This window comes from Archocentrus centrarchus, chromosome 20 (assembly GCF_007364275.1).
Source record: "Archocentrus centrarchus isolate MPI-CPG fArcCen1 chromosome 20, fArcCen1, whole genome shotgun sequence".
Taxonomy (NCBI): Eukaryota; Metazoa; Chordata; class Actinopteri; order Cichliformes; family Cichlidae; genus Archocentrus; species Archocentrus centrarchus.
The window spans coordinates 14987096-15126960 of record NC_044365.1 but is presented as its reverse complement, the minus strand read 5'-3'; the positions used below and the strand labels follow the sequence as shown (position 1 = coordinate 15126960).

The 139865-nt window shown below is 41.7% G+C and overlaps 10 protein-coding genes across 21 annotated transcripts in view; 6 read left to right on the top strand and 4 right to left on the bottom strand.

Moving 5' to 3' along the window:
• The window catches only part of dcaf11 (ddb1 and cul4 associated factor 11), a 12527-nt gene extending 9857 nt beyond the window's left edge, over positions 1-2670 (bottom strand). Inside the window, exons 1-3 of the mRNA XM_030757071.1 lie at positions 2424-2670; positions 1940-2141; positions 69-196 (exon numbers count right to left, since the gene is read on the bottom strand). Coding sequence (XP_030612931.1) covers positions 69-196; positions 1940-2127 — 316 coding nt within the window. The 5' untranslated portion in view covers positions 2128-2141; positions 2424-2670. The remainder of the gene's footprint in view (positions 1-68; positions 197-1939; positions 2142-2423) is intronic.
• A 2176-nt stretch (positions 2671-4846) lies between these two features.
• Positions 4847-25604, bottom strand: thtpa (thiamine triphosphatase). 4 transcript variants are annotated; one of them, XM_030756624.1, is made up of 4 exons: positions 25496-25604; positions 7759-7828; positions 6967-7467; positions 4847-6832 (listed from the first exon to the last, which is right to left on the bottom strand). In XM_030756624.1, the coding sequence occupies exons 2-4, from the start codon at positions 7826-7828 to the stop codon at positions 6732-6734; spliced, it is 672 nt and encodes a 223-aa protein (XP_030612484.1). In that variant the 5' UTR covers positions 25496-25604; the 3' UTR covers positions 4847-6731. The 4 variants fall into 4 exon arrangements, with proteins under 4 accessions (XP_030612484.1, XP_030612483.1, XP_030612486.1 ...); XM_030756623.1 differs by lacking the exon at positions 25496-25604 and adding an exon at positions 9630-9725; XM_030756626.1 differs by lacking the exon at positions 25496-25604 and adding an exon at positions 8882-9016.
• zfhx2 (zinc finger homeobox 2) lies at positions 10408-24143 on the top strand. 3 transcript variants are annotated; one of them, XM_030756619.1, is made up of 6 exons: positions 10715-11064; positions 12719-12877; positions 15398-15458; positions 15798-16005; positions 17221-19993; positions 20695-24143. In XM_030756619.1, the coding sequence occupies exons 1-6, from the start codon at positions 11035-11037 to the stop codon at positions 21112-21114; spliced, it is 3651 nt and encodes a 1216-aa protein (XP_030612479.1). In that variant the 5' UTR covers positions 10715-11034; the 3' UTR covers positions 21115-24143. The 3 variants fall into 3 exon arrangements, with proteins under 3 accessions (XP_030612478.1, XP_030612479.1, XP_030612477.1); XM_030756618.1 differs by lacking the exon at positions 10715-11064 and adding an exon at positions 10408-10486 and having other exon boundaries at positions 15798-19993; XM_030756617.1 differs by having other exon boundaries at positions 10718-11064; positions 15798-19993.
• On the top strand, positions 24560-37598 carry pabpn1 (poly(A) binding protein, nuclear 1). 3 transcript variants are annotated; one of them, XM_030756620.1, is made up of 7 exons: positions 24560-25040; positions 28358-28466; positions 29349-29416; positions 30180-30286; positions 30641-30728; positions 31435-31586; positions 36990-37596. In XM_030756620.1, exons 1-7 carry the CDS (start codon positions 24906-24908, stop codon positions 37183-37185), a joined length of 855 nt encoding a protein of 284 aa, XP_030612480.1. In that variant the 5' UTR covers positions 24560-24905; the 3' UTR covers positions 37186-37596. The 3 variants fall into 3 exon arrangements, with proteins under 3 accessions (XP_030612480.1, XP_030612481.1, XP_030612482.1); XM_030756621.1 differs by lacking the exon at positions 36990-37596 and adding an exon at positions 35788-36017 and having other exon boundaries at positions 24561-25040; XM_030756622.1 differs by lacking the exon at positions 24560-25040 and adding an exon at positions 25331-25469 and having other exon boundaries at positions 36990-37598.
• A 664-nt stretch (positions 37599-38262) lies between these two features.
• On the bottom strand, positions 38263-41626 carry ngdn (neuroguidin, EIF4E binding protein). The gene is made up of 11 exons (XM_030756558.1): positions 41497-41626; positions 41145-41204; positions 40984-41055; positions 40610-40747; positions 40443-40527; positions 40242-40294; positions 39983-40097; positions 39614-39788; positions 39270-39423; positions 38579-38642; positions 38263-38444 (listed from the first exon to the last, which is right to left on the bottom strand). Exons 1-11 carry the CDS (start codon positions 41515-41517, stop codon positions 38425-38427), a joined length of 957 nt encoding a protein of 318 aa, XP_030612418.1. The 5' UTR covers positions 41518-41626; the 3' UTR covers positions 38263-38424.
• Positions 41557-45809, top strand: cebp1 (CCAAT/enhancer binding protein (C/EBP) 1). 3 transcript variants are annotated; one of them, XM_030756561.1, is made up of 5 exons: positions 41557-41643; positions 42442-42646; positions 42912-42980; positions 43703-44002; positions 44098-45809. In XM_030756561.1, the coding sequence occupies exons 3-5, from the start codon at positions 42978-42980 to the stop codon at positions 44401-44403; spliced, it is 609 nt and encodes a 202-aa protein (XP_030612421.1). In that variant the 5' UTR covers positions 41557-41643; positions 42442-42646; positions 42912-42977; the 3' UTR covers positions 44404-45809. The 3 variants fall into 3 exon arrangements, with proteins under 3 accessions (XP_030612421.1, XP_030612420.1, XP_030612419.1); XM_030756560.1 differs by lacking the exon at positions 41557-41643 and having other exon boundaries at positions 42360-42646; XM_030756559.1 differs by lacking the exons at positions 41557-41643; positions 42442-42646 and having other exon boundaries at positions 42894-42980.
• A 2643-nt stretch (positions 45810-48452) lies between these two features.
• slc22a17 (solute carrier family 22 member 17) lies at positions 48453-68308 on the top strand. Of its 2 annotated transcripts, none has more exons than XM_030757307.1 (10): positions 48453-49011; positions 50787-51348; positions 57881-57984; positions 59836-59990; positions 60186-60351; positions 60907-61031; positions 63821-63926; positions 64151-64374; positions 65061-65172; positions 66650-68308. In XM_030757307.1, the coding sequence occupies exons 2-10, from the start codon at positions 50875-50877 to the stop codon at positions 66669-66671; spliced, it is 1488 nt and encodes a 495-aa protein (XP_030613167.1). In that variant the 5' UTR covers positions 48453-49011; positions 50787-50874; the 3' UTR covers positions 66672-68308. The 2 variants fall into 2 exon arrangements, with proteins under 2 accessions (XP_030613167.1, XP_030613166.1); XM_030757306.1 differs by having other exon boundaries at positions 66127-68308.
• A 9380-nt stretch (positions 68309-77688) lies between these two features.
• On the top strand, positions 77689-88097 carry LOC115799170 (myosin-6-like). Its single transcript, XM_030756191.1, has 39 exons — positions 77689-77708; positions 77792-77833; positions 78079-78290; positions 78416-78559; positions 78661-78817; positions 78910-78937; positions 79043-79148; positions 79222-79314; positions 79475-79538; positions 79728-79826; positions 80062-80165; positions 80296-80434; positions 80538-80656; positions 80767-80916; positions 81009-81179; positions 81258-81567; positions 81660-81739; positions 81817-82022; positions 82250-82373; positions 82473-82609; positions 82696-82951; positions 83039-83281; positions 83658-83834; positions 83921-84066; positions 84154-84244; positions 84341-84730; positions 84813-84939; positions 85066-85184; positions 85267-85463; positions 85546-85729; positions 85809-85974; positions 86064-86188; positions 86292-86600; positions 86695-86898; positions 86973-87269; positions 87372-87476; positions 87571-87666; positions 87762-87896; positions 87990-88097. The coding sequence occupies exons 3-39, from the start codon at positions 78087-78089 to the stop codon at positions 88002-88004; spliced, it is 5817 nt and encodes a 1938-aa protein (XP_030612051.1). The 5' UTR covers positions 77689-77708; positions 77792-77833; positions 78079-78086; the 3' UTR covers positions 88005-88097.
• Positions 88098-90300: 2203 nt separating this feature from the next.
• Positions 90301-102795, bottom strand: LOC115799171 (uncharacterized). The gene is made up of 6 exons (XM_030756192.1): positions 102658-102795; positions 98857-98975; positions 98596-98755; positions 96835-96880; positions 95244-96209; positions 90301-91767 (listed from the first exon to the last, which is right to left on the bottom strand). The coding sequence occupies exons 1-6, from the start codon at positions 102768-102770 to the stop codon at positions 91654-91656; spliced, it is 1518 nt and encodes a 505-aa protein (XP_030612052.1). The 5' UTR covers positions 102771-102795; the 3' UTR covers positions 90301-91653.
• Positions 102796-104522: 1727 nt separating this feature from the next.
• Positions 104523-137505, top strand: LOC115799990 (receptor activity-modifying protein 3). 2 transcript variants are annotated; one of them, XM_030757302.1, is made up of 4 exons: positions 104523-104930; positions 123424-123453; positions 123838-123994; positions 135235-137505. In XM_030757302.1, exons 1-4 carry the CDS (start codon positions 104879-104881, stop codon positions 135488-135490), a joined length of 495 nt encoding a protein of 164 aa, XP_030613162.1. In that variant the 5' UTR covers positions 104523-104878; the 3' UTR covers positions 135491-137505. The 2 variants fall into 2 exon arrangements, with proteins under 2 accessions (XP_030613162.1, XP_030613163.1); XM_030757303.1 differs by lacking the exon at positions 104523-104930 and adding an exon at positions 110919-110977.
• The last annotated feature ends 2360 nt before the right edge of the window (positions 137506-139865 follow it).

Genomic DNA, 139865 nt, shown 5'->3' with positions numbered 1-139865 from the left:
TGAAGCGGTAAGGACTCTGCCAAGTAAACAACTACTTATTTTCCAGTCCTGTGTCATTGGGAGGTTACCTGGTGGATTGTAGCGGTCACCCAGCCGTCCATCCCAGGCTCCATCGCTGTCCTCATCAGAGTCAGAATACGACTGGACCAGCTGCAGCCCCGTGGCTCCACTGCCATGGACCAGCCTCACCTGACCCCTGAACATGCAAACTCCACATCAGTTCAACAACCCACTAATCAATCATGATCAGTGCAATCTATACCCCTGCTGCAAAGATGTACATTAAAAAACTAATTTACAGATGAAATTAAGGCCAAGTGGTCCAGTTGCAGCCTCGTAACACTGCTAAAAGAAGTGAGAAATGAAATGTTTTTCTTGCAGATCTCAGTTCCCTCTAGTCCCATGAGGCCCTGCCACTGTCACGGTTCACTTCCAAGGGCTAAAAAACCATTACAGAGGAATATTCAAAAAATTCCCAGCCTCTCCAAGTGCAATTAAATCAAGCTGAAATGGGAAACCCCTAACCCCCACTTAGCTTTCCAGCACTGGAATGTAATGTGATGTTTCAATTATTTGCTCTTTGGCAGAGAGGTAAAATGGTGTACACCCTCCTCCCTCTCATTGCCTATAAATGATATTTAATAAGTGCAGAGTACACTCACCAGACACAAGTCATTTTCATGGCAACTACTATACATATATGTAATGAGTGATCCTCCTTTTTTCCTAGTTTTGATTTCAAGAGATGTAAAGTAATGAAGTGATGTTATGTGACCTCAGGGCAGTCCAGAAACAAGCTGGAGAGATTACATCAAAGCCCTTCTAGAAGCAAGACTCGCCACTTGGCAGCCACCTTGAAACGCCTCTGGGCAGTTATTTTGAGCATTGAAATTAATTTCAATGTCAGCAGGCTGTATAAACTGCATGTACAGAATCACCAGCCATATGTGTGGGGAAAAAAAAAAAAAAGCTTTTTTTTACCCCAGAACGTTATACTTCTCCCACAGATTTAAATGCAGGATCCTTTGAGTACCATCATCTTTTATAATGCTTATGTCTCTTGGCTGATTTGGAAAGACCCTGGTACCCCCCCCCCCCCCCCCACCACCCCACCCCAAAAAAAAGAGCTGGTGAGAGATGAGAAGGAGATCAGGGTCCTTTTGCTTAGGCCTGAATTAGACGGCTGTATCGGATCTTTGAAGGCCCTATGTACATAGACCAACGTCATTGCCGTTGTGTTAATTACCGTGCAGTCATGTCCCGGTGTTTTATATGCTGTGCCAGCCGACAGAAACAAATAAAATGCTGGGTCCTCGCTCTTTGTTGTGGTCAGCTTTCGGGTGCGAACATATTTGTCCTAGTTTTTTTGGGGGGTTTTTCCCCGCACTTCTTTCTACATTCCCTCACGCCCATTCTGATAGTTTCAGCAATCTCTCTCTGGGAATTTGCTGAATGCTATGATTACTATTCCTTATATTGAGATGATGATTGTTATTTTCTCACTGATAAATTCAAAAACTGTGGGGAAAAACAGCCAAAAATGCAAGGGAGGAGTCGGTGGTGTTGAACAGGCCAATCACAATCATTGTGGGCTGCGTTGACTCGAGAGGCTAGGTTACTGTGTAGTGTTCAAAGAGGTTTCCGGTTATGTAGATAGGCCCTGCAAAGACCCAAAGTCTAAATCAGGCCTAGGACTGCTGCCTCCATAACACAGACAAGTGGTAGATACAGTACAGCTGCTCACTGCACCGTATCCAGGAACATTGCATAAGACTGCCAAGTGGCTGCTAGAAGGACTTTGACTTTATTACAGTGGTGTTTTTATTTATTAATTGCTCATTTTTACTTCTGTTTGTTATTACCTACTTTCATCAGAACGACTTGTTAGTACCTCTGCTGCAAACTGAGCCTTTTAAACTATAAAATTCACAGAGTTCACCTCCTCAGTAAGTAAGCCAGCACTTCAGCTAAGTCAACGTCCTCCTCTGATGAAGACTGCCTGTCCGTCCTGCGGCCTCGGTTGCCGCTGCCGCCCTGGTTCGATTCTGCTGCTTCAGACTGCTCAGCTGGGTTGCCACTGGAAGAGCCTCTTCCACCAGACATCCCAGAACTGGACTGAGAGCCCATAGACTGAAGATGGCCTGGCAGGGAGAATAAGGAGACATGTAATAACAATTTCGGGTTTACCTGGAAAAGTCACGTGAACGCAAACACCTTGGAGAGAAAACGGTACAGCAGTTAGACTATAATGGTCATGGACGTAATGTCAGACCTGTAACAGCTTAACTAGACAAACCGCTGTATCTTAACTTCTTCGACACAAACAAATTATATGTGTAGTGCACATCGGCTCATCGTGATTAAGACGCAGGGGCTGATTTTCTTTTAGCTAGCTAGCAATGCTAACGATAACATTTAGCTACCGTTGGACTGTCAAACGTCTTCGTGACAGCTCGTCGGTCCACCTCTCTGTCCTTTCGGCGCGAACTGGACCGTTTGCGCGACCTACAGCTTCCGCACCGTCTAACACAGAGCCCTTATAACGCTAGGTGAGAGCGGAGTGTTTGATCAGTCTGCTAGCAGAGCCAATCCATGGATCGCCATGTTGTTTACAAAAGTGTGAAAAAACACTGCGCGTGCCCCCTGCCCGTCGGCGTCACGTGACCAGCTCCGCCGTGTACGCCTCACAGAGGGAAACACACCTGCTGCTCTGAGAACAGCAGATGTACAGGTAATTCTGGGAGCCAAAAATATTAATTTATTTTCTGAAAGCAAAAATAACGATAAATTTATGAAATTTAAGCCTTATTTAGTCAATTACATATCTATACACGTTCAGAGCTTGCATAACCCATTTACCCATCCTATAACTTTAAACATAAGAAAGTAGATTTTATTAGGACCCTAAAGGAGCTCATAACGAATGGACTTCGTCTCTTCTAGCTTATAATTTTTTTCTTTTAATTTTTTCTTGTTCTTTTTTTTCGGGGGTGGTGGTGGTGGTGGTGGTGGGGTGGGGAGTATAAAACAAAACAGTTTTTTTTATTGTTTTACTTTCTAAATTCTCCCAAACATGAAACTGCTGCTTTGTTCAGTCAAATGAAAACAGCACACAGAGTAAAGGTGGCAGGAAACAAACGGATTTCTAAAAGAAAAGCTGATAGTGTAAGCAGCTAAAATGTGCCACTGAGCACCCACCCTTTTATGTATTTTATTTATTGAAAACAGCTGTACTGCTCATTATTTTACTTGACAGGCCAGCATTGTACTGCGTGAGGTTGCTCATGGTAAGAGAGGAGGTGTTTGTCATGTGTGCCCAGGGGCGTCTGTTTTTGTTATTTAGACCCTACAATTATTTAGACCCTACTTATCAGACTCCAGTGCTGGGCTGTCAGGGCCACAGTGTAGATGTGGGGCTCAAAGCTCCACCATTAAACACTTTTGATTGACAGTCAAGTTTAAATAACCAAGCCTCTAATATCCACATTTTGCAGTATGTTTCACAGAGTATATTATCACGTGAAATGAATATGGGAAGATGAATGGCCACTACCAATGTCACTTTTGAATCCATGAACTGCCCACCAGTTCTTTGTTGCTGAACAATTTGTTGACATGGTAGAAAGATTCATTTGTGAGTGTTTTTTTTTTTTTTTTAAAGAATATACCAACACATGAACCAGTGATTCTTATCCAAGGGCTCTCACTTACTGTATAGCTAGGCCTTAAGCTAAAATTTGATTTATTGAATGTGTATTTCAGTACATTTGTTTCTTTATTTACCAAACACCAGTGGATATCACACAGGATGTACCTGAGGAAGATATGTTTACAAGATACAAAGGGAGCAAGGAAACAGGAAGTTGTGAATAAAAGGTTCTGACGCTGTGCTGTCCATTTATTCTGGTACTTTAAATGTGATGCCCTGCAGGTGGGACGTATAACGTCAGATGCAAGTGTGCTGGCTGCGATGAGATACATCATATTATAGACAACACAATTTCTCTCCACAGAGATGTAATATTTGGAACAATTGTGATATTGTTAAGAATAAGTCCTTATTTTACAATAACTGGTTTAATGGTATTAATAGTCAGTTACTTAACAAAGAAGGGCTTCCCTACAACTACTCATAATTTCTCATCAGAGTTAAAATACAAATAACACCAGCAGAATTATTCTGGTTGACCACTTTCCACTCTGTATCCCACTGTAACCATACACAGACTGCCTTAGCTTAACTCTCTTTTTCTACAAGTATAAACTCCAGACTTATTTCTATGGTGTCCATTTTGTTATAGTTAAAAATACTCACACTTGTGATTACTGTTCATGCATGTGAACACACCAAGTGGTCTTGCTGTAAATGGTAAGTGGACTGGCATTTATATAGCAGCTTTCTACTCAATTTGAACACTCAAAGCACTTTCTACTGCAAGTCTCATTCACCCAGTCACACATTCATACAGTGCTTTTATCCATAGCTAAGCACTTTCATCTAACATTGATGCACACATTCATACTCCGGTGGATGCATCAGGGGTGACTCTGTCCAAAGATACTTCAACGGGAATTAATCCACCAACCTTCTGACTGGTAGACAACCCGCTCTACCACCGGCACCACAGCCTCAGCTTAGGTGTGTACATGTTATGTGTTACTGTGTGCGTGTGTGGATTACAGGTGTCCAGGTGAAGCTATCTACAACAGGTGCAGGTACAGAAACCAAGCCGCCAGGAGAGTCAGTCTCAACCTGCTCCATCTGACAGGACTCGGGCCGAAATGGAAGAGGATGACCAACACATGACTGTGGTAGCTTATCATTTATTACAAGTCTAACTGCAGGAATAGTTACATTTTTTTTTTTTACAGCTTAAAATATACAGTGTTTTCCTGTTGGTATATTATCTTTAAGCAGCTACCATATAGGATTAGGAGGAATGTCTTCCTTAATAGAGCCACTAACAGAGCTTAAAGAGGCAAACTGACAATGGAAGATACTGTAATCGTTCTTAGTGGTGCAGTTTGTCCTTTAATTGTTTGTTTCCCTCCTTTGTCTGTAACGTCATTGAAGCGGCTGTCTTCTGTCTAATTGTTGGTACATATCATGACAAAGAAATCTATTTGAACAAAACAAACAGGTAGTTATGAGGGGGAAGCTTTATAATGAGACACCCTGAGCACTTTTTTCTCATCACAGAATCTTTTGAAACTAAAGCGGCTGAATTTTTCACAGTTACAGAGCTTTGAGCAGACTAAATCCCAGTGTCTGCATACTAATAAGAATAAAATGCAGAAGGAAAACTTGAACAATACATTCAGTGTAGCCGCTCGTCTGTTTCTGCAGTTGGCAAACATTTTCCCAGAATCAGGTTTAAGATCATAAGTACTCTAACAATACATGTAAGAGTATATAAACAATGAATTGGAGGAAGAAATAGTTTTGGGACAGTCATGAGCATGCAACATCAGACACATATGCAATAGTTATTTTGGCTTAAGTGGCAGGACATACTTTCTTTAGCTTCGGTTAGCTGAAAGGGTGACGTACTCACTCTGTTCTCTGCAACCCGTTTGTGCCTTTTTTGGTCTTCAGTTTTATTTAACACTGCCTGTTAGGGGAGTTCTTTTATTGTAGTTTCAACTTACATACGTCCCCTAAACGTGCAACATGCAGGGAAGCATAAAGCTACTCTTTTGAAAAGAGGAGAGCTATAAGGATACACTCATTGTGTGTCTGTGTGTGTGATTGTGCCTGTTCAGGATGTGGCTGTGCTGAGAAGGCAGATTGTAGGTTTCTCAAGAACAGCTGGTCATTTGTTACAAACAAAAAAAAAAAGCATAGAATTAAATAAAGATATACACAAAATATAGTGTGTGCAGTTTGAGTTTTAGACTATCAAAGTGATAATAAATTTGTAAAAAAAAAAATGTGTAGGCCTTTTGGCCAGAGTTATGATTTGGTTTTAAGGATTAAAATTAGAATTAGGTTAGGGTTTGGCACTGAGGTATGATGGTTTACTTTGGGATTAAGAGGCCTGGGAATGGAATAATGTCAGTAAATGTCCTCATAAAGATAGGCATACAAATATACTTCTGCTCTGCTCACATACGCACAACCAATTGTAGGTATTGATTTACTAGTGATTAATTACATGACTTGTGACAAACTAACCAATGCCTTCAAAAACTATCTCCCCTAAAGATGAAAATGTTTGTGAAGCAGGGAGTTATATACAGCAGCAGTGCGCACACAGGCATGTCATAGGTCAAACACAGTGCAAACATTCAAGTTACTTCAAATGGTATTATTGTGGCATTCAGATTTAGACACCATGAAGACAGTTTTTGTGTAATGACAATGGAACAGTTTCATCATTACTCAATGCCGGCTGAGTACTTAGAAGATCCTCTGCCATGTGTCACAAACCGGTTCTTCTTCTTTGAGGTTCTCTGTGAGTACAGATCTTGATTCTCAGTAAGAGATCATTGACATTAGTGACTAAGGGACTAATTGTCACTAATTAGTGACAATTAGTGACAGAAATGCACTTCAAGTATTAACTCAGCTGCACAAATCTGCAAACAAAAGTTGTAACAAAAAGTTAAAGTAGCTATGACAACAGCCATGGACCATCCAGCAGTTTAACAGTTTGGAGTATACTGAGTTTATACATCGAACATTTGATACAGTGTATTAGATTTTATTTGTACAGATGCAGTATAATCTCTTACAGAATGTGTTCACTCAGCAGTTTTGCATAGTGCTCTGGGCGATTTCTTTTAAGGAAAACATCCATTTTTCCTTTAACTCGCTGATCTCCAGTAAGCCCTGTGGAGGAGAAGAAGAAAACCATCTTTTATGCTTTACAGAAAAATCATGTCACAGATAGGCAAAATAACACTGGTGATCACACTATAAGGCAGTGAAAGTGTTAAATAGTGAAGCAGTTTGAAAGTTTATACCCAGCTTTTCAGCAGTTTTTCTGATCTTCTCCAGTGCAGCCTGCAAATCTCCTCCCTCTGGTATGAGGACTTCTAGCTCCCCCACATGATAGCCAAAGTCAGCCTGGTCCAGATCTATCTGCACCCCCTCCTCCTTTAAAGTGAACGAGCGGCGCACTGTTGTAAACTCAGCAAAGCACACCAGATTCAGTTTGCTCAGCCACGACTCATCTTCCTGTGAGAAGCCCGCCTCTGACACTCTGTCCTCGCAAGTGTCTTTTATGGCCTCCGTCACTCGCAGGTGAATTTCAGGCAGGCTGGTTATCTCCCTGTAACGAGTGCACAGCGCTGCTGCTTCAGACTGCTTTCCCCCCAGCGCTTCTGTCTCAGAGGCTGCTGCTGTCGGGCACTTGAGCTCCCAGCATCCTTTACGTTTACGCAGCCACATGTCCCTCAGAGTCAGGTGAAACTCCGGGGTGTCGAAATACTGGTCATGAATCTGCCGCTGGCCAACGCAAACCGCTGAAGGAAAAAAGTGGGATGCAGAGGGACAGTTTTTGCTTTTTTTTAATAGATAATTTAATAAATACATTTTTAAAAGGCTGATACAGATAATTAAACTTCAGCATTAACCAGAGACAGATGGCCAGTGTCACTACGGTTACACAACAACCACAGCAATTAGTGCCATTAAATGCTGGAAAAGCCTTTCGGTGACCATTTCTAATTCGTCGTGGATCAGAGGATCAGCTAAATGCCTCAGTTCTGAATGTATTCATGTGTAAATGTGTGGTGGACAAATTAAACACATACCCCCGATCTCCTCCAGTCTTTGCACGGTGTCAGCATTGCATAAAAATTTCCTTTCCACTTCCACACTCATCTGAAAAAACAAAAACAAAAAAAAAACATGATGAGATCCAAACTGACAGTGTGATGTGGCTGCAAATACACCCACGTCTGCTTTAAAGTCACTGTAAGAGGGATATAAATAGAATGGTGTATATTGTATACAATGATTGAATGGTTTCAGCAGTGGGGAGAAAGCATACATTCACTATAGTATGGAAAACATTTTTTATATTGCTCCATGGAACTACTGTTAAGTTTAAAAAACTCACTCCAACATGGTTGAAGCCAACTCAGCCTTGATGTAGTTAACATCCATTAGCCGGTTCCTGATCCCAGCTGTGCCACCACATTTAACAAATCCTGGAATCGCCTCTGCTTTTGCAGCACCTGTACACTCACCGGCCACTTTATTAGTTACACTTGTCTAACTGCGTGTTTGTCAGCCAATCACATGGCAGCAACTCAATGCATTTAGATTTGTAGACATGGCTGAGACGACCTGCTGAAGTTCAAACTGAGCATCAGAATGAGGAAGAAAGGTGATTTAAGTGACTTTGAAGGTGGCATAGCTGCTGAGTTGGTCTGAGTGTTTCAGAAGCTGCTGATCTACTGGGATTTTCCCACACAATCATCTCTAGGGTTTACAGAGAACGTTCTGAAAAAGGGAACAATATCCAGTGAGCAGCAGTTTTCTGGGTGAAATAGGTGAGAGAAGAATGGCCAGACTGCTTTGAGCAAATAGGAAGATAACACTAATTCAAGGAACCACTTATTACAACCAAGGTATACACAAGAGAATCTATGAACACACAGGTTGAATCTTGAAGCAGACGGGCTACAGCAGCAGAAGATCACACCGGGTGTCACTCCTGTCAGCTAACAGGAAACTGAGGCTACAATTCACACAGACTCAACAAAATTGGACACCAGTAGATTGGAAAAATGTTGCCTAATTTGATGAATCTGCTTTTCCGATGTGACATTCAGATGGGTAAGGTCAGAATTTGGCCTAAACAACAAGAAAACAGCAGTTTTTGTTTGTTTTTGTTGTTTATAAGGGTTCACTGTACTCAAATAACCTCACCAGATCTCAGTCCAGCAGAACACCTCTGGGATATGGCAGAATGGGAGATTTCACATCATGGATGTGCAGTTGACAAATCTCCAGCAACTGTGTGATGCTGTTGTGCCAAGATGGACCAGAATCTCTCATGAATGTTTACAACACCTTGTTGAATCTGTGCCACAAAGAATTAAGACAGTTCTGAAGGCAAAAGGGAGTCCAACCCAGTACCAACAAGGTATACTTAATAAAGTGGCAAATGAGTATGCAACTACTATATTGTACCTCAAAGTGTGTATATCACTTGAGTACTGCCAAAAAGAATGCAGTTTCTAATTACCTACATTTCACAGTGCAATAAAGTACAAGCAACAATAACAGTCCACTTACACAATATTAGTATAATATTAATACAATGATATAACACTCTGTTTTCTATATTTTGACTAAGTTATACATATATTCTCTCCTTGTAAAAGAGTAGTTTTACATTGCGTTATTACCACTTTTCTAAGTAAAAATATGCTAACTTTCTCCCACTTCAGCAGCCAGCCCAGTTGAATATTTAAATGTAACCAATCTATATTACTACAAAATAACAAAACGCTCTCTCCTCAGCCAGTTTCACCGGGCTAACTATCAGACCCGAGTGTTTCAGCACGACCTGCTGCTGTAGAGTCGTGCAGAAGCTACATGTCAAAATCACCAAACTGAACCACAAAGTCCTCAAAAACCCATCACACACATAGCGAAGTGCACACTCACAAACCTTCACAAATCAAGTCCTTCAATCCAAACAATTCGGCTTTGAAACCCGAGAGAAAGCTCAATCCGTGCGCCCTCTACACGTCAGCAAATGTTAATTTCGCACAGGCGCAATTAGGGACACCTCTTAGGGTATTTAGGAACATCACTTCCTGTCCCAGTAACGCAGGGGGCATACAGATGGTGCAGTTTTAATCCGCTCCGCTTCATAAATATTTATCCCACATAGTCGGCTGTTGATGTGCGCCACACCTATCATTTGAGTGAAAACACGTCAGAATCCGAGCGCGAAAAGAAGAAGCTCCGCGGTCACGTCTCCATTATTCAGCTTTAATTAACTCGTCATACTCTTTGTGACAATCCAACTTGGCAGAATGGGGACTCATTTATTATTCACCTTTTAATGTGAAAATGAGGAAGAGCTCTCACATTAAGGAGCATTCCGTGTAATCTAGGCATTAACATAGTTTTCTAAATTAATCCATCATTCATCCGGCATATCATCCCCCCCACCCCACCCCACCCCCGCCCTCCTCCTTAATTAATTGTATTACTCAATAACAAGTGATCAGTGTTTGAGCATACATTAATTATCTGTAATATCTGCGGGGTTACATAAGGGATCTGATAGCCGCGTCTGTCCCCTCTGAATGTCAGCAATCAGCCTCGGGGGGAGCTGTGGTCTGTTTACTAGAGGGAAGAGGGGAAGGAGAGAGGGATAGGGCGAATGAAGGGAGGGGGAGAACAGGAGAGAGAGAGGGAGAGAGAGAGAGAGGGAGGGCAGGCAAGAAAACTTTTCACTTCTGAGGAGCCACGGAGGAAGCGTGTGTGTGTGTGCGTGCTGGAGCGGCGACCATGCAGGTAAAAAACGCATTAGCTAATTGCTCCGAACTTAATTAAACGCCATCCGCGATCGGTTAATTGTGCCGATTTGAGCGAGGAGAGTGGCCTGCGACTGGTAGAGGATCGAGCGAACGACGGATCGCGCCCCGTACTAATCCGATCTCTTATAGAAATCCAGCATTAAATCCCAAACTTTTTCTCTGCCTCTCGTCTCTTTTTTCGCCTGGCTCTCCCTTTACACCACCCCCCCATCGTCGAGGCAGACCGCGGCGCACGTACTCCTCTTGAAGTCGCTTTTCAGCGTTTAATTCTTTCACCAATTACGGCTCGAAGCTCTTAAAATGATAGTTTAAATGGCCATGTGTTGCACCGCGAGTGTTTAAGGTATGGATTTGAGCGCTAGGACGCGTCAAAAAGGGGGTCTGCTGGGCGGCGAGGGAGGAGGGGGTGCGAGTGTTTCTAACACATCTGTAAGCGGAGCCCACGTTCATTAATTAAATGGCTTTAGTCCGGCTAGGCCTCAATTTGCGCTGTTGAGCAGCAGGCGGCGGGCAGTGCAACACTAGATGCCCGACTGGCAGCCCGTAATCAGAGGGGTAAGGAAACAACTCGAGGCCGAGGTTTTTTTTTTTGTGTGTTTTTGTTTTTTTTATTTTTTTATTTGACGCCTAGTGAGTGTATCCCCTACCGTGGGTGAACTCGCTCGGTTATTGAAGCTGCAGTTCCCACCTGGCCGAGGCAGAGTTTGTGGGGAGTGGAGAGGGGCCAGTTGGAGACAGTTTGAGGAGCGGTTAATTATCTCTGCCTGCTAACAGGCTAGCTAGCAAAGTGACACGACTGTTAATAGCACATCCCCCCTTTTGTTTATTAATTTAATCGTCGCTCAACCTTAACCGAGAGCCAGAAACGAGATTACGCGGACGCCTGCCTCGTCTTTTACAGTTTCGGAGAAGTGTGGCTGTGACTGCAGGTTTATTTTCAGTAAACTAAGTGCCAGCCAGCGTTTCCAGAAACACCACCGTAATGCGACGTTACAGGGGGGCTTCACAGCCTAGCTTGCTAGCTAATTGATTCGTCTCTGCTCGGCATAGCTAATTAGACTGCTCGTTAATTAGCCAGCTACGGCCAAGGAGACGCCAGCTTGAGTACGTCTTTGGTTTTGATTCTGAAACTCGTGACGAGAAGCTATTAAACGTGATATACTCTGCAGATATAGACTCGTCGAAATATTATCTGGTCATATAACCCTGCTAGCTTGCTAATTGGCATGACGAGGAAGTGAGGATGGGAGCTGTGTTGGTATTTCTCCTCATGGGCACGAATCGCCGTGTTTTTCCGCTGCACCTTTGATTATGAATGCTAGCTGAAATGTACATCTAACCTCTGTGGTGATATTCAGACTACTAGCGGTTTGTTTGACTTCAGACTGTACGGGAGCCCGAGTATTATTATTATTATTATTATTATTATTCGTAGTAGTAGTCGTAGTATGTTTTTTTTTTTTTTTTTTTTTTTTTTTTTTTTTTCTGCACGGTGAGTGAATACAGTGTAGTCTCAGATTATGTGCAGTATACTGGCCACATGTTCCTCATATTAGTCAAAACTAGTGGGGATATTGTGCTCTGAGAGACGGTGTACTTGTAGATTCAGGTAGTGCATGTTATGATTTGCATTGAGTGTGTTCCTCTGGATTTTTTTTTTTTTTTTTTTTTATTTTATGTGCATGTTTAGTGTCAGATTGAACACAAAAGATGTATTTAAAAAGTCAATCCTGTATCTAGAAGCAACTCTGAGTTTACATCAGTGTGCTGTAAAGTCAACTACAAGTGTTGCATGTACTCATTTACACAAAGCTGCCATTTAAACAATTGAGTTAATGTGTAATTTGATACGGTCAGTGCAGACAAAATAATAGGAATCGCCTTAGAAAGTTAGAAATGCAAGTCCTGTGAGACTGAGGTACTCATCTAGGATTAGATTTATTGAAGGTTACCATATCTGGCCTCTGATTGTGGGTCTCCTAGGTATGGTGCATATTCATCCAGTAACATTTTATCTTGGTGTGTGCAACTCCCTCATTCGATGTTGGTCAACATCTTCCATAAATTGCCATTATTGCATCATATCTTCATTTCTTTCATTTTCTGTGAAATACTTTATGCAGTGTGTGTGTGTGTGTGTGTGTGTTTTAAATATGAGGAAACACCTCCTTGAGGGCAGGGTTCTCTAACATCTATTTGTGTTTGTTAGGAGGAGTCTGGAGAGGCGGTGTGCAGTGAAAGGAATGGGGTGGCAGAGTGGTTGTGCCCCCTGTGCCAAAAAGGGCAATCAGACAGATCTTCCTTATCTCTACATCTCACCGAACAACACAGCGTGCTTTCATCGTGTGTCGAAAGGCTGCTGGATATTGTAAGTGTGGCATGGCATTATGGCCAAAATATGTCAAATTATGGCTGGGTTCATGTTTTATATTTCCCCTTACCCTATACAGCCTGGTTAATACACCAGTTATGTGCCTAACATTTAATGATCTCACTGCTTGCTGACTATTATATGTAATAACTTAATCAAATTCACAACTTTTTAAACTTTTTGTTTTGTCTTGTGATGTTCATCCAACGTAATAGTTTCTTTTGAGGTAGGAAAGTTGCACAAGCCTTAGTATTGATGCCATAAATGCTGGGGTAACAAATGCTGAATAATTATGTGACAAGGCAAGTAGAGAAGTATCAGAAGTCATGGTGATGAATGCAAAACAGGAAAAATACACAGTCAAAGAGGAACAGTGGTCATAGCTAGATTTGAATCAACTTTTAAAATAAAACATATGAGCCAGTGGTCAGTGCTGATGTATTGTAGTTTCCTGTAGCGACCATAGTATACAATAATTATAAAGTGGACAAGTGGATACCTTTTTATTAATCCCCTGGTCTGGACATTCATAAGCAATAATCACAATTAAGCCAGTTAAACTCTTAATTTGTAACACTAACAAAACAAAGACTGTTTATGAATAATTAAGAGAGAGAGAGACATTTCTGTGCATGCATTAGTGATATGTACACCTCACTCGTGCAAAAGTCTTGAGTCACCCCTCATTTCTTTTTAAATTGCTTCACAGGAGCTGGACTTTCTTGTAATTTTTAAAGTGGTCTTGAGCAATAGTTCTCTGAGCTTTCAGAAGGTCTTTCAAAGTTTTTCTTTGGACTCCTTGTACTGACCATTTTCACAGAACTGTTTTTGTGTGTGTTTAAGCCTTTTCACAGCCTTTTGAGGATAAAGTGGCACCAAACTGAAGAGATGAACCAGTGTTGCCTACACATAAGATAACTTGGCAAAGAACCAATTATAAATTGTCACTAGCAGCCTGTTGCAAAAATGCATAATTTGTTCCCATTTCTTTAGTTGAATCTATTAAAAAATGCCAACGATAACAGTTTAACAGATATAAAATGGTATTTTGTGTTATAACAGTTAGATACTGAAACCCCAACAGATCTCTGTATGTGTGCAGTGTGTCCTTTGAGCAAACTGGACAGGTGGAGGACAAGAGCAGTGGCAGGACAAAAAAAAACAAAAAAACATCTACAGCAGAGTAACAGTATGTGAAAGTCATGTCTTTAAGAATTAGGGGAAAAAAATCCAGCAAATCCCTGACACAGGAGCTGAGATGCATCTGACCCTTCAGTTGATCCATCTATTTTTCATTGAAGCCTCATCAGAAATGTCTCAGTGGAAGGGTGGCTGTTGATAAGCCATTCTTAAGGAGAAACAGGGAGAAAAGGCTGTGGTATGCCAAATTACAGAAGAACTAGACTGAAAATCAGTGGCAACAGGTCTGATGAGTGATGAATCCACATTTGAATTTTTTTGGTTCAAGTAATTGTCAGTATACACAGAGGAGGTCTGGAGAGATGTGTCTACAACCGTCTGTAAAACATGGTGGAGGCTCAGTTGTGGGTCGGGGCTACATTACAGTTTTGGAGAGCTTGTCAAAATTGATGGAATTATGAATCCTGAAAGTCCAGTGTTATCTGGAAAGTGTCCGGCATCTGCTTTAATTTCAGCATGACTGTGTCCCAAACACACTGCTAATGCAGTAAAAACACACCTGGGTAGAAAAAAAAACACACACACTGGAACACAATCAGTCATGGATTGGCCTCCCCACAGCCCAAACCTCAATGTTATTGAAGTAGTGTGGGATCATGTTGACGGAGAATGGAACAAAAAGCAGCCAGCCTCCAAAGAAGAGCTTTGAATGTCCTTCAAGAAGCCTGGATATCTGTTCATACCAAATATTGACTGCCAAACTGTAGAAACTTTTTCCTTATACACTACATTTCTCTGTGTGGTGGCAGATGTTTTGTTGCACCTATTTCCTATTTTCCTATCAAAAATATTTAAAAGGAGGGGTGGCTCAAGATTTTTGCACAGTATTGTAATTAATAGCAGTTTGAAATGTGATTGAAGGAGTTTCTGCTTTCATGACTTGTTTGTGCATATCCCTTTTGTGTAGTCAGCACTGCGTTCGTTGTTTAAATAGTTTGAATATCTCATTGTTTGGATTAGCCTGTTACCAAGTATGTCACTTTGAAACTATTTAAGTCGACATCACATTTGAAAAAGTAAGCATCTTGGTGAATAGGCTGTTTGTAATGAACCATGATGGTTTAGTTGTGTATAAAGAAATGGAGGGAATTTACTGGAGGATGAATTGATCAAAGACAACTTAATTTATGCCTTTAGGGTAATTTGCAAATTAAAGGCAGGCTCGCTATGTGTAATATAACCACACATGAATGAGTCACACCCAAATGTTGTGCTTCTCAGAAGCTACATTATAGCATTCAGCTCATCTCAAAGGATCCGTTGCGCAGTCAAGTTTGCTATGGAAATTTTGCTGACGCTCTCTTTTTCTGTTATCAGGCTGTTCTAAAACGGGCTGCCCGTGTAGGAGAAGAGGACAAAGGCACTCAGAAGTCCTCAGGTGAGAGTGATACACTTTAAATGTCACTCATAAGAAGTAAATTACAAAATCAAAACCATAATAACACATACCCACTGTTGTACCCACACCGATTGGATGTCTCATTGACTAACTTGAGTAACCCTTATTTATGGATAATTATAATGTGCAACTATTTTGAAACTGTATGAAGGCAAAAAGAGAGCTCAAAGAGTAAGGATGGAGGTGGAATCAAAGCATGCTTTTAGACTGGAAAATCCTGTTACCCATGCAAATTACAGGCTGTATGCAAATGTACATTTATTAGTTACTACTCCCTTGATTAGACTTTGATGGTTTTATGCGTGTTTATCTTATCAGATGCTGAATCTTCACAACTGAAGCCCGCTGACAACGTCACTTCAGACCCCTGCAAATCTAGCGAGAGTTCAGACGCTACTCAGACGCTTGGAGACAAAGAGATGGATGAAGAGAGAATAATGGAACAGGAGGGAGGTGAAGCTGAAGCTGAGCCAGAAGAGGAGGGAAATCCACTCACAGGAGCCAAACAGCAAAATGCAACTGAAAACACAGAAATCCCAGACGTTAGTGAAAAGTCAGTTGGTAAAAATGGTGTGCCAGCTGAAAATAACACCCGTTCATTCAAATGTAATGCCTGCTTGGAAAGTTTTCCCAGCAGAACTGCCTTGAGTGTTCATTACAACTCTGCATCCCACATTCAGAGAATGACAACAGGCTCTGGAAAACAAGGTGCAGAAAGTAATCCTCAAATTTCTTCAGTTCCAATTCTGTCTCGGCCATATATATCAAACAAACCCTACCAGTGTGCTGTGTGTCGAGTTTCCTACAATCATGCCATCACCCTTGAGAGCCATATGAAATCTGTCTTGCACCAGACCCGCAGCAGAAATGCTGGAATTGCTGCACATGCTGCAAACAGTGCAGTGGCTAATGCTATTTCAAGAGGTAGTATCACCAGTGCTCCCAACACTGTAGTTGCCACATCAGAAAGTGGAAGCAGTCAGTCAGCTACCTCTACCAACTCTGCTGCTCCTGGGACATTGATGGTGACTACTGCAAAAGAAGGAGAGCAGATTACAAGTTCACAAGTGGCTCCCTCCCTCCTTACTTCCCCTGTGGCCTCAGCTCAGGCGGTCTCAGCCTTTCTCACCCTCCTCACTTCCAGTCCCAGCACCCTGTCACACTCCCTCCTCCCCTCCCTGTTTGCAGCTGGTGCTGCTCCTGGTGCCGCTGCACCTCAGCTTGTGCCTCAGCCTCAAATGGTCATGCCCTTGATCTTAAATGGGCTCCAAGCCCAAACTCAGCAGCACCAAGAGAACCAGCAAGGCCAGCTCCTTACCCAGTGTGTGCCATTCGTAGGTCTCAGCACAGCCCAGCAAGCCCTTCTAACCCAAAGACTTAACAGCTTACAGAATCAGTGGCCCTCTGCAGGAGTTCCAACAAACATACAGCCCTGTGGGGAAGAGCAAAAGCAGACTGTAAAGTGTGAGAGAGAACAAAAAAGTGAGGCTAGCAGTGAGACAGTTGAAGAAAAGGTCTCTAATCAGATCAAAGATGAGCATAACTGGACTGCACAGAAACTTAAGGACGAGAACAGTAAAGACATTGCACAGAGTTCTGATACAGAAAGCAAAGTGAAGGTTCAGAATAATGAAAACAATGGGAAGGCACATGGCGATAGCACAACAGATGGAGACTGCTCAACGAATCAGTTGGACCTGGAAGGTGATAAAGCAGCTAGCCTGAATCTCTCCCCAGCGGGCACAGAGAAGAGCCTCCGCAATAACAACCTCTCCCCTTGTGCATCTGTACCCAGCAACTCAAGCCTCAGTCCTGTACATTTAAACCTTACCCTTAGTCCTGATTCTACTCCTCAAAAATCCCAATCAGGCACAAGCCCTTGTGGCTCTCTTGGCACCCCAAAATCCAGCTCAAGTACCAATGCCTTAACTAACAGCCAAAATCGTCTTCATTGTAATACAGTTGATTCCATTTATCCAGACCTTCCAGTGCTTTCGGAGTTCCAGTCAGAGGTTATGTGGGCCTTCTTTGAGTCACGTAGTGAGGCTGATGCTGCAAGTCCTCCCCATGAGGACTGTGAAGCTCTGGGCAGAGAGGTGGGACTTTCTGAAGAAGAGGTACGAAGGTGGCTGACCCAAGCCCGACATGCAAAACAAAGACAGAGGGCAACCGAGTTGGAACACCTGGCCGGTGTTACAAGGCATAGTCAGAGTTCTGATAATGACTATGATGATGAGGAAAGCTCACTGATAATAGCAGAAGGTGAGGATGATGGTGAAGCATTTAGTAATCAGGCAATAGATTTGTCTAGTACGAGAGGGAAACGCAAACATAGAGAGCTGGGAAGGGAGGGTCAGGGAGATTCCTGTCTCACATCTGACTCAGAAAACGAAGTCTACACCTCTGTCATTGTTTCAGACGAGGAAAGTCAGAATGGGTCTTTAAGAGATGATCCTGAAAGCCCTGCTAAAGATGAAGCACAGCGGGAGGTCCACAGCGATAAGGGTTCAGTTGGAGGAAAGGTATTGCGTTCCACGACTGTATTTCTGTCCGATGCGGAGGATGAATATGAAGATGAGGATGGTGGAGGTGGTCAGGGGGCCAAGAGGAAAAAACAAAAGGGAGAGTTTGAGCATGATGAGGTGGAGGTGAAAAAGGAAAGACAAGACCCAGATGTGGATCTAGAGTTGGAGGCCCAAGGAGATCCTCCAAGCTCACAGTCCAACGCAGTGGACCCCTCTGAAATCCCAGCTGGTGCTCTCCACCCGCTTCCCTTATCATTTACTCCCTTTTCTACTCAGTTTCTTAGCCCATATGTTCTCTCCCTTACTCCTTCATTGGTTGGGGATGGGAACAAAGCCCCCTTTTTTCCCAACCCACCAACCATCACACGCTTCTCCAGCTCTCTTCTTTCACAGTCTCTCTTCTCACAAAACCAAACTTCTCGCTACCTGTCCAATGGTGATGACTGTGAGTCAGCTCTTGATCTCAGCATGGGCAAAAACAGCTCAAAATCTGCTTTGTCCTCATCATCTCTAGCTGATAAAATTGCAGCACAGAAGGGACAGTTGCTGGACGGACTTGGCCTGAGGCCCACATCCAAAGGTCTGGTAGTCGTCCAGGTTAAGCCGGAATCTGTTACTGTGCCCTCTTCTAACAATATTACGAACATGGTCAACTGCAGCAGTCTGACAAAGTCGAGCATTTACATGAGGCCAGGAGAAAAAATGAGTGCCACTCTATTGGAAAGGGAGCAAGAGAAGGAGCGGGAAAAAGAGAGGGAGCAGGAGCAGAGGAAGTCCAAAGGAAAAAGGTACCGTGATATGCGACGTTCAAGGACCATCATTCAAGCAGAACAACTTGATATTCTGTATGGCTGCTATTTCAAAGACCCAAATCCTGGGAAACATGAATTTGAACAGATTTCAGAGTGGGTCCACCTTCCAAAGAAGGTTGTTCAGATTTGGTTTCAGAACATGAGGGCGAGGGAAAGAAAAGGTGAGGTCCGATTCATTGGTGACGGGACCTTGGCAGCAGTTGGTAAACCTCTCATCAAATTTACTTGGCCTCTTTCCAAACCCATATTCTCTAACAAGCCTGCTACAAACAATACTGGGGGAATTACAACTACTCCAATTGTTCGCACCCTCATCAAGACGGAGAGGGAGCCTGTAAATGAGCTGGTCAAACCAGCCCCAGTTGTGATGAAAAAAATATCCCCTGTTCCTATAAAGCCCAAGGAGATAGTTTCTTCCACCGCAGTATCTCCTGTGAGCAGCAGTGCTTCTGCAGTGCCAAAGACCACGCTCGAAACCACCAGCAACATCACTATGGTTAAAGTTGCACCCAAAGGAAATACCCCTGCCCTCTTGGCACCACCCAAGGATTTAATTCCAATTGCTCCACGACCAGCCCAGAAACGAAAGCTACAAGATGAGAGCGAGGAAGAAAAGACTGATGAAGAGCGAGACAATGAAAGCGAAATTGGTCCTGGACCAGGAACCACTAACCGCATGGTGCCGAAGCTGCCCACAACTCCCATCAACAACAGGCCTTCATCCACAACAGTGGTGCCACAAAAACAGAATGGGTTGAACTATTGGACCCCCAAAGTCCCCATTAAGATCAACACTCTATCCAGAGAACAACTGGCTCTTCCTACACACACAGCTCCTCGTACCATCCCACCTCCTCCCACCCCCAGCATTGCACCAGTCAGCCCTAACACCCCTAGTTCTGCCAAAGTGGCCAGCCCCTCCACCCCATGTGTAGCTAAATCAAGCCCAACAGAAAGCAGTTTTCCGCCCCACTCATCCAGCCGTAGGCCACGCACTCACTTGTCGTGCCTACAATTGTCCATTCTACAGTCGTGTTATGAGACCTGTGCCCACCCCAATGCCATGGAGTGCGAGGCAATTGGCACTGAGCTCAACCTACCACTCAAGGTAGTACAGATTTGGTTCCAAAACACAAGAGCCAAGGAGAAGCGCTGGAGGCTGCAGCAGGAGAAAATGGTAAGTTGAAAACTAGAAAAGTCTTTTTCTGAGAATTACTTAAGATATAAAATACTTCAGTGTTGGTCACGTGAAGGTGAAACTGCTGCCCCCCCCCCTTTCTTAAACGATAAATCGTTTCAATTATACAGTTTAGTAATATTCGAAAAAATACAAATTTACTCTCTAAATATGCAAATGTAATGCAGTGAGGAGGAACAGATGCTTACTTTTAAAAATTAATGTGTTGAATAAGGTTTTTACATAGATCTGTTGTGCTGTATTAGAGGAGGTGTTGTAAAAGTATTAATTTCAACTATATACAGCCTGGAAAATGAGTTGAGACATAAATGGATAAAGTGAGTAATACTACTTCATGTCTGACATTTAAAAGCCGAAAATTCCAGTGGTTACTGTTCAGTAGCTCCCATTACCTTAATACACTCTAAGAAAATGTATAACTGTAGATGAAACAAAATTTAATGTCATTTTAAAGCTGCAAGTTGTCCATTCCTTGTCTTTGGGATTAGCATTATGTTTTAAGGTTGCTAATATGATTCAGTTTAGCAATATTGCTTAAACTGCACTCCTAGCAATTAAATATTGTCCTGTTCAGTTTACAACTATAAAAAAAATTAAGCATTTGGCAGAAATGACATTAATCATTGCCCCCCCCCTCCCCTTTTTGTTTTTGTCTCCAAATTCCAATGTTGGATTTCCAGTCTCCTCTGTCAGGCGGGAAGGTGGACATGAGCTCAGGAAGCTACCTGCAGTACAGCGCTCTCAAGGCCAATCGTCCCATCCTACCCAAGCCTGTTCAGCTAACAGTTACCGAACCTCCAGCTTCCCCAGTGCCCGGCCAGCCGGTGCCGAAGGAGACCCTGACAGGGCGCTGCGATGCTTGCAACGTCTCCTTTGAATCCCGGGCTGCAGCAAGGGCCCACGTCTTCTCCCCACGTCACCTGGCAACCCTGAGAACCACTAACTTTGGCCAGCCAACAGCTCTCGTCAACAAGAGCGGAGCCGGCAACAGCGGACCCGGAAGTGCTGCTCTTTCCACTACTGTAACCAGCTCTGGCGGTGGTTCTGAAGGGGAGATAGTTATCGAGTTGCCTCTAGCGATGGCCACCAGCAACAGTTAAAGACTCAGATCGGGATTGGTCTGCACACTGACTATTGTTGGACCCATTTGGGCTCCTCAGATTTTAATAAACAAATTTGAGCACTAATCCTCAAAAGCTAATAATCTTTAGTTTTTGATGTCGGCTCCTCCTGCACCCGCTATCCTTTGCTCATCCTTCACTGACTTGATATCCGTTATCTATAGAGCTCACCTGGTATCAAATACAACAGCAGACTCTTTCCATGCTGCTTGTCACTTAAACAGTTGCTGTCTGATAAGTGATAAAACCCCTCTCAAGTTTCCCTTAATCATGATTTTATCCATACATTTTTGGTCCTAACCCTGTGGTTATGTATTACCTTACTTCTATGACCTTCCTATAATTTGTAAAGGCACTCAGCTTGCCATGCTTGAGCTGTTCTACCCTAAAAACTGATGCAAGTGTTTCCTTTTTTTGGCAGTGGCCATGGTGGGATTTTTGGGAAACACTTTTTGGGATAACATGAAAATGTTCACATGTATAATTCCCACTTTGCTCCTGTGGAATTGTTTTTCTCACGCCTACTTTCACCTTTAGGGCAAAGATTGCTTGGATATAATACGACTGGACTAAACCGTTGGGAGAGGAAGAACTGGTCTTAACTGTCACCTTTTTGTTGCTACAGGAGGGTGATTTTCAGAGCGTTGGCTACTCACTACTTTGGGATATAAAAGGAGGTACTTTGGAGAGAATAGGGCTGTTGAATTGTCCCCATGTTCACATTCATAGTTTCACGACAATCCAAATAGGCAGCGCAAATAGAGGCTGAGGGAAGTAGAATCTTTGGCATACCGCACTTTGACACATTTTACATTGTTTGAAATGTTTTTAAGCATTCGAATGCAGGTGTCTTTTATGGAAGGATACGCTGATGCATGTTGGATGCCTTAATATAAATCAAATGAAATAAATGTTTTTCTTTTCTTTTCTTTTTTTCCCCCTTAATCAAATATAACATGCTTTAGATTTGAGCATAATTGTGCAAAAACTGGGTATATGGAAGAAGAGCTTTATTCCAAAATGCTTTTACATAACCTTTTTTTTTTTTGTTTTGTGGTTTGGGGGTTTTATGTTTTATCTTTTTGTCTTTGGGAGAATATTTGTGAATGTCACATGTTTATAAAACTTTCAGCATTCTCTTGGCCAAGGAGTAGAATTACCAACTATTTTACTTTCACATGTTTGCTGTAAATTTCACTTCCTACCCAAATGTGTGTCTCATTTTGGAATTTAGCTCTTCAGACCTGTTGTTGAGGTTCACCTTTTTTTAAAGCTGTGGTATTCAAGCCCGGGAGATCTTCGTATAAAGTTGGTAAATTTAGTCACCACCATCTGACAAAGAGGTTCAGACTGATTTCCAACCCTTTCTTTTTGTTTGTTTTTTGTTAATACTGTGTATAAAGCCCTTTTCAGATTTAATTCCTGGCTTCACTAGTCTCTTAAAATGATGGCTTTTTTTTTTTCCATGTGTAGGACACTTTTGTGTGCTGCATGGCTCAGAAACATATCTTGCTTCTGATTTGGGATTAGTCAAAACGCATCATAGAAGTATATTTTCATTATATGGCAAATTACAAACTGAGTTTGTGAGAAAGCGTGCTTTTTAGCACGTTCTTCAGTGAGCCAAGCAACTTGCAAAGCTGCACAAATGATGTGCACGAGCCAATCAATGCGTCCGCATGCGGTTCACATTTGTGTTGAAAGTGATACCTGAATGTTACCCAGTCTGGTGTAGTACCTTTTACAGAAAAGTGATTTGGATGCCGATCCAAATAAGAAGCCAACAGATGCCGTCATCACTGAAAGGGGCTTTAGACAGAAGTTTAGTATATGTGTAATCATTTCATTTACTTCAATATTTATACAGATGATAAAGGAAGCAATTAAAATCTGGCGTAACAGATTTTTATTTAGGTCAAAAGCCAAACCTCTAGAATGATACAGCAGGGTTTGAAATGGGTTGTTTCCCCATACTTGTTTTTCTCTGAATTTCTGTTCAGTTTTGAAGCAGAGTTAGTGATTCTGATAACGTACGTGCTGTGAAATGAGAGCTAATATCTGGAAACCACAACAAGGGAGACAGCTGGGTATTACAAGTATCCTTAAGGGACAAATGGATACTCAAATCTAGGAAGCAAATTAGGAAACATAAAATGTGTTGACTGAGAGCTAATAAGATGGTGCTGTGTTGAAGGACACTTAACATACTAAAGATGTTTTCCTTCAATTTAAGTTGTATATTAATGTTACTATTGATAGTTTTAACAAAATGCAAAACTAAACATGAACTTTTTTTGTAAAGAAATATATTAAAAATAACTGATATTCCAAAGTAATCCTCCCTTTGCTTTCTGTCATTCAAAAACCAAAAAGCAATCTTTAGGTTGACAGAGAGCAGGAGAGGTGTTCGTAAATGCAAACTGTAAAGGACGTCCCACGGCTTGACACTTGCACTAGTCCACAATTTTTGCACAAGCTACAGACATTTCAAACGAACACAGCCATCACCACAACATTAAGAGTCACTCTGTGTGGTTTTGAAACGAGGAGGGTAACGCTGTCCTTCGACGACTAATAATTTCTTACTCCTGTTGGAAGCTGTACCTTGTGTGTAAAGGAGGGACTGGAGTGCTTGAACCTCAAGACTGGGATTACACACGCACACACATAGACACGGTGTTGCACTGTCCAAACTAGATATGTTTTTATGGAGATCTGCTTTTTATTCTCTTATGTTTCATTGTCACTTTGATTATCACTATTGTTATAACTGTACTACTACTTATACGATTTATTATTACTACTCATCACTGTTTTTGATTGATTCATAATGGTTTTAAATGCCACCGCTCTGCTCAGATAGAGTATGGTATTCCTATGAATATTGAACAATAATAGTGGCAGTGTTGTTATGACTTGTTAGACTTTTGATTAAGCTGATTTTTCCTCCTCACTTGTACTTGCCTTTTTTGTGTTTGGTCTCCATTATGCTTTCTTTGATATACAGAAAATAAAATCGTTGAAGAACAAAATATATTTGGTATGACTGAAGTGCAGCTGAAGCATTTGTGTGTGTCACTGAGGTTTAATTCTCCTAATAGAAGAATTAGTTAATCTAAGAGGCTTTGCCTGAGTGGCATATTTAAAACAAAGGTCACTCTGGGGGAGACGATGTATGTGACACACTCAGATGTGATTGGAATTAATTTGCTGAACAACTACCTTCGCCAGTTTACTTAAGATTGATAAGATATGATGGGCAGAAACGTAATCCAATTAGAGGCACACATGGGATTTCGGAACCGGAACGCTCTGTTCTATCAACCAATAGAAGTGCGGCACAGACCAAAGAGGTCGGTCTAGAATCATCGGTTAGCGAATGGAAACGAGACTCTTACGCCTGCAGTGCTACATGGCTCCGCCCCCGGCTTCCATTTCTGAACTGAAGGGACGCCGCCGCTCTCGCGTAGAGCCCTCGCCTTTTTTTTATACACACGTTTAAGTAAATAAACTAGCTTCTCTGTCGTAAGTTAGGACCGTTTCCTAAAGGTAGCGTGAAACAGTAGTCCCCGTTTATCGTGGTATGCTGTTTGAGTAGTGGCTAGAAGTGAAGCTAGCATTTTTATTCCCCATTTTAACTTTACTAAGCGGCGTTTTCCGCCGTTTTTTTTTCTTTCCGCCGCCCCGCTCACTCTACCCCCTTGTGTGTGAGTAGGGGCCTGCAACGTTGGTTTGGCCACGAGGCACGTCGGTACAGTTGGAACAGGGCGATGGCGGAGTTCGGTAACGGACTGGCGGAGGAATCTCTGCTAGATTCAGACCCCGGACATCCCGAGCTGGAAGACCCGGGTGTCGGTGACGAAGAGCCGGGATTAGAAGAGGGAGAGGCCGCAATTGAAGACCCGGTAGGTGAAGGGCATTGTTTCTAAAGTGGGAGCCCACATGAATACCGAGACACTTTATGATCATAACGGAGTAGCTGGTAAAAGTAGGAGAACATTTTGGGGGTATTTTTCCCACACGAATCTCGGGTCACATGCCGTGATCGTTACTGCTATCGCCAGGTCGGTGTTAACCGCCATTGTGGTTCACGCAGTGCAGTAGAAATGGGTGGTGACATGCGTGGTGTCGGCAGCCATCTTGGCGCAACAGCGACGCCAGTTTCTCTGCGCCAGGGAGCAGCTCGACCCGTTTGTGGGGGGTGGGGGGGTCCTTGTCGCAAAAAAAATGCGAGACGGAGATGCAGGAGACAGTTAGGGGCGAGGGTAGGACAGGCCGCCGCCATTAGCCGCCGCTGTGCGAGTCTACGTCCTTAAGAAGGCGACCTGCTAACGGTAACGACCTCTTTTATTGCCTTTACCTTTATCGTTGCGCCGGCTGCGGCTGCTGCATTTCAAGCGCCCGTGTGTGCTCGAGCGAGCGAGCGGCCGCAGGTTAACGTTAGCTTAGCAAGCACACGACCGTTAACTGCTGCGGCTAAAATGACCAGCGGACCTGTCAGCCGTAATCAGCAGTCAGGAGATGAAATGCGGTATTGGCACCTTAAGCCGCTGGGCCTAACTGCAGGTGGCTCGGTAGCCGTGAATATTAACATGTGACAAAGAAGCTTTGTGGCTAACATGCTAGCGGGATTTTAACAAAGCTAGGGTGGAAGTGGCAGCCATGCACCTGACCATCTTTGTCGCGTATTTCTGGACGGCGGTGGTTGGTGGGGGGTGTAGTAACGTGAATCACCGGTTTTGGTGCATCCTGTGCGATTGTTGAAGATGCACAATCTGTATCAGTCAGCCCAGTTTTAGTTTTTCGTATCGCTGACACACACGAGTGCACAATGGCTGGGGGATGTCTTGCGGAATGACCAGGTGAGGTTTTGAGGTTGTCGGCCAGCGAAAGCGTGGCGTACAACGCAGAAGAAAGGGGCTGCGGTATTTGAGGGGCTGGGTTTGCATTCTTCACCGTTTGGCTAGAGCAAGGAGAGTGAGAGAAGGGAGGGGAATGAAAGGAGCTTGCACTGAATATGCGACAAAAAAAAAAAAAAATCGGGAGTCACAACATGCCAGTGCTGCTAGATGGCTTATTTTCATCAGTCCTGCTTTGAATGCTGATCACTGCTCCGACAATCCATCATCCCCATATTGTTGATATGTCTCAGGTTATCAGGCATGTGAATGCACGCGGACTGAGATGATTTCTTTATTACCATGTGCAGCAAGTCGCTTTGCAGTTTTATAGCCCGCTGCGGTGAGAAGATCTGAATTTATTACAGTCCGGTCTGTGTCGCTGCACCCAGTTTTACAAAGAGCTTTTTCATTACAATCCTGTCAGCACAGGCAGTAGCCCTGGATCGAGCTGAAGTGACTCCCACTGTGCTGCAGTGCACCACTGTCAGACAGGAGGGTCCGTTTGCACATGAGGGCACAGCCAGCTCAGTGTGTAACTGATAATATTTTAAGTTCACTGGCATTATTTAGTTTCGTGTGGTTCAGTTTTTCCTGTGATCTCATCCTTATCACTGCTCCACTTTTCCAAGATGGTTCTCATGGATTTCAGTTGTACAGCAAAAACACCTTTTCTCAGTGATTAATATGCAGGCAGTTTTATTTTGATATAGTGCAAATTAATAATCAGTAACACGTCCATTTTTAGGTGTGTAAGGCTAAGGTGGCATTTGTGGTATGAATATAGTTTTACATTGTAAGCACTTAAACAATGAATATTATTGTGTTTGCACATAATTGTACTAATCATTGGGATAATTGTTTTGTACTGTTTCCCTTGATACTTAACATTTGTTGGCATCCTTTATGTTTAATATTCTGCTCATGGTCTGGCAGACTGCTTTTTAGTGGCTTTAAGGTCAGCTTTTGACTTGTAGGAGGCAGCTGCTCCCAAATTTAGACAGGATGGCAGGCAGTGCTGCAAAAATGTGGGGGATGAGTGAGAATAACTATAGTGAAGGTGCAGTGCAGGACTAGATAGGTGCACTTGTAGGTGGAAGGAGTCCCAGTCCAGGGTTTTCCTGAGGTTATCTGAGGGCTTTGGTGCAGTGTGGGTTCTGCAGGTGGTCATGTTTTTGACTGTTATGTTCATATTTATGAAAGTAGGCTGGTAACACTTTATGGACTTAGTCACAAGTGTTAAGGTTTGTTTGACCCAGGGCTGGTCCTGACCTCCATGGAGTCAGAAACAATATTCTGCTGCTTGACTTGTGAGGCATTTTAAATTTGAATTAGTACACATTTCCAACTACAGCCTTTAATAGAGAGAAATGAATCTGGTTGCATACATCTGCTTTACAAATGCATGTGCCAGTGCACACACATGCCAGCCAACTATTTAAAATAGTATTTTACAAATAGATCATAATCTGAGTACATAAACATTCAGATGTTTAACTTCACATAACTGTCATTCAGATTTATGACTATTATGAGGCTGATTTCCCACTATAGCCAATCCATGTTGCTCCATCTGTTGGTTTAAGAATAAGTAGAAGTCAAAAAACATGTTTCATATTCTGCTGCCCTGTATTTAGCCTAGCCTTCACAATATTATTTTGCTACTCCAAAATTGCAAGTTTGTTTTCATATACACACGAAGCACCCACATATCTTTTGAGTTGTAATTTATAAACAAAGTTGCCTTTTGATGTTTATCAAATGTAGTCTCGTGGATACCAAACTAGACAGTGATGCACAGCATGCAACGCTCCATCTTAATGTTACAAACAAAAGGATTGTTCCACTTCATCCTGTCATTGAACTTAAAAACTCTGACCCTCACTTCGGCAGGTGGGGAGATGGAGCCTTTGGTTAATTTATTAATCTCTTTGGGCTGCCATTGTTTTTACTTTTTCTGTTTAAGTCCCCTCTTTACATTTACTCGGCTTAAAGTGTCCTCAGAACTTTGCCTAAGCCATTTTGTGCCTCTGCCTAATTCTTGCCAGTGTAGATTTTACAATTTGTAGCAGATATGGAGTCTCTTTTATACTGAAGTCATGTCACAGCACCATTACTTTCACGAGATTGTCAAAACGGTTCCTAAAAATATTTCCAGGATGTGCACGCACTTGATCTTATTTATTTTTGAAAGTTGGTCAGCATTCATTAGCATGGCTACAGCAGTCACTGACATTGTATGATTGTCACTGGTGATGAATGTGTTGGTGAATTGTGCAAATGATGGACTGACACCTCTGATGGAATTTGTGTCTGTGCTGCAGGAGCTGGAGGCAATCAAAGCCCGAGTGAGAGAGATGGAGGAAGAGGCAGAGAAGCTGAAGGAGCTACAGAACGAGGTGGAGAAACAGATGAATCTCAGCCCCCCGCCAGGTGTGTTTGTATTTTCTTTGGCGGACGCCTTCATTCCCCCCATCTGTCCACATTTCCCATCTCGTTCAACTGTCAAATTATCCAGTGAAGGGAGACCACCATAAACATTTCATTTCTGTTGGGTGCCCACTTAGAAATAATCTCACTTAGCACTCCTTTTCCAACGAAGATTCCAAACCAATTTAAGATGTGCCATTAGTGCTTGGTTACAAGTTTAGTACATGTTCTTGTTGATGCTCATTATTTCTGCTGGTTTACCACAAGCGTAGTTAGGGTTGGAAAAAAGCTTAAACACTGTGTGTTGATCTTTTTTCCAAGCACAAAAACATAAATAAATGATAACAAAAAATTAAATAGAAAAGGAAATCTCAGCATCAGCTGATATTCCACATGGTTCACACTCCTCAGTAATATATACAGTTATTTATATAATATACTTATCTACATTTAATAATCTGTAAATAAGTCATGTAAAGTGCATTATTGTACTGTTCATACACATTTGTGTGTGTATATATGTGTATGTGTATGTATGTAAATATGTATGTTCTGGATGTTGTAAACAATTTATTTTATAATAATCTTAGATTGACACAAGAATATTGCACATTAGGACTGAACATGAGTCATTTACACACAGGTGTGTTTGTGTGTACACACACGTGTGTCAGTATATTTATTTATTAATAAATTGGAGTCTCTTGAATCAGTAACAGCTATCCTCTAAATTTTTGCCTTCATACCTTTTCTTGATGCACTGCTCATCCATTCAGTCTTGTCTTTATTCATAAACTTGTCTCTTGTAGATGCAACGTGTTTTTGTTTGACTTGAAGTGTTGTTGCCCATGTTGATTTATTCTGTTCCCTCTCTCCTCTGTGCAGTTGGCCCCGTCATCATGTCCATCGAGGAAAAGATGGAAGCAGATGGCAGATCTATTTATGTCGGAAATGTGAGTAACTCTTTGTTGTCTCATACAGATACTATTTTGTCCACATTGTGTCTTGATTCTTGTTGCCATGTGTGACATGATGTCCTGGAAATAATATAAAAGAAAACTTATGACACAGAATCATAATGTACAGGGCCTATTAACATCACACTGCCGTGGTCCAAGCAGTAGGTGGAGTTCCTCTTTTTGAGTATGTGGATACAAATCAGCTTTGTCTTTGCACTGTCCTACAACTAATACACAACTCGATTTTAGCCTTTATCACTCTCGGACTTTTACTAGTTTTAAGCATTTAAATTCAAGAAACTCTGAAGACTCTTTAATAGCAACTTTTTTCATTGTTTATCTGGAAAATGCATCTCAGTTGCAGTGTTAGGTGCTTTTTGTTTGCTACTCAGACATAAAGCAGTAAACTGGTCGAGCACCCAGGCAACACCTTTTGAGTCTTGTGGGAGCCTCCCTTGCTGGTGCCCTTCTCAGACAGTTTTAAGGCAGAATTAAAGCTGTCCAGTATTCTTCCTTACTAAATTGCAGTTGAACCTTTTCGATCAGTGCATATTTTTGTAAAATTGCACCTTGGTTTCAGAAAGGTGATATGACTCTATTTGCTATCTGACTTTCACCTGGTTTTGTGTTGGATCAGAAATGGATTCAGTATTGGTTTTTACTTTTAATTTTGAATATTTAATATTTTTTCATGTATAATCAAGTGTTGGTGATGCAGATGTCTTGAAGCTAACCCTTTATGTTTGTCTGTCTTCAGGTGGACTACGGTGCCACAGCAGAAGAGCTTGAAGCTCACTTTCATGGCTGCGGTTCAGTAAACAGAGTCACCATCCTGTGTGACAAATACACAGGGCATCCCAAGGGGTAATAACCAGCATGATGCTGTACCTTTTCACTCTGCACTAAAATGACATTATTGCCATCTTGGTAGATAGATCAATCAGTTAATAATAAGTATATAAATGAATGAATGTATAGGTGGATATGGGTGGATTCTAAAAGGTTGTCTAGAGGTGGATAGTTGATTATGGTTGCTTTTGTTCATTTTCATATAGGAAACCTCCACCTGAAATCAGCTGTAAACAAACTATTTTAAATAGATTTTCTTTACTAATCACTGTAGATTTTCATAGTGCTCTTTGTTTGTAGTTGACTTTTACTGTAGCCAAATTATTATTTTTTTTTTCCCCCCTTTTCTTCCTCCCCACATCCCCACAGGTTTGCCTATATTGAGTTTGCAGACAAAGAGTCTGTCAGGACAGCCATGGCTTTGGATGAGTCACTTTTCAGAGGAAGGCAGATAAAGGTAAGAAGTTTTCAAGTTTAAATATTTCAGCTCCCTGAACTGAGTGGTACTGGGTGGATCTGAGAAGTCTGTTTAAATCTGAGAAGGCAGTTTTGCCATGTGACTTAAATTTTTCTTAAAGGGCACAGAAACATGATGATCCCTACAAATCAGAAAACCTTTTATAAGCTTTTATATTGTCCATCTCAGGACACTTTGCATTTGCAAAATAAACTTAATTGGAGCAAAGTAAGTTGACTGAGCGAAAATGACTGATCATTCTGCCTGCTCTGGGTAGGATTGTCCTGACTGGTTGAGTGACTACAAGAAGATTTTAGTGCCTTTTTTATTTGGTTTGTAGAAATGTGGTTGGAGTGTCTGACTTTCAGCTTTAATGTTGGTTTTAATTCTTCTTTCTGGTGAAAGTTTTCCTAATATTGAGACTGGCCAGTTTAAACTGAAAGGTTTTGTTTTTCTTGTTGTGGCACATTGATTAGAAACATTGTGTTTTTTTTTTTTTTTTTTTTTTGTTTTTTTTTTTTTTTTTAATCAAAGTTGAAGCTAAAAGGAAATTTATTTATTTTTTTTTAAGAATTTTTGAAGCATGATAAACATGTTTCCTTTTGCACCAAAAATTAAGAGGAAACAAATTTCTTTCTGTTGTGAAAGTACAAAAAATGGGCTGTCTGGATGTTGCAGTTTATGTAAGTGCCCCTTTTTTCCTTAGGTGGGCGCGAAGAGAACAAACAGACCAGGCATCAGCACCACAGACCGTGGCTTTCCACGGGCTCGGTTCCGATCACGGGGAGGAAATTTCTCTCTGCGTGCACGCTACTACAGTGGCTACACACCACCTAGAGGCAGAGGACGGGCCTTCAGGTGAGCTGATGCCAAGACATCTCACATCTGACACCAGGGGAGGACACATCACCTGCATGGACTGCATCCTAGTCACTGTTTCACTGAAAGGAAATGAAGTATAGGACAAGCGAGGCAGAACAGGGTCAGGACACTGCTGTTAGAGATGGATTGTGGCTGTCCTCTGCATATATTGTTTGGATTCACTGGTAATTTCACTTTTTATACCTAAAGAGCCAGAGGACAGGGCATAAACTGAACAGATCACAGGTTAAGTAAAAAGCACAATTTAAGATTCCTTAATTAGTTAGTAGTAAATTTTCATTTTAAAAAGCAGAAAGTAATGATTGACCATGGAAGAAGGCATTTGTCACATCCCTCTTAGTCTGAGCATGGGCTCATCCAGTTTTTATGTAGTTTTTCTCTGTATTACTGGGTAGTATAGAAGAGGTACGTACAGAAAGGAAAGCCACCTGAATATAGGGGTGGGCAATTTGAAAAGATTATGTACAATTCTAATTTAGCATGTGATCTGGGTTTTAGACAAATTATGATCACGTCATTAAATACCAGCACTGTTTTCTTTTAAACTCCACTGTTTCCCTTGCTGCTAAAGCTTCTCAGCGTCTGAGCCAAAAACTGATAGACATACAGTCTTTGTATCCAGGCAACCATTTGCACAACTAATCATGTAATCATGATTGATTTAAATCTGTGCAATGCAGGTGTGAGTCTAGATAAAAAAAAAAAATAAAAAAAAAATGAAGTTGCATGATCTTTTAGATCAGATCACCCACCCCTATCTGAAAATCTAGAATTAAAAATTGTGCAAACTACAGCATTACAAACAGTCAATAAAAGATTGATTAGAAAAAATTACCTTTGTGTAGAATAACTTGATTGGTGTTCTTTTGGCCAGACACACACAGATATGTTCTGTAATAGTAACAAAGGTACACAAACACAACATATAGCCAGGCTAGCTGGTTGTGGGATTGAGGACTTCATTGCATGCCACATCACATAGGATCATTTCAACAGAGGCAGACGGACTCAGTGCACACCAGCTTCTTCTTCCCAGGCTGCACATGCACTCTGCATAAATTGGATCCATGTCTGGGTCACTGCCAGTGCAATTTCTGCAAACTTAATGGTGGTGGAAAGTTACTGGTGCAAAGCTGCAGCACCTGCACTAATGCTGTTTTTAATTTCTTTGGGCCACCAATGGTGTGGGAGCATGCAAACCCTTTCTTTTTTAAAATAACTGTGAGGTTTGTGCTTTATAATAATTGGTTCACTCACCTGTAGCACTGGTTTACTTAAATGCAGCCTTTAACAGTTTTGTATTTGCTTTATCTCATCAATGGTATAGTGAAAACATTGATGATTGTGGTGTTTTTATAGTGTAGGAAAGTCTTGAGTACAGTTTTGTGTCATGTGGCTTTGCAAAGAGGAAAGGCCTGGTGTTGATCAGTGTGTTATGCACTGGGATTCTGGCTGCTCTCTACATGCAGTATTTTTATAATCAGACACATGATCATGATTTTGATGAGCTCCACTTCAGAGCTCTGCATTGGGGTCCTGTCAGTTGGTGGTTGTGCATTTTGTACTGCAAAAACCCCCCCCCCAAGACTTGTTTAGAGCATATGTTTGCAAAATTTTACAATTGCCATTTTAAACTGGAGATGTGATGGTTTTTGAAATCCAGTGTTGCAAAAGTAATTAGTTTATTCTGAGTATTATTGAAACCACCTACTGCTCCTTTATATAAGCTGCAGAAAGCCTTGATTTATTACAAAACTCCATAGAAACCCCAAGGTAGAGCTTAGTCTATGGAGCCATCGTGTGTTTTTTTTTTTTTTTTTTTTTCTGTTGAGACTGAGAAAGGAGGTGTGGTGCCAAACATGTTGATCAGCATGCCAACTTCCTCACACATGCACTCAGATGTAAGACCGAGAGATTCTGATTTGATTGCCCCTGAAAATCATCTGGAACCTGGAGGGCCCAGGCTCTTAATACTAGTTTAACAAACGTGTTCCAGAAGAAAGATGCTGCAACAATGAATCAGTTTGCCAAGTTCTTCTGACAGACCCCATTTAGTCTTTTTATCATGTGATTTTTATATTGTTTCATTTTTGTCCTTGGACTTAACTGGAATATTTGTGAAATGAATCCCCATTTCAGCAAGGCTGCTTTTAAAAAAAACCACAGGAAAGGATTGCATCTCTGTTCATTCCTGTGTGTGAGAAAGTGTCTGAACCTCAAGGTCAGAATCTCTCTAATCAGTCTGTGTACTTACTTGAGCCACTCCCACACATACCAAGAAACCCTAACCCTGCTAGTTTACTCACTGGGATTTGGCCTGCATTGCACGACAAGGCACACAAAGACTTTGGGAGAAATTGAGAGGGTTTTATATTAAATCAAGTCTCCAGAAGTTGAAAGCGCTCATAATGAGGAGTTTACTAGCTGAAATACTTAAGAGGTCAGAATAGGTGAAGTGAGCCTGTAAGCATTATTTGACTTTAAAAGCTTTAAGTGAACTTATTATGGTGCACATAAAAGTGAGATTGGGCCAGTTGTGCTAAAAAGGTCACATTAGCTGAGGTTTTAAATATACTGCACCCCTTGACTCTCATGATTTCTTTTGATGTGTGTGTGTGTGGTTTCCATCTGTGATTTGATTGTAATTAATACTCAGAATTATAGAAAACTCCCCCTTGGGTATCGCTGATGATACAGTGTATCATCCTATTATCTTACAGCCTTGGTTAATGTGTAATAATCAACCACAGAGTGGCTAAACTGGCCTTGATTGCGTCTTGCAGAGGAGAGCTGAAGCGCTGTTTGTTACATCAGAAATTATCAACCTCATAGGTTTCACTGGTGCCTTGTCTTGCTGTGGGAAAATGTCCATGGTGAACAAACATGTAGCTTAAAATCTTTGCATTGACCTGTTGGGATCTTGGGAAGATTTCGCAGCCCAGTTGATGTCTGTCAGTTATGTATGTTTTGATTGGCTGTATTTCATAATTTTATAAGTTGAGATTTTAACAAGACTGCAGTTTGTGTACCTGTGCCTCATCTGCCAGAGTAGACCCTGAAATCATTGCATCCTGACAGAAAGCCAGAGCACAGAGATAATTATTCATGTTAACATGCACTTAAGAAATTGACCTCTAGCTGCAAAAACTACTTTCTCTGGTATTGCATCCATTAACATCATTTTCATCTTCCCAAGTTGCTGTGGTGAAAAGCCAAGATTTTGCTGTGATCCGGAAGATGCAGATATACTGAATTCATGACTTGGAAGAACCTGTTCTTTGTGCCTTTTGTTGTGGATGTTGTTGCATGTACATGACACTCCCCCCCCCCCCCCCCCCAAACCCACTAAGACACAGCGCACACACCTTCCAGCTCAGTTTCAGCTTTTCAGCGTTCACTCCCAGAAACGAAGGTTCATTACTGCAGCCTGAACTCAGCATTTAGCCCATCAACCGCTGGACTTTGAGTCCCAGTGTGATATTTTTGTGTTTGTGCTGCTGATTGATGTACGTGTGTGTGTGAGAGAGAGAGAAAGAGGCTCGCTGCCGCCTGGCTGTGTGTCATGCGTGTGGAATAGTAGTGCAATTGTTTGTCTCTTTAACTGTGAAGCGTGTGTGTGTGTGTGTGTGCGTGTGTGTGTGTGCGCGCGCGCGCGTGTCCGTGCGCACTGTCTTGCTGGGGGTATATGTGTGGTGCTGTTTGTCCTCAAGGTCTTTCCCCACAGTGACCCCAGATGCGGCTCTCGCAGAGAGAGACAGAGAGAGAGAGAAAGAGGGAGAGAGAGTGCCTTTGCTGTCCCCTCACACCCACACACTAATAATTTTATCTGGAAATTAAACACTTTTCCTCTCTTGACAAAGCTGCTTTCAGCTTCTTTCACCACTATTCTTCCAGACTGATTTGTTTGTAAGATCAAAGGCACAATTACTTTTTTTTTTTTAAAAGATGTCTATTTAGTGATTTGTGAATACTGTCCTAAACACACTGTTTTTCCTTTTTTGACATAGATCAATTTATTCTTTCCCCGTTCACTTTACTTCCAGGACTGAAATTCAGACCCTTCCTCTGCCCACAGTCACACACACGCACATATTTACTATATCACACCAGGAAATTGGTGTCCGTCTTCTTAAGCCAAACAGAAAAAACTCACCCTCTTTTTCTCTCTCTTTTCCAGGGGCCGAGGGCGAACAACATCGTGGTATTCCCCTTACTAAACACCCTCCTCCCCATCCCAATACTTCCTTACTATCAACCCTTTCCCCTATTGGTTCCTATATTAAAGAAAAAAAAAAAAAATTACAAACACACAATGAAAAGTCCTCTCCCCTTCCCCAACAATAAAAGAAGAGAACCCCAGAAGAGAGAGAAAAAAGACAAAAAAAGGAAAAAAAAAAACAAAAAAAACCCCACACTTCTTCTGGACAGAGAGACTGGCTGGCCGCAGTGTGAGATTGTGTGTGAGCGTGCTTGTGCAGAGGTTGATGCGGTCGCCCCTGGTAAGGTATATGCTGGCCATTTGGGGGAGGGGAGGGGGGATTACTATGGCAGTGTTTGGTTTTTTGTTTGTTTTGAGGGGGAGGGCAGGTGGGGATGTATTTAAAAAGAAAAGAGGGGAAAAAAAAAAAGAGAAGATGATGGCATCTCAGGCTGCAGATGTGTCTCCTTTGGTCTGGCTGTGACCTCCTGCTTTCACACCATCACCAACACAGCCCACCCACCCACTCACCCTCCACCACTGCCTCCATAAGAGAGGAGAAAAAAAAAAATAGGGGGCAGCAAGAATACACATTGTTCTTTGTTTTTTTTATTTTTATGTAACAAAGATCTGTGAAACTTCCACTAGCCATGAAATATTTGTTACGTTTGTGGTTTGGAGTTTATCATTACCTCCCCACACCCTCTCGACCCCTTGTGTGTCTTCCATTCTGTACCCCGTAACCCCTCCTGCCACCCCTGAATTTTAGAACTAATACCCCTCCCCCCACCCTCTCTCCTCTTGGGCTCATCACAACATGGATCGTGTTCTCTGCTGTCAGCTTGATCTGTGGACAGTAATGGACCTTCAGTGTTCAGTGGTTTTTTTTTCGTTTGGGTTTTTTTTTATTTGCGGGGGGGGGTATTTGGTTTGCTGCCACGTCCCTGCTGCTCATCCATCCTCGTCACCTTCAACTCAGGCATGGCTACAGCTCTTTTTTTTTTTTTTTTTTTTTTTTTTTTTTTTTTCTTTTGCCAGTTGTGTTTTTATTTTTTGCGCAACCCCCTCCATCCCTCCCACCCCTTTGTTCCTCCCCTCCTTCCCTTTGTGCACCTTGTCTCCCATCCCCCCCCCCCCCCCCCTCCTCTCTCTGTATATTAGACCACTTCTTGTCGTTTCAGGTTTCAGGACCAGTGGAGGCTGACAACCCCTCCCCAGGTGGCGCCGGCCCCCCCCACTGTCTCCGCAGCATCTCTCTCTCTCTCTGCTCCCGCTATGCACACTCACCCCATCCTGTCAGTGTGGGGGGGCGGGGGAGGGGGACAGGGCGACCACAGGCCCGCCGCGGGGGGCATTTACTACAACAGCAAACGCTGATGATGCTTTTAGTCCTTTTCACACTTCCAATGTCTCTCACACACCCACACACACACACACACAGTGTTAACAAATACACACACCTGTTCAACATGCACCACAGCACACTCCAGTACAGATGGCACTTAACAGGCAGCCAACCCAACACATGATTTATATACAGAGAGCTGAAGCCAACATAGCTGAGTGGCAGGCAGGCAAGTTTGCGTGAGAGCGAGGAAGGCAGGACCAGAGATGAGGGTGTTTTTTGGGGCACACAGCGTGGACCTTAAGGTACACCCTTTCTCTGACTGATCGCAGTGCAGTCACGGCTTGTCTGAGGAAGGCTGACAAGCTAACAGCATTGATTATGAATTAAATGAAAGGAGTGGGCTGGAGCTGTTATTTTAGGGTGGGGGAAAGTAAGGGGTGGGGTTTGTGTGGAGACTTTTTTTTTGTTTGTTTTTGTTTTTTGAAAAGGGGAAAGGGGGTTTGAACAATGTTTTGCTTTTTTTTATTTTTATTTTTAACCCATGAGTCTGTAATTAGGAAAAAAAATAAACATTGTGTAAAAATTAGAGCGTGTCTGTGTTTAATTACGTAGTGATCAATTAAAGGTACTTACGATCCAGTATTTCAGTGGTCTCTGCCAGTGAGTAATGTGTGGATGTTTTCAGAAAATCGTTTAATTCTTGTCGGTCATTACAAGACAAATTTTAATACCAGCAGTTTCTTAATGAAGTTTAAGGCTTGATATTACTTTGTGCCATTTGATCAGTACAATACCCACACAGTTCTGAGGATATTCAATGACCATAATCATGAATTATTTCTAGCACCACTTGGTAATTAAGCCTACTAATGTTTGGCTGCTTGTCCAGCAGTTGTGTAAATCTGTCCCAGCTCAGTGGGTTTTCTTTTAGACCTGAGTGTACTGCATACTTCTTGCTCCACATCATCACAGCTCTCCTGGTGGGAGTTTAATAAGGCTACAAAAAGTTCCAGTATTTTTGTTCCAATTAACATTGAGAGCCAGTTTATACTAATTGGGCAACATGGCTGCCCTCTACTGGCGATGGAAAATAACATGGCTTACAATTGAAAGAGTCCATATAAATGTTTATTTAAAAGGTGACATTCACTGTAAGCCAGAGGAGCTCATGAGGAATTGTTTTACTTTAATACACTGTTTACAGATACTTTGTAAGAAGTCCTCTTCATTTTTTTCAGTCTTCTTACAGCGAGGGGTACGCTCCAGGTCTATCTGTGCTTCTTGAACGCTGCAGAAAAAACATGGCACAAATAAAGGGAATGCTGAATAAAGGCTATTATATATAAGCAGTATAGTATTTTGGGGGCTTATTTTACAGAGTTCACAGTTTAAGACATTATTGTGGGATTTTAAAGTCCTCACCTTTTCTTTTGGTATTCTTCTTCATGAGTTTCTTCTTTCTCTTAGGTCGCGGGTTATCCCCACCCTGCACGTACACAGAAAATGCATTAGAACCACAAACCACATTAGGAGTGCAATCTAAATAAAACCAAGCCACAAAGCTCCCATTCATACTGTACAGAGATGGGCCTGTTAGCAACACTATTTGTAGCTTCTCATGGTGTCCCGGACAAAATCTAAACATAGCACACTGCTTTTCCAAGGCTTCTTAAATATACTTAACAGAAGGGTTTTTCCACATCTGCAGGCAGCAGAGGAGACTATCAGCAAGAGGCTGTACAGCCATTACTCCAACTCATTAGTGCTTTTTATGACAGCAGACAGTGAATTAAGACAGGAAACAGAACAGAGAGGCAAAGCAAGCCAAACCTGTGTAGGCATGAAGTGTAGCTGCTGCCAGTAGTACTGCCAACACTGCACCCAACTGTATTAGCATTTCAAGGTAAACATGCCAGACCTCTTCAAAACCTGCAACAGGAGGCTTCTGTCCAATATTAATTGTGTGCTGGTAGCAGCCCAAGTTCAATCACAGCCAGTATAAATAAATAATTCTGTGTTTTTCCGTTCAGTCTAGTTTCAGTTCAGAGATTGACCAATAAATAAGGTGGAAGCTCAAAACCCAAATGAAACTGATGCCAGCGTGCAAACACACCTGCTCGGCCTCGCCGCCAGTCAGAGCTGTGATGTCACCAAAGCGCGTTATGCTGCTCAGCTGGTTGGACATGGACATCATGCCTCTCTTTCTCGCATTCCTCTGATGCTTTGGCACATTGAGACGCACCATCATCGACTCCTCATAGTTCTTCCTGTGAAGAAGTCAGCAATTACCGTTTAACATGGACGCAAACTTCCAAAGAATGCTAGAAAGATTCTTTTGAGTGAGACAAAAATTCATTTCACAACACTTCCAATCTACATCAGATGTAATCAAACCAAGTGGCAGACATAGTGACCACCTAACAGCCTTCTGTGTGTGTACAGTAAACAAGCAGAAACCTGTGGAGCTCCTCGCGGCTCTCCCGCTCGCTCTGGAAGTCCCGTTTGTCTCTGATCTCCTCCGGGGCGTCGCTGTACTGCTGTCTCAGCTCCTGGATCACAGAACTTCGGAGAGCTGCTCGTCGATGACGCTCCACTTGTGCTGCCTTCTTGTCTGCCTCTGTCATGTCACCATCTGGAAAGGAAAGTTTTTTTTTTAAAACAAACCAACAGGGAAAAAGTAGCATTGCTACATATTTTATACGAGAAAAGTAAAGCAGATATTAAGCAGTGTACTGTCTGCTTTACTCTAAACTATAAAATTAACCACCCTCTCTAATGAAATGACTAAGAAGTACTGAAGCATTTTAATTAGATCAGTGACATTACCATAATGCACCGGGGCAATCTTTGGTGGTACATATTTCTTGCCACTAGAGTGGGCTGCTTTCTTCTCTGAAGCTGCCTTGTTCTCCATTTCATCTTCAGACTCGGATTCACTCAGCTGCAAAAACAAGCACAAGTAAGAAAAACTCATTTAACTTACTTAAGATTTAGCTTACCTACTAATAGAGGAAGCAGATGTTTGGATTATAGCTTTATAACATGAAAAGAGGAAATTAGAGCCATCGTGTTATTCAGGCCTTACTTTGCTGATGAGATTCTCTGGATTAGGACGCAGCTGCAGCGGGTCATTTTCAGCTGAAATCAACAAAAGCATCAGACACTGTTACGCCTGCCAAAAGTGGACAAATCCAAATCTTGCTATGCCATGAATCTGATACTCATCCTTTATGGCACATTTTTCCTAAACTGCACAGCTTTAAAAATCTAATCACTTCAGTCTTACCTAAACTGCCAGTAACAGCTGTGCGCACCAGTTTATCAATCTGGTACTTAAGTTTGTGGTCTAGGGGTCGCATCTTCTCCAGGATCTTGAGAGAGAGAGAGAGGAATTAAAATAATATTTTGACTGTAGAGAAAACAATAAACAGCTTCACCTTTATCGCTTCTTACCGTTCTGACTGTGACCACTCGGGTTAAGGCATCACTGTCTTTTATTTTGCCTCCTTCTGTCTTGATGCTGATCAGGTGAGTGAGGTCCTGGAGGTAGAAGAGCAGCAGGTGGTACCGAAGGTCCAAGAAAGACAAACCCTGCAGGAGGAGAAGAGGGAGAGCTACAGCCTGCACGTCTCCATCCGACCTGGGTCAAATATTCTCCAGCAATTACAAATCACACATTAAGTTTCTCATTTTTTCAAACACAACCGTATTAAAGAAAATACACCATGCAGAGCTTGAAGATGGGACCAGTCCTACTTGCAACCTCTCAACCAAAACTACAAGTAATCAGATTACTGTAAAGACTGAACCGGAGGAACAACACGCACCTTCGACGTCTTAAATGCTCCATCTTTGGCTTTAGTCAACAGCTCACGGACATGACTTGTCACCGAGGCCACCTACAAAGAAAAATTGGTCTCATACGCACAGCCACAAAAACACAGCAGGTGTTTTCTGTGTTTATAACTGTATGCGTTTTAGTTTTTACCTGTTCTGTGAGATTATTCAGCAGCTGCACAGCTTTGGGCAAATCGCTTTCAATCAAATCCTGGAAAGCAGTGAAATCACATGTCAGAAACACAATGTTTGCGAACAGTGTCCACACTGAAACGCCAGCTGTGCAGCAGAAAATGTTGTTAGCTGCTGGCTAGCCGAACCAGCTAGCCAGCAGCTAACAAACCACTAAACTATGCAGCAGCTTTCGGTAAAATATGGAGAAGCTTGTCGGTATTTATATGTGTATTAAAACGGCATAATATTCAGCATGTAAACACACGGCACGGTGGCAAAAAAATATATATATATATTTTGTAACAAGGAGCTAACTAAATCACACTCACGTTGTCAACAGGAGCAGCCATTTTAACTCCACTGTAAGCTACGGAAGCCGCAGCGGGACAGCAGTTAGTGCATGCCAGTTTGGAGTGGAGGTGTGCTCTCAGATTGTTACAAATGTTACTACTGAGAGAGGAAAAGATGGGAAACTGGTAACTATACTGCATCCAGCCACCATATTCTGTGCTGCATATTACATGATTCAATGTGACCTGCTGCGGAAAGGCTAAGATAAACACGGGGGAAGGGGGGAGTTCAACAGGGCACAGTTGCTGTGGCAAACCGATGAGCTCATTTTTAAAGCACAGACGGAAGTATTTGTTCTGGGGTACAAAGACCACATGCAAAGTTTGGGATCCTGTGAGGTCACAGAGCATCCTTGGAGCTATCATAACCAAGGAATGATTCAGGGTTGTCTGATGCAGCCCAATCACAATTTTGATCACTTCAGAAATTTTTAGGCCTAATCCTAAAAGTGGAGAAATTGTCTGTCTCCCCAACCCAACCTGGGGGTTGGTTCTAAATGACAGGAGCATTATGGGTAAAGGCTGTGCCTGCCAGTCTAAATTTCAAAACTCAAGGAACCACAAGTAAGCATGTACTGTGAAAATGGAACCCCCTATTTGAAAATATGGTACCATGAAGTCTTTACAATATGATGGGGAATAGTTATGTGAGAGTTTATGTGTGGGGATTTAAAATTCAGTTGTGGATTTAACAGTCCAGAAGTCATCCAGGACTTTAAAGTTTTAATTGTATGCATGTGATTTGTGCTTCCCTCTGGCTGTGGAGATAAACATAGCTGGCTATCACCCATATGCAGTGTTGTGTTGCCTAAAGGAAGCGTGTACACGAAAAGCATTGGTCCCGGGACAGAACCCTGACAAACACCATGAGTAACTTTTGTGCCTGAAGAAGACTCATGAACAACTTATTTTCTTGAATTCCAGGGACGTTCCAGCCTCAGGACCAGCACAAAAACAACACTGTCTGACGCCATGAGATCATCAGGAACCCTGCACTGATGCTGTGCCTGCGTTATGATGAACTTGAAATCCCAACAGAAACTACTCAAATATGATCTGCTCCTGATCACACGACTGATTTGCAACGACCTGCGCCAGCTTTTTAGAAATGAAGGAGAGAAATGGTTAAGTATGTTAAAACATGCATCGGGCTTTATGTGTCTCTGAAGCTGCTGCTGTTGATAATGTGCCTGAGAAATTTAATGAATTTTATTTGTAAAGAAGCAAATGTAGAGGAAATGGCAACTTCTTCTTTTTGTTAATTTAAGTGAGAGTCAGAGCATGAGCAGGGGGGGGGGGGGGGGGGGGGAGAGAGCAAGAGAGAGAGAGAGAGAGAGAGGGGAAGTGATTATGTGAAAATTGAGGGCCACCTGTCTGTGTCCTGTCTTTCACAGCATTGTCAGCCAGACAGCCTGAAGAGGGCCTGAAGAAGATCTCGAGAGTCTGTGGAGCGATCGGTCATGGTGAGTGAAACTGTAACTTTGTAAATGTGTGGAGAAGCAAATGAGCGAATCTGAGAGAAATGTAACTTCACCAAAACAACAGGAAAGATTAAAAGCACGCGAGATTTGACATTTCTTTTAAATCGTAGGAATAAGAAACATGAAGTAAGTTATTCTTTAAACTGAATTTCTAGTCTACAGTGCCTACAGCATAAATTTGAAAGAAAAAAAAAGTGGAGGAATAAAGAGAGGATGGCCATAACAGCTTACAAGCTTAGATTCACAACAGTGCTGTCAAATGATTTATTTATACTCTGTTTATAGTTTTTTATTGCCCTCCTGTTTATTCTTCTTGTGTTACGGTTCGTATGTGTCTGGGGATTTTCTGAGAACGTGAGAACTTTCGTACTGTGGCAGAAACATCCCTATTTGTGATCAGTGGAAGAAGAAATATTGAGATCTTTTTTTCTGAAGATGATGAAAATCCCCCTTTGTCAGTCTTACTTTACTCAACACATAAAGCAATATAGACAGTATAGAACAAAGACCACGTAAGGCAGCATGAATGAGCCTTTTTGAGGTGTATTATGATAGAATGTGTGTAATTACATTCACTTGTTAATTAAGCAAATTACATTTTTATGTTGTTGAGAACTTGTTTATATATTGTTTGGTACTGTACAGCAACATTCAAACAGTATTTTTTTTAAATGAACTAAATCTTCCTCTGTCTTCCTCCACAGATGTCTGATTCCAGGGTGTCCTCTGTCATCCAGGAGTGGGTGAGCTCCTTCCCAGGTCAGGTGCACACCCAGGCCCTGAATCCTGTCACTTCCAATCCGGCTGCTTCGGCCAATCAGATGACACAGATGGACATGATCTCATACAGCCAGTCTCAGGGGATGATAAGGGGCGGCGGTGATGACAGAGGGGCCGAGCAGATGACGGGCCTGTCGTACCTGCCGTACACAACGTCCTGTCTCGGCAACGCCTCCAGCGCCGCGAGCACAAACCACCACCAGAGCCACGCCAACACTCAGCAGGTGAGAGAAGGATTTTGATAAGTGTGTCATGAAGTTACTGATACAAACCACACACACACCCCACGCCTATAACACACTTGCGCTCCTCACTCCAGGACTTCTCCCCCTTCCTCCTGCCCACCCTGCGGGCCCCAGTGACCAAGAGGAGCATCAGCAAGGATAGCGCAGAGTACCGCCTGAGGCGCGAGAGAAACAACATCGCAGTGAGAAAGAGCCGGGACAAGGCTCGCAGGAGGATCCTGCTGACCCAGCAGAGGGCCCTGCAGCTGCAGGACGAAAACCAGAAGCTGCAGATGAGGATATCGCAGCTGACACAGGAGCTGGACACTCTGAAACACATCCTGTCACAGCGGCATCTGCAGGCCGCTGAAGATGGAACAGCAGGACAGTCCAGTCTCTGAAAACAGGCAAAAGCCACATTTATACCTGGTGTTAACACCTGATTACAGGCATCACAGTGCGTCTAAGTAGGCCCGCAAGACTCAGAGTTCAAGCGCTTGTTCGTGCATTTTTTGCCAACAAATTTGGGAAATGAAAAAAAGCCACCTAAAGGAGGTAATGCCAGGTATAAAAGCGGCTAGCTGTAGTGTTATATTGTAAAGTAAACCATAGCATACTGGCAGTGTTGTAGCTACTATTTAGGACACTGAGGTCCACATTCTTGAGGGTTATTGCAAATTTGGTGTGCCACCCTTTTTAAATTTTGCTCTACGTATCAGTTTTTACATTTTTGCACATGGTGAGTGTAAAAGTTTCAAAAATGGCATAATTAACACTTTCAATCTGCTGTGATTTTTTTTTTTTTTTTGACACAATACACATTCAGTGTCACACAAAAGTCGGCTGCACTGAAGCAGGCTTCTCGTTACTCAAGACGACCTGCTGAAATTCCATCTGCCAGTGGCAGATTCTACGAGCTGTATCTAACTAATGCTACTGTTTGAACTGTACACAAACACACTTTTCATTCTTTACACTTGGTGTTTATGGTTTTGAAAACATGTAGCGCAAACCTGATACACCTCCTCTGCAAGGCTGCAAATGCAAAACTGTGATCAGATAATAATAAATAAAATGAAACTAATGAGAATAACTAAAAGTCTGGGTAAAAATGACCTCGGTAGTTCTAATATGGTGGCTGTGATGCTGCACAAACAGAGTTTTTAAGTACTGTTACAGTTTTTACTGCTAAAAAATACACTGTGGTCTGAATGTAGAGGCTTTTTCTCTTTATTTCATAATGTGGAAATGCAGGAGCTCGAGGCCCACAGAGTGAATGATTATGCAGGATCAATACTGAATTTAGGTCATGTGATAGAGGACTTTGTTTTGAGGTGAAATGCTGACGTAGATCTAAAAATCTAAAACGGTGCACTGAAGGACACAGAAACTGGTCATTATCTTATTTACAAATTAGAAGTGATTATTTCTGAGGCCACTGCCTTCACACATGGATAATACTCATAGACCCTTAAAAAAAAGAGGCCCACTGTGTGTTTTGGACTGGTTAGATATGATTTGATTTAATAAACATTGCCCAATCATCTACCTGACCCTTACCGTCTTCGTCAGAGCTGATTGTAACTGTTGTTGCCCAACAGAGTTGCACAACGACCTGTGGTTTGAAGAGGATTCAGTGAAATAGAGAGAAAAGGAGTCTCTCTCTTTTTAAATATCGCATCATTTCCCAGTAAATAAATGTGACCACTTGAAATGATTTTAAATGTTCAAAGAATAATGAATGTTTTATAATTTTATAGTAATACATTGTTAAAGTAAAACTTTGCCATATGTTCTTTCTATTTTAATAAACCAGTGATTGCTTGTGCCTATGAAGACATTGTCTTTTATATGTGATATATTCTAACAAATGTGTTCACACAAATGTGTGTGTGTATGTGTATACACACACACACACACACAGGTTGTTGGGATTTCTCAAATACACTGTGCAATTGCAGAGCTGCTGAGCTCTGATCCCAGCACCCTGCTGCCTTATCTAATACAGAACGGTGTAAATGATGTGTCTCATTGGTCCTCCAGGGCATCCTTCATCAGGGAACACAGTGTACGCCTGCCACATTATTTACCATAAGTTGTCTACCCACAGAAACGGACGTCATTGCCATGGACCGTTGTACACCAGCAGTTTCCCTTTGTGGGATGGGCAAAGATTTCGACACAGCGGCGGACGGAGATGAGGAGCGCAGAGATAATATCAGTGTTTTGGGCTGCCAGGGTCTTCCTGTGGCTGTGATGGCAGTGAAGGGACACAGAGATAGGAGCCAGAGAGGAGGAGGGGGGTGGGGGCAGCAAGGATTTTTACACAATAGGACATGTGTCAATAACCTCCTTATAGGGGCTGACCTCAGCTCAGCACTTGATGGCTTTATTAGAAACATAAAAGCGGTAGAAAAATGAAATATGAGCGTATCAGGAACACTGCTTTACAGAACGTATACACACAGTGAGCCACATGGTGTGATTAATCCAACAGCAGTACATCAGTCACTGAGTTTGAGCATCACATTTCATTCCTAATGCACTGCTTTGTGCTAAAAAGATTTAAAAAGGAGCAGCAGTGTAAAAATAATGCTTAGAACTGTTTTTTTTTTTTATTATCTTAAATTTAGTCACAAAGGAGAGTGAAAGTATGAAAAAGGCCTCATAAAGCCTGCTATGTCTTCAGAGGCATATAAAGATTTCTTGTGTGACCATGTCTGTTGAAATGTCCCACAGCGTTGTGTGGGGCAATCTGTGGTCCCAGGACTGCAACATCTCCACAGAGTGAAGAAAGACTGTATTTCACCTAATCGCTACTAAGTTACTCAACAGCTGCAGACCATATGAACCACACAGCCCCACTGAAGCAGCTCCAATCTCAAAGCGGCTGCTAATCAAAGGTGTGTTTCTGTGGCAGTAACTGGGTGGGTCGGTTGGACTTTTTCTATCCAGAGAGCATCAACACGCACACTGCAGCGAGACCGAGTCCAAATATGGCCGGGATAAATGTTTTACCCCTGCTGCAGTACTTCCGCTCCCTGCAAAGCTCTGCGGTCATAGATACCCTTTCTTAGCTTAAGAAAGGCTCGAGTTACTAAGAACTGAGATCTGAATAGTTTTTTCTAGTGATCTTACTGAGACAATCAATAAAGTGTCTTGCAATGATGGAGGAGTCTGTATAGAGTGAGGTGATTTTGTGATATAAAGGCTCATTTTTCTGCTTTATGCCATTTATTTTACTTTAAGATTATTCACAACTTCCAACATATGCGCACTAACTGTTGCATAGCCTACACATGGAACTGATCTTGAAAGTGGAAGCTGTCACCATCTTTGCTTGAAACAAACGCATGCATCATGACAGAGCACGGAGAGCATGACCTAATGGGGACCCTCAGTTATTCTCAGTTGTTCTGACTCAGGAACAAACATCGCCTCTGCTGTTTAAAGGACTGCTACTCGCTGACTGACTCATTCAACATTACAGCAGCTTCAAGTGATATCCACTAGAATCAGACTCTTGCACTAATGGCAGGATGCTGCTGCATCACCACAGGAGGAACAAGTTGTGTTGGTGCCACCAAGTGTAGCTTAACAGTCATTACCGGTGCGAAGCTGACACTGAAGTGTTCTCATCTTTGCGCAGCAGAGTAGATTTTGTCCTCTATAAGTGATGATAACCCGTGTGGATGTATTAATTAAGTTTGTTATTGTGGATAAAGTACATACAGTGGCTCACTGATTTCTTCTTGGCTACAAACCAACAAAATGATGCATATAAATATATTAATTATATGCCAGGTGAGTTTACAGTCGAATCCACTCTGATTCATTTTTTTCCCACCTGAAAGCAGCTCTGTGGAAGGCCAGTCCATGGAGGTGCCGCGTACTACACCTGCCTCTGCTCTCGCTCTGTGATTTATGGCTCCACCATGCGGCAGATTACTCCATGCAGGCATTTTGCAGGAGAGAGAGAGAGAGCATTCAGAAGCAGATATGTCACTCTGACACGGATTTTGTATACTGCTTTTGCTGATCAACAAGTTTCTCTGTGCGCACATTTCCTCCAGGTAATTAAGTAATTAACATAGCAATAATTAATAAGTATAGTGCATTCATGTAACCAAATTCCAACAGGTTCGTATATGTTCATATGTTTCTAATGTTTTCTGCAATCATCGTTTGAGCTATCAAATGTAAAAAAAAAAAACAGGGATCAGAAATGTCTGTTGAGATTATTCATACTGATCATTTCATACTTTTGCGTAAAACTAATAAATAATCATTTGTTAATCACGATAGTCTTCTCTCCCTAGACTTTAGTAATATTCAGTGATTACATTTGTTGCTGAGTCATCCACTAGCTCTTAATACTCGATCTTTGACTGAACGAAAGGGGGTGGGGGGTACGGCGATGTTTGCCGATTTTTCTCGAAGTGATCCGCCGCTGGCGGAGCTGGTCCCTTTAAACAGAGACGACTCTCTGCAGTTTTCCACCCGCTCTTTGTCCCTCACTCAGCTTCCTGCCTACGTCTTCCCCTTTAAGGTGATGCAGGACACAGTTGTGCGTTATTTGATGATTCTCTGTCATGTCGGCAGGGATAAACTTGGACTAAACAACATCGTTACAGAGCAGCGACGGTGGGAGTAAAGAGAAGCGGAGCATCTCCCCCTCCCCACACACATACACACCTCCCCGGCGGCATCATCACATGTTCGAGTAGCGGAGGGACGTTGGTTGTGTTCAGGGACTAACTGGGAGTCCTGTGTCCTTGCCTGTGTCAAAGGCAACAGCTGTGTTCGTCCGAGGCTGCAACCCTTCTCCAGGACAGACATGTCTTTTTGTCTATCAGACAAAGCTGGGCGGCTCTGAGGCGCGGAGGAGACTGTGTGACTGCGGTGAAACTCCTCCACTCTGTCTCCGCTTTTAAGCCGCAATGTTTGTGGATGTTTCAGAGAGACGACGAGCGGCAGGATTTTGGCTCATAGTCAGTAACGCTTAAAGGGTAAGTAACAGTATACGCTTTGTTGTGAGGCCGCACGGGCGATGTAACACTAGCTGTGTGTTTTGGTTCAGTGCGCCGGGGCAGGTGTCTGGTTAGTCTGTTACGACCCTCCCGGCCCAGCTGCTTATAACGCCCCTGCATCACACTGCTAGTCTCCCCTCATTGCTCCTCTTCTGTCCGGCGTACAGCCCAGCCGGCCCCCTCCCTTTGTACCACATTCCTGTCCTTTCCCCTCCTCGCGTGAACGCTCTTATATAACCCTGTGGGATTCCTTATTTATTTTATTTTTTTTGCAAGACTTCCTGGCCCCGTGCGAGGAAAACACGGCGACGCTGGCTGCCGGAGGGGCACCATGTGCACCGGCGGAGGAGGCTGCTGCTGAGGGGGAGCGCAGGCTGGACACATTCAGGCTCTCAGCCGGCATTTAGTGGGGTCCCTCTCCTCTGAAAAACACCCACCCCCAGTTTCCTTTCCATTTCAGCCTAAACAACAACATCAGTCTTCTGACTGGCATCACAAAGCCTGTAAAATGTCTTTTAGCCAACAGATGACATTTACTAAACACAAATTAGAGGCTTGTGTTGACATTTTGTATTATAGATTAAAATAATAATAATAATAAATGTGTATTAGACTTTCCTAAAGTCTAAGGTGATCCCAAATACTGAGACATGATCAGCTGATCAGCAGCAGGTCCTCAGGGCTGCAGTTATTGTTTCTTTTTCTGTCCAGGTGTTACCACATAGCTCTGATTGTTTCAGGTTAAATCGATCTTTTTAGTTTTTGTTTGATACAAAATGATATGCCTTAAGGAAACAGTTAATAGATTTTTTTTTTTTTTTGCTTGTTCAGTGTTTAATGACCCCACCCTACAGCATGAGCCTCTTTAACTGTGGAATGGTTGGACAAAATGCACTGCTACTGTGAACCTCCAGATTAAAACTTGCCAAAGCTCATACAGCGTGCAGTCTAACAGCACTGCAGTTTCAGCATTTAAACACACAATGATGACTTTACTCAAAAACTAGTGGAGTGATGTCTTCTGGGTTGTCTTGAATTGGGTGCTGTGCCTCAAAAATGGAAACAGAAAGTTGGAGGAGTGGGCAGTTAAAGAGTCAGGAGAGGTGTGATGAGAGCTGCTGGGAGTTGCTTCATGGGAAATGTAGGATCTAGTGTTTTAGGAAATGTAGACTTTACAAGAGAAATTGTTGAAGTGAGATTTTGGTTGAGCCTGGGCAGTACTGGATTTTCTGAGGCGATGCAAATTTTTAGAGACCAAAAGACCAATTAGCTGATATTATTACAGGTTAGTAGAAACAGAATATCAATTAGATAGAAGTGAAGTGGGGGCATTTTTTTTTTCATAAAAAAGTTATCAGTGTACTGTCTCAGCACCTAATGTGCAGATGTTGTCAGTGTTCAGTCGCTGACTTGTAACAGACTTTTACTCTGAATCCTGTGGATTTGGAAACACAATTTTACACTTCTGGTTTGTTACATGAAGGAGACAGTCGAGATCAGTTGCGCAAAGCAGCAGGTCTTTTTCACATAAAAAAGACTGACATAATAACATCACTGATGGATTTGCTCTGTTGAAGTGTCCCTGTAAGCTGAGGCAGCACCCGAGCTTTGAAACTGAAGCAGCTAAGTGGAATTTATCTGTCATCGTGATGACAGATATGAAAGTGTCGAATCTGTATTTTTCTTTTTTAGTGTCTGTCCCGTATTGATGCTTGAACTGAAAGATAATGATGTGTAACCTTTTGCTCACACAGGATTTTACCACAGCTCTACCCTTCTGCCTGGGGACCAGCCTACTCGACATCCTCCCTCTCATCCTCTACCTTCAATATTCCTGCAGCGATGACATCCCCAGACTCACCACCAATGGTCTCCCCATCTCCTTGCCCTGCTCCCCCTCCATCCCTCCCATCCTCCCCCGTGCCCTCTTCCCCAGCTCCGTCCTCCTCCTCGATCCCTCCGCCACCTTCTCTACCCCCCACGGGTGAGGTGATGGTGCTGGCTCTGGGCAGGAAGAAGCAAAGGGTGCTGATTGCACTCTCCATCCTGCCCAACCTCTTTCTGGCCTTCCTGCTCTCTTCCGACCCCCTCATCACCCTCTCCCCTCACCACCACTGCCACCTGCCGGGCCCCCTGCCATCACCAGAAGTGCTGAATGCCTCCGTGCCATGGGAGAAGGGGGAAAGGCCTGGGGACAGCGGGGGCCTGTCCCAGTGTAAGCAGTATGCCAACAGCAGCCAGACAGCTGTGGTGGACTGTGAGGATGGCTGGGACTACAACGTCACAGAAGGGTTGAAGAACAATATCGTTACTGAGGTAAAGCTCTGCTTTGTGATATTTTGAAGCTCTCTAATTATGTTTTTTTGGCCTAGATGATTGTTTTAGCTTAGGTGAGGAAAGATGAACTTCTTTTCCAGTATAGATTAAGGGCTTTAAAATGATAAATACTTTTTTTTAACATACTTTTTGTTTTCCAGCAGAGTCTTGCTGAGCATGCAGCCTCACTTTTTGCAATGCCCTGACACAGGTGCTCATATTTGTACTCATGAGTTAGACAAACAGCCTCCTGGCAGCTGCTGAGCAGCTCCTCTGAAGCTCTCAAGGATCAAATTGTTGTTGTTTAATGTGTCATCTTGTTAACTTTAAATGGCACCTATATTCTCTTATTTTTGACCATTTTGCAAAGTGTGACATTGACAAAGTTGCATACATTAAATGACTGTTATGCTAATTTCTCGCTTAAGATTTTTTTTTTTACTGTTGGCATCTCCTAGACTAACTTTGCTTGACTCACATTAAAAAAATAATCCTTATTTATCCTATAATGGGCTTCAGTGCAGCTCTTCAGTTAATCTTCTCTCTGTAGCAAACAGTTTTAGCTCCACTTCCTTTAAGCAGGCTTTCTTCTGAAAAATGACAAACAGCTGGTGAGCGGCCACAACTGTGAGGTGATCATATTAGGGATTTCCACTCTTTGTGACATCATACAGGGCCAAGAGTAGAAAAAAAAAGTCTGAAGCCTGTAGAGCAGAAACCTGGACCATGTTTAATATGAACATCACCCACTGCAGCACCGCATAGGCTGGAGAAAATCTGTAAAAGCTTCATAGATCCGCTTTAAATTCTGACCGCAGGTTTCATTGATGCACGTGTGTGAGGAAACCTTCTCGATGAGCTTTAGATCTTGTTGACTGGTCATAACTGTAATCCTGAGTGAAGCTGTGTTGAGATGGTGCTTCCACAACACAGTCAGGGATTTTCCTTCTCACACACCTTGTCTGATGGGGGTAGTGAGTGTGCATAGCATATCCCAGACTGCTCTTGTTCCACACACATTTCTGCCTATAAGATCTCCTCTGTTCAGGTATAGTGCCCTCACTCCCTGGGGCTTTATCTTTCACTCTTTGAATCACTAGTCAGATAAGTGGTTGTAGTTTCATATAATTTAGTAGAACTGCCAGGAATAATAGGAATGAATTTTGGCCGCTGCTAAGATGTCAGAGCTTTGTCAGACCTTCATTCAGCTCTGGCCGTGTGGGGGATTGTGGAGCCAAGGTGGGTAATAGAGACTGACCCTTTCAGAAATGTGAGTTCAATCTGTCACTGAGGCGGTATGAGAGAGAGCGTTTTCGTTGATACCTCGTCTTGTCTGAATTGTTCGAGGTCAGACCTTAAAGGTGCTAATTTCACACATCAAAGAGTATTTTGTGGCTCTTGAAGAAAACCGTTTGGACCTGTCTGCAGTCTGGTTGTATTGTGGTTAATTTTTTTTTTTCCCTCAATTTCTTTATTAAAGTTTTCCAATATAGCAAAGTTACAAAAATAGGTAAAAAGGGGAAGGAAAAAAAGACACCAAGAAGACAAAGAACAGTGAACAGGTAAACAACATTTGGCAACTAGTCATCATTGACATATGCAGGTGGACTGAAAAAAAACCAGGCAAATAAGGTACTAGTTGCCCCCACCCCCCTTATACCCCTATATTGTAAAGAGAATTATTAAACATGAATGAAACCTATGGAACATATAAATATACGTAAACAGAAAAGAAACAACACAAGAACATTCTACACATCCCTCCTCCTGCGTTCTACACACACACATACACACATATATGCAAAAAAAAAAAAAGGTAAAGTAAATAAATAAGTTAAAATTAAAATAAAATAAAATAGGAAGGATCACCCAGGTTAGATAGGTTGGTCACAAATAAATAAACAATACATAAACAATATAAATAGAGATAGAGAAAAATTCGCCCATTCACCTCCCCTAACTAGTCTGGAATGATATTGTACTCCCCTATGTACCTGAGAACATGCAGCCATGTTTGGTTAAGTGTCTTTAGAGAGCCTGTCCTGAGTGCACGCAGCTTCTCTAGCTTAATGCAATTCAGGATCTCACGAAGCCACCAGTTGTGGGTGTATTGTGGTTAATTTAAGCAGCCGGCGCTTATTCCCCTTTTATTAGACCCGTTCAGCCATGGGGGTGAAAGCACCTTGATGCAGTTTATTTGTAATTTTCTTGACCTGATGGTTGCAAAACGAGTTTGGACAATCCACAGTGACTCATTCAGAAATCTGTGTTAACCTACGTCATATTTGCAACTTTGTAAAGGCTGTGCGAGGGAGCCTTCAGAGAAACATGTCTGGAATGTTGGAGATCAACACCTCACTAAAGGAGAACAGTCCTTGGGTACAATCAGATTAACTCTGGCACATAAAGAGAAGAAAACAAATAGAAACGAAGGCCCAGTGTTGCCTGTTATGCCATTATTGTATGCTGGAATGTAATAAACCAGTGGTAATGGAATAATCCATGCACAATCACAGGAATGCCTTTTTAACTGGTCATGATGCTAAAACTGGGCAACCTTAATCACTTGATTCACTGCTGTGAGAGCTTTAAGAGCAGAACTTCCAGCCTTTACACTCCAGTTTGCTTCCAATGTAATCTGTATTTACACAGCCAACGGGCAGGTTGAAGATATCATCAGTGGAATATGATAATAACTTTCCTTTAAAAAGAACTGTGTCTCCTAAAGAATCATGCAGGTGGAGGTTTGTTTCTCACTGAAGTCAACCAGCACCAGCACCGGCGTCCTCTACCTGTCAGTCTGCGCGAGATCTTCTGTATTCACGTGTATGCGACGGGACATTTTGGCACGTATGTTTAGTGTTGATGTGCGTGTTCACCCAGAGCTGGGTTGCAAATTCAGGACCTTCAGCCTAAGCTAGTTAATGTCTTTAGCAGGGCCTCGCCAGGGCCAGTTTTTCACCAGGCTGATTGCCATTTGGCCTGTTTTTATTTTTGTACCTACATGTGGGAACCACACCCAGCTCTCTGATTCATGGTGCATGGGAAGTTTGCTGGTAACCCACCCATACCACAGCAGCAAGCTGAAGGCACTGAAAGACGTTAGCAGAAGCATTTAACTTAATTTTTCGCCAGGTTTTGCTTCCAGGGTGATTGAGCTGTGCCTCCAGAGCTGCTTTGCTTTGCTGAGCTGGCAGTCTAGTGAGCAGGAAGCCAGAAGGCCTCTGATCAGCCTCATCACTGATCAATAAACACCGTCACTTTAATACAAGCAAACTTCACTGACCGCCTCTGTGCTGTGGCTCATTAAGCTAATGCATGCAATCTGCTGTGAAACGTCCCTTGTCTTTGGCCTGACAAGAAGATCTGGATTTGTGAAGTCTAAGTTGTGAGTTTCTTAGAGTGATCATTCATGCTGATGCTTATAAAGAAACACTTGCAGGTTTTGTTCCCTGCTGGAGGCACTGCTGCTTCCCCATTCTCTCTCTCACTAAACCAGTCTGGTAGGTTTGAGAACTCGTTTGAGTACGTTTCTTCCTCTTCTCAGCATCCAAACATCACACCCGTACGAGCACTCCGGGTTGTTGTGCTGCCCTTAACCCGCTGTTGTGACTCTGTGCCTCAGCAACAGGACAGCTGATATTATGTGACAGGCTTTTATGTTTCTGTGCATGGGTTCCAATTATGTAAGGCCTTTTTTTTTCTTTTAAATCACCGACCCTCCGCTCACGCTCCCTCTAGATCATTAAAACCATTTTGCTTTCAGCAGCCAACAGACAGCGACATTAGCAGAGCTCAGCTGTAAATGCAAATCAGTGGGTCGGCTTAATGTGATTAAACTCGGATCTGAGAGCAGACATCTTTTTTTTTTTTTTATTTAACACATTTGCTGACTTTCTGTGTGGCTGAGCTGTTTCATGCAGTCACACAGGCACTTGTTTTGTAATCCACTCAATAAATGCGTGTGGTTTATGCATGTTATTGCTATTACCACAGTGTACCTCTATTGTTGCAGTACTAACCGGTGATTGTAGCAATACACCCCTTGTCCTTCATGTATCGTGACCACACACACACACACAGTAATGCTGTTGTGTGTTCCTGTGTTTCTATCACTTGTCCAATGGGCTGTTCTCCTCAGCTGTGTTTACACCCGGGACTGTACATATAATTGTGTATCAGTTAGCATAAATGAAGCAGATACAAAGGCAGTAGAAGCACAAGTGATACTGCACACCAACAGGCAATAATGTTCCTGAACCCTGTCAGAGGAAAAACGTTCAGAGCTTCTTTTCTAAACTAAATCCTTTGACTTCATGGGATCTAAAGTGTTGACTCTAAGCAATCATTTAATTAATCTGCTGATTTAATTAGTGAGTGACACTTACTGTGCCAGTTCATACACTTGTGCTGTTGAGTTGTCTTTTGAGGGTGGCGTATACACTTTGTAACTGCACTGACATGTGGTGATGATTACCTAGGGATGTGAAAAATGTAGATTTCATTACACTGGCTGATGTTCTTTATTTCTGTACTTACACTGTATTAGATGGTTGACACTTGCAGCCTCTAAATGAACAAAGATGTGGGGTAACATGTTATTAAGGGGTGTATTTGCCTGATAGCGTACCATAGGATACCATACGCTCACTGGCTAACCAGATATGATTTACAAGTCATTATCCAATGAGCATACCTCGGATAATCCTCTTTTCTGAATCTAATAATGGAAGTAATTTACAAAATGAACTCCAGGTTTTAATGAGTATGACCTGAAACTAGTGTGTGAGCCCATAAATTCATCAGGAAAGTGTTTGCTGACATCACAGAATGAGGGAACCAACGGCTGTTTTCTCATAGACTTCTAAACAAGCAAAAGCCTTTTTGCAAGTCGAGCTTGTTATTAGGTCATAAATTTGTCCGGCTCAGGAATGGAGACTTTCACACTGGTGCCATGTTCTGCCATACTTACCATTAATCAGATGTAACTCATCTTTAGCTCAACACAGCAGCAAGAGCACCGCCCAGTGGGGCAAAATACACCTGTCACACTGTATTAACCCTGTTAGTTGTCACATGAAAAACAAAGGTGTAATAATTATGCGACTTTGACTTTTGACCTTGACCTCTAGGAGTTGATCTTTGCATAATGTCTTGATATGGTGAATAATCATTCAAGGTTTCATCAACATCCTTCAAACCATTTCTTACATATGAAGTGGACATGAAAAAGAAATGTAACACAAAACAAAACAAACAAAACAAAGATTTAACCATATGACCTTTGATCTTTGACCTCCAGAAGTCAATCACTGCACATCATCTTGATATGGTGAACTAGTAAAGTGCAATGTAAGCAACAGTGACCTTGATCTTGACCCCAGCAACCCCATATACAGTCCCAACCTTGCTTTGGGTTATCGAGACTTCAATGGACGCCGCCTGGACGTCCGCCATGGGGTGTTCACATAATACGTCCTGTCTTTTGATAGGTGTATTAAAAAAAAAAGAGGGGGGGTGGGCAATCTTGTGCTACTATTCAGCAGTTGAACTTGATAAGTCATTTATTTACCAAGTCAAATTCTCAAGTAGACCGACCTCTAAATGAGCAAAGTACAATTACTGAGATATCTTGCTGCGAAATTCTCCCAAAAAACTGAAAGCAGTCAAGCAATCTCCAGTAGCTGATGCATCCATCCCCCTGTCCCTGCAAGGTATATAAATATATTGCCTTAGCGTTATGTTGAAAATGGACAGTAATGGGGTCAATGTTTAACTTTCTAACAGTTTATTTCATAAGCCAGTTGGTAATTTTACATGACGAAAAGTCTGTCTTTTAACCAATGCATGTGAAGGAAGCAGGGAAGGCTTTTTCTTATAATCAAATGAAGGTTAGCCTGTCTAACCCTGTGCCCATCAAGGAAAGTTACAGGTTACCCAAAGATCACAAGCTTTGCAGAAAAAGAAGCTGCTGTTTATGCTGAGAAACAGTTTTTGTCTTTTTTTTGTTGTTATTTTTCAGTTCTGCACAGGTGAAAATATGGTGTGAAGTGACACAATATATGTATGTGTCATAATTGGCTAAAAATGGCTAAAACTGTCAGATATGGCTCAAAAAAGGTATGCCAATTTATGGATGCATCCCTACTGAAAACCAAAGACTGTTACCAGACAGAACAGCAGTTGTACGGGAGGATACAAAGAGCTCCTGAGACCATAAGAACAAACTTCAGCCTCCTTTAATCTTATTACATTTACTGAGCAGGAGAGTTTGAAATGTATTTGAAGTTTATTTGAATGCAACTTGAGCATTGTTAACATGTCCCACACAAACGCTGTGTTTGTCCCACATTTAGTTTGTTGGGATCTGGTCACCCTGCCTCCGTCTGACCAGCTGTGATGCTACTCTGCTGCATGTGCTGCGAACTGTGTCATCACACAACATACATCTATGATATTATCTGCCTGATGTAGCACTCTGGCTCTGTTAAATTGAGCACATAGTGACTGACAGACCTCTCTCCCTCCTCAGTGGAATCTGGTGTGTAGTCAGTACTGGCTGGTCCCAGTGGAGGAGGTGTGTTTCATCCTGGGTGTCCTGACTGGTTGTCTCGGCCTGGGCTACGCCGCCGACAGGTAATATATGCTCACACACACACATCCACCGGTGTTTCCTGCAGCTTCCTGTTTTTTATCGGGAAACAAACATCCTGAATGAAGACTCAGCTGCAGGGAAGACAAAACATACAACCAAGAACTCAGGTAATAAGTTACTGTGTCAGTTTGCAAAGTTCTGTTTGTACTGTTCTTGTCCTGTGTGGGGTCACTGTGGGCAGATCCACACGGCCCACAGTGAGCAGCCCACTGTGGCTCGAGTACCAGCATGAAATGTAGGGCATATCTGTGCACTGTAGGCCCACTGTGGGTTGCCCACAGAAAATCCTCACGGGGACCCAAAAGGGCAAACCTGCTGTGGGTCCCACATGGGCTAGCCTACATGGGGCACATACGGGTTTTCTGTGGGGAAGCCAACTGTGGGGTGCCCATAGGATTCCCTCTTGGGGATACAAAAGGGCTAAACAGCTGTGGACTCTGTGTGGGCACACTCACTTGGGACTTACATGGGTTAAGTGTGGGTTTGCCCTGCCTGCACAGCCCCACAGTCCACACACAGCTACCCACTGTGGGCCTGCACAGGCATGTTTGGGAACATGTTCCAGTAGAAGCCAGTCCATCTGTGTGCAGACATCTGTGCTGTCAGATCATTTTGTTCCTCATTATTCTCTCCTTACTTTGCAGTTTCATTACCTCACAGTTCTCATGCACACACACACACACACACACACACACACACACACACACACACACACGCACACACACACACACACACACACACACACACACACACACACACACACACACACACACACGCACACACGTAGCATGGATGGCAGAATGAAATGGGCCATAGTTCGACTGCGTCTGCTAGTGCTTCCTTTATCTGATGGCAAATTGTGGCCTCGTGCCTAAAGAGCGATTTATTATCAAACTGCCTAAATACCATTTCATGATTTTTTTAAAAAATTTATCACAGTAAGATATAATTTGTGCAAGAAAAGCAAAAATACTGCTGTTTACTCAAGAAAATCTCAAGGCTGTATTACAAACAATTTACCTCCCACAAGCAATTAATGGCAAACGCATCCATGCTTTTTAACATTTGCAAGCTTTATTTTGCTTGTGATTCACACAACTGAACCAGTGTGTGTCTGCGGTGTTGTTTGAAGGGGAAGCTGTAGTTTGGGGGGGAACAGTGAGGGAGATGATGCCACTTTAATCAGCTCACAGCCCTCATTAATTTACTGACCAATTGAGCATAGCATCTGTTTGTTAAGACCGGTGAATTAATGGCGCCTCCTGGGGTCGTGCAGAGGGGAACAGGAAGCATTGCTAAGCTGCATGTTAGAAACTAAACATGCAGACAAAAACCAGCTAATCGTTCCTCGGATTCATTAGTGAGCAGTTACGCTTTCCACTTGGGCTGTTTTGGACATACAAGTTGAATTTCACTCAGCTTTTATTAGGCTCTTTTTTTTTTTTTTTTTTTTATAAACTCTTTTCATAGGATTTAATTTGTTCTGATTAATTTGTTTGTCTTGGTAACTACATGAAGCTGGAAACATAGTGGCAACATTAATGGTTAATGAAATGAAAAGCGTAGACTTCAAAGGGTGGCTCCCTGTTGTGTCTAAACTCTCAGTATATTCTTGTCCTATTTTCTGTTCTATTCCCTCCCCGTGTTAATATTTAAGCTTGTGAATAGCTGCTTGTGCATTATCAACACGTACAGTATAATTCATGTTGCTATTGTACATCTGCTGCTGCACATGTGTTTTAATTTATCCTTGTTAATTTGCATCTGGCCTGGCTTGCATTGCTGAGACATGTTTAAATCTTAACTCTGTGTGTTGCTCTGCTTCCCTGCAGGCTGGGCCGGTCCAAGACCCTCCTGACCTCTCTGACCCTCTCAGTGGTGTTTGGGGTGCTCGTGTGCGTCTCTCCGTACCCTTCTGTCTTTATCGTCATGCGTTTCTGTCTTGCGGCGGCCAGCGCTGGAGTCTATCTTACTCTGTATATAACCCGTGAGTGTTTCAGGATGTTTAAGGATGTGCCTCATTTGCTTCTAACTAACCTGAACTTCATTTGAAGTCTCTGAGGGTCTGAATTCAATAATTCCTCACACAAAAAGTTTTCTCTAGTTTTTATTTTGAACCTTTTGAGTATGAGAAGTGTTAATTTAGGATTAGTTAGGTTTGATATTGTGTTGGTTTTGTCAGGCCTGGAGCTGTGTGAGCCGTCTCTCAGGCTGATGGCCACCACGCTGGCTGGACTGACAACTGTAGCCGGGGAGCTGCTGCTGCTGGCCGTGGCCCTCGGGTGCCAGTCCTGGAGGGGGCTGCTGGGAGCTGGGTCGGCCCCACTAACACTCTTTCTCAGCTATGGGTAGGACTGTATTTCTTTGCATGTCCATGTGTAGTAGGTTTGTTTCTAAGCGTTGTTATTTCATTTTTTTTACTCAGGCTCATTAACATTCTGAATCATGAAGCCACGAGACTTGAAGGGACCTGATAGTCGTTTGACAGAGTGCCTTGATGCCAAAGAACTTGCTGAAAGCTCTGTTAGATTGTATTGATTCCAGTGCCCTTGTCACACTGAGCCTTTTAGCTGATGTCAGAACATATTAGAGCTACTTTGTTTAAGGTCTGGAGTCCCTCTCAGATCTGGGTAACACAATAAGCCTACAGTGCAGTTTCAAAACCAAATTATCAGAGATTATAGAAAGATTACTGGCAATGAATTGCAGGTTTTAATAAGAGAGGATTACAGAACTTTGCTTCTTTGTGACCCACGCTGGTTATTTTTCATGCTGAAAGGGCAAATTTGGGTGAAAACAACAAAACATTAAAGCTTCTAATTAGTTTTAGTGCTGGGTAAAGGTCACCTGAGACCAAAGAGTGAGCCGGACCTGCAGCATATTCCTCCTCTGCTCTCCTGCAGCGTTCCCGGGGTGTTTCCAGAATCTCCTCGCTGGCTCCTTCTGTCAGAGCGATCTTCAGATATGAACGCATTCAGCGAGAGAAGAAACTCCAACAGAGACGTGAGGGACGACGAGAGCTTCACAGGTGTGTTTGCAGAACAAATAAGAACAAATTCCTATTTTACATCACTGCAGGTTTCAGTGTTGGATGCTCAGTTTATGAAGCTTTTATTATTTATGTAATGCCTGTTGCTGTGCATTTCAGTATATATGACCCTCTCACACACCACTTCCAAGAGCGGTAATGATGAATTCATGATTTATTCAAAGCGGATGGTTCCTGCGTTAAAATGAAGTTTTAATGGGACGTAATGACTTGATGCTACAAGAAGGCCAGAGCTGAACAATCACTGAGCTTTGCAAGTGTTTATATGTCAAATATGTTTCCTGGTTTGTGACAGTCCATCTAATATCAGCTTTGAGCTTTTAAGTAACCTCTGTGCTCAGCTGGCATTGGCTTTACTTTGAGGTTGAACAGGCTTTGCTGCTGCGTTACGTTAATAATTTGAAAATCAAATTTTTTCCTCGTGTTTTTTTTTTTTTCCTTCTGAGTGCATTAAAGCCCTTGAAAACCTTTTTCATCTTTGTTTATATTTGTTTTTGTCGAGCTGTCATTCATAGATAAAATAATCAAACAACATTCAAATCAAGTTCAAATCAAATAAAAAAAAAAAAAAATTGGGATTTATTTGGGAAGTTGTGATAATGTTCTCACGCTAGCGGGAAAGACACTCGGGTGCAGAAATGTCCATCTAATCTCAATAGGGCTACGTAACTCTCTGACCTATATTCCTCAAAATCAGATAATAAAGATGTGCTATAAGGACATGTAAAATAATCCTTCACAGCCCCACCTACAGATAATTGGCATATCAAAGTTAACAACAGGATCCAACTATGTTTTTACAACTGACATCTCTGAGAGCCAAACACAAATGAAGGACACAGTTGTGTAGTGAACTCTCTCTACAGCCAGGAAAAGTGTGGCGTTATCACGCTGATGAAGAACATTATGTTTCATTTTTGAGCTGATAGAAAAAGTCTTTGACATTTTACTGAATTTCTTTTCTCCACTGAACATAAACAGACTGTACAGACCTGTGCTCTTACACACTCAGCTTCTAGCAGTGTTTTCTCCCAAGGATGATGATTGGTCAATTGACCGATCTACAGAGGGTTAGAAATAAGTATATAAATGCTTTCTGGCACTAAGTCCTTATTTACAATATTTCAAATGTTTTTTTTTTATGTAAGTTCTAAAACAAGGCCATAATATTTACATACAATATAGAAAACATGTATTCTTAGAAACTTAAAATCCTTATAGACTTCTAATAGTTGGTATTCTTTGTGTTTTTTCTTTTTATTTCATTGCATTATTGTTTTCAGTTCGGTTTAGTGTCAGTTTCCAGAACACATCTGCTCATTTCAGTTTTGTTTTTCTTTTTGAAAAAGTTGTAGTTTATGTTTAGTTTTCTATAATTTTTCTTGTCGTGTCCGGGGCAGAATTAATACAGTAAAAACACTTTTTGAAGGCAGTTCACTTACAGTCATGTAGACGCCGCAGTCTCAAACATATGCATCAAAGTCTTTTGATTTTTAGTTGACTAAAGCTTTTTTTCTCACCTGGTTTTAGTTCACTGAAATAACCGTTGCTCTTAGTGCATCCACCCACCCATCCATCTAGTCCACAGTGAGTGGACTAGATGGATGAACATGATGACAGTGAACTCACCATCATGTTAAAAAAAAACAAACAGTTTAAGCTCTGGAACACGGTGAGTTATCTTGTTGGAAGCAGTCATTAGAAGATGGGTGCACTGCCAGGCTGACCTGAGGGTCAGCAGCAATACTCAGGTAGGGTGTGGTGTTCAAATGATGCTCAGCTGGTGCCCAAAGTCTACCAACAAAAAAATCCCCCATACATCACATCACCAGCAGCAGCCTGAGCTGTTGGTATAAGGCAGGATGGATCCATGCGTTCATGTTTTTTATACCAAATTCTGACCCTAACGTCTGAATGTCGCAGCAGAAAATGAGACTCATCAGAGCAGGCATCATTTTTCCAATCTACTGTTGTGTAATGTTGGTGAGGTGGTGCAAACTGTAGCCTCAGTTTCCCGTTCTTATCTGACAGGAGTGACAACCGGTGTGTTCTTCTGCTGCTGTAGCCGATCTGCTTCAAGGTTTGACGTGTTGTGCAGTTGGAGATGCTCTTCATACCTTGGTTGTAACAAGTGGTTATTTGAGTTATCGTTGCCTTCCTGTCAGCTCAAAGCAGTCTGACCATCCTCCTCTGACCTTTGACCTCAACAAGACATTTTCACTCAGAGGATATCTTCTCTTTTTCAGACCATCCTCTGTAAACTACCGCACCAACAACTATGTCACATTCAAAGTCTCTTAAATCACCTTTCTTTCCTGTTCTGATGCTCAGTTTGAACTTCAGCAGGTCATCTTGACAGTGTCTAAACATCTAAATGCATCGAGTTGCTGCCCTGTGATTGGCTGATTAGAGATTTGCTTTAACAAGCAGTTGAACAGGTTTACCTAATGAAGTGGCCAGTGAGTATAATAGCTGAACACATTTAATAAGTTGCAGTTATATTTCTCATATAAATTACCCATATAAAATATTTTATAATTAAAACTGTCTGAGAGCTGCTTATAGATAAATCGTAATATGTAATTTTGCAGTTTATTAAATGACCTTCTTATGGCCGGAGATCGCACACGTGTCCTCGTGCACGTCGCTTTCCCCAGTAGTAATAAGTTGACAGTGAGCTATTGATCAGTGAGAAACCAGGTCAGGCCGTCCTCAGCTGTCTTACTGAACTATCATTTTTTCTTTTTTTTTTCCCTTTTCCTCTGCAGAGCTGGATTCAGAGCCAGCCCCCTCCTCACACCCCCACCTGTCCTTCCCTGAGCTCTTCCACAGCAGGAACATCTGGAAGAACATGTGCGTGCTCGGCTTCACCTCGTAAGTCATCCCACACCCGACATTATTTCGGCAACGCTGCAGTTTCAAGTCAGCCCTTTGTGTTTGCGCAGTGTCTTATTTACAGCCCTGAGTGCTGCTGCCTCATATTTCATCCTTTAAAGTGTTGTGACACATACCTTTGCCCCCTTTCTATTTTCTATTTAAAACCTGTTTGGAAACACACAAGCGCTTACTCTTTTGTTTCTCTGCCCTTCCTCCCTCAGATTCATCTCTCACGGCATTAGTCACTGTTACAGCTCTTTCCGAGGTGACGTCAGAGGCACCGCCCCCAGCTTCTATTGGACGTACCTGCTCTCTGTGTGTGCGGGCGGTGGGGCCTGGATGTTGCTCTGGGTGACTGTAGACAGGTGCGGTCGCCGCGGCATCCTGCTTCTCTCCATGACGATGACGGGGCTGGCCTCTTTGATCCTCCTGGGACTCATGGAGTGTAAGCCGGCTTTAGCTGCTAGCAGAATATTGTTTCCCTCCAAGTAAATCTAGAGTCAAGTAACGAAGGCTATTAATATAAGTCAAGGTGGGCACAGTTTCACTGCAGTACCTCAGAAATCCCCCCCTGTTGTTAGAGAACCATTATGTGAGGCTTTGTTGGGATTAAAATCTTTGCTTATTTAAATCCTGAGTGGAATGAAGGCAAATGCCATTTAATTTGATGCCGACTGCTGGGGCAATGTTACATCATCCATTCACCACAAACTTCCTACTGAACTCTTACTTTAGGCATTATGAAGTTTATTAAGAGCAAACTGGTGAGCTCTGTTTATGGAAAAAAAAAACTTGCATCAGTTGTTGTCCAAAGCTTCGTCTCCCCCTTGTGGTGGAAAAACAGCATGACGTTAAGTTTATGTAGGACACTGCAGTGACAGCAAAGTCAAAGCTGTGTCAGGCCCTGAGCTGTAATCATGCATCAGAGGCTGAGAGGACGGTGATAAGTGTTCAAGTGGTTGCTTCATGGTGGCTACTTATTGTCCCGCAGGAGGCTGCAAAGGTTCAGGGAAGCAAGATGTTGCAGGTTGAGTCAGTTTTATAAACGAGAAACTAAAACCGTGATACATCATCTGCACAATAGAAATGCAACACCTCACCAAAGGTTATCCCTGCTCTCCTCCCTCTTAGATCTCAGTGAGACGGCCATCACGGTTTTCTCAGTGCTGGGTCTCTTCTCGTCTCAAGCCACTGCATCCCTGTGCATCCTCTTCACTGCAGAGGTCATGCCTACCATCATCAGGTAACTCAGCAACACTCTACAGTCACTCTGCAGCTTTTTAGTATGATGTTGTCCTTCTTGTAGTTTAGGTGAAAAAGAAGTTCCAGCAGAGAAGGTATTGATATTTTTCAGTTTGTAAGGCTGCCAGAGTGAATCAGAGCATGAAGAAAATGCAATAAATCATGACAGAGGAGAGAGGAAATTAAATGATTTAATGCCAGAACGAGGAGTTCTTGTGCAGACGGGACTGTAGAGACTTGAAGCAGTATGTTCACATATGGAGCCAGCTGTAAAAGATCAGCAGTGCATATTGTGCCTGAAGGAGGATCAAAGAAATTGGCAAGCAAAGAAGTCCTAACAGTTGAACAGAAAATGGTAAATGGAAAAGTAACAGTTCCTCTTCTGTCGTTCTGAGTAGCAGGAGTTTCAAAAATTCTGTTGTGGTGGATGAGTGCAGGAAGTATTCATCATGATTTAGTATAAAAATAGATATATTTATTATGAAAATACTATGATTTCAAGGAGAAGAGAGACGAGAATGCTTTGAAACACAGTCAGAACTACAAGGAAGAAGTCAGGCTGTCCGTGAGGCTCCAAAAGGCTCCCCCAGGCCTGACCCTTTCAGACCTGCACAAAAAAGGTGTGACCTCACTGGAAAGGAGGGGTCAGTTCCAAAAAAAAGGGAGCACATTGTAACAATATTAAGTTATATACAGTATTGTTATTTATAAAAAAGCTGAACCCTGCTCAAACCTACATTTGAATAATTTTTATAGAGATTCCTTCAGTTAAGCTTACACTTTAAAAGATAAATGACAATCATCAAAAACAAAGTGAAACTGTGGGAACAGGTTTACTTGTCGTTAAAGAAAACCACCAAAAAAAAAAAAAATAAAATAAAGTAATGAAAACAGAAGCTGTATGATGGGGTGAGTAAATTATGCCAGCTAACAGTGAGTCGCTGCCTGTCTGCAGAGGGAGCGGTGTAGGAACTGTGCTCGCTCTGGGCTGCGTGGGCCGCCTCAGCTCCCCTCTCATGGATCTGAGAAACCACTACGGCTACTTCCTGCACCATGTCGTCTACTCCTCTCTGGCTCTGCTGGCCGTGCTGTCCATCCTGCTGCTGCCCGAGAGCAAGAGGAAGCCGCTGCCCCAGACGCTGGCCGACGGGGAGCAGTACAGACGCCCCCCGCTGGGCAGGAGGAGACGGGACAATGTGCCGCTGCTGGCGACTCCCAACCCGGAGACCTAAAATACCCCACGTAACAGTGGGATGGACTCCACTCACTTTTTCAGCCGGGACATTTTTCATCACTCACGTTCATGTAGAGGACAGATAAAGCAATATAAAGACTTAGAAAGTAACCCAGAAAAATGGAGAGAAAAGGGCTGCAACAGATCATCATGGAGCTTTTTAACATATCATCTTGTCACTACAAACTCAGGCGGGTGGGTTGAGCTGCCATTGACTTTTCTGTTTCTCTTTCCTGCCGCTCAGATGTGTCTCAATGTCCTCGTGAAGACACGCAGTGTTCACACACATCTTCGTCTTTCGTACCATCTCTTCCTGCCCGGATGCCCCGCCTCCCGCCATATAAGACACACCAGCACACACTGCTGCATGCCATCCTCCATACTGAGTGTGTCTGTCACAGAGATGCTAGCTACTTGATAGTTGCGACTTGAAGAGTAGTCGCAAGTTATTCCTAGCATTTGTGTTAACCTGAATTCATGTGTGTTTTTCTTTTTTTGTGTGTGTGTTTGCCGTCTATAACAACACAGTAAGTGCTCAGAGCTGTACAAAAGTCAGTTTTGTATAATGTTCTGTGACTTTTGTCGTAAAACTCTAAACCTTCTAGCTCCCCGAGTGGAGGATGGACCACAGTTCTCGAACATGTGTTGTGGGGGTTAAATGCCTTGTAAATACTCTAGACTTAGTCTCTTTAACTTCTTGGGGCATCTGAGTTTTGTTAAAGGAGGCCCTGTGGCTGGAACCTTACAGTACAGTATGCTATGCAGTGGGGAAGAGCACTTTGAATCTTTTTTTTAAAGATAATATTGATTCATTTGACTAAAGTCTTCAAATTTAAGGGAAGCTGTTAAACATATTTGGAACAAAGGCTAAAACGTCTTTAAGCAGAGACCTGCTCAAATGGTGGAAACCCACTCACTGACTCTGGCCTGGAGCCAGCAATATTTATGTTATTTATGTTGTTATTAAGCTTAATTAGTAAATTATCCAAAGGCCGGGCACTTTGAAGTATTTAGCTAAATTGGCATCATTATTCAACAACAGTGAAGCCGTTAACCGTCACAACATTCCTCTCTGCATGTCTGGATTCACTGAAGGGCTTGTTTTTTAAATTAATTTTATTTTATTTGGGGGTTTTTCCTCAGATGCTAATAGTTAGTCAATACCTCTCTAGATGACCAGTCTTAGCTGTAAGAGAACAGACGGGTACCAGAAACTCCAGCAGAAGCTTTTAAACGGTGACTTGCATTAACAGGCAAGTTTATTTTTACCTGGACTTGGACGTGGAGGTCGTGATGGAGGTCGTCTGTTATTTTAAATGAATGTTTATTCACGCTGGAGAAAGGGCCTGATGATTACACTCAGCTGCAGAGGGCCCCGGAGCTCCAAATGAACCCCCGACTCCTCCTCGAGCACGCTCCTGAGATATTTTCAGTGTTGTGTGCTGGCTGAAGCCGTATCGCATATGGCACAAATTCAGCTTTGATAGAGAGTTTCCAGTGTGTGTCACTGCTTCAAAAAAATGTGTACGAGTGTATTTTTTTTTTCCCCCCTCAAGTTTGCACCTGAGTGAGTGTGCGTGTGTGTGTGTGTGTGTGTGTGTGTGTGTTTTAAACAGGAAGCAGATATTGTTAATTTGGACTCTGACACTAAAGACTAATTCTGAAGGACGCACACTTTAGCTGATGGTCTCTTTCCCCGTCAGCCTTTGGTAGATCTTTTTTCTTTTTCTCTGTACGTTGCACTCAAATTCTAACATTTATACACTGATATTTACTATCACTATGATTAACTTAGCTCGAATAATGTTACGTCTGACAACATTGATGATGTGTTCAACGATGAGTGTGATGCAGTTTAACTATAGCCTGATTTCATGTCAAATAAAACTGGTTAAGTAAGTAAGATGTGATCCTTTTTTTAAGACTCCTGCAACTGCGTGAATAACTGCTTAAGAAAACCTGTTTGTTTTTTTTTTACACACTTCATTTGGAGTAAAATGACTAGAAATTTCTTCCACGAGAAACTCAGCGTCTCCTTTTCATGCGTGTTGTCCTCGAGTCGAGTGTAGCGCTCCTTTTTCGTGGTCTCCATGATGTTTTGGAGGTTGTGTAGCTCTCGGTTTGGTTGGCCTAGAAGTTGCTTGATGATTTTACATTCTTTAATATTTTAATCAAAGTATCGTTGTAATCACAGCTATGCATGCACGAGGTTGTATAACAGACGCCACTTTGTGCCACTAACTAAGTAATTTAAATGAGCAGCTAAGTGATCAGGTCATAAAATAAAACAAATCTTCAGTGACGAGTGAGTGATTGATGTTTCATAGAATTATGAGAATGTAGTTTGTAAAACATTATTGAAGATGATTAGTCTGTGTGACTATTTCTGCTGGGTCTATATTTTGAGAATGATGACAGCATAACTGTAAAAACTCTAAAGCTGTTGTCTGATCACCTCTCAGTGGGAACTGCTGGTTAATCTCGCTGATCTGTTTTGGAAAGCCCGCTCGCTGTCTGTGAAAATCTGACCTGCCAGCTGCCAGAAGTGAAACTCTCCAAGAGGCTGACCACCCATCTATGATAAGAAGAAGAAAGAAATGAGTAGCAAGGTCACTTAAGATAATATAGTACATGCATAATAAAATATTGCAATAATAAATCAGTGAAATTCCTGCAATAATCTGAAAAGGAGAGAGAGAGTAAAATGGAATCTGAGCATGCTGTTTTTTTTTTAATCTTCATTTCCTGCTTATTGTGTTTATTAATTAAATTCTGCTGTGAAAAAAAAAAAACTGTAAAAGTGAAGTTACCATCTTTAATGTACAAGCTGTGAACAGACTCGAGGTTTTATTATAACCGTGAGTACAATAAAAAGTAGAGCAGTTATTTAGCAGAAATTTCAAAAGGACCTGTGCGGTGTTGCTGTTTAATGCAGCTCTGAAATCTCTCACCGAGGCTGTCAGTGAGTTATCTGTCACCAGGAACAAAAGCGAGGAGACCAACAAAAAGGCAGCTCAGGTTACACATCAGTGAAACGAAGAACGGCAGCAGCTCCCTCGGTGAGTAAGAGCTGCTCAAAGTCAAAAGTACAGTGTCAGAACTTTGGTGCAAAAGCCGAGAAAACATCAGACAAAACTGACATTTTAAATATGTTTCCTGCTGATAACGAAAACTCTTCTGTCTGTTTTTATCATTTTATGTGTGAAGCTATGAGAGAGAGTCAGAAATAAACACTGTCTGATACTAAACACTGCAAAGAGTGCAAACTCGACTGAAAGGACCTAAATTAAAATATAATGCAGAGAATTGACGTTAATATAAGGTAAATGTAATTTTTGGTGCTGCAGCCTAAAATTGTTTGGCCATCATATTATGATTAATGGTAGCAGTTTCAAATGTACAGTAGACCACGCCTCTTAAATGTGATTGGGCCCCGGTGCCCCCACACCAATGTCACTGGACTAGAGGACTGTTAATCTGACAGTGCCAAACATCATTAGATGAGAGCATGGACAGGACCAGTAGGAGCCTAACAGAGTATTTTTACTTAAGTACTTTAAAGTACAGGTTTACTTTGTTCAAGCTTTTCTATGTTATGCTACTATCAGCTTTTACTCTACTATATTTTAATGGCAAATAATGCAGATTGCAGTCCATAACCATTTTATTTAAAAGCTTTAGTTTTCAGTTTGAAGATGAATTGCATTATTATAGATCAAATATAGGTAATTAAAGTCATCAAAAGCTGCAACATTAACTTGAAATTTACTCTAGTAAAAAGTCTAAATACAATTCCCCACTGCTGTGCAGTACCAGGGCTGCACATGAGCCTGAAAATCAGGTTTGAATTTCAGTTTTATTTGAGATTAAATATTCTTATGTTCCACTTCTTGCTTTGTTCTTTCTTTCTTTCAAAAAAAAAATCTAAATGTATAAATGAAAAAAACAAGAAAACATCTTCATGAGTCCCAAGTCAACAACAACCCAATCTTCAGTATACCACAGTGCGCTGTTTTCATGTATAAGACTACAAGGAAGCATGCAAACAGCTGAGACATGAAGCCCAGACACTGCTGGGAGGTCGGGTCAGAGCTAAACCCGAGGTGTGAATTTGTGGCATTGGAAGACTTTCTCAAGTGACATAACATGCTCCCACTAAGAAATCCCTGCACATTATTCCCCATTAGCACAGAGCAAGTTGGACAGTGACAGCTCTCTTCATCTTTCTGATGAAAACCTCTCAGCAACATGTTAAACCTCTGAGCTCCTTATGGTGACTTGGTCAGTATGATGGACCAATTTGATCAGCTTTTTTTTAACCCTCATTTTTAATATTACAGTCATTTACTTTTACACAACTACTGCTTTGATTTTAACTGTATTTTCTATTGTCATAGACTGTGACAGCCTGTGGTTATTGCTGTAATATATGTACATTGTTGAAAAAAAACACACACACACACAAGTAAATGTCTCCTGCTATAAATATTCCATCTATTTCATCAACAAACATGTCCGGCAACATTTCAAGGGAAGCGCTCACTCAGAAATCTCCTGTTGTCGTCATCACGCGGCATAAATATAGTCTGTACCTGTTAGAACCACAAGATGGAGATGTTACAAGAGGACACAAACGCAGGTGCAGTACATCATCTCCACCTGCTGACAATGACAAGAGCATGTGTGAGGCGCTGTTATTGATTACAGCGCTTTTTATTTTTATTGATTTATTCTGAGAGCACAAACCCATTTCACAGAGGTCTGAGGTAATCTGTGTAAACCATCTAACATCAGCAAGAGCAGAATAAAATTAAAAAGGTTTTTGTAACAATCACTTAGAATCGGTCTGTTTTGAAAGAAACTCACATTTGAATCTAATATGAAATTGATCATAAATGTTTAAATTACACTTAATGGACTCATCATTGATGATTAATGGTTTTCATTGGAATATCTACCAAAGAGATGAGAGTAACTGTTGTTTCTGTTTGTTTCCTCTGAAACTTAATTACAGCTAATTCAGCCTATGAGCACAGCTGAAAACCATTGTGTTGGTTAAAGAAGGAATACGGTTGACTAGCTGAGTTTGTGGCTTCTCAGTACTTGTGGATTTGATTGTAGTCTCAGATGTGTTTTTATCTGGCTGAGTTGTGCAGCAGGGTGGAATAGCCTTCATTTCTTAGAGCAAAACACAAACAAAGCAATAAGTGTGGATAACTGAGCGTCTGGAGCATCAGAGTTTGATTACAGTCTCAAAATGGCAAAAAAAAAAAAAAAGAATACACAAATGAGTTTCAGGAGAAAGTTTTTATCATTATTATTTTGGTATTTTGAGATAATGATTAAACCTTATAAAGGCTGAATCTTCAGACGCTCAACCATCCAAATTTATTGCTTCTCTAATCAGCACAACAGATTCAACTGTGCTGATAAACCTGCATTACATAACACAATGTCATTGATGACCACTTAAAACTGGCCTCTATATGGTTACATACTGTAGGTATTTGATTAAAAATAACATTTATGATTTCCATTGATAGTGATGATGATTCCATTTATATCGTTGAGTTATTTTTGATTAATTTACAGAAAAGTGTTTTTCTTTGGAAAAAAAAAATCAAGAACAGTTCTGTAGCATCACTGAAATATCGTATTGAATTCATTTTTTCATGTTCACAAATAAAGGGGGACAGAAAACCCTAAAATGCTTCCTGTTAATCTGCAGAATAACAGTTGTTCTTTCATCGGCTCAGCTCTCATCCTCAGATCTGCATGTCAGTGCAACCACAAGAAGACAGAAGTCTCTGTCACCTGCCTCAGTCTGTCTTTGTAGACAAAGGCCTCAGCAGCAGAGGCCTGTGACGACAGCTGAGAGTGATGATCTTAACAAAGATTGGTATGTCCCACCCTGGTAGCACAACAATGCCCTCAAGGTTAGAGCACCACCCTAAACACGCACTGTTAAAGCTGTCTTATGAAGAATGCAGGGCAAGATGGGCCTAGCCTAATTTATTCTAAATGAGCAAGCAAAGTTTTAACAAATAAAAATGATTTTGTTTAAACAGACAAACATGTGCAGGATTCTGCGTTATTGTTAGTTTTGCATCTCAGAAAACAACATCGCAGTTTAATCCAAAAACTCCTACCCTGTGTGGTCGGCCGTGTCTGTGCGTTAGTCCTGTGATGGACCCTGCTTTTCCATACCATACCAAGTTTATTCCATAACCTAGGGGCAGAAATGGAAAATGCTCTGTCCTGTCTGAGCTTCCACTTAGATTTCTATATATGTAAGAGTAACTGGGTCAGATGACCTGAGAACTCGGGTAGGAGTGAAGGGGCAAAGCAGGTCAGAAAGGTAAGGTGGGGGCTACACCATTTAAGGATTTAAAAACAAGGGCAAGAACATTAACTAGCTTTTGCTTCATTCCCACATTGCCAAGAAATGGGAAAAAACAATTTTAATAAAAACAAAAATGATATATTGTGATTGCCTGGTTTGGGCGCCTGGGTGGCTTAGTGGTGAAGCCGACAACCACATACACATGCCGCGTTGCGGCGCGGGTTTGCGTCCCGGCCTGTTGCCAATTTGCCCGTGTGTCTTCCCCTGTCTTCCCCTTAAAAAATAGATATTTATGTAAATTACATGCAAAATAGATCCACCCATCCCAAAGACAAAACACTGAACATGTCAAAAGCAGCCAAATTCCACTGGCTGGATAAAACCCCTTATCATTTCCAACCAATTGTATACATTAGTACACACAATGAAATGATCATTCCAGAGACCAGCACTACTGTTAGGCAATGTGGTTTGAGTGTCTTGCCCAAGGACACAATGCAGAACAGGGACAGGGGCTCGAACCCGCAACCTTCTGGCTGCAAGGCGAGCACCTACCCACTGTGCCACTGCCACTTACAGTTGAAGCTGCTGTTTAATATAAAGCAGACAGCCTGGGTAACTAATGTAAGGAACACATAAGAAGAGCATGTTAGCTGACCCATCAATCAGAAGTGCAGGACAGCTGAGAGCTGAGTATGGAACTGACAGGGGATGTTATGTACAGTAAGGACTAATAAGACTACTTGAGGTGAGGAGTGTGGCGATGTCAAGTGTTGAAAGAGTCTTGTTACACAGTGCAGGGGTCTTGGAGGAAAAGATTCCTTCTCCAAGTCTGAGACAAATTATCCCTGTGTAGACAGCTTCACACTTTGCATGGTGCAGAAATACTTCTTCTGATCCAGGTGAGAGCTGCAGACACTTGTGAATTCAAATGATTTCTCCATCACGATGATATATCGAGTATTTGCCTCTACAATGATAGAGGCTGAGACCATGATGATTAATAAAAAAGGACACACACACACACACACACACACGCACACACACACACACACACACACACACACACACACACACACACACACACACACACACACACACACACACACACACACACACACACAGGATTGTGTCACTGTTGAGAGGGACATATGACGGTGTGGAGTGCCTCCTTTGACTTAAGCTCAGCAGAAGGAATCCCAAAACAATTTCACGGGTTTATCTTTGTCCTCAAGGGTAAATGGAAGGAAACAATGTCAGGCCAACAAGGTGAAGCGTGGGGTGAGAGAATGAAGTAGCAGTTATGGTGCCAGTATATAGGGTGGTGACCTGGCCTTGCTGAACAACAGCTGCAACCATGATGATGTTCTCATTCCAATTTGGATTGGGTTTAGAGTGTGACCATGTGGAAAAATGAACAAAAAACATGACTTGAATTTAGCACTATTTTTTTTTTTTCTGTATGGCACCACTGCCATTCACTCCTCTTTTAATTGAATTGTTATACAAAGAAGATAGAAATGGCACAAAGCCAGTAAGTGTGAGAGTTAGCAGTCCTGCATCTGCTTAAGTCTAAGTCTGACATTGTCACTATGCCTTGGTAGTCAGTTTCTGTGCTGTGACATTTGCAGTGGCTTTACGAACGTCATGTGTCCATCTCAGAGCTCAAGGACAAAAGGAAGAAAACAACAGGCCATTAATACCTGTCTACTTTGTTTGCTGGGGAAGCTTCTGGATGGCTGTTATTCATAACAGGAGGATCGAACAGCTAAATATTCTTAATACATTAATAGTAAATGCTAACATATTCTTAAGGTACTTCAAATGTCATGATATGCACTTGCAATGTACTGGCACTGTATATTTTTTGATAGTAAAGCAAAAGGACAGGTTAGCTGAGTGTGAAGACTGGAGCCAGGAGGAATGAACTAAATATTCAGATTATCACAGTTGCACTGGAGAAAATGCCAGTCAGAGTTGTGAATCAGTGACGTGTTGACTTCAAAACATGTTAACTTTGCAAGTGAGAGCAAAACATGGAACCATAGTTTCTTAAGTTATCTGAAAGTGAAAAAGTCGTTTTAATTGTGCTTTTAATTTTTACAACATGGTGATCTTCCACTGTGGTATAACTACAGGCAGCTTAACATTTTAGTACTTTGTACGAGTCCTCAAACTGCGAGTCAGCTACAGTTGTGGTCAGAGGTTTACATAATTAAAAAATATCATGGCACTGAACTGTACTTTTTCCAGGGTGGAACGATTGTACAGCATACATCTTTAATGACTTTAAAAAACAAGAACTGGGTGCACACATTTGAATTCCATAGGGTCAAAAGTATACATACACCCCCCACTAATATTTGGTTAAAAGCAAGTTGCACCTAGACCAGACACTTTTGGCAGCAAGCTTCTGACATATTTCTGGCTGAATATTTGATCACTCTTCTTGGCAGAATTGGAAGAGTTTTTAAAATAGTTGGTTTCCTAGCATGGACTTGGCTTTTTAGCACAGTCCACAAATCTTCTATAGGGTTGATTTGGGGAAGCCATTCCAGAAGCTTGTTTTTAATCTGCTTTATCTGTTCCAAAACCAGTTTTGCTGTGTGTTTGGGATCATTGTCCTCTTGGGACACGCAACTGCGTCCATGTTTAAATCTTCCAGCTGTTGATTTGAGATGACGTTAAAGAATTTGGAGGTAGTCCTCCTTCTTTATTATTCTATCCACTTTATGCAATGTACCAGTACCACTGGCAGCACAACAGCCCAATACATGATGCTACCACCACCATGCTTGACAGTTGGTACACTGTTCTTAGGTTTTTAAGCTTCGCCTTTATTCCTCCAAACATACCTCTTGTCAGTATGGCCATAAAGCTTTTCTCAAGAAGGCATTTCTTATCTGAGGGTGACAGTTTCGGTCTACTTTCAGACCTTGGGAAAGTGGTGATACATCCAAATATTGCTTGATCTGATAGTCTTGGAATCTGTAGTTGTTTAGAAATGGCTCTAAGAGACCTTCCTGACTTGTGTAAATCTACAATTTCCCTTCTTAGATCTTCATTGAATTCCTTGGCCTTTCCCATTGTTCTGAGTATTGGTCAAACCAAGTCTTTTTATGCTGGCAGTCATGTCAGCATAAACGTCTCACTAATTAGAAGTTAACAGGCCTTGGACTTGTCAAGTTAAGACAGTGCAGATCCTTCAGCACCACTTATTAAAGGATTTGAGTGTTTGTATATATTTGAGCCTGTATTTATACTTTTGAGCCTGTGTGGATTAGAGAAAATCCAAAATAAATTCAAACTTGTGCACCCAATTCATTTTTTTAAAGTCATTTAAAATTTATGCTGTACAACCCTTCCACCCTGGAAAGAGAACAGTTCAAAGAAATCATTAAAACACCCAAATTACCATGACATTCATGCCCATGATGAGTGAATGTCAACTTCTAACCATAACGTTTACTATAGTACAAACAGATACTATAGTACTTCACAGCTCTTGCAAACCTGTCTTGGATAGCATTTGAAACTCTGATTGTATACATAACAAATCAAAATATATTACGCCTCTTTTGAACATTTGTAATATTGTTCCAAGAGATGGCCACTGTTTCTGTCATGTGGCGTCTGGCACCACTGGGTGCTGTGGGTTGCAGAGTGTATGTCTATGCCTGGTTAGACTGATATCTGGGCAGTCTGGCCCTGCAGCTCTTTGTTGTGCTCCATGATGTTTTTTTCTTGATGCATTGTTGCACAGGTGTGTGTGTGTTTGGTTTGCAACAATCTTTAATTGGGTAGTATGTATTAAAGTAACATCCACAAGGTTTCCCAGCAGAACAGTGCATTATCACATCAGTGCTATTCACTTCACCTGTCAGTGGCTTTGATGTTTTGCCTGCTCATTTTATGTTCAAGCAGCAGCGTGAACAACCCACCAGGGCCGCTGCTGCATATAGGAAGGCCTGTGAAGCTCCATCATAAGTGTTGACTGCAGAAGGACACAAGACAGCTGGGAATGAAACTCAGCACCACCTGCAACGTGCTGAGGAGTGGTACACTGGGTGCAGACAGCCAACTGTCAAGATTCACAAGGTCACAATGAACCCCAAAGTGTGAAGTTGTTAATGTCGAAAGGTCTTGGATGCTTCTTGAGGAGGTCTTCAGGTGGTCCATTCAATAAACATGCAATTTAAGGATCTTCTCTCACTAATGTGACAGTTATTTACAGCACTGACTGTGGTGTCATTAATAATGGCCATATGGGAGGAGTTAATAAGTGTCCTGTGTGAGCTAAATGTATTTTCTTACAGCATGGGCACTTAAACCATTGAAAGCAAGCAGCTGTCACTCCCGACCTTTAGCTATAGATGGAGGTGGGTCAGCTGAGGTCCACTGGGAGGCAAAGGACTACCAGAAGGAATCCAAGTCAAAAATTCACAGGGTTTATCTTTGTCCTCCAGGACAATAGAAGACAATACTACAGTCACAAGACACCCAGACAGTGCTGACTGTAGCAGTGACGAGACAAACTGTTTCTTCAGTTAAGAAACTAATAACAGAATTCAGACGTTTATACAGTTAATAGAAGCATAAAAAACACATTTTCCTCTAATAACAACCATTCTTATTTCAGACAATCAAATGTCTCGGAAATGGGTTTAATATCAAAGCTATTTTTTTTAATTTATTTTGATGATTTTCTTGCTTTTCTTACAATTATAGAAAGATAGAACTAATACTGATTTAGGACCAGCTAATAAGCTTCAGTTTCAATAGCCAGTGGTTATATTTGTCCACACCTTTATTTCCAAATACAGGTGTTCCTTTTTTTGTTCTCTTTGTGTTCCGGCATCACGCCTTATAAGGCGGCTGTGTGTTGAGGCACTGCCTCCTGGATGTATAAAAAGAGGACGTCAGAGAGAGGAGAGGATGGACAGGATCACACCATCTACAGGTAAGCAGACAATCATTTTATAATAACAAAATCATTTTATAAGGTCATGTATTGAACATGCATTGTTACTTCTGTCTTCCCAGAGACCCAGTAGACTTTTAATAAGGGAGAGGAAGAGAAAACAGGTAAACAGCTCCATGCTGTTTCTTTTTCAGCTCAAACCTAAACTAGACTCAGAACAACATGTGTGTCTGTACTACTGTGGCTTGTGGTGGTAGTTCCTAACAACATTTTTATGATGCAATTGATAACATACATTTTGCCTATTTGCTGAAATGCATTAGAATTAAATGAGCTTACAAATCATCCCAATGCTAATCCAGGGACAATGTAATTAAAATGCTTTTAAACCCACTCTCTTGCCTCGCAGCTTTCAAGATGTCAGGTGACGCCATCATGGCGGAGTTTGGGTCTGCAGCTCCCTTCCTGAGAAAGTCAGAGAAGGAGCGTTTGGAAGCTCAGACCCGACCTTTCGACATGAAGAAGGCTTGTTTTGTACCCGACCCTGAGGTGGAGTACGTTAAAGCCTCAGTCATCAGCAGAGATGGTGACAAAGTTACTGTTGAAACTGAGTTTGGAAAGGTACGTATGTCATTTTTATTCTGAATAAACAGGAATAAACACCCAGTTGAAGAGGATTATTGACTTATACCACTGATGGATTTCACAGTTTTAATTGAGATCACCCCTTTGTTAAATTCTCTTAGACTGTCACCCATAAGGAGGCAGATATCCATCCTCAGAACCCGCCAAAGTTTGATAAAATTGAGGACATGGCGATGTTCACCTTCCTCCACGAACCTGCTGTGCTGTTTAACCTCAAAGAGCGTTACGCAGCATGGATGATCTATGTGAGTAGTAACCACCAACCTGCAAATCTCTGCACAGCATGAAACCTGTATTATAATAATAATAATAATGATAATAAACTTGCATGCATCTTTGTCCACAGACCTACTCAGGACTGTTCTGTGTCACTGTCAACCCCTACAAGTGGCTGCCGGTGTACGATCAGTCGGTCGTCGGCGCTTACAGAGGAAAGAAGAGGAGTGAAGCTCCTCCTCACATCTACTCCATCTCTGACAATGCCTACCAGTACATGCTTGCTGGTATGTTCACCTCTGACACAGCACTTTGTAATGGTCTCTCTGACACATTTAAAGAAAACTCTCTTAACATCTTATTGCCATAAATGTTGCAGACAGAGAAAACCAGTCAATCCTTATCACGTAAGTCACTCCTGATAACTGGATCAGTTTTCATTATGAAGACCATATTTGAGCTGTTACAGAGGTGTCTCACAAGCTCACTTATATAACTGTTTTCATTCTCAGTGGAGAATCTGGTGCAGGAAAGACTGTAAACACCAAGAGAGTCATCCAGTACTTTGCCAGCATTGCCGCTGTCTCTGGCAAGAAGGATGAAAAACAGGAGAAAAAGGTTGGTGTGATTTCATATTTTACAAGCATTATAAGTGCAGTTTAGATGACTAAAGTTTTACATGCATCTGCAGGGCACCCTGGAGGACCAAATCATCCAGGCTAATCCTGCTCTGGAGGCTTTTGGAAATGCCAAGACCATCAGGAATGACAACTCTTCCAGATTTGTGAGTTTACTTGTTACCCTGTGTGGTTTTGTTGTTTTGCTCCACACTGCCCCCCACATTTCCACAGTTCCTGCCAGCTCATTTCAGGCAGGCAACAAAATCACAGATATCACCTTTATGTAACCATCCTCACTGGGTTCAATACTGCTGTCTCTCACAGGGTAAATTCATTCGAATCCACTTTGGAGTCAGTGGAAAACTGGCTTCTGCAGATATTGAGACATGTAAGTAAACTGTGACATTGTCACATCACGTCATCATCAACCAAATAGGTTCAGATTTCTAACAGAAATCTGCATGGTGCTATCTTTCAAAGAATACTGAGTATATATTTTATACTTAAATATGCTAACACTGTTTTGGAGTTTCCTGTTCTGATAGAGTGCCATACAATTGCTGTTCTATTTCTTTAGATTTGCTGGAGAAATCCCGCGTCACTTATCAGCTCAAAGCTGAGAGGGACTATCACATCTTCTACCAGATTCTGTCCCAGCGGAAACCTGAACTGCTGGGTGAGTCCTGAATGAAAGACAGAGTACAAGGGTGACCCAAAATCAAGTGGTCAGGGGGCAAACCCAATAACATGGGCATATTTGCCTACTGCAAACTACTTATGTATTCTGCATGCAACTACTCTGCATTGCTTACTGTCTTTTTGGCCACTGTCCACACCAAAATAAAGGCCGATCTCCCAGAACACAGAACACTGGCTGCTACATAGACTACAACCTTTCTTTTGTTTGGCAGAAATGCTGTTGATCACCAACAATCCCTATGACTACGCCTACATCTCCCAAGGAGAAACAACCGTAGCCTCCATCAATGATTCTGAAGAGCTGATGGCCACTGATGTGAGTGAAGCACAGGGCTTGGGGGTGTGTGTGTGTGTGTGTGTGTGTGTGTGTGTGTGTGTGTGTGTGTGTGTGTGTGTGTGTGTCCCTATTTAAAAGAACAAACAGAAATGCAATTTTGTTGTTTTAGGAAGCTTTTGATGTCCTGGGCTTTACCCAAGAGGAGAAGAATGGCATTTACAAGCTAACTGGTGCCATCATGCATTATGGAAACATGAAGTTCAAACAGAAGCAGAGAGAAGAACAAGCGGAGCCTGATGGCACAGAGGGTCAGAACAACAACAACAAAAAATCACCAGAATAACTGTAGAAAGTATAACCACAAATAATAATGTAGTAATTTAAATGTTTTGATACAACATCTGTTTACAGATGTCGACAAAGTGGCATATCTTATGGGCCTAAACTCTGCTGACCTCATCAAGGGACTGTGCCACCCAAGAGTTAAAGTAGGCAACGAGTGGGTCACCAAAGGCCAAAGTGTGCAGCAGGTGAGTTAAAAAAGGCACTGCACAGGATTCAGTGGGTACTTTAAAGAATAAAGAATGCAAAGAATTGAAACTTTGATTCAATTGCTTTTATATTTTTATTTTTTTTTTAGGTGTACTACTCCATTGGTGCTCTGGCCAAGTCAGTGTACGAGAAAATGTTCTTGTGGATGGTGGTGAGAATCAACCAATCTCTGGATACTAAACAGCCTCGTCAGTACTTCATTGGTGTGCTGGACATCGCTGGATTTGAGATCTTTGACGTGAGTTTTAAAGGTTTAAGGACATCTGACACAGAATTTATGGAAAATATCAATTCTATATATGAAGACTGACTCTCTCAATGCTTTTTTAGTTCAACACCTTTGAACAGCTTTGCATCAACTACACCAATGAGAAACTGCAGCAGTTCTTCAACCACCACATGTTTGTGTTGGAGCAAGAGGAGTACAAGAAAGAGGGTATCGTGTGGGAGTTTATTGACTTTGGCATGGACTTGGCGGCCTGCATTGAACTCATTGAAAAGGTTGGTGTTATTCAACTTGCTTATTGTGGAAGCTTTGGTGTAATAATAGTCTAACTTCTCATCTATCTGTTACTCCAGCCCATGGGCATCATGTCCATCCTTGAAGAGGAGTGCATGTTCCCCAAAGCTTCAGATTCGACATTCAAAGCCAAACTGTATGACAACCATCTGGGTAAAAGTCCCAACTTCCAGAAGCCCAGGGTTGTTAAGGGAAAAGCAGAGGCCCATTTTTCCTTAGTTCACTATGCTGGAACTGTTGATTACAACATCTCTAACTGGCTGGAGAAGAACAAGGACCCACTCAATGAGACTGTAGTTGGACTGTATCAGAAGTCCACTCTGAAGTTACTCTCTTTGCTGTTCATGGGGTATGCTGGTGCAGAGTCATGTAAGTGCTCTTTGCCTTTTTGGGTGTCTGTGAAATGTTCATCAATTAGGAAAAATCGCAGTGACATTTAGATATCTCTTAATTTTATGCAGCCCAGGATGGAGGAGGCAAGGGAGGAAAGGGAGGAAAGAAGAAAGGTTCTTCCTTCCAGACTGTGTCTGCGCTGCACAGGGTAAAAATATCCCTAAGGTTGGGTTAGGTTTAGCCTACAGTGTGGAACTACTAATTATTTACTTCTTTCTTTTACAGGAGAACCTGAATAAGCTGATGACCAACCTCAGGTCGACTCACCCTCATTTTGTACGCTGCATCATCCCCAATGAGACCAAGACTCCTGGGGCGATGGAGAACCCTCTGGTCATGCACCAGCTGCGCTGCAACGGTGTGCTGGAAGGGATCAGGATCTGCAGGAAGGGATTTCCCAACAGGATCCAGTATGGAGACTTCAAACAAAGGCAAGAAAAGCAATGTCTTTGCCCTGGTGACCTAAGGTTGATGATGCATATGTGGGTTATAGAAAGGTACAGAAATCCTGTTCTCTGGGATTCTGGGCTTACTGGTGTGCTGGGAAAGACACCATAAGCCAATACTTTGGGTTGTTTCCCTTCCTTTTATATGTGCCTATACTTTGTTTACAAATGCATTCAGTTACTGTAATGTTGGTGCGGCTGTATCGTTTCAGATATCGCATCTTGAACCCTAGTGCTATTCCCGAAGGGCAGTTCATTGACAACAAAAAAGCATCAGAAAAGCTTTTGGGCTCTTTGGATATTGATCATGAGCAGTACAAGCTGGGGCACACAAAGGTTGGTTCGACAGTTATGTTAACTAAAAAGAAGTTGAGTGTTGAGAAGTTTTTTTTTGTGTATGGTGAAAAAAATTGAAAACCATCGTGTCGCTGTCAGGTGTTCTTCAAAGCTGGTCTGCTGGGTGTTCTCGAAGAGATGAGAGACGATCGTCTCGCTCTCATCATTACTGGAATTCAGGCGAGATCCAGAGGACTACTCGCCAGGATTGAATTCCAGAAAATTGTTGAGCGCAGGTTGGTGCTAAATTCTTCATATTTACCATAAATATACCATTGCATTAAGATAAAAATGAACCTGAACTGTGTGATATAATCCACAGGGATGCTTTACTCGTGATCCAGTGGAACATTCGTGCCTTCATGGGTGTCAAAAATTGGCCCTGGATGAAGATGTTCTTTAAGATTAAACCTCTGCTGAAATCAGCTGAGACTGAGAAAGAGATGGCAACCATGAAAGAAGAGTTCACAAAGCTCAAAGAGGCATTTGCCAAATCTGAAGCCCGCAAGAAGGAGTTGGAGGAAAAAATGGTCACCCTTCTCCAAGAGAAGAATGACTTACAGCTCCAAGTCCAATCTGTAAGATACATCTGTCATCTAAAATTGATGCAGGCATGATAGACAACTGTAGCAAATTACAATATTGGTCTAACTTCTTGTATTTAGGAGCAAGACAATCTTTCGGATGCTGAGGAGCGCTGTGAGGGTCTGATCAAGAGCAAGATCCAGCTCGAGGCCAAAGTCAAAGAGCTGACAGAGAGACTTGACGATGAAGAGGAGATGAATGCAGAGCTAACTGCCAAGAAAAGGAAGCTGGAGGATGAGTGTTCAGAGCTCAAGAAGGACATTGATGATTTGGAGCTGACTCTGGCTAAAGTGGAAAAGGAAAAGCATGCCACTGAGAACAAGGTATGAAACAACCATGTTCACAATACCAAAATATAAAATGACTGAGTATTACCATCTTTCAGCTCACTGTTATAAAGTTTCAGATGAACTGGTCTTGATTCTAAAATGAAAATATTTCTTCTCAGGATTTGACAGAGTGATTACTAGACTTTGATCATGTTGTCATAAACATATCTTTGAACAAATGCTAATGCTTTTGTGTCTAAAGCTATGAGGTGAAAGTGTCTGTCAGTTTAGAAGGTCACACGTCAGTGTTCACAGTTTATAGTCTCCATGTATGGACAACAAATCATGTGCTGGAGTTTTAAAGCGCTTTTATGACTATTCATGTAAAATCTTTTGCAGTAAACACTCCTTCTGTGATCTGTTTTCTAAGGTGAAAAATCTGACTGAAGAAATGGCCGGTCTGGATGAAATCATTGCAAAGCTGACCAAAGAAAAGAAGGCTCTTCAGGAGGCCCATCAGCAAACACTGGATGACCTGCAGAGTGAGGAAGACAAAGTCAACTCTCTGACCAAGGCCAAACTCAAGCTGGAGCAGCAAGTCGACGATGTGAGTACTTTAAACTGAGATATTTTGCTGAGATGAGCCGTCGAGTTCTTGAGATAAGATTGTGGAGTCAATGTTTTGTCTTTTAGCTGGAAGGATCGTTGGAGCAGGAAAAGAAGGTGAGAATGGATTTAGAGCGAGCCAAGAGAAAACTGGAGGGGGACTTGAAGCTAACCCAAGAAAACGTGATGGATCTGGAGAATGACAAGCAGCAGCTGGAGGAAAAACTCAAAAAGTAACACTACTCACAAAAACACAAAAATGACACTGTTTGACACAATAAGCTGCCTATTAATGAAAAACATTTTGCCATTAAATGTAGGAAGGATTTTGAAATCAGCCAGCATCTCAGTAAAATTGAGGATGAGCAGGCAATGAGTGCTCAGCTCCAAAAAAAATTAAAGGAGTTACAGGTAACTGCATGTTTTTATTTATTTATGTTTTATTTTCTCTTTATTATGTGAACCCCCTACTTAACATTTTTTTTTAATCTGGTGAATTTCACTAAGGCCCGCATTGAGGAGCTGGAGGAAGAACTGGAGGCAGAGCGAGCTGCTCGGGCCAAGGTGGAGAAACAGAGAGCCGACTTGGCCAGGGAGCTGGAGGAGATCAGCGAGAGGCTGGAGGAGGCTGGAGGAGCTACCGCTGCCCAGATCGAGATGAATAAGAAGAGGGAGGCCGAGTTCCAGAAGGTGCGCAGGGACCTTGAGGAGGCCACTCTGCACCATGAAGCCACTGCTGCCGCGCTGAGAAAGAAGAACGCCGACAGCGTGGCTGACCTGGGAGAACAGATCGACAACTTGCAAAGAGTCAAACAGAAGCTGGAGAAAGAGAAGAGCGAGCTGAAGCTGGAGCTGGATGACGTTGTCTCCAATATGGAGCAGATTGTCAAAGTCAAAGTAGGAGCAAACAAATGTTTCTTTTAGACAATGTTCTATTATATAACGGTTTACAGTCTAATACAGAACTGTTTTCATTCAGAGCAACCTGGAGAAAATGTGTCGCACTCTGGAGGATCAAGTGAGTGAATACAGGACGAAATCAGAGGAGGCTCAGCGTACCATCAATGACTTCACAATGCAAAAAGCAAAGTTTCAAACTGAAAATGGTAATGAGATTCTCATGCCTTCAACAGATTTGTCTATGCACCTCCAGGTGCTACAAAACCATTACATTTGGAAAAGTGAGGATAGGAGAGTATCTGTTTGCAATAAAATTAGCATTTATTTTGCAGGTGAGCTTACCAGGCAGCTGGAGGAGAAGGACTCTCTGGTGTCCCAGCTGACTAGAGGGAAGCTGTCGTATACTCAGCAGACTGAAGACCTCAAGAGACAGCTGGAGGAGGAAGTCAAGGTATTCAAAAGCTGCTTCTTTTTAAATACAAATCTGAATGTCCACTGGCAAAATAACTTGACTCCATGCTGCCTTATTCAAGGCCAAGAATGCACTTGCCCATGCAGTGCAGTCTGCTCGCCATGACTGTGATTTGTTGAGGGAGCAGTTCGAGGAAGAGCAAGAAGCCAAAGCTGAGCTCCAACGCAGCATGTCCAAGGCCAACTCTGAGGTGGCTCAGTGGAGAACCAAGTATGAAACTGATGCCATCCAAAGGACAGAGGAGCTGGAAGAAGCAAAGTGAGAACTCAGTATAATTTCCCTGTGATAATCTCATCGTCTCAGCGATAATCTGAAACTTCTGTTGTATATTTGCTGTTAGGAAAAAGCTAGCCCAACGCCTGCAGGATGCTGAGGAAGCTGTGGAAGCTGCTAATGCCAAATGCTCCTCCCTGGAGAAAACCAAGCACAGGCTTCAGGGTGAAATTGAAGATCTGATGGTGGATGTGGAGAGATCCAATGCTGCTGCTGCTGCTCTGGACAAGAAACAGAGAAACTTTGACAAGGTAAGATGACATGAAAAAGAAAAGCTTTATAAAAAAAGAGGAACATATAAGATAATTTTATTTTCTGGTATTTGATAAGGTCCTTGCGGAGTGGAAGCAGAAGTATGAGGAGTCCCAGGCTGAGCTGGAAGGTGCCCAGAAGGATGCCCGTTCCCTCAGCACTGAACTCTTCAAACTGAAGAACTCCTATGAAGAGGCTCTGGAACATCTGGAGACCATGAAGCGAGAAAACAAGAATCTCCAAGGTAGGAAGAAATAACTTGAAGATGATTTATCTTTTAAGTTGCACTGGATGTTGTAAATAATAAATAATGGATGAATCTGCACTCAACAGAGGAAATTTCTGACCTGACTGAGCAACTTGGTGTGGGAGGAAAGAGCATCCATGAGCTGGAGAAGATCCGCAAACAGTTGGAGCAAGAGAAGGCAGAGATACACACCGCTCTGGAGGAAGCTGAGGTGATTTTTTATGAAAATATTGCTTCATGTATGGGCTTCATTGCCTTTATTTTCTCGTTCTTAATGCTATGAGAGAAAGACACTCATTTACTGTTTCCAATAGGGTACCCTCGAGCATGAAGAGGGTAAGATCCTCCGAGCTCAGCTGGAGTTCAATCAGGTGAAAGCTGACATGGAGCGCAAGATGACTGAGAAGGACGAGGAGATGGAGCAGGCCAAGCGTAATCATCAGAGAGTGGTGGACACTCTGCAGAGCTCTCTGGAGGCTGAGATTCGCAGCAGAAACGAGGCTCTCAGACTGAAGAAGAAGATGGAGGGAGATCTAAATGAGATGGAGATCCAGCTGAGCCAGGCCAACAGGCAGGCAACAGAGGCCCAGAAGCAGCTCAAGGGGGTCCATGCTCACCTGAAGGTGATGCTTCACTTACTGTAGAACATTTTAAAAATGAGAACACCTGAGATTCATTCTTAGGAAAATGATATATTTTAAAATTTCACCTCAACAGGACTCACAGCTGCAGCTGGATGAAGCTCTCCGTGGCAATGATGATCTGAAGGAGAACATTGCCATTGTGGAGAGACGTAACAATCTGATGCAGGCTGAACTCGATGAGCTGAGGGCTTTGGTGGAGCAGACCGAACGAGGTCGGAAGCTGGCCGAGCAGGAACTGCTGGATGTCAGCGAGAGAGTTCAGCTGCTACACTCACAGGTATGTCAGCAGTTTTGTAAATACTGTGTTGTAATATAATATTGCATACTAAAGTAGCCTGATCCTCCTGACAGAACACCAGCCTCTTGAACCAAAAGAAGAAGCTGGAGAGTGACACAGCCCAGCTTCAGAACGAGGTGGAGGAGGCTGTGCAGGAGTGCAGAAATGCTGAAGAGAAGGCAAAGAAGGCCATTACTGATGCTGCTATGATGGCGGAGGAACTGAAGAAGGAGCAAGACACCAGCGCCCACCTGGAGCGCATGAAGAAAAACATGGAGCAAACCATCAAAGATCTGCAGCACCGCCTGGATGAGGCTGAGCAAATAGCTATGAAAGGTGGAAAGAAGCAGGTCCAGAAGCTGGAGGCCAGGGTAAATGTTTTAAAACGAGTTGCCTCATACGAGCGCTGTAAAATACAGGAGTTGGCGCCTTTAAAAGTCTTACAGAGGATGCATCTGTAACTTCTTTTCTAGGTGAGAGAGCTGGAGAATGAGTTGGAAATGGAGCAAAGGAAAAGCAGCGACTCAGTGAAGGGTATCCGCAAGTATGAGAGGCGCATCAAAGAGTTAACCTATCAGGTAAACGCCAGGCTCAGTTCCTCTGTGATTCAACAAAAAAAATAGAAAACGTTCTGCTGTAATGAGCAGCATGTCCTGTGTAATCATCTAACAGACCGAGGAGGACAAGAAGAATCTGAACCGCCTGCAGGACCTGGTGGATAAACTGCAGCTGAAAGTGAAATCCTACAAGAGGGCTGCAGAGGAAGCTGTAAGCAAAAATTAATTTATTCATGGGATGTATGAGCCTCCTCTGGGTCGTACCCATACATTAACAATTTCCCACACTTCTGTCTTAATTTTCAGGAGGAACAGTCCAATGTGAACCTTGGTAAGCTGCGCAAGTTGCAGCATGAGCTTGAGGAAGCAGAGGAGAGGGCCGACATAGCAGAGTCCCAGGTCAATAAGCTGAGAGCAAAGAGCCGCGACTCTGGAGCTAAGGTCAGTCATGCAAAATGGGTTCATCATATTTTAGTAGCTTTAATTATTTTTGCCCAAATACAAATTTGATGATCATGGGTTCTCTCTTTACAGAAAGCAGAAGAGTAAAGCCACTCACCGGGTCTTCATGAATACATGTAAAACATAGTGTTGTAGCCTTTGTTCTTGTTGAGTGGAACAAATAAACGAGTTCTGAATGCACCACCGTTCTCTGCTGGGTCTCTGTATACTGCCATTAAAAGTACCTCTGCTGCAGTAACCAAACCACTAAATGAAAACAGTTTTTCAAGTTTCCACAAATCTTTGCACGTGTTTCTGAAATATAATAAACTCAGAGTACAGAATTAGACCAGGCTGACCTGTGAAAACAATCAAACATGACCACCTAAGTTACTGTATGTGTCACCCATGCTGATAAAAATGTGGTGTGTCTTTCCTCTGAACCCCACAATTCATCTGCTGATAATATAAATTTTGTCTATTCTCACTATGGCATGTTTGCAAGCCAATCCTGGGTCTATAGCACAATGACGATGTTGCATATCTTGTGGCTTTATGCCTTTTCTTTCTAACAGTAATTAATGAATCCTCCAGGGGGCAGTGCAGTCTAACATATAAAGCAGTGGATGAAATGAACACCCAGTCACCCCTGCATAGCCAAGCAGTCCAAATAACATGGACTTTTTTTTCTTTTTACATTTTCTGACAAAGTTTAGAATCAATTTGTAAATAAATATTTGATTCTACCTGAGTCCAATTAAATGAGATAAAAAGTGGAAATACTATAAAACAGACTCCCTGTTGATCAGTGTTACAGTGCTGATATCGTGTAATAAAGTCAAAGTAAATGTATTTATAACTTATTAAGGTTACTTACCTTACAACATAATTTCATAAGAACAAATGTGACAATATTACTGTAACAGAAACGGTTTCCAAAGCAGTTCATCTAGTTTGTTAACCTCTGATGAATAGCTGCACCTGCAATAACAAACCATTCTCCTCTGTGGGCTGTTTGATGCCACCATGACTGCGTCCAATGCTGGCGCTTAACATTACAAGAAAAAATAATGTTTGTTTATTGTCAGGTGCAAGCTGATACTGCTCTCACGCGCAATCTGCAGCTTTCACACTAAACAGCCTGCAGCTATTCGATGTAATGAGATGCTCACAGTGACTCAAACCTTCATTCTTCTAATGCAGAGTTGAAGAATTCAGTAATTATTTTCACGCAGGCCAACATCAGTGTTTTAATGCTGGAGTTGTAGGTTTATTATACCTTCATAATGGTGGTGACGTGGTAAGCTCTGTGGTCTCAAATGCACATTTTCTCTCTGTGCCGGCGTGGGTTTCCTCTGGGTGCTCTGACTTCCTTCCACAGTCCAAAACATGCATATTAGGTTAACTGGTGATCCTAAATGAGTTGTAGGTGGGGATGTGAGGTAGATAAAGTGCATAGAATAGTGTGCTTTTACGGACTGGTTTGGTTTGTAGTGGTCTGTAATACTAAAAAGTAAAAAAAACAAAAAAAAAAAACACTCCATTTTATGGAACGTCTAAAAAAAAGAAAACACTGATTGCTGTAGATATTGACCCTAGTTGTACTTCATACACTCCTAAGATGCAACAGCCTACTGCAACACTGATTCAAACTTTACTAGATTACAAAATACAAGCCACAAGCAGCATAACTCTCATATCTGTCTCTTTATCAGCGAGCTCCAGGCCTGACTTTGGTCTGGGTGAAGCTATTGTCTGGAAAATGTGTTTCACCTTTGCCACGTGATCCCTTCCACACTTTCCCCTTTTATGACATAACAGAAAACCAGATTCAAGTGCTCTGGAGACTATGACACACGATATGAGGCAGTCATGCCCTTCCCCAGTGATGTCATGGCTAATAATACAAAGCAGATTGTAGCATCGTAGTGTGAGAATCTCACCGTGAAAAATTCGGCATACATGGGAGAGGAAATCTAGCAGACAAGTACACTGCCAACAGCCACTAATGGATGTTTTATCCAACCATCAACACACAGTGTGTTGACAACAAAAGGAAACACCCGCTTGAATAATGTGAGATCGTTGAACAGCCCCACCTAGAGCAGACATTGTTTTAAAGCGCTGTGATTCACTTGATCACTGAAGATCAAACTTCACACTGGAATGCAGAACAAAACCTTTTGTTGTGCCAATTATCAGCATACCTTTTCACTTAAGGCATGTAAACACTGCAATGGGAAACACTAATGACTCAAAGATAAATTATGCTGATTAAGGTTGGATAATCTCACATAAGGGAACAACAAGAGCGTAACCAAGTTGAACAGAAATCCCCGAAACATGAGCTCTTTTTAGAAATATTACATTTATTTATAAAATAGATATATTAAGAATTTCTCACTGTGCAAATAAGAGCAGGCACTGGATAGAGCACTTTATAAGGGTTGAAAACAAAATGTTAAATCATATCAAGTTCATATTTCATCCCTAAGTACAAAAATCATTTGAAAGCAACACTCTGCCTGTTTAAAAAAATTGGCTAAGAAAATATCAGCTTTACGATTAGAACATTTACCAAAATGCAGTTCTTTTTTTTTTGTAAACCTAGCAGAACACAGATGATGAAATATCATGACAGCACGTTTATCCACATTACCTCAGTACTTATTGCTACCTAACAGGATGAAATGCAAACCTAAAGATAAGACTTGTGCCAAAAGCCTAACCTTACAAAGTATTTTCCTTTAAAACTACTACACAGATATAGTATACACCTCACTGATGCCATGCGACACAAACTTGAAATGGATATTTGTTATCCATGAATTACAGATCTGCAGTCAAATATATACAGTACTTGTACTTAAACTTATGCTGAAAATCCATGCTCACTCATACAGTATACGATTTTACCCTGACCACAACCACCACTTCTGAAAAGCAAATCATGCAGGCTCGTCTCTGTCCTGACTGACTTCAGGTCTCAACAGAGTCAACAAAAGCAGGAGAAAAGCAGATGAAAGATTACAGCCCCTCCTCTTTCTCATGGATGTTTCAGAAACTCGTGTTTTTAAAGCACTAGTTCTGCTTTTACAATTCTGTCTCCTTTTCTCCATCGTTATCTGTTTCTAAGTAATATTCGTCATCAGTTGTTGTGTCTGAGTTGCTGTCTGAAGACTCATCAAAGGTGCTAAGGCTGGATACGTAACCTCTGGAGGGCAAATGCCCCCTGGATGACTGGCTGTCTGCTGGCTGTAGTGCTCCTGATGAGCTGGGAAAGGTAGGAGAGGAAAGGCTGGGAGGTCTGGACATGCGTCTGGACACTGGTGACAGGGGAGGTGTTGGAGGAGGAGTCGGAGGACCCTCTGTATCCCATGCAAACTGACAATTGTTCATGTTCGGGCTCCGAAGGTGAGCGGGCTTCGAAGCTGTGGTATTTACAAGTTGAGAAGGGTCTCCAGAGCTCCAGTTCGCCAAGCACCTGGTCAGCGATCGAGGCAGAGATCTCGATCGCATTTGACCAGGATCGCCTGGAAAATATGACATTCGACCATCGTTAGCAGCCTGGCGATCAAATGCTGTGCTCCAATCAGGTTTGACACACCACTGATCCAAGTCTCTGCTATTACCTCCACAAGACAAAGTAGACTGAGAGAGGTCACCCACGCTCATGAATCTGGATCCAGTGGAAATACGTCCAGGTCCAGAGGGTCGACTGGAGAGAACAGAACTCACAGAAAAGGACTTCCCAGGCTCAATCCCATATTTTAAGTCCGCATATGAGGATGCCAAGTTTTCCTTGTCGAGTCCTGGGCTTGCACATGGAGGACCCGTGGATGCCCGGCTTCTTCTTGAAACTCCCAAGCTGATTCCTTCTCCTTGTTCGCATGGAGACGAGGATTCTTTGCGGCGGTGCAACTTCGGGCTGTAGAAGACGCTGTCATCTGTTGTATCAGATGAGGAAAATGGGGAGAGAGGTGAGAGAGAGGAGAAGGGAGAGAACGGGCTCCTGGGGCTGGGTGTGGACCTCCTGAATGAAGCTGGATTTCTACTGGGACTCGGATCTCTAGAAGAGAGGTGCTGGTTTGTTGCTTTATAATCTATCTCGTCTTGGTCAAGGTTAAACTGGTCAATTGTTGGACTGTGGACTGTCAGATAAACTGGGACTTTCTTTTCAGACATTTTTTCTGCACAAGCATTTTGTATGTCTTGGTCAGTCGCTTGAGGTGATTTTTCTGACCAGCTGAAGTGCTGATTTCCAGCGTTTGTGTTTCCAGCAGCTGAGGACGGTATGAGAATGTATCTATTCTGTGTCCACCTATTTGAACCCTCGTTTTCCTTATTGTCGTTCAGCACCATGACTTTCTCTGGCACCGTTTCCTCTGGAGGTCTCCTACTCTCGACAGTGACATCACTGACAGTGCTCACATCGCTCGATCCACTAACAGAAGGTGCTTGGGAGGCTGACCGTCTTGTGCTGAATTTTTGTTTCAGTTTGCTAAAGACTTGGTCCACTTTGTTGTTACTCTTGGCCCTGTCTGACTCTGACCTTGACAAACTGGAGTTTGGTGTACTGACACTTTTCTTCAGTGCAAATCGGCTTCTTTTTGTGTTTTGCTCATTATTAACATCCATGGAGAAAAATCTGCTTTTCCCCATTAAAGTCTCCTTCATGCTTCTGCTGGAGTCTTCTTTATCCTGGGACTGACTCTCTGCTGAGCTGCTGCTACTGGAGCTCTGACCTGAATGACAACATGGTTCACCTGCTGCTCCCTTATGAGACTGTTGACTTAACTTGGTCTCCACAGAAACCGGCATGTTTGTGGTATGTTGTAAAGGGTTAGGTGTGGTGGCTATTGTAGCTGTAGATTTATCTCCTTTGGATTGAATGGTGTAAACCAGTGTCTCAGTTACATATGTTGCTGAAGAGCTGTCTGCTTTATCACCTTGCAGGGAAGGAGGTCTGATCTGAACTCTGTTGTCAACAAGTAAAAGCTTTCGATCTTGGCTTGTATCCCTGCTGTGATTATTGCTTGCTTGATCAGTTTCTGAAATCCCAATCTTTGGACTTTCTTGTTTGGCAGGTTTCTTTTGGAGGGGTAAGGACAGGGAAAAGGACGGTCGGGTAGGTGACATAGGAGGTTTGGATGCAGATAAGGTCTTGACTGAAACTGGGTCAGTATTTGCAGAAAGATGTGGGGTGTAATTTGACTGGGAGGGCTGTGAGAAGAGGGGCGATCTGGGTGTTCTCGTCTTTGTCTCTCCCTGTGCCATCCTTGCCGACATGAGTGTGGAGTAAGGAGGAGAGCTATAACGAACCTTATAACCACTTGAAAAGTCAGGAGGGAGGGAGAGAGGAGCAGAGGAACGAAACTGAACCGTACCAGATTCCACTGATAGTGTCCTTTCCTGCCTGGGTGTGGTCAAGTCCTGTCTTCCCGGGTTAAAGATCATGGCATCACCAGCTCTTTGCTTGTTTCTCTCAAACTCCCTGAATGTTAAATCAGCAGAGTCAGATGATAAGGATCTATACTTTCCTGCTTTCCCCACCTCTACGCTGGAAGTCTTGGGGTTAGGGGAGGAAAGAGGAGATGAACTTGTTGAACTGTTTGATCTTAGAAAGGAGAAGATGGATGGAGCATTTCGGAGGTACCTGGATGCAGCTTGGACTTGTGATGACTCTGGCTTCTTCAAAGCGATGGGCTCTGATTGTTGCAGATCCACTGAGTCATCCCATGTCACTCTTCTCACTTTCTTTTTCTCTACCCCAGGGCCAAGTTTATTTGACTCTCTCTTTGGGCTGCTGGAAAATTTCCCCTCTTCCTTAGGGCTTGATGTTTCTGAGCTGGGGCTGGTAATAACTGGGGTTGGAGGAGGGGTCAGGAGAGAGGAGACAGTGGCAGAGGTGGGAGAAGATGAAATGGCAAAAGTGACAGCAGGAGTAAGAAGGGAAGAACTTGAGGCAGTGGTGGCTACAGGGTGGCTGCCAGTGATAGAGGAAGAGGAGTTGGAAGCGGTGGCTATAGAGCTGTAGTCTCTTTTGGAGACAGAACTGGCTGTGGAAATCAGGCTGGACACAGTTTTAGGGTGGAAAGGTTTAGGAACGGAAGCATAGCGTCTTTCAAATCCAAGAGGTGTGGCCAAGGAATTGCTGGTAAAATTTGTTTTCTGGGATGAAGAGCCAGTACAGGTTGTGTATGATGAGGTATCAATACTGGTCTGAGAAGAAACTGAATGAGAATGGTAGGAAAATCCACTTTTCATTTTTGATTTTTGGGGACCGGGGGCATTTTGAGATGTATGAGCGTTACTGCTGAGAGTGCTGGTGAAATCAAGAGAAAGAGATGTGCTGGTAAACCTTTGTGAGTCCATGCTGTGAGGAGATATGGGGGTGTTGTTGGATTTGGGTGGACAATAATTATTTTTGTATTTGCTGCTGCTCTCTGTGGGTGGATCTGAACTCCAGGGATTTTGCATAGTAGGTGGTACCTCAGACATGTTTGCTGAACTATCACTTACATCATATTTGCTGGGATCTTTAGGTTGACTCAGTGTTGTTTGTGCCGTAGCTCTGCTAATTTTAGAACTAGACAAAATATCTGACACACTGTGTGGCTTTTGGTATTCTCTGTTGTTTAAATTTGAGCCACACTGCTGTTTGACAGCTCTGTGCAAATCATGGTCAAGTGAATTCCCGGTATTTCTTTGTTTGGGATGTTGAGTTCCTCCCTGTGTCCTCATAAAGAGGTTATTATTACCTGCACAAACTAACTTTGTGTTATTGTTGTCTCGGTTATTGTTGACTGGACTACTCGCTCGTTTGTTATCAGGCTGACTTGGAGAGGTCACGTCACTATTATTGTTGGAGGGTGGAACTAAGGTTGTGTTTGGCGTGTCTTTGCTGTTGGTTGTGTCTTTCAGGGTGAGATGGGAATTGCCTTCCTGGGTAACTTGCTTCCACCAGGAAGTCTGTTTCAGGGTGGTCCTTTTAGGAAAGGAATGGGTTTTCACTTGGGCAGAGGAGTCGTACGGGGACTGTCTGGGCAAGGAGACTGAGGTCTCTGAGAATAGGCTTGTACTTCTATCTGAATCCCAGCAGTTCTGTTGACTTTCTGCTGGTCCTTTACCTAGAAATGATTGGGAAGATGTGAGACTGGACTGAATCCTGTTTATTTTCTGACATTGTTGGGAAAAGGGTTTGCCTTCTACATCTTTGTTTGCCAGTGAAGATGAAAAGAAGAACCTGTCAGATATGTTCTGCTCTCTCAGACTGGAGGATGATGGGGAGAGGACGGGGCCAGTTTCACTTGTCCTATAAGAAAGAGATGACGGAGAGAGGAGCTGCTTCGGCCTCTCTTGCTCATTATTATTGAGAAAGCTCTGAGAGAGGGGTGTGGTGAATAATTTCTCATTCTGATCACTTGGAAAACCGCTCAGAGTGGAAGGATTTACCTCAGACAAGGCAGAGGTTGCATTCAAGTTCTTGCCATTGCTGCATCTCCTTAAAGACAGAAGTACATTGCTGGTTGTTGGTGTTGAGCTTGAAGATGAGTGCCCACCTTGTTGAGAGACAGAGGACGCATTGATAGCCAAAGGGCTTAAAGGACCTCTGTCTATTTTTCTGTTGCCCATCCTTCCAGAATTTACGTCCAAGGAGACCGTTTTAGTCATTTCCCTTTTAGATTCAAAGTCCAAGCTCAAAGGATCACTTTTAGTTGACCAGCCCACCGTGTTCCTCCTGAGATCCGAAAATGGAACCCTCAGTTGGTTTGCTGGTCCATCTGTCAACACCCTCTCCACACCACGTTGGCTCTGAGACTGCTGAAAACCACGGTTTGCTGCAACACTTGTCCCATCCTGCGTGTTTCCCTGGGCTTCTGAGTTACCAGTTCCATCAAACCTTTTGGAACGTCGCAGTCGGCCACTCCAGTGAGGAGCAAGAACTGTAACCACGCTGGAAGACAACATGGCTCCAGAGGGGTTGTCAGCTACTTCCTGAAGATCAGCCTGGTTTGCAGGCTTTGTAAGGTCCTTTATGTTTTCCTTTAACTCAACTCGAGTTAGAGATCCAGTGCCAGTCCTTGGTTGGGAGCCACATAAAAGTATGTGCAAGCCATTATGCTTATGTGTTCCAGAGTCACTATTTGAACAAGCTCGAGTTCTGCTCAAGTCCCTGGTAATTTCCAGTTCATTGCAATCAGCTGTGATGACCTCGTCTTCTTGCTTGGTTCTAAATGGTATTGCCTCTGACAATGGATAGATGCTGGGCGCCTCTATAAAGGTTTCTGGTGTTGATGTTCTTCCATTAACCTGTTAAAATAAAAATATAAAATAATAAGTTCTAAAAAAAACAACTCCGATGATATTCCATAATAGATATTTGTATTATAAATGCATCTGCTTAGCTGTATCATTAAAACCCAATGATTTTCATATTCACATTCAACTTGAGCTTATCACATCATACCAATGCAAATTCTGTGAACAGCAATGTAAAAAGCTTTCTCGCTCTTACAGCCAGTAAAGCCACGGCGGCTTTTTCTCAGAATTCCAAATTGCTTTCACTGATGCCAGCGCTTCTCTAAAGCGTCTGTTCCCATGCTGCAGTTATTTAAGAGATTCGCTGCTTGACAAACAGGTTATTTTGAAAGACCTGAGAAATTAGCAGACACACACACACACACACACACACACACACAAAGGAACAAACACACACCCTGTCTCTTATAACTGTTAAAATAACAATTAATCTTCCATGTTTTCAACACGGTGCCACTCATCCTTACTTTACGTGCTTTTCAAATAACTGAAAAAACTTTAAACTTCTAACCTGTATGCTTGATTAGATTGTGAATATTCTGGATCATGTGGGAGTAAAGTATCAGCTTTTACACTGAAAGCGTAATGTGCTTGACTCTACCAGACTGGTGTTTACCTGAAAACTGCTGCCCTTGGTCTCAACCTGCTGTGGTTCATTCAATCTGGTGATACAAAGAGAGGACACTATATTAGATTTTGGAGGCACAGTGCAGCTGTGAGATTCCTTTGAAAAAGAAAACCGAGAAACTGTCACAAATTTCTGATGTAATGCACTCTGCGTTGCTGCTGTGCGACCTTTAAGATGACAAAATTTGTTGCATGATACACAATTGAAGGAATGTTTGTTGTTTTCAGTGAACGTTGAATAAACAAGTAAAATGAAATAAATAGATGCTGGGAAATCAGTTGCTGGGATAAAGAAACAAAAAAAAAGGAAACTAATAAAGTTTCTCAGCATTAAACACTCACAAGTGCTACAAGTGTCCTTTCTGCAGTCAGACGGTGTATGTGTGTTCCGGTGGTTTGTGTGAAACATTAGAGGGATTAAATCCAAAACTTGCTACGGCAATGCCGATCAACGGGAACGCCCGCATTCCTCACCTCTGCCACCCTCTCTAAACAGCTTTCTCACTGGCACATGTAAATTAAAGTCACACCTCCTAACCAATCACGCAAACACTTACAAGACATTTTTTTTATTCACTATGGAACACACTGTACACGTACAGTTCACACACAAGTTGTCTATATAAGGCCATGTTGGCCTGACACGAGTGCAGGTGGCTAGCACACAGTGTAGGGGTGTGGACTTGATTGAACCATTACAGCCTGTTTGATCTGAAACCTCTGACAAGCTTATCATATTCTCATAAATACCTCCGACATAATGTCACAAGCAGCTATTATGCAATTTTAGATTATACCTAAAGAAAAGGTAAATATTTCCCCAAGGCAAAAACCAAAGCAACAAGTCTCACATAAAGTAGCTTCCAATCTCTTGCATGGCTGACTTGAGGACGTTTCTCTGTGTAAGGAATGAAACCACAGGTAGATGATTAAATACGACATGACACATTAACTCTGAGAATGTAAATTCAGACTTCCTCACAAGGCGGTAAGAGCTTCATATCTTCTCTTCTACCTTCTACCGGATTCCAGAGCATAAAATATTTTAAAACAAGGAACACAATGCATGCATGCTATTCAGACATAAGCTAACACACGGGGAGGGCTTTATTAAGTGCACTTCCACATTTATGCAAACACTGGTACCTTCCAGATTGTGTGCCACAGACTGAAGTATGAGCTCAGTTACTGTTTGACAGAACGTTGTAAACCACGTGATTTAAGTGACCGAACAACGATTAGCGGCAGGCGTTCCTCTTCCAGACCGCAGAAACTGTTTGTGGGATGTTGGTTTACCACTTATGAGGAGACAGACTCGGAGCAAATGTCCCACTGCTAGGAAAATTTAAGGAAGCTCAGTTCAGCAGTGATACACCTCAAAAGATGCAAGTGGTCAAATCCCTGGGTTCCCGGATATGTCTCAGTTATTTCAAACTGATATGAAGGCCTAGAATGAGCCCAGGCCATCGAGCCAAGTGTTTTTCAGGGGAATCTGACTTGCTCATCATTGCAGATCGGTGCTATTCTACATATTTGTATGTGGCTAAATGCGATAAACAGTTCGTGTGTGCTATTCAGTTGACAAACATGTCATACAGACAGATGGACAGTAATGTGACGATGACATGCTGTCCTGAATACCAGAGCAGAACAGACTGTTGACTGAGCTATAGCTCCAGAAACAAAATATCTTCATGAGTCTCTAATCAAGGCCAGTCTCTGGGTGAAATGTATCTATTTCCTCGCTTACCTGTGTAAAGCCTTCTTGTGTTTTAGCTCTGGTCTGTCGGGGCTGGAGAGTCTGAGGGAGAAGCAGGAGGTGAAGCTGGGCTTTGGGATCGGGACATCTGCATCACCATATAAAGAAGAAGCTTTTTCCTTTCTTAGCTCGTCCGCTCCCAATATTAGTGCTGCAAAACATTCAGAATTCAGTGATTATGACATGGTTTTAGCAGGAAACAGGCAGAAGAGATACTTTTTTTTTTTAACAGATATATCTTGTGTGTTTTACCCTGGTGTGTTTCCTTCTGTGTGATGGCTGATTGGTCAGAGCACTGCCCAGCTGGACTTTTGTCATCATGGTGTTTCTCCTGCTCGAATCTTTCACCAAATATTTCATCCTGTGGTTCTCTAAAAAAAAAAAAAAAAATTTTATGTGTTCAGTTTTGCTTTTCTCCGTGTAAAATGAAGAACAAAAGCAGGTTTACATTTTGAAATAGTTTCATCACTGGAAGCACAGAGCTGTGATTACGGCGAGGAGAGGGTTTGCAGTGAAGACAGCTTTGATCGCTGTGTTTCACAGAAAGATAAAGATAACCAAGAGCTTTTGTCAACTTGCTCCATCAGTGGTTTCATCTTTATCCAACAGCTTCGTGGTGACTGCAACTTTGAACAGTATCGTGATGACCAAGTCTTATCTAGTTATTATCAGAAATTATATCAGAAAATAGTGAGATGTTTTCTTTACATTTTGCAAAAAAGAGCGTCAGGTTTTTGTTTGTTTTTTCCCGTCTGCTGTAATCTACTTTCTGCAGTAAAAAATCAAACTCAGAACTGAAGGAATTTCAGGCAGCCGTGCTTCCTTCATTCTATCACTCCAGCAGTGCTGGACCGATAAGCACTGGTTATGCAACTATTCTGCACATCTCACTCCACACTTTCTCTTACAACCAAGGGTACAGAGCTAACACACTCACCCACTCACTCACTAAAACATGCATATGCACATTTACTGCCGCAACCCAGCGCTGAACCCACGCCGGCGCGCCAAATCACGATGATGACACCAGAACAAAGATGAGGCAGTAACTGACACAGAAATGCATGTGTCGCTGCAACCTTTGTTCGGTAAACACAGCTAATTAAATGCAACAATTATCTCTTACAGTACATTCTGGGATCACTCTCTCTCTTTTTATTTTGTTCAGCAGTTTGCAAGTGTATGGAAATTGCTGGTTAGGAGTCTTTACATAACCTGTATTGTTTTGTGTGATCACATGTGAAGCCCTTTTTTTAACATGGCACATACAGAGCTGTAGCTCTCACTACCCACCTTGCCTTTAGGGGCGACTCATTGGCCTCATTAGAGTGCTGAGAGGCTGTTATAAAAGCCTGCCATGACATGACATGAGAGAGAAGCGGAGAGAAAAGAGAAGCAGGAGGCAGGGGAGGAGATCATTGTGCTCTTCAACAGCAGTTCAGTGCCAAGGACAACACACCTTCAGTGAGCCCTGACTTTCCTGGAGGCAGCTGCTGAACTCTTACCACATCGCATCTGTATTAGTGTTTATCAGTCTGTACCGAGCCACGTTTGATAGCTCTGTGATGACTGGCCACCAGGAGGAGATCTTTTTTGGACAGTATATTTTTAGTTAGCTGCTTTATTTCTTTTTTCTCAGAATACCTTTCTTTATCATTACCTACACCTCTACCTCCAGGATTATGTGAACTTGTGTTCAATTTGCCCACCTGAGATCAAAGGTACAGTGTGAAGTCTGCAATCACAGAAACTGCTGAAATTATCATGAAATCGACTGAATGCTGCGGTGCTTCCAGACATTACCTCCCTCCATTAACTCTCTGAGGTCTAAGACATCATGAACCCTATAGAGAAAGGCAAAACAATCTGATCTTTGGAAATATTTTTAACGAGTGTCATTTAATATGATTATATTCTTTGTTCCCTGATTGCCAAGATTTAGGAAAACAATTTAATAAAAACAAAAATGAGATCATGTGATTGCCTAGTTATGGTTAGTTAAGGTTAGGGTTGACGTTGTCATTGATGACAACTTAGACCTCAGAGGGTTAAATCTTCACTGTTCCCTTTTAATAGATGGGATTGCTGCCATTCAGTTCCTCAGTACTAAGGCAGTTATTTCCACTGGTTAATTTAGAATCCGTTTTGGCCGATATCGGCCACCAGAATATCAGGGAATAAGATATTCACTGATGCCTGTGGCAGATATTTATCTGTTGTGTCATATTAATTTTGTGGTGGCTCCTCTGTGTGCTGCACATCCGGGCCTGTGTTGCGGTTGTAGCAGTTTAAGCAGAGATGCCCAAACCTCCACCTCTCTGGCCACCTCCACTAGTTCTTCTACGGGGACACTGAAGCGTTCCCGAGCCGGCTGAGAGATGTAATCTCTCCCGTGTGTTCTGGGTCTGTAAGGCATCCCTACTCAGGTATCTGAACCACCTTAACTAATGCTTCAGCCAAAAAACAGCAACACAAACAAAATTAAATGACTGGAAAAATGAGCACTACTGGTATCATGTTGTCCTATAAAAAAAAAACACTGTTACTGCCCAAGACTTTCACTCTTCATGCGTTTCCACGTTACTGTCTTTGAAAAAGTAAAAAAAAAAAAAATGCATGAAATAATAAATCTATAACCTCACGTCTAAGCATTAGCCTCTGACCTCCCGCTAATATAACAATCAACCTGCAACCTTCAGTGACTGCTGCAGACACGCAACATTCGTGCTGTGAATTGTGGCTCCGTTTGTTTTGATGGCTTTGCAAGCTGATGAGTAATACAATTGTAATCTATGAGAGGCTCTTTGGGCTGCAGCATTATGCGCAGTGAGTCTCATAAAAACTATGTTGGTGTATTCTTCACTTTAGGTCAGCTTTGCTGTGGGTGTGTGTCCATATCTGCCAACTAACACTTACATAACCGCAAGGATCCAAGTGTGGGTGTGAGCTCAGCACTCACAATTACATGTAACGTTCCAACTCCTGCAAATGATTTACACCCTAAACTTCTATTTAAGAGTCACCCAAAGACAACTTAATAACTCTTGCAATGACTGCATGAAAATGTGGCCAAAACAAAGTGAGGCTTGTTCTTTTGCTGCCACACCTCCTGCGACTGTCAGATTTCCAGTGGTGTTGTGTATTTTCCGGTCTATAGGTAGGAATACAGCAGATAGGTTTAGGAGGAATTAGCAGGAGGATGTGGCGATAAACAGAGGCAGAGCTCTGGACATGCACAGGCAGCAGTTTTAAGTCTGTCTTAGAGAAAACTGCGGGCCTGGGTGTGCATGTTTGAGCTCGCCTGTTGATACACAGACGCCGAACTGCACAAAAGCACAACACTGATGATGACACAGAATGCGGTTTAGTTTAGTTAATGACACAGGCACGCACCCACGCAAGATATAAAAGGCAGCAGAGCGCGATAACGCAGTAATTTCATGGATGCATTCAGTCAAAGCAAAAAGCATAAAGCCTATGCTCAAAAGCTGCTTTGGTTACATTCTGCACTCAGCCTCTAGAAACGTACTTGAGCCCAGACGCGTCACATTTCATGAGTAAGAAAAAGTCACCAACCAAACCCTCTCCAAAACTCCGACGCCCAGCAGCAAAGGTTTATATAATCGTTAGATCAGTATGACATCGTCATATAACACACTAATTAGTAATGTTACTTTTCTTCAAAAGTTACACCGCCTCTTTATTATGTTTAATACGGTGGGCACGAAACAGCAGTAAACCACGTATAAACGTGAAATGACTGAAATACATCAGTGCCGAATTTACTAAAAAATAAAGTCGCAAGTCGTGAGAAGGTTTCATTTGACTGCGAGGTGTGTGTGTGTTTCCAGAGCACCGCTGCTTTCTTAAACGTGGAGATTTTTAAACGCGGTTTGGCGCGGAGGCTTCTCTCCCTTCACGAGAACCTCTCACGGCGCAATTAAAAGGCAAAATGAGGCGCATACAGCGGGCAGGACCAGTTAAAAAGCACGATAACTACAAGATGAACACAAAGTGATTAGTAACGCTGACTTTAAGGAGGTTTTCACCTACCTTGCAGTTGTAGCTTGCGTTGTTGCTGCTGCTTCTGCTGTCCCGTACAGAGGCGTAGCTGTCTCTCCTCCTACAACTCTGAGTTCCAACTCTCCTGCGTCACTTGTTGACATCCTATTTTAACCGGTTCCGTAAGCCTTCAGTATTCAGCCTGGCTTTGGAGTACATCTTAAAAATGTGGTGTGGAATTTACCCCAAATTCACGGGCTAGAGTCACTCAGTGGTGGTCAAAGGTCAACGTTTCCCGTGACAGACAGGTGAGCGGCGGGACTCCAGGCACAAATGAGCCCACGCCACCAGGCCTGCTTATCTAGAAACGTCACCCACCCATATCACTTCCTTCTCCGGCCACTTCGAGACAGGTTTACTATCAATGCTTTCTGGCAGAAGGCCCTAAAGATAAACTTAAGGCCTTACAAAACCAGCATGGTGTGCAGTCACCCCATGCCCACCCTCTGAACGCACCTGCAGACCCCATCCTGTGTGGTAATGAGATGCATTTTCAGGCTCCTAACTGCCCACCTGAGGTCAGTTTTGATACAAAAGAAAACAGGCACACACACATATAGGGAAGATTTATTTATTAAAGTTAACATACAAACTTTTATGTGCAGGTTCAGAAAACAGGCCACACAAAATGAAGTCAGTTCACATAGTGTGCGTTCAAAGGGTAAATAAACTCCACAAAGATGTTTTAATTTCTTCAGAAGCCCCTATTCCAGGGAAGTGTTCTGGGTTATTTGTTCTGCCACCTGACAATGGTTTTTGCTTTCTTTTTCCTCTAAATGATTTCATGTGTGGCTTTTCTGGTTTTTTTTTTTTTGATTTATTGTTCTTCCCTTCAAGCTCCACCACCTGCCAAAAGTTGCCTATGCATGGATAACAGCACCATCTTCCTGTTCTTGCACACTATTGTTGCGACATTTTTTGCCCGCACGAGAAAGAAATGCAGGTATGTTAGTAAAAGGATCAAAGCGAAAATGATAATTATACTGGTGTCAAGCAAGGAAGAAAACCAAAATCAAAATATTAAAATAAGAAGCAATGGGCTTGGTTAAAAAAAGATGACTAACGTCAGCTTCAGCATAATTTAACAAGCAAAGCAAAGTTGATGATAGACGTTAACAGTTAAGTACAGAGCAATGATAATATTTTCTACCCCAAATTCAATCAATAAGCTGGTTGACCTGCTTTGTGGGTGGAAAAATTGTGGGTGGGGGTGGGGGGGGCTGGCAAGAGGGATTGCCATCATTCAAAAGCCTTTAAATCCAACAACAAACAGGACTTGTTTAATTTGCATTTAAATGCACTCAGCTGTTGCATAATCTGAATGTTACACAAGGCTTTAATCATTTTCTGTACTTAATCCAGGCTGACTGATTTAGGGTGCAATGCGAAAAGAAACCACACGAGGTCAGTATTGCTTCATAGAAAAAAAAGTTTGTGTCTCCGTGACTTGGAGTACGATCTAGATCGTTACACTGTAATTAAAACTTATCTATATATTATTACCTATATATTACCTATATATTATTACCTATATATTACCTATATGTTATTTTATTGCAGCATGATTTGAAATGATTGCACATGACAGCGCTTTAAATCTGAATTACACGCGCATGTGTTCAAATATAGAATCGACCTCTTATAGGAGGGAGAGAGACAGAGGCGGTGGGGGGTGACCTATTTTTTATTTGTTCTTGATGAATCCTTATTATGTCATTTACACATCAACTATAATTACCCGTCTCACTTTTAAATGTCTCCAACCGCCTGCTGAGAATTAATTGGTAAACACTGTATGATCCAGTGTGACTGCCCCCCCCCCCCCCCTCCCCTCGCCCTCCTCTCCCCCTGCGCTCCCTCCCCCTCCCGAGGATGCAGGACGGGTTTACGGTCCTGAGCTCTGACTCCTGACGCACAGAGAAGCGGTCGCGATCATCACGAGGACAGTCAAGAAACGCGCCCTGGAATCCGATTTCTTTCTTTCTTTCTTTTTGTTTGTTTATTTTTTTTCTTTTTCTGGTAACCCCCACACACTCCCCCACCTCCCAAGAAAAAAAACAAAACAAAAAAACCCTGCTTCACTCTCCGCTCTGACAGCAAGACCGAACTCGCGCTTTTTGGGATAATTTCAATTATGGATCGCTTCAAATGTACATTTCCACGGAGCTGCAGCTGAGCTTTCCTTCAAGTGTGACTGGAATCTCCCAGCGTGATGGATATAAATGAGTTCGCAGTGCTGAAACTTTTTGCTATCGGGGTTTTGAGTGAGTATTTGATCGACTATTTTTTTAAATAATCACTGAAATCGCCTCATTAGCCTGTCTGAGCTATAATAGAAAGAAACTGCTTCACAAAAATATCTCTTGCAATTAGTGTTGTTTTAGCAGTTTTCCCTCTGTATTCAAATATCTGCGCTACAACAGCATGTAAATCTGTTATTCCGTGCTATTCTAAAGCTGCACATGTACATCTGCAAATGCATGCCCCCTGCTTCGGTCTGTTATATTATGCGCCCCTCTTCACTCCCCGGGATGCCAGGCTGCAGAGTGCACGCAATCATGTTCTCTAGGAAGTGTCAGGAACATCTATCATATCTCATAAGGCATGCGCTGAAAGGAGAATATGCGGTGTCTTATTATGGCATCATGCCCCAGTGGACAGACCTACCTGACCTACATCGGAGCCAGTGGGACTTTGTGGATGCTGGTGCTACAAGGATGAAGTCATGTATCAAATCACGTTTTCATGTGCTGCCAGATGTGGTGTTCTGATTGATGGGCTGGGTCTCTCTGTATTGACCTACTGTTGTTACTCTAAGCCCTCATAACAGCCAATAAACATAGAAGTAGCAGAATCGGGAAAATGTAAGCCACACAATGACTCAGTGATGAAGAGGAGTTCAGTGCAGAGGCTCTTTCCAGGATCTGCTTAAGTAAGGCTGCAGGCTGTTAAAGAGCAGTTGTTGAGCTGATATATTGTCTTGGCACCCATCTTGGCACTCATTGAAAATACCCAGCTTCCTCCCATGTGGACACATGAGCGAGATGATTTAGGATTTTAATTTTAAGGACTTCAAACTTAGGTTCTTTTCTAGTAGCTGCCTCTGTACACCTGAGGTGGATAAATGACAAAAGCATGAGTCTAGCATACGTCAGGAAGTTTTTTTTTTTTTTATGCCATTTTGATAAGATAAGCTTGCTGTAGACTGGAGGATGTGGCCTATGTCTTGCCAAGACCTTCAGCCCACAGTCCCCTGGACCTCTGCCATGTAACAGCTGTCAGTGCTGTATGGCCAAGTAGAACTTAGATGGATATTTTCTGACATGACTCTCCTTCCAAAATTCTCAGTCTGTTGCAAATGAAAAGCCAAAGAACAATAAATAAATTATGCATGCACCCAGATTGCATAGATGGCAAAATAACTGCAGATGCTTCTACCACAGCAGTCAAAAGTTAAATTCCCATGATGTAAAGACAAACAGCGGCGGTTTCCTGTGACAGCGTTTGTCTACACCGAAAGATTTTCCCATCAAGCTCTCCATTGGGAAGCGAAGCCAGATGCGGTGCGTTCAAAGAAAACCTAAACACAACACAGTGAATCACCACGACCCGCCTCTTTTAATGGAAGTCCGGCGTGTTGGATGCAGCATAAACTAGAGGAGAAGGTCCCCATCTGTGCTGCAGCGAGAGAGTGATTCCCCCTGACTGTGAAGCATCTGCTAAGCCCAATAAACAGTTATTCATACACTCTCACAGCGAGGGAAAACGCCTCGGGGCTCCTCTGTTCCAAAAAAGAAACAATGCTGTGAAAATATGTTTTAAAGCCCCTTTGAAATGCTGTTCATGGACCTGCTGGGACAGTTCAGTGTGGAGCTCTTTTTAATGCGTGAGTTTGGTGTATTTCTCCCGCATGGATGTTACAGTACTATATATAGTGATTTTTATCACCCAGACAAGGCAGAAATTCTTAAGAATCAATAGGAGCCATTTGTTAAATGCTGAAGCTAAAGTTGTATACATATATGTTTGTTTTAGGATTTTCTCACCGTTTTATGGCAGGAAACCAACAAAATCTTCATTCTAAAGAATAACCAGATTGTTACAGACTCCTTCAGCACTTCCTCACACCATCTTTAAACATTTGGCCAGTGCAAAGCTGATGTGACACAGCAAATAAATGCTGCTTCCACCAGCCAGTGTCACCAATAGTGCTGGTGGTCAACAGAGCCAGAATCAGCTTAGACCAGTGTTTGGCTGAGAGGCTGGTTTGATCCCTGATGTGAATAAAAAATGGTCTTATTGTCAACATATTCCACAAAACCCATAAATCATCTGCTGGATTGAGTTTATTTTAATAATTTTAGAAAACCACATATGTCCAAATCTGAAAAAGCGCTTCACCGTTGGTTAACACCGATGGCGTGAGAAAGCCTGCAGTTTAACATGTAAATGATGAGCAGATTCGCTGACACTGTTACAGCTGCGCTTCAGCTGTAATGCAACAGCAGTGAAAGTGTGTTAAAAGTGTTATTAATCTTTCAGATGACTGTTAAAGTTTCATGAATGACAAAGGGCTTGAACTTTGTCTCCCTGCTCATCCTGCTCATGTGAAAGTCTAATGCCGAGGTCTTCCTGAGTCCGAGCTGCCGTGCAGTGTTTTTCTCACCAGGCGCCATATGGCTGGCAGATTGTACAGATGGTTTCTGCTTTATAGAAGGACCCATTAAGTCATGTCTGTCTCTCAGGTTTGTCACTCAAAAAACATTTAGGTGTTTTAATTACATGTGTATTTTGTTTTTATCCATTTGGATTACATCATTTTGACATAAACAATGTGAAAGAGTGAACACGACGCGCATTAGTCACTGAACGATAAATGCCGCAGCCCCACGACAAACTGTATGAGTAAGAAACAACGCTTAATGCAGATGAAGAAAAGATCTTCATGCTCGTCAAGGCACAAAAAGCCCCTGCAGCTCTAATAATGTGAGGATGCAGCAAATCCACAGCTCATTAGCTAATATTTACAGCAGCCATCATTGCTGCATGTTTCAGAGCTAGACAGCAAGAGGGCAGAGTTACCTGGGAGAGGACAGAGGGAAGGCTTTCAGTCTGATTTCGAACCGCAGAACAGGTTCTAATGAGGTTTTATTGACAGAGGACAAAATGTTTTTAGCCGCCCAGACAATAAGTAAAAATACATACAAGAAAAAAAAAATGTCTAGCAGGCCAAATGTAATGTGTTGGAGCTGTTTGTTTTGATTTCTTCACCACAGAACTGGTTTTGCAGCAGCTGTGAGAAGGGATCATTCACAAAGCCTGCAAGATCTGCGATACTGATGATATTACGGAGTGGTGAACCGTGCCAGAGTTGAATTGGCAGGAAGACATTGGAAAAGGAAGAGACAGTGTAAAAATGATTAAGGGGGAGGGGGCGGTGATAAGGATAGGGTGAAGTACTGCTTGTTTTTTTTTTTCAAAAGGAAAAGTACCAATTGGACCTTGTCTTAGAGTAGTTTTGTTCTATTTGTAATAATTTTGCGTTTTTCCCATTAAGCTATTGTGCATTTTGGTGGATATATGAAAAAAATACCATTAAAAGTGTGAAAGTAATCGAAGTTGGTTTTAGGTCTTGTGGAGAGAAGTGAAAGAAGTCTGATGAAATCCTTCAAGTGCTGCCACTTGAGTCAGCATCAGCTTGAAAATACCCCCTCCCCCAGTCTGCGGTTGTGGACCTAAAGAGAAGGAACCTTACCAGGCCTCTTCACCTCGCGCCTCATTTCTACTCGAAGCAAATTGAGAATAAATTATCTCCTGCTTGCGTAACACAAGCCCCGGTGGCTGAGTTGCAGTGGGAGCAATGTATCTGCCAGGTTTTGACACGGAAGAAGCTTGTGAAATAAAAATGATGATTTCAGGTTCTGCTCGATATATTTTAAAACCCCCTTTTTCTAACCTTTCCATAGAGTCTTGTAGTGTGACCCGAGTGCACAGCTGGGTTGGTGGAGGGAGTTTTCCTTGTAGTCCTGAGAAGTTTATTAATATTAATAATGATGGCGAAGGGTTGTGCTTTTAATGTTCAGGCCTGCTCAACGTCTACACGGTCCCTTAAAGGGCTTTCAGACAGGATGTGACAACGGTGCCGCTGCCCTCTGAAACCCGTTATTTCCAGTGGCTCCACGTGCAGTGATGAATAGCTGATTGGCCAATGGAAACAAGACACACAAAGTGAAGGAAAAGCTCACACTTAATGCCCAATTTTCTTTAATGTGACACAAATTTGTATCAATAGACTGTATATAAATGATGGAAGTGACAACTGCAGTGATTTCTCCGATTCTGAAGCTACAAGTTCAGCAATTTGGATGTTACATCTTTCATTTAATGGTGTTTAAACCCATGGCTTCACTTATTTGGTGCTGTCACCAAATGTTAACATGCTTCTTCTTTTCGCTCTATTTCTAAATCTACCAAATGCAGGCAGGTGTTCAGGCTTTAGAGAAGTAATTTAACTGCTTGGTTTTCTTCGGTAAAGCAATGCACATTTGAAAATATAATGAATAATTATTCACAGCAGTCAGTTTTATCATTCCTGTGTTTTCAGCACCGGCAGTCCACTGCATTAATATTAATTCATAATCCATAGTTGGTTATTATAAGCTAAGTGGCCAGCTGTATTTGCATGAGTCAGATTTTGATTCTGCTAACTTTTAATTTAACACTTCGGCAGAAGGACTCCACCACTCATGCCATCGCTCCCTGAGGTACTGGGCACTAAGAAAGATGATCATTAAAGGTCACGGATTCATTAATGCCCTCAGAACACTCCAGTCTGTGCCGAGTCTCTGACTAAGCCTCGCAATTTAAATTTGTGACAGAGTGGCTCTGGGTTTTGCATGACATTTGCCTGTGTTTTCCCATATGTGCCTCTTCTGCTGTCTTTTCTCTTTCACCCTCCTGTCTCTCAGACAGGCAGATGAGCAGCACTGACAGAGGATTCTGGTGGTCCTGGTCAACCAACTGACATCTAAACTCCTTTTATACTGCTGTAGGGAAGTAGGCTAAATGTTAGTCTGCTTTTAATCGTGTTTGACTGGATGCTGACGTACCTCACCGCTATGTCACTGCATTTTCTAAATAACAAGGACTGATGGAGGAATTTAATGTAAAGGGTTGTGTATGTATGTCCGTGTATACATGAATTCCTCATATCAGACCTCTGTTTATTTGCCCAGCTGTACATCCATCACACCCCTGATGAAATTTTGGCGACAGCCAACGTGGTAATGCAGTCCACTGCTGTGCTCTGGCTTCGTACTGCAAAGACGGTGCCTAGGGGCTCTAATTAATGGCCAAGACAAGTTGACATGTTTACCGCGGGTCTCTGCTGTGTGTGTTTGTGTGTGTGGGTGTGGTGGCAGTCAGTTAGTGATGAGTTTACTGCTGCAATGTTTCAACAAGTTTGGACAGTTGAGGAAAAGTGCAACTTTTTCCCATTCAGACTGAAGGGGAAAGGAAACTGGAGTAAAACGGTCAGTTAGATTGTAGCACGAGCGCCTGTTGACATCTCATCACAGTGCCAGAGATCTTGCCACTGAGCCATGTTTGACTTTTATCTGAGAGGAAAAGGTGCCTCTTTTTCAATGGAGAGGCAGAATTCACAGTCCTGTTTTGTTCTGTGTATCTACGCAACTGTTTGCCTTCTCTGTGCCATTTGATGTTTGTTTTAAACCTCACACTGATGTCTCCTGATGCTGTGTAAATCCAGAAAGCTGGTTTTGCCTTTTTTTCCAAAAAAAACCCCAAAACAAACAAAAAGATGTCACAAAGCAGCTTCAGGCCGTTTGTAGCTTTGTAGTTTTGAAATTTAACACTTGTATGAGGTTGTAGTGTGAGGAAAAACAGATGGAAGTCTGAATTCTGCTGCCTTTCTAGTGCTGTTTTTACAGTTAATGGTCTTTCTGAAGAAGAGCAGTTGTGCTGATTCTGCTTATTTGCTGTTTTTTTAATCATCATGTCTATTCTCCTGTCAGCATCCATCTATCACCAACAGCTTGCAGTAATGATCTGTACAAACGCACAGCACTTAATGCTCATATGATTTTATTTAAATGCAAAAGCAAAACAACAACAAAAACAGCATTGAAAGCAGATACATTACATAAATTTCCAGGTGCATATTTTTAAAGCTTATTTATATGTTTCCTTATGCTAGGCCCTGGTGCAGCCACTCTCTGAACCAAGATGTTTGAGCTCCTCTTCCTTTAATTCCGATTGGCCGCCGCTTGCAAACAGAAGGTTTGAACAGTAGGTGGGTGGAGCTTCTCTGCACCTGAGATTATCATAAAGATCAAATAAGAGGAAAAACTGTAAGAAAGTGGAAGTGTTTGGAGCAAAGGAATTATTGTACATACACTGACCTCACTATTTGAAACTTTGTTTCATGTGAGCATCCACAATCGTAACAGTGTATGTCAAAAAATAAGGAAGAGCACAATGGGTCCACTTTAATGTAAGTGCTTCATTTAGATGCTCCACCGCAGACAAAATGTCGAGCACTCGGCGCTCCCACAAGCAGTCCATGAGAGCTCATAGACAGATTGCCCCCATAGGGGTCCGTTTTCTGCTGATGCCTGGCTGTAATTTTCCTCTCCACGTGGTAAATGGACTGCATTTATATAGAGCCGTTATCCCAAAAGCCCGTCACGGTGCCTCACATTCACCCATGACATGCTGCTCCACCACCTCAGCTGCTGGCGCCCTACATTTATACAAACAGTGTAATGGGCAGGGTAAAAAGAGCATTTATCTCCGGAAAATCCCCTGTCATGGTTTCTCTCTTCTCCACCACTGGCATTTTATTTCTGTCTGTCTCCGTCCTGGCCATCCAGTAGTCCCCCTCTTCTCCTCCTCATCTTCCTGCTTTTGTTTGCCAAGTACAGAGTTCCTCTGTGTCTTGCACATCTGTGTCATTCTCCAGTCTTGTCTTCCTCTCCCTCCTCCTTGACCCTCAGATCCCCTCAGAGGGAAGACTCCAGTCTGACAGAAACAGCCTGGACACTTCTTCTCAAGGCTAGACAGCGTTGTGTTAGCAGAAAAATAGCTTGTGTTAGACCAATTATTTATAACTTATCTAAACAGTCATACTTAAGGCTGGCAGGATTCTGGCATGTTTTCTCACTCACGTAGCATTGGCCAGTGATGGCTTGAAGTGGTGTGAATTGCAGGTCAGTTTTGGAAAGTTACAAAAATGATAGAACATATATAGATGGGATTTTCCACAGCTATCCATCCATCAGTTAGGGTAAAGCAGTTCAGATGACCCATTAGGAGAAAGGAAAATCTTCCAGGGTTTAAGTGTAGAAGTAGCTGAAACTAAGACTCATTTAAAAATCTGATACTCCAAGATATTGGCCAATATATTTTTTCCTTTCAGATACATTAAACATAAACAGATTTCTTCAATATTTATCATTTACACTAACAACCAGGAAGTTCCTGAGTGCCCTCTGGTGGACAAATGTGTTGCTGTTGCATAATTATTCTTTTCTTTGCTTTTTAAATGTGTAATTATTGGTGGTTATAAATACCAATACCAGTAGATCAGCAAATAGTAAATATTGGAGGATAAAAACATCCAAATCTGTCAGGCTCTAGAAGCATTACTTTCTCATCTTTGCTCCTGTTTATTTTTAGCAATGAGAAACCAGTTTGGCATCCGGAAATAGACTGTGCCAACGTTAGAAAATCACCTCCCTCAAAATTTACCTCTTTGCGCCTTTTCAAACTCCCAAATGGCTTTTTCTCCTGATGTCTCTATTGTTTAGTCACCTTCACAGAGTCCCTGAATTAATTTCTGTTTGCCTCACCTGGCACTTCAGCTGGTAGGTGAATAATAATCACTCAGCAGTCCGTCACTCTGGCTGTGCCTCACTGTGAATCCCTCAGGCTTATGCCAATGGAGGCTGAGTGGGAATAGAAACTGATCACGATTTTTTTTTTTTTTTTTCAATTTCACTTTTCTCATCTCAATCTAAAATGATTTCCTTTGTCTGTGAGAGAAATAGCTTTCCAAAGCAAGCTGAATCCATAAAAAAGTCGCATTTATTTGTCTGCCAGGTGCATCTCTCTTGGGAGTGAGGGCATTGTCAGATCTGCAATAAACATCTGAAGCTTTTCATCAATGCTGAGGCTCCTGCAATTGCAGCAGCAGAAGCAGCAGCAGCTGGCTGCTATGGTCGACTGCAGAGAAATCCAGATTTATTTTTCTTTAGCAGCAACCCTCCTGTCACTGGCAGATGCCACATCAGGCTTTAAATGGTATCTTCAGATATGGCAACTAATAGTTGATGGATGTGAGTTCATAATTACAAACAAGTTGCTACAGAGTGAGAATCACTATTGCTGAAGTTACGGACAACAGTGATCTTCTACTCATCTGCTGATTTTCCCAGCTGAGTAAAGAATTTATGCTGGCAACCTCTCAGTTCCTTTTAAGCAAACATGTACATGCAATGTATAATGGTTATAGCTCAAAAGAATCATGCAGTATATTGCCAAAAGTATTCACTCGTCTGCCTTCTCATGCATACAAACTTGAATGACATCCCATTCTTAATTAATAGGGTTTAATGGGATGTCAGCCCACCCTTTGACACTATAACAGCTTTAACTCTACTGGGAAGTCTTTCCACAAGGTTTAGGAGTGTTTATGGGAATTTTTGATCACTCTCCCAGAAGTGCATTTGTGAGTTCAGACACTGATGTTGGATGAGAAGGCCTGGCTCACAGTCTTCGGTCTAATTCATCCCAAAGGTGTTCTATCAGGTTGAGGTCAGGACTCTGTGCAGACCAGTCAAGTTCTTCCACACCAAACTCGCTCATCCACGTCTTTATGGTCCAGCTTTGTGCTCTGGTGTGCAGCCATGTTGGAACAGGAAGGGGCCATCCCCAGACTGTTCCCACAAAGGTGGGAGCATCAAATTGTTGCACAGGTGGCATCCTATCACAGTACCGATCTGGAATTCATTGAGCTCCTGAGAGGGACCCATTCTTTCACTAATGTCTGTAGAAGCAGTCTGTATGCCTAGGTGCTTGGTTTATACACCTGTGGCCATGGAAGTGATTGAAACACCTGAATTCAATGATTTGGATGGGTGAGTGAATACATTTGGCTCAGACTGAATATAGTGTCATATTGATAGATCAACAGTGAATTATCACTGTCAGCTCCATGGATCCATAGCCAGCAGTTAACTAAATCCACATTAATTGTGAATACACAAATGGCTTTTAACAATAAAAACTCCTTGGTTAAACATTTTGATCCAAAATCAGAAGAGTTTTTTCATGTGTGACTATTTTTTCTTTTCTTTTCTTAATGTTGGATTGTTCTAAATATCAGCAAGTCAGGCTCAACTTTTAGTATGAAGGTCAGTCCAGAACACAATCTGTGAAATGTAGCTTTAAACCTGTGAGAAGAAAATGCATTTAGGAGGTTAACAATGGAATATTGAAAACACTGCACTGTATAAAAAATGAGTGACAAAAAAAAAAACAAACAAAAAAAAACCTTGGCACAGAATTTAATCAGCACTTTCACTTGAAAAAAACAAAAAAAAACAAAGCTAGTTCGGGGCCCACAAACACACAGTGTGTGCCATAAAAGCTTATCATTGTACTACTAGTTTCTCAAACTGAGCACACACTGAACAAAATCAATATAAGCAGTTCATCCCCAGTATCACACAATGAAGGTCCAAATGAATCTTATCAAGGCAGTTTTTTGGCCGTCTTTTGGCGTTTTTGCAGTGTAGCGTCACGTGACCCAGACAGGTCATCGTTTCTACCACAACAACATCCTCCCGTTGTCTTTTTTGTTGGCTCAGTACCCCACAGTTACCACTACACTTCAGCCGCCTGCTAGGAGGTCACGCAGCTGATAGCAAGAATGACCGACAGCGTGTCTGCTTGTGTGTCACAGTCATTACTGCTGGAAGGCCAAATGAAAAAAGCTTGTGAAACCAGTGTTGATGAATCACAAATTCTGAATTCTGCTGTGAGAATGTAGTTTCAGCATAAATTTCATGAAGAAGACGTAATTCTGGCGCATCAGCTTTAGCACCAGAAATAAGATCAGAGTCAAAAAGTGCTACCAGTGTGTGGGGGAAGTTTGCTGGAAACTGAAGGGAAACTACCGGCGTGTTGGCATCCTTTTGAGTCAAAGAGAAAATAAACTAAATCAGGAAAGAGGAGTGGAGATAAGTAACAACATCCTCTTGGCAGAAACACTTGTGCTAACACTGCATTTGAGGCTACTAATCATCTCAGTCTGTTTGTTCCCCAAGTTTTGTTTAACTAAAGGAAGAATCCGAAGGTCTCAAAATTCATTTAACAATAACTGGAGCAAATGTTACATGAGGATTTTTTTTTTTTTTACAGAAAGCCCTGATACATCTATTTGCTCACTGCTTGTCAACCTCTCAGCTCCGTTTCTGACTTTCACTTGCCATAGTTTATAAGCTTTCTATTTAAGTGAAGGAAAAGCTCCCTCCTCATCTCCTCCTCAGCTGTCTCTCTCAGTGACCTCGCCATGATATCCTCAGTCATTGTTTGAGGAGCTGTGAATTCTCTTGGATCTGAGCGCAAAAATAATAACAAACAGGAAAGAAGCAGTTCCTAAAAGCAGGTGCTTTTAATTTTGGACAATCCTGTTAAATACTGGTCAGGTGAAAGTTTTATTTTGTGTGTTATAAAATGAACTACTTCAGTTTTTTAACATGGTCAAATGTGTGTCTATATTGATTATGATATTAAGACTCTTCTGCCCTTAAAATGATAAAAAAAAAAAATCCAGTAACTTCTTGCTTCCTGCTGGCTTGCATAGAAGTCATTGCAAACTAAACAGACATTTTTCTTCTGAGGGTTATGTGCTCATTGATCTAGCTTGCATCAGTTGTTTTTCCTGCAGCTGGTGAACACAGGGGGGCGGCATGCCTTGAAAAGCCAAGAAGTCAGTGATTTTCAAAGTCTCTTCAAAGAGCAGAGAGGGCGCAAACACCATTCAGTCATGCATACAAAATGGTGTTTGCAGATAAGAATAAACCTCAAAATTATTCAGACTTGCAGATTTTGCTTGGTTCACCTCATATGCCCTGTTTTTTTCATAAACACTAAAGGGGTCTTGACTGTGTTTTACAGCACTCAGCACCAGAAGCAGCTCTTAAACTGAATGACTTAATGCTGTGAGTTTGGTTGTGAATTTGTTTAAATCTTTTGCTGCATTGGTTTAAAGTAGGGAAGTTGTAAATTGATTAGCCAGCAAGTCAACACGCCCAGTTTGTTGTTAAAGGGTGTGCCTCAGGGTTCAATTGTAGGACATTTATAATTGACCATATACATATATGATCTTTTTAGTTTAACCAGTATACTTCCAGCTATGTGATACTGATGTTCACTGTCTAGTCTTGTTTAACCCAACTTAGGGTGCTGTTAATTGTGCACAAATTTGCAAATCATGTGTCTTTCAAACAGCAATCAGATATAGGTGAAACATCTCAAATTTGAAAAGGAGATTTTTGCAATTTAAGCAGTGAGCTGAACCCTAAAACTTCTTTAAAAAGGGTCAAATCATGTACATTAGTTACCGGTAGAAACAAAGAATGGTCAAATTAGGATATTTGCCTGAAATTTATTGTTTTACGAATCTTAATTTATTTTGGAAGCTATGACCTATTTATTCGCCCGAACTGATACTCTTTCTGTTCTGTAACATGTAGCAAGCAAAATTTTCCTTCACTTCTTAGTCTTTGGTTGGCCAGGGTGTATTTCACTCCATTTCCTTCTGTCTTCATTGCTCTTCATCACCCTTTGTGCTGTGTCCTCCTGTCTTTTCCCTCTTCCTCTCCATCTGTCTGTGCAAACCTCAGCTGATTTTCGGTCTCTCGATCCATTTGCAGTCTCGGTGTGGAAAGAAAGGGAAAGGCATAGTGCAGCAGGAAGAGAACAAGACAAAGAGGACACTTGATTTGTTTCCCTTTTTAATTTCTCTGATGAGATTTTAAAAACACAGGACACAATATTGCTGCAGGCATAGATAGAGAGTCAGACAAGGCTTCCCTAATTTCCTGTTTAGGATGCATTATTTCATCTTTCCCTGTGTTCAAACTAACAAAAGGTTCTGTCATGTCATGAAATTCATCTAATTAGATCCTCGGAAAAGTCATTAGCTTTCTGTCCCAGTGATAATGATGAGGAAGAACCAAAATAAGACCCTGGCTTTTATATAATCCATGTCACTTTTGCCTATGCTTTAAATCCTTTTGGACAGTTTTGGCAGTTCATCTACCTTCTTTCATCTTTTATTTCTTCTCACCTATATTTATCTACTCTAACAGATACTAGATGACAGTATGACAGAGCCACGCTCAGCTGGAGCGCTGTCAACCACCACCTGCTAACACTTCCATTTATTTCTCTCACGCTTCAAAATAACTCAGCTTGGCCTGCATAATTTACTTTACTAATGCTGCTTTAATGTAGTTGCTTTTTGGTTTGAGAACAGGAGGTTAAAAAAAAAAAGTCGATGAATCTGCAATGACACAATAAGTATTTAATGATCATTGCTTCTAGCACTGTGCTAAAGATGATTCCTTTTTTTTTATGTGTTTCATAGGGAAGCTAATAATTGTATCCTGTTAGCATTTTCCTAATTTTAAACCCCCACATGTAGAGAATTTAATGAATATCCTGCCTTATGGCTAATTTCTTTTGTTATACAATGAGGAACATAATCACACTTAATTATCCCAGTTTTATTATGTTTATGTTTGCTGCCCGTGTCTTTTCAGCAGTCAGTTATTGCTCTATAAATGGCAGTTTTGGTGCTTTTCCAAATTAAACATGCAGTAAATGAAACGAAGGACATTTGTATTAGTGGTGTGATGAGTGTTTCTGCAAACAACACAAAATATTCACATGCTTTCACTCCTTTATCTGCACATTAGTTTGTTAGGCATGCAGTGTCATGCTGGGGTAGATTGGCTGGAAACTGACTAGCTCTGAGGTCTACCTCCGAATTTGAAGGGACATGCCAGAGGTGAAGCAGTGACTCACCTCTGATGAGTGAGAGGAGAGACTTATGTTCAAGGTCATGACTCAACAAGAGGACTGTAACTTGGTCAAATAACCAATTGGTGCTGTTTAGCTGTTTAACACTGTTAAAGAAAACATGACACACCTGAGTTGGGGAGTGGAATCAGTTGAACTGTGTCACCAGTTTTTCACATCATTATGAAATAAGCCACCTCACCTTTACACCCCCCCCCCCCCCCCCCCCTTCTGTCATGTTTTTCTGCCTCACGCACAAAGATGGTGAAACAGAGAACAGAGGAGAGACTCAAAACAGCAGTGAGGACTGTTACACTGAGCTGAAAATCCCTGACCAGCTCTGTCCACAGCAGCCAGGAAAGGCCTCATTAACATAAATGTGTGTGTGCCACTTGTGCTGACAAGTTGGCTCCCATGAACAGCAGTGGTAGCCCCGCGAACCCGAGAGAAGAGCAACCTGATGGGTTGATGAATGGGCAAGCCGCTGGTTGAGTGAACGAATGCGTTACTATCTGTGCATGTGTGACTGATGAGACATTTAACGATTCAGCTGTCTGTAATAAGAGGCTGTGAATAAATGAATTAATGAGAACTAGATTTCTTCTCAAATGTTTCATTTGCATGTATGATGAACACATGCTGTCAGACATACGAGTTTCACAGTGCAGCTCCTTCAATTTCACACAGTTTCAGAGGCAGAATAAGGTTTAGTGCCAAGTAAGTTTACACATTAAAGAACTTCATCTTGGTACGTGTGCACTTCATTGCCAATAAAGTCCATTCTTTTACAATCTACATCAGCTTTTCATCCCCTAGTCAGAGGTGTAGAAGAAACTGATGGAATTCTTGCAATTTGTTTAAGCTCTGCATGTTTTTTACCCATATACCCATCAGCTGTACACATTCATGTGCACACAAATTTTAATGCTTCACTACTTTTTCCTCTCTCTCTCTTTTTTTCTTATACAGTTGGCTTAAAGAATTAGCTGTAAAAGGAGTCACAGCTTTACGGCTCAGTTTAGCATCTGTTAGCTAATTATTTTGGTTTTAAAGACTGTATGCAACGTTCACCACGTGTTTTCACTTACACAGGCTCTCATAAACCTGCCATATACCACCTGCCCTGCATCAAATGGTAAACAAGCAAAGTTAACAATAAGCAGGTGAATATCATGAAGCATTAAGCTGCTAAAAGAAGAAATATTGGAGTTAGACGAGAAGAGGAATTCTCATATTTGTCAGGTAAATTTGAAGCTTCCTATGGCAGCTTATTGTTTTAGCCTCTGCCTAAATTAACTCATGAGCTGGTTCCAAATTGTCGCTAATCTTGCTCTGTGGTCTGTTCCACTGCCACTAAATCGCTCCCAAACAAGTAATAAAATTCTCGAAAGGGTTGCTCAAAGCCACTCCCGTAGTATTTCATCTGCCTTTTAAATCCAATATGTGCTATTTTGAGTTTGTTTATCTGTCAAACGCCAGTATGAGATATTCACTAAGCTGCTATAATTCATAATCACGAACCATTGCATAACATATCCAAATCTCTCATGCACACATGTAGTCACTGCTGATGTCAATTTTCTGTGTGTTTACTGTGTGTTTCCAGTTCATAAAGCTGATAGTGGGGATTTACTTTTAAACCTTCTCCTGCTGTTACTCTGAGCACTGACTAAAGGGAAACCTGCTGCTAGACTGTTGTTGCAGGTTCATCAGATCCAGCTTCAGTTTATTAATAACTTAGAAGACATTCAGGGCTTGCCTTTGGATTATTTGCGGTGTCATATAAAAATTATTTTCTCTCTCTACTCTCTCCTAAAGTGTGTGCTTTGTCCTCCCTACATTCTCCTTTTTCTCTTCTCTTTTCTCTCAGCCCCCAACAGCTCCCTCCCTGAGCCTGGTTCTGCTGGAGGTTTCTGCCTGATTGTTGGGGTTTTCCAATACTATAGGGTCTTTATCTTACAATATAAAGTGCCTTGAGATGACTGTCGTTGTGAATTGGAGCTATATAAAAAAACTGAATAGTCAAATAAGTAAAACTGCACAGATTTGCAGTATTATGAACTATTACTCAAACAGGAAGTGAGAGTTAAAATCAGTAGTGGTCCTCATAAGCAGTTTGATTATCTGCACTGGCTGTCCAAAGCGTTCTCATCCCAGAGAATCAAATATTATCCTTCTGTCACATTGATATGCACAAGTTGCCTTGAAGCAGCAGCCGTGATAATATGGGACAGTCGATACTGGACATGGAGATCGGAGGGACGGTGGTGGAGTAAATCAGTTTGTCAACCAGGAGACCGCAGCTCAGGACCCGTCTGCTTTTATTGATTTATTTTGTTTTCACTTGGTTTTCAGTTTCATTGTCACTCACTGCAGGTTAGATTTAGTCACTGAACAACTTGATTAGGTTTGAGTTAGGTGGGTACACGCTTAAATTACACTTAGCAAATGGTTTTAAATGTGATGCGTGTGTCCATTATGAGCATCCACATATATATGGTCATATTAATATATTTAATAGGCTTTTAAATGCTGTAAGTTAACAGTTAATATGTGGTGTGTTTTCATGTATGTGAGTTTGCGTCACAGCAGTTTATGTACTCTGTGTATTTATGTTGACTGTCATAATAGAAAATGTTATTTTTGGGACTTCCCTGCATGGTGGGAGTAATTAAATGCAAGAGGAGACCTGTGAGAACAAGAGGGCTGAAAGCCAAGCTTTGAAATCAGAGAGGGCGAACTTTCAAAGAGTTTTTAGTGTGCTCTGTACATAATATTTGATCTGATGTATTGATCAGTAGTCATAAAGGACTTGCTTGGGGATTTGATGGCTTGGAGGATGATGAAAAATGATTTTCTGTTTTTGCATCTTTACATCTCTTTAATTCTCTTTTAAAAAGTGACAGGTTTGACTGGCATTATCTGGGGATTCCTGGCCAGTGTCTGGCTCTGTCTCTCTCTCGTTCCAGTCTGATAAAGCTGGGAGTGACAGTCCAGTGAGCCGTTACCATGTAGAGCTCTGCTTTTTTCAGCTGTGCAGAAGCTTTCTTTATAAGATCTTAATTTCATGAATTATTGCATTTTTTTTACTCTTATTATGTTAATGCTAAATCTCCAAATGAGGTTGAGTTTTTTCGTGAACATTGTTGACATTTTTTTAAGGCTTTTTGGGAAATCTCTGGGGTGGAAGTAGACAAGAATGTTAATGTTAAGGAAAATACAACCTTGGCAGTGAACGTCATACACCCCCCCCCCCTTTTGTTTTTAAAAAAATGGAAAATATTACTCTAACCTGACCTCATTAATAAATCTTTTTTTTTTTTAAATCCAGACTCACAGGTGAGTGCACAAACAAACAAACATACAAACAAACAAACACACACACACACACACACACACAAACAAACAAACAAAAAAACACACAAACAAACAAACAAACAAACAAACACACAAACAAACAAACAGTTTTAACCTTAAATGAAATGGAGCCTCATTGGTCCCCAAAAAACATGAAAAAAATTAATTCAACTCATCATAGTGCAGCTCAACATCAACATCTGTCTGGAAGGTTAAAATTTGACGCAAAAAACTGTTTTGTGCTCAGAAATACCTGCATAAAAATGTGCAATTTGTTTATTAAATATTCTGCCAAGTGGATCCTGCAACTGTATCCATGTTTGAGGTGCTACAACTACAATACTGAAGACAAACTCACTCACAAGCAAAAAACAAAACAAACAAAAAAGATCTGATCACATCACAGACAATCCCAACACTGAATATCCTTATTGTACGTGCAAGTCTCTATATTTAGCATGCTAACTTGGTAACAATCTTTTCCCTCCAGGGTGCCTTTTAAGCTGATCCTCTGCTTTGTAAGCGTGGCACTTCAAAGGGAGCTGCGTCTTCCTGTTCCTGTTTAGCTCCGGTCATTCCTAACTCTGCTGGAGTAAAAATGAGCTGCCCTGTGCACGATTTTGAATCTAAAAGTCACAGGATGAAAAAGAAATGGGAGGAAGGGAAATGGAAGGTTGTCAGATGGATGCACCACTGTACTGCAGGGTATCGCTATGATATGTTAGTTTGCTTTTGTCTCTGTTTGTTTTTGTCTTTCATCTGCTTTACGTCTGCTGAAATTTCACTGAAAAATGAAGAAAACATAAGTATGAAAACCAAAAAGAAACCCAATAGCACAGACTATGCTCCAAACTTTGCTCACAACAAAAGATAATATGGATACGTGTAGATGACCCTGAGTCTGCTGCTGCTTCACATTAAAACTAAAAAAGCTGTAAAGTGAAACATGAAACACTTTTTTGAAGGAAATGTCACAGTGGAGGGAACATTGCTAATTAAGCAGTACAGCATCCACTTGTAGTGAGCAGAGCATTATTAGGTTAGTGAAAGATCATGGGCTGCTTTAATTAACGAAAAGACATTTGATTACAAATCCAAAACCAATAAATTGTGGAAGAAAATTAAGAAAATAACAGTGCATGGAGAGATGTGTTTGCTTTCACTGCCAGCGCTGCTGACTCACTGTTACGCTCCATCTGCAGCAAATGTGGAGAGATGTTTCCAGAACAGCAAGATATCATTTACAGGTCTGAGCTTTCATTGCTGTGTGCAGCTGAACAAACAAACAAACAAACAAACCAACCAACCAACCCAGGATTCTCTCATATTGAACTGGGCCTTAGCAAAGCCTAACAAGCTTATTTTTTACTTCTACTTTTACTTTTAAGCTATTTTCATTTATTACCAAAGTTTGACAGTTTTAATGTGATTCATTTGCACGAACGCAGGTAGAACTCACAATGGCCTGAACAGCTTTAAGCCACTATGTTTCAAAGCAGGCCTACATGTGATTATATCTTTTTCCTCACCTTTGCCTTATTCTAGCACCTCCACATTTGCCTAATATGCAAAACATCTGCAGTTCAAGACTGGGAATAAACAGACATTGGGAGACTTTCTTCTGGAAGGTGACCGCTACACTGTGGTGACCCCTGGTAAATAAGGGAGCAGCAACTTTTCATTGGTAGTAAAAATAATAAAGAGTAAATAGTTTTTCAGTTCTATAAATTCATAATTGGAACAAAATATTGTGTTATTGTAACACAAACTACCAAAAAAATCATAAACAGCCAGGTGTAGAATAGTCATGTGGTTAAAAAATGTAATTAATTACACCTATCAGTACTGTTGATAGGCTAATCTATACTCAGCAGGCCGTGTCACCTTCATTAGAAGGCTCAAAAACATTTTGCGACTCCATACAAATTAAAAGTCTCTTTTAATAGTAAAAATTGCTGACCTCTGTTTTAGACCTAACCAGTTACAGCACTGTGATGTTTAAGTCAAGCCTTTTGTGCACCAATCATCCACCCCAACAACTATTGGACTAAATTGATCCTAACATGAACAACAGGGCTTCTTTAAAACCTTGAAAAATCTGGTTAACAGAGTTGGTCTGCTAAATCACAGAGAGCGGTCAGATCCAAAATCTGTAAGTGCTGAAAACACTTTTAAGAAAATAAACCAAACAAGTAGTTAAGGTTGACAGAAACATGACTGACTAGATATGCAGTGCTGTATATTTAAGTGCTTATTTATTCTAATTTTGTTCTTGTTTGGTTTTCTTTGCAGTCAGTGTCGGGATGATAAGAGGACTGTCAGGTGAGAACATCCATCCATCCATCCATCCGTCCATCTGTCCATCCATCCATCCATCCCAATAACAGTAACAGCAGCACCAGGAAACAGCAAAAGCAAATAAGACAGTTGAAGTGAGACATAATGAATGTGACGTTTCTGCTGCTCCCAGAACATAAAGCAAATAAACTGAACTCATGATGGACGGCATTAATACTAAAAGAAACAGCTTCATGACAGAATATAATGAGGCAAAGCTTTCAGGAGAGACAGCTCAGAAACTTTACATGAATACAAGTCAAACAAGCATGAACATCCATCTTTATCATGTTTCATTTCAGTTATTGTTCAGTTTTTCCAAAGTCATGAACACAAAACAGGACTTTCATCTTCTGTCTTTCCTTTCAGCTTCGGACAGTTTCAGCACAGAGCCCACTCCCCAGGTGAGGAAAGTCTGCAACGAGTCCCGCCTGCAGTGGGAGGTGGAAGTCTGTGGAGAGGACTTTAAGCAGGACATGACTCACATAGATCCCCAGAACTGGTGCAACCTCACACACTTCATCAGGTACCACCGCAATTAAAGACTGACCTCTGATAGCAGATCACAATGATTAAACACACACAATGATGAATATCATGTATGCTTGAGGGCAACAAACAAATATTTTTGAATTTGTATTTCTTGATGTCACAAAGTTATCTATGCTGTAACTGATCATCTGGGCCGATTTAATTTTCTGTACTCTAATGTTAAAGCCCTATTTTTACTCCTTGTAAGTGTAAGTTCAGCTGCTGGCAAATTAACATAGAATAAATGAATTTTAGCAAATTTAAATTAATCAGATATAGAAACTTTATATTTATGTGGCCAACACATTATATAGATTAAAGCATAAATTGACAAAACTTAGTCCAAAAGCCTCTGTGACAGATGGACATAGTCACCAGGATGTCGTCCTCTGGTCCGTGAAGTCCTGTTTCTTTTGAGAAAAAAGAGGAACACTTCACACTCAAATAGTGGTGACTTGTCAGTCACAGTGTAGCCATGCCTTAAATCATACTGAGACCATAAATTCAACAGCAAGGTGTTTGCTGAAGTCATAAATGAAGTGAGCATCCATCCATTTTCTTCCTATTAACAGGGTTGCAGGGGTGGGGGGTTGGGGTCCTATCTCAGCTGGCATAGGACAAGAGGCAGGGCGCACCTATGAGCAATTTAACCCAACCCTAAGTACATGTCTTTGGACCAGGGGGAGGAAACCAGAGTACCCAGAGAAAACCCATCCAAAAACAGGGAGAACATGCAAACTGCACACAGAAATGCCCTGGCCAAGATGGAATCAAACCCAGGACTTTCTTGCTGTGAAACAGCAGTGCTTAACCAATGCACCAACATAACATGCAACATAAGTCACACAGGGTGCAGCCTTCATCACTGAGGTAAAGATAATGTCTGCGCAGCATCTGCAAAGGAATAATCACCTGCAGTTTACTGTGGTTGCAGAAAAAAAAGAAGACTAGAATCTGCCAAGATTTGAGGATATACAAAGAATTATATAAAAAGATTTGTGGGAAACTACATCTATATCAACCAATGTGTAATCAGTGAGCTGATGGTGACGATGGTGCATATCTCTGTCTGTATACATTAAATGTCTTCCAGCATTCTGCCTGCATTCTGCACAGTCTTTTGTAAAAAGTATATTGGGAATTAATTTTGACAGATAAAGTTCAGTTTTAATCACTGATCTGGTTTTGTATATTCCCCAGATGGTTTCCTCCTACTCCTCCTATATGTTTTTAAGGAGATTCAGCCCAACATGGTTGGACTAACTGTACCTGTTTGCTTGTCTCTTAATATAATGTTGTCGTGCTTTTTAGTATGAAACTGTTTCCTAATGATCCTTTCTCTGAACAGAGAAAAGCTTCCCTCTATCTAAAGAGAGAGGTCATAAATTCCTCCTGCTGGCTAAAAAAATCTCCTTTCATTAGTGCAGCCTTAATTTGACAATGAGAAAATAGCAAATGTGCTATCAGGAAACCACGCTGGAAGCTGCTTTTACAATTTATGCCTGTGGATATTTGTCATTTTGCACAAAGCAGCTGCTGATGATAAAATACATCTGGACACTGAAAAGCCACCTACATTTTGAAGCTTGGTGTGTTTATCATTTATCTTTTTCTTGAGTATTGTTCTCTTCCTGTCAGAGTGCTCCATATTTGTAACTTCAGTTGGTGGGCTGTCAGTCCTGCATGGTGCCAGTTTCCAAAAAATGCTTAGATGGACAGAAAGACTATAATCCATCTTGACCCCCTGCAGCTGGCTGAATGTCTGTGGGTAGGAAAGCAGCTGGAGGCTTGCTTCCCAAAGCTGGAGTTGCTTCTGAGCCCCGACCACCCACCTGCATCTATCTTTATCCAGCTTTTCCAACTCATTTCTTCTTCTCACCTTTGGCCTCTTGAATTCTTTTTTTTTTGTCCTTTACTACAACTGCAGAGCCAGAAGGCGCGGGAGTGAGATATTAGACTCGTTTCTTGCATAATCACGTACACATGGGAGTCCAAATGATCGTCTGAGTCACTGATATGAGGCAACGTTTCTGGGAATAAGGGCCATCACCTTTGCCAACTGGTCATTTCCTGTGTTTTTCATTTTGAATCCTTTTTTTTTCTCTTGGAAATTTTGTCAGAGCTTCCCGCTGATTTCCCAAAACAAAATGATTTTGTGCTATCTGTCGGCTCCCTGTCATGATTAGCAAATCAGTAAGGATTTGTTAAATTGTGTCCTGCTGATGACTTTTCTATATTTTCTATAATTAGACTGTTGACAGTTGGGAAAGAAATCCCCATAGATTTATTATTGGATGCCTCAGTTTGACAGTTTTGTAGCGATTTTCAGCTCTTTGTTTTGGTTTTGTTTCCCATTTTTGTTCTGCTTCACTCTCGCCTCTCTCATAAACTGCCCAGCACCAGTTAGAGAGCTGGTAACTGGTCTTAACTTGTATGCAAAATTTAGCTATTAGCAGCTAAAGAGCAAAAATCATGGCTGAAAGGCCTGTTTTCTTGTTTAGAACTGCTCTCAAGTAGCCAAAAAGATACTACAGATTTACTGGTTAAAAAAGAAACATCAGATATTTTTTACCTCTGTGAATTAATAATTTGCTCACACTGCACAGTGGAGATGAAGTGCTGCTGACTTCATAGCTGGGGGATAGAAGGACTGATCTGAGGATCTCCCCAGTCCCACTGACAGAGTCTGGGGACAAAGGGGTTGATTTGTCCAGTTAAACAACTGCTTGGTGAAAGGACCACTGGGCTGGAGTTTCCCTGATTTTCTCAAGGTGGAAGTTTGCCCAACCAGTCTGCATGTGTTATTTGGACTTGGAGAAGATATTCCTTGGGGCATCCTGTCACAGGTACTTCAGAAGTATGGGGTCCCTGTTCAGCTGTAGTGAGAGCTTGGTTTGAATTTCTAGCAGTAAGTTGGACTCTGTCAGGGCTGCCCTTTGTCATGGATTTTGTTCACAACTTTTATGGATAAAATTTCTCGCTGCCTCTGAGTAGTGGAGGTTCTCTAGTTTGGTGGTCTCAGGATTTCTTCTCTGCTTTTTGCAAATGATGGTTTTGTTGTTGCCCATTTGGTGTTGGGAATGAGTAGAGGAGTTTAAGTATCTCAGGGTATCATTTGTAAGTGTGGGAAGAAGGGAGCGAGTGACTTGCAGGTGGATTAGTGCAGCGTCTGCAGTAATGTGCATGTTGTGCTGATCTGTAGCGGTAAAGAGAGCGCTGAGTACAAAAGCTGTCAGTTTAACGCTTGATCTACAGCCCTACCTTCACTGTTGGCCAGCTGTGGGTAGTTAGCAAAAGAAGGAGATCAGGGATACAAGCAGCAGAAATGAGATTCCTCTGATGGGTGCCTGGGCTCTTCCTTAGAAATTTTGGGAGGAGCTTGGTCATTTATGTGGTATTGCTGCTTCTCCTCCACATCATAAAAAGCCAGATGAGGTGCTTCGGGCATTTGACCAGATTGCCTCCTAGATAAAGTGTTCTAGGCATGTACTCCCAGAAGGAGCCCCGGGGCAGACATAGGACAAGCAGCTGGAGAGATAATATCTTTCAGCTGCTTGGGAATACCTTGGAGTCCCCCTCCCCCCAGAAGCTGACAGCTCCCCTGGCTCAGTGTCAAGACCCTCTGACCAATTTCACTATGAAAACTCATGACTGTGAACCAGACACAATAAGATTAGGATGGGAAACTATCCAGAATCATTCTTTAAAGGTTATAAGCAGTTTGTGTGTTTTTGATCAGCTGACTTTCACTTGATATCTCTGTATTAAAAAGACTGCTGAATCAAGCCTACTGCAAATAGTTAAGGGTTTTTTGGGGATCCTTTCAAGTGGTGTTTTAGACTACCTGAAATGCAGGATGGGTGGCATAATGTCTGGGCTCTGCTTCTTTTGTTCACCCTCTGCAGTTCTAGTCAAACTCACTTAAGCTGTAGGATGTAGAAATGAATTGTTTTTAAGAGTCTAAGCCACTTTAAGCCTAAATCTGATCTGCCAATGATGTCTGACATACAAGAATGATTGAGAGATGACACAGCTTTGCCTTACTTTGCCTTTCCATAATCATATTCTGTGCACGTCCATATTTTTCTGAGAAAATCCATTCGGGAGTCGTGTGTACAGCAGTTAATTTTCATGACAGTGAAGGATACGATGACTTTCTCAGAAGCAGCTCACTTTGGAGCCTGGAAGTAGGTGATAAGAATGTGAGAGTGAAAGCGAGAGAGGGAGCGCACAAGAGGAACCAGAAAGCGGTTAGAAGGATTGGACTTGGAGAGCGAGGGGCTTCGTGTTTAAACAAGCAGCGACCCCTGCAGAGCTTCCTCCATTTGACAAATGAGCCATGCCTCTCTGCAGTGATTGCTGCTGGACACTCATTCAGCCAACACAACTGTTATTGTTTGAAATGAGACGGTACGAGCTTGTCAGGTCGCAGAGAAGGGCATGGGCAGACCACTGAGAGGCTGCGTGTGCTGTGTGTGCATTTATGCACTTCAATCATTTGCTTCTAATAACATATTGATTTTCTACCCTGAGCAGTTTACAGCTCCAGGAGAAGCCATAAGGCTTAATGTTGTGCACACAGGAACAGGAGAACAGTGGTGGTGGTCTGGACATTTAATAATGAATTCACTATTGTCGTTGGTCTCTGTGTGGAACAGATGCTGCTCTGAAGTCATCAGAGGTTTTTCCTGCTGCAGCTAATGATAAGCAATTGACCATTTAGATGAGTGAACCTTATTTTAAGTGGATTATATAGTCATAACACACGACTAACACCAACAGCTGTGAGCCTTGTGGACAGTGAAGAGAGAGGCCTGGTAACAGTTAAAAATCACTTGAGGTCTACAAAAAGATGAACCTGTTTAAATATTGTTATAGTACGACTCCCCTTTGAGTAAAGATGCGCTTAAGTTACAAAATGTAAGTCCAAGTCAAATGTCAAGTTGTGTTAGGACAGAAGCAAAACAAATTTTCTAACATCTGCCATGAGTTTGAGAGGTGAAAAAGCATCAGCTGTACACTTCAAAGGGGGCTCACTGATGAGCTAAATGGCTCTTTTTTAGGTGTAGGTGGGGGTGGCAGTTCATCTCCACCTCTCTGTGGTTAGGCAGGGTGGTGCTGGAAAAAGAAGAGCAGCCTCTCTTGTACTTTGCTAAGATGAACAACGTGGTTTTTACAGCATTGAATGATGTAACTGTCATTTTTATATTGTTGGCTTTTCCTTCCCCTACTTTCTTTTGTGATGATTTGATGGCATCTAGCTGAACAAAATGAACAATCCCATTGTTTCACTAGCACGTTAAGTTCTTGCTTCATTAAATAAAAAACCACCTTATCACTTGTGTGAACTACAGCTATTCACCACTCAGCGTTAAAAATGTGATCACTTATCAGCATTAAATAATTGTACAGCACAATATCTAAGTATGACGCAGTCACCCATTTTTAATGACAGTCTTTGCATCCATCACAGCACTCAAATAACAAAACGTGCTCTTGATTAATTTGTAACTGACTTTATTATAAAAATCAAGAATTGCGGCTTTAGGTTAGCACTAAGAAGCTAGCAGAGGCTATTTACACTATGTAGTCTAGATGGCTTTCCTAATGCATTTTATCAGAGGTTAAAGGAAAAGCTTCTGACTGCATTTCTGGCCATGTATGATTAACTCTATTCAAAGTAAATGCTTTAACCAGCTTTGAGGTATGTAGTGAAAACCTCCCAACTGACTGCAGTTTTTGTATTTTTGTATCAAGCTAATAGCTGCTATTAGCTTGATACAAAAATACTCTGCAGGACTTTGGCTAGAAGAATAATACCTTTCATTTTATTAAAATGACTTTGCAAAAAATGAGACATTAATTTCCCAAAGTTGCCCTGAATACATTATATGGAAAATGTATTTTTCCACATAAATGGTGAAGGTCAACTTTATTTGTTTAGTGAGGTATTGTTAACATATTCAAAAGATTGATCCTTCATGGAGCCAGAGGGATGGGGGAATTTACATTAAGGAAAGTGTTTATGAAGCAGAGAAATGTCTCTTTATAAGGCCCAGACCCATTCTTTGGGGAAAAAAGTTATTACAGAACTGGTTAATGGGAATCTGTTTCACATCTGGCAGGTTAATTCAAGTGTTTCCTAATGCTCCAAATATCCTAATGCTCCAGACTTTGACTAGGCCACTCCAAAGCCTTCATTTATTTATTTATTTTATTTTTAGCCATTCAGAGGTTCACTTGCTGGTGTGTTTCAGATCACTGTACTGCTGTATAACCCAAGTGTGCTTGAACAGGAATTGATGGACGGAGCTTCTCCTTCAGGATTTTCTGGTAGAGCAGAATTCATGGTTCCATATCCTCTCCCATAGATGCCATTTTTGCTCAGGCTCGTTCTTATTGTTGCTTCATGAGGGCTGCAGTTCTGGATGTCTCAAATGAGTTGTCGTGAACTCTTGGAATAATTTTGGTCGCCGGCCACTCCTGGGAAGTTTCACTGTTGTTCCAAGTTTTCTCCAATTGGGGATAATGACTCTCACTGTGGTTCACCGTGGTTCCAATGCTTTAGAAATGGCTTTGTAACTCTTTCTAGACTGTTAGATATCAGTGACTTTGTTTCTCAGTTGTTTCTTTACTTCATGGCATGATGTGCTGCTTTTTTGAGATCTTTTAGCCTGCTTCACTTTGTCAGACAGGTTCTATTTAAGTGTTTTCTTGATACAGCAGGTCTGGCATTAATCAGACCTGGGTGTGGCTCATGAACTTGAACTCAGTTTTCCAACAAAACGTGGTTAATCACACATAGTTATTCACATAAGGCCAAACAAATGAAATTAACTGCAACTGCAAAAACTGCATTTTGCTTTTACTCAGGTTAGCTTTGACTATGATTAAAATTTGTTTGATGATCTTAAACATGTAAGTGTGACAAATATGCAACAACAACAACAACAACAAAAAAGAAGTCAGGCTAAATACTTTTTCACAGCACTCTATAAGCCCTGTAATTGGAAAGCTGTGTGAGTGAAACTGTGTTTATTGAAGACTTTGCAGTAACCCTGCAGCATTCACTGCTCACTTTGGATTTTTAGAAGCCAGAATAATAATTGCTCTATTACAGAAGACACACCTTCTATTGTGTCAAAGAACTGGCAGCCTGTCTATCTTAGGAGAAGCTAGTTTCTCCTAATGATTTAATGATTTTCCAGTAACTTTCCATTTTACAACATCAGCTAGTTGATGTTGTAAAATGGAAAGTTATTGGAAAATCATTAATTCTGTAATGGTTTTAAACTCACTGGAAAGTGTGTTTTTCCTTTCCTGGGACTGGGGATAATATACACACTGCATCATTAGGCACGCATCAAATAATTAAATATATTGAAAAACCCTGTAACAGCGTTTAGAAATGTGAATATGAAGAATCTCCCTACTATTAAACAGATATTACAACTTATTGTCTTTCAGAGCTAAACATCCAAATGAATTTACGAGTCTGGATTTCACTCTGGGCTTAATAATATCTCAGGGGAAGGAATGGAACAACAGAGTTTATGTGTTGTTCAGTATCTGTCTGCAATCTCAAAACCTTTATGTGCATCATTGCATACAAGTGTGTATGAATATGCAATCAACATACATTCACGTTTCTGTCTGGTCCTCTCGGCAGTTATATAATCAGTGGGACATCAGCTGTGAATCAGATCAAGCAATTTTTTTTTTTCTACCCTCCCAACTGATTATTCCATGTGGACGAGAGTTTGAAAGCATGCTAGTTGCATTACATCTGGGAAACAGTTTCAAAAGTCTGCTGTTCCCTACAGTTTCACATGCTGCATATTCTGCCTGATAGCTCTCTGTCCTTTTATTTTCTCCAGCCATCAAAGCATTTTCTGTGCCATCACATTCTCAGCGTCTTCTGCCAGTGGTGTAAACCACTGCATCAGTTTGTAAGCCTTAATGACTCCCAGTATCTTACCACATCGAAATAATTACATTTGCTAAAGCATTTGTAAGTTTGACCTATAACATATGAGCTTATGCCCCTTCAATTACATACTACAACTGAGTTCAGATTTGACAGGGCACTCGTCTTATCTGACATTTGATGCCTTCTTGCCCTGCATGCAGTGCACTATATACACAGTGTAAACACACAGACAGCAAGGCTTATTTGATTCGCGGCATTTAAGCAAAGGACATTCAAAACAATGGCTGCAGCTTGACTGCAGAAACGAACTTATATGCGCTACAAAGAGGGCAGCAGGTTGAAGCAGTCTAATATACTAGATAACATAATAATGAGCTCTTGTTTCTGCTCATGGTGGCTGTCTTCTGGCTATGTGGTAAATATGCATAACAGTTTTACATAATGGCATAGATGTTACCTTGTATTTCAAAGATTGGCTGTCAGCACTGATGTTGATGTGTTTCAGTTATATCAGTGCATTTTCATCACGCACAAAGGTTATGTGATTGTTTTGGTTTTTATTTTGCCTCTCATGCAACTTCTCTCACCATCTGATAGGCTCAGCTGTAATATTCTCCTAAATCAATAGTAAAATAAGAATAAATCAAAGAAAGGCAATGTCCATTTACATAACATAAAGTAAATACAGGAAATACAGCAAAACTAAACTTTAAAACTACATAACAAAACCTGTAACTCTTCTGGCAAAACCAAACAACTGCATCAACACCACACACATGCACACATGCACTACTAAGCATTCATTGGGCACAACATGACAAAATGCAAAAACACAACATTCAGGGCAAAATTCATAGAACTTTATGCAGTCCTTTGAAAAGCTAAGTTCACCCATACTGGTTCTGTTGGAAACAACTTATCATCAGCAAGTGTGAGCACCTCTATAAAAGCTGAAGTTTTAGCAGTTTGCTGGTCTGGAGCATCCAGGTGTGTGTTAAGACAATGCCACAATCTTCCCAGGAGTGTCTCAGCAAATTCAGCCAAAGGTCAGACCATGCAATGCTCAGAGAAACTGCAAAAAACCCCCAAGAGTTACATCTCTGAGTCTAAAGGTCTCAGCATGTTAAATGTTAAAGTTCATGACTGTACACTTAGAAAAAGACTGAAGGAGTATGGCTTGCTTGGAAGGGCTGCCAGGAGAAGGTCTCTTCTCTCTATAAAGAACATAGCAGCATGGTTTAGGTTTGCCAAGTTGTATCTGAACAAACCACAAGACTTCTGGATGACCTTTGGACAGACAAGACGAAAGTGGAGATGTTTGGGTGTGATGCTCAGCACGACATTTGGTGGAAACCAAACACAGCCTATCAGCATAAAAACCTTGTATCAACTGTCAAGTACAGTGGTGGAAGGGTGATGATTTGGGATTGTTTTGCAGCCACAGGACCCAGGTGCCTTTCAGTCACTGAGCTGACCATGAACTCCTCTGTATACGAAAGTATTCTAGAGTCAAATGTGAGGCCAACAGTCTGACAGCTAAAGCTTGGCCCAAAGTGATCCCAAGCACAGCAGCAAATCTACAACAGAATGGCTGAAAAAGAAAATAATCAAGGTATTGCAGTGACTCAGTCAGAGTCCAGACCTCAAACTGATTGAAATGCTGTGGTGGGACCTTACAAGAGCTGTGTTTAAAAGAATGTCCACAAACCTTAATGAATTAAAGAAATGTTATAAAGAAGAGTGGACCAAAATTTCTCCACAGCAATGTGAAAGACTCAAAGTCATACAGAAAGCCACAACTAAAGGTGGCTCTACAAGCTACTGAGTCATGCAGTTTGCTTGGTATTTCACAGGATTGCATAAAGTCCTGTACATCACGAAAACAAGGTTTTGCAATTTTATGAAAAGCACAGAAACATACATGCAGTATAGAGTATATGCACACGATGGTGGCCACAGAGAACCAGAGGACACTGGGTTTTAACCTTCACCCTGCTTCCCTAATGGCAGTATGAAAATGTTTATGTTTCATATGTACTGTATGTCTGATAAGTTTATAATAAGATGTAATATAAAGATTCCCAAAAAAATGTGTAAAAATCGCAGTATGTTAGCAAAGAAACATGTCAAAGTGGCCACTTTCATGAGCAGATTCGCACCCAAAATGTTGCCCTGACTGTAATTGCCACCGCGGCCTCTACATTTCACAAGTCAGAAAGAGTTTGAAAGTAAGGAGAAAACAAAAAAGTTGCAAAAAACAAACAACCAAACAAAAATTCATCGCCAAGTCACCAAGATTCTGATTCCATATTAAGCCCATGATTAAATATGACCTTAATATGGTGGGTAATTAGTGGGGGAATTTCATGATCGAGCTCACAGATGACCTGTGCAGTTATTACATATTATTAGAATTCCCCAGGCTATACTAGTGCTAATATGGCATAAGATGACATTCATTAAGGCATTATACACTTTTTCTTTCATCTGAACAAAGAAGGAGTTCAAAAATGACAAATAACAAGGTTTTCTGGAGTACAGTTATAAGTGGCATCAACTAGGATGCAAAAATATCAAGCTGTTTGCAGCACTGCTGTAGCTAATGACATGACAGCTCACAGTTGCCAGTAGAGTATTTTAAGAATGCTTCAGAACCTCACAATAGTGCTCGCTTCACTGAACAGTAACACAATCCATTTTACCAGCCATGCCTTTACTGTAATAGCATACACTGTCAGATCCTTGTAACTCAAACATCAGCTCAGCTTCAGCTTTGCAGCCTGTGTGAAAATGTTAACCTGCTGAAAATACCAGCAGCTCCAGGTTGTCACGAGAAAAGGAGCTGGACCTCTTTGATAGAAAATGCAGGAGAAAGAGGGATTAGAAGTGGCTCAGTGAATTCATCAAAGCAGAGGTCTGAGTTGAAAAAGTTCCAGCAAAACTGTGAATGATCCTGCTGAAATAGAGATGGTAGTGGGCCAGAAAAAGCAGTGTATTCCCAATCACCATGATGGATTATGTACCAAATTGCTGATGGTCAGGTTATTACTAGCTAAACCACAGAAGGGTTTAAATGCCGGTGTGCTCCTCAGAGGAACAGCTGTAGAATAGGTAATGCATTTTTGAGTTAGGGTAGGATTGGAAGCCATGCACCTCCACCTGTGTTATGTATTTTAATGTTTTCATGCTTAGGACTGTGGCCACATGTAAAATGAATGCTAAAACAGAATGCACATAAAATAAAAGAGCTGCTTTATGACTTTCTCCTACTCTTTTATGTCTCCTTCGCCTGTCTTTCTCCTCAGCGAGTACCACCTCTTCACCCTCTGCACAGAGACCAAGTCCCACATTGTCGACTGCTACTGGCCCAATCCGCTGGTGGAGCGCTACATCATCCGCATACACAAGCACTTTTTTTCCAACTGCACCATAGAGCAGAAGGTGTGGGTCGATCCCCCGGATGACACACTCACCATCCTCATCCTTATCCCCGTTTTCCTCACCTTGGCCATGATTGGCCTGGTGGTCTGGTGCAGCAAGCGGAGTGACATCCTGGCTTAGGTCACGACAATGGAAGAGATGGGAGTAATGGACTGAATTCAAGGTCCCAGTCTCTTCACCAAGTAAATACTGTACACAACAAAGGAGTGCACAAAGTATTGTTTCTGTTGGTCAAATTATCCTGTAAGCGCCACCACAAACCACCTCAACTTGTTGTAGGAATGAAGAATCCAATTTTTTATATTTTTTTATATTATGTGTAAATTTTTCACATTTTGGATCAACTCTTATTAAACTGTTCAACATCAGATGTGTTCATGTAGAGTAGAAGGTTAGGGAGATACTCATGTCTGTATGCTAAATTGAGATTGAAGCTGGTTAACTGGTTAAACAGTGGAAATAGCTAGCATGGTTGGAAAAAAAAAATCCATTTTGAACACATAATATATTATGAAGTTAAACCGAATAAAACCACAACTTTGATACTGGAGTTTGCCTGGATTAAACAAATGTGTGAGGTTGTGAGTGTTAAATGGCCTCACTAGTGCAGTTCTTGGGCAGATCCATGCTAAGAGTTGTGGCTGTAGCTTTTTAATCTAAGGTAGACAACAGATCAAATTCTTGACAAGGAAGTAAATAAACATTTCCCAAAATGTTGAACTGTTCCCTTGAGATGCCAAGGATTTTGGTTGTTTATTTTTCATGATTTATTTGGGTAATTTGACCAGCGGGAAAAATGACCAAATCTTGGATGCATACTTAAACCTCATGGATCCAGACTTTTGATCTTGTCACAGCACTGTATCACTGTTGAAGCCCAAAGTACCCAACAAGCATCAAAGTCAGTGACTGACCTCTGACCTGGTGGGATATAAGACTCCCCAAGGACATGGCTGTTAAATATACAGTATTAACATGATACTGTGTGATTTCTTGGAAGAGTTAAAAAGGAAGCAGACTGGACTGCTGCTTCAAGAAATATGAAGTTTTGGCTTGTTGTTGAGTAACTGAATGGACTTTAACCACTGGAAAGGATACACTGCCCAAAGACAAGGCAACACTGTGGGACTTGAATTTCTTGTGTGACTACCTGAGCCCCAACAAACTGTTTTAAAACAGTGTAACTTATCAGATACTGTTGAATAAAATACTGTTATTACTCCCAAAAATGGGTTCTCAATGGAAACAGCAGTTATGGACTGACATTGAGACCTCATACTGTACAGTTATGCTCTCTGCTTGTGCTCTCTACTGTATGTGCATTGCCTCTCCAATGTTGCTCAGACTGGTGAAAATTGAATTCCTTTGGAGAGAATTTTAATTTAATGTGCCTGCTTCATCGGATTTTTGAACAGTCCCCACCAGCCTCGAGCCAAATTGAGCTAAACACTGCTTATTATAATTTTCTTCAAAGCGGCATCTCTTTGTCGGTACTTACACACTGTGTCTCACTGAAACTGTTGTTTGTGGAAACTGAAACCTCCCTTGATTAAATCTCAATTGGTTGCTCATTTATTATGAGAAAACTTTTGTAATTTTTGTGCTAGAATAGGTGTTCATGATGTGCGAACCCAGAGGCATACTGTATACTGTCTGTTGCTTTTTGTTTATTGACTGCTAAACAAGCCTGTCTTTGAAGTCTTTAGTCGCTAAATATACAATGTGTAAAGTGTAGACCTATTTATTGATTTGTCTAGAAGAAATCATGCCTAAATACATTTAAACAACAACAAAACCCAGTGGAATTATCTAAGTAGATTTCTCAGAAGTCTCAGTTTCTTCTGTACATTCTCTATTTACCTCTCTTTAAAGTAGGGTAAGCAAGCTATCCAAATCAAGTAAACTCCCTTCCCTTTAAGAACCATGACTAAATCTTCTCACTGTAATTTCCCTCGGAGGACTTTTTTTTTTTTTTACTGTGTTTAATATTCTTTATCCTTTTACCTTCATGTGCTCATTTTGTTAAGGTCCACATACATTTTCTCCTGTGAAATAAATCCATCTTGAGTTTCACCAATCTGAAGATGCCCAGAGGCTGCTCCACTCATCTGTGTGGCTCCAGATTCCAAATAAAATCTGCCTTGGTTATCTAATGCCTCTTTGTGTGTGTGTGTGTGTGTGTGTGTGTGTGTGTGTGTGTGTGTGCGTGTGTGATCTCTCATCTGAACGTTTGGTAAATGTGTGTATGACTGAACATCCATCACTGTCAAATAGAAATGCAACTGATCCTGAAGGGGAATGTTAATTTTATCATTAACGGATATGTTCCCTCAATTATTGACTCCACATACTGTTTAAAATGTTTTTTCCCAATATTTTTAGTGTTATTACAATTGTAGATGCTCATTATAAACATGGCCAAAGTTTAAAATAAGGAGGTCAGCATATGTAGAAGTAATGCCTATGAGCTCAGGATTCAGACTGCTTTAAGTGTTCTGTTTCAGGCAGTTTTTTTCTACTCCCTGTTCTGTATGGCATCATAGACAAATAATATTCCATAGTATAGCACAGAGCTCTGGCTATGAGCACAGAAACACCACCTATCTGCTGTTTATGTCTTCTGTCTGTGAGCCAGTCAGAAGAAACCTGGCTTTAAATGACTGTTTAAGGATGAACTGAACGACTTCACTGAGGCGCAGTGTAAGATCAGTAAGGATTATTTTGAACTGTGACTCATGCAAAGTAATTCTATTAGAGTCCATGAATAAAAATATTGAGCTGGAAATAAGGATAAAGGGTCCATTTTAAGGTCAATAACCAAATTCCAGTAAAAAGCATGAACTGTGGATGCTGTCTCAGTTTGCTGTGCCAAATTATGATCACTGTGGTATTTGAATATACACTGAGCTGGAGAACAGACCACAGAAAAACTGACATGAATATCCTGAGCTGCTGACACATCCAATCTCTGATCTATCCAAAGTGCACTAAGCCATAGAGGCATGAAATTAAGTTTTTCTCAAACTTTATTAGGCCATGTACATTAACTAGAGTGTGCAGTGGCATTACCATTGGAAAGGTTTTGGACTCACAACTGCTAAGACAAACACACTTTTAAAATGAAAGCGATTTCACTGTTTCTGATTAAAATTGTGAGATATTGACAAACCACATAAACCATCCATCCATCCATTCATCCATCCATCTTCATAACCACTCATCCAACTCAATGTAGTGGACAAATAAACCACTAGTGAACTATGACATGTAAGTTCATGTTGTTGGCTAATAAACAGGAGCGCTCTATATATATATATAGCTACCGTGAGGTTTTTGCAGCTGTTGTATTTTTTAAACATTCTTACCAGCTTTTATTCAAACCAGGAAATGAGCAAAGAAAGTATAAAAGATGGATGTAGCTACCCTGAGGCCCCTGAATTTCCATTCTGAACGAGCATTTGAGAAGTGGCAGGTCTGACTGCAAACTCACGCTTAGTGACTCAGCTACTGACCATGTGGCATGTGATAATCTTCCATTTTGAAACACAGTTTGATCATGTTTTACAAAATAGACCTAATTTTTTATTCATTATAATCCAAAAATGAGTGACTAAGCCCAATGAGGGTTCTGGGTCACCTGGTCCAGCCTTAACAATTAGAGTCATATAAAAGGAAAGTTTTAAGCCTAATCTTGAAAATGGAGAGGCTGTCTGTCTCCTGAATCCAAACTGGGAGCTGGTTCCACAAAAGAGGGGAAGAGGGGCCAGAAAACTGAAGGCTCTGGCTCCCGTTATACTTTTAAACACCCCAGGAACCACAAGTAATCCTTCGGTCAGAGTGAAGTGCTCTATTGGGGTGATATGGTACTATGTGGTCTTTAAGATAAGATGGGGCCTGATTATTTCAGGCCTTGTATGTGAGAAGAAGTATTTTAAATTCTTGATTTAACAGGGAGCCAATGAAGAGAAGCCAATATGGGAGAAATATACTTTCTCTTTCTTGTCCGTGTCAGTACTCTTGCTGAAGCCTTTTGGATCAACTGAAGGCTTTTCAAGGAACTTTTAGAACAACCTATTCATTATGAATTAAAATAGTTCAGCCTAGAAGTGATAAAATGCATGAATTAGCTTTTCAGCATCACTCTCAGACAGGATGTTTCTAATTTCAGATATTGTGCAAATGCAAAAAAGCATATAGCTACATATTTGCTTCATATGTGCACTGAAGCCTGTGAGAAGTCTTGGAGTCATTTCTTCAGTGCACATATGAAGCAAATATGTAGCTATATGCTTTTTTGCAATTTCCCCTGGCAACCTTACCCAAACTATTTGTTCAGTCTTTTTCTAATTATACTATCATGAACTTTAACATTTACTATTCACTATATGAGGCCTGTAGACTCTGACATGTAGCTCTTGGGTTTTTTGACATTTCTCTGAGCAGTGCACAGTCTGACCTTTGGGTGAATTTGCTGGGATGTCCACTTCTGGGAAGA

Coding starts and splice junctions, on each gene's coding strand:
- ngdn (XM_030756558.1), bottom strand. CDS start 41,517: ATGGCTGCTCCTGTTGACAAC. Junction 41,056..41,144: donor TGAATAATCTCACAGAACAG/GTAAAAACTAAA, acceptor TTTTCTTTGTAG/GTGGCCTCGGTGACAAGTCA. Junction 40,528..40,609: donor GAGTGGTCACAGTCAGAACG/GTAAGAAGCGAT, acceptor CTCTCTCTCAAG/ATCCTGGAGAAGATGCGACC.
- slc22a17 (XM_030757306.1), top strand. CDS start 50,875: ATGACATCCCCAGACTCACCACCAATGGTCTCCCCATCTCCTTGCCCT. Junction 63,927..64,150: donor TGCGTGCTCGGCTTCACCTC/GTAAGTCATCCC, acceptor TTCCTCCCTCAG/ATTCATCTCTCACGGCATTA. Junction 65,173..66,126: donor GTCATGCCTACCATCATCAG/GTAACTCAGCAA, acceptor GCCTGTCTGCAG/AGGGAGCGGTGTAGGAACTG.
- thtpa (XM_030756624.1), bottom strand. CDS start 7,828: ATGAGTGTGGAAGTGGAAAGGAAATTTTTATGCAATGCTGACACCGTG. Junction 7,468..7,758: donor AAGACTGGAGGAGATCGGGG/GTATGTGTTTAA, acceptor TTTTTCCTTCAG/CGGTTTGCGTTGGCCAGCGG. Junction 6,833..6,966: donor AAAAACTGCTGAAAAGCTGG/GTATAAACTTTC, acceptor TCTCCTCCACAG/GGCTTACTGGAGATCAGCGA.
- LOC115799990 (XM_030757302.1), top strand. CDS start 104,879: ATGGATATAAATGAGTTCGCAGTGCTGAAACTTTTTGCTATCGGGGTT. Junction 104,931..123,423: donor TTTTGCTATCGGGGTTTTGA/GTGAGTATTTGA, acceptor TTTTCTTTGCAG/TCAGTGTCGGGATGATAAGA. Junction 123,454..123,837: donor GATGATAAGAGGACTGTCAG/GTGAGAACATCC, acceptor CTTTCCTTTCAG/CTTCGGACAGTTTCAGCACA.
- LOC115799170 (XM_030756191.1), top strand. CDS start 78,087: ATGTCAGGTGACGCCATCATGGCGGAGTTTGGGTCTGCAGCTCCCTTC. Junction 80,166..80,295: donor AAGAGCTGATGGCCACTGAT/GTGAGTGAAGCA, acceptor TTGTTGTTTTAG/GAAGCTTTTGATGTCCTGGG. Junction 84,940..85,065: donor AAAGTTTCAAACTGAAAATG/GTAATGAGATTC, acceptor TTTATTTTGCAG/GTGAGCTTACCAGGCAGCTG.
- cebp1 (XM_030756561.1), top strand. Junction 44,003..44,097: donor GCCACGCCAACACTCAGCAG/GTGAGAGAAGGA, acceptor TCCTCACTCCAG/GACTTCTCCCCCTTCCTCCT.
- LOC115799171 (XM_030756192.1), bottom strand. CDS start 102,770: ATGTCAACAAGTGACGCAGGAGAGTTGGAACTCAGAGTTGTAGGAGGA. Junction 98,976..102,657: donor ACGCAAGCTACAACTGCAAG/GTAGGTGAAAAC, acceptor TTTTTTTTTTAG/AGAACCACAGGATGAAATAT. Junction 96,210..96,834: donor CCAAGGGCAGCAGTTTTCAG/GTAAACACCAGT, acceptor TTATTTTAACAG/GTTAATGGAAGAACATCAAC.
- pabpn1 (XM_030756620.1), top strand. CDS start 24,906: ATGGCGGAGTTCGGTAACGGACTGGCGGAGGAATCTCTGCTAGATTCA. Junction 25,041..28,357: donor AGGCCGCAATTGAAGACCCG/GTAGGTGAAGGG, acceptor TCTGTGCTGCAG/GAGCTGGAGGCAATCAAAGC. Junction 29,417..30,179: donor GATCTATTTATGTCGGAAAT/GTGAGTAACTCT, acceptor GTCTGTCTTCAG/GTGGACTACGGTGCCACAGC.
- zfhx2 (XM_030756617.1), top strand. CDS start 11,035: ATGCCCGACTGGCAGCCCGTAATCAGAGGG. Junction 11,065..12,718: donor GGCAGCCCGTAATCAGAGGG/GTAAGGAAACAA, acceptor TGTGTTTGTTAG/GAGGAGTCTGGAGAGGCGGT. Junction 12,878..15,397: donor TCGAAAGGCTGCTGGATATT/GTAAGTGTGGCA, acceptor TTCTGTTATCAG/GCTGTTCTAAAACGGGCTGC.